Source organism: Schistocerca americana, chromosome 11 (assembly GCF_021461395.2).
Source record: "Schistocerca americana isolate TAMUIC-IGC-003095 chromosome 11, iqSchAmer2.1, whole genome shotgun sequence".
Lineage (NCBI taxonomy): Eukaryota > Metazoa > Arthropoda > Insecta > Orthoptera > Acrididae > Schistocerca > Schistocerca americana.
The window spans coordinates 29,925,189-30,069,367 of NC_060129.1; the positions used below are offsets into that span (position 1 = coordinate 29,925,189).

Sequence of the window (144,179 nt, forward strand, 5' to 3'; positions counted from 1 at the left end):
AGGACTCCGTCGCGAAAGACTTCGTAGTCATATTAGTTTCCTCTACGGGGAGGATGTAGCGCGCAGCGTTCGTCAGCTGGAGAAGATGCGCTTGAAACAGTCACAGCTGCTGAGTAATGTGGCTTTTCTACAACGTTGACATGACAGGAGGTTGTACCAAATTTCGCAGTTGTCAAACATCACATCCGAACTGCTACAGTGGATAGAATTTTGCGGAAGACAAGTCTTGCGATCGTCAGGGAGAGGATACACCATACGAGGTATGAACTGGATGCCAACGCTAACTCCTTATATAGTTGCCATCTGTTTATGTTTGCAGTTTTGTCTCTATGGGACTGGGAATGGGTAGACACGACTTTGGCTGCACATCAGCGTGCTAATTTAAGCAAGACTACAGTAAAACAGGCTGATAAATTTGTGCGCCTAAACTGGGGAAAAGGAATTTCATGGCCCAGCGACGCACATCGCACAGTTATCAACTTCTCCGACAAGGAAATTGATGATGCCACCATCTCAGTTCTCAGTAAGGGACTGAACTTTTCTCCAGCTCCACAAAAGCTACCAGTGGCGAGCTTATCAATGGAGTAGAACAAGCGGTTCTGCACCTTCCTGAAGAGGCAGCAGATGAGGTAAAGGCTGCAACTAGTCGGATTTTAGCAATAGCCAAGCCTCCTAAGTCCAATGTAAGCAGAGTGTAGAAACTGGCATTGAAATCGTTGCGGAAGAATGAAGAGTTAGTTGTACTACCAGCCGACAAAGGGAATGCCACAGTTATCCTCAATGCTACCGATTATCATAAGAAAGTGGCCGTATTATTGGAAGATGCCACGTACCGAATTCTTAAACGGGATCCTACAGCAGCACTTAGCAGGAAGACAGGGGAGCTACTGAAGAACTCTGGCCTCCCAGAAGAACTAGTCAAGAATCTACGACCAAGAGCATCAAGGAAACCCAGGTTACATGGTGTACCCAAAGTCCATAAGGATGGGGTCCCGTTGAGACCTATTGTTAGTGCTATTGGGTCTCCTACATATCGGTTGGCAAAATACTTAACCAAATTATTAGCACCGATAGTCGGCCACTGCAGCCATCATATTAATAACTCAAAAATGTTTGTCGACATCATAAAGAAGATGAGGATAGGTCCGAATGACATCATGATCAGCCTCGATGTGGTCTCTTTGTTTACAAAGGTACCGGTGGAAGATACGTTAAAACGTTGGCTGCTCATTTCTCTCCTGAAATACTGAAGTTATTTCGACACACTTTGACGACCACCTACTTTTTATATGGTGGAAAATATTATGAAATGACTGACGGAACAGCCATGGGTTCGCCACTGTCACCAGCCATAGCTAACTTCTTCATGGAGGATTTCGAAGAACGAGCGTTGAACAGTGCTCCCTTACGTCCATCCTGCTTTTTCAGGTACGCTGACAATACATTTTTAATCTGGACACATGGCAATGAGGCACTGCAGCAGTTTGTTGATCATTTGAATGGTATACATCAGAACATACGATTTACAGTGGAGGTGGAGAAAGATGGGAAGTTACCCTTCTTAGATGTGCTGGTGGAACGCAAATCAGATGGACGTCTCGGACATTCTGTGTACAGGAAACCGACACATACAGATTTATATCTAAACGCGCATAGTTTTCACCACCCAGCTCAGAAGAGAGCTATGCTGAATACCTTGGTACACAGAGCAAGGACTATTTCGGACAAGGATCACCTCGGCTCCGAGATTAACCATCTGACGACGGTATTCAGAAAAAATGGATATCCCGATAGTGATATCGTATCTACTCTGGCGAAGAAACATAGGAATGGCGCTGTTCGTGCAGATGAAGAGGACCAACAAACACATCGCGCGGCTACCATTCTGGGGTGCGACGACCAGCAAGATCGGCAGAGTCCAGAGTCGGCAGGGAATCAGACCAGTCTTCCGGACACCCAGGAAGATTAAGGAAATGTTGCGACCCGTGAAAGATAATCTCGGCCTGAGAGTACCGGGAATATACAGCATTCCTTGCGAGTGTGGCAAAAATTATGTGGGCCAATCTATAAGAACTGTTGCCGATCACTGTGTGGAACATCAGCGTCACCTGAAAAACAGGTATCTAGAAACACCGACGGTGGCTGAGAACAGTTTGCTAAATAAACATAAGATTTTATTCGATGAAACAAGAGTACTTGCTCACGCTTCAAACTATTGGGACTCTGTCATCAGGGAAGCAGTTGAAATTAGACTCTGTGAAAATAACTTCTACAGAGGCTCTGGTTATGCACTCAGCAATGCATGGAAGCGCGCAATTGATAAAGAAAAAAGCGCAGAGGGAGACTTCTGACATTCCTCGCAGTTCTCCACCTGTTGCGATGGATGGCGCTGCAAGCAACGCTGGATAAAGCGCGCAAAGAAAATCTATAGATATAGAGGCCGCCACCTCGGTACGCGCCGTTTTCACCGTGACGTAATCCAGCCAATGAGATGCCATCCACTGCTTATAAAAGCGGAAGCCTCACTGGTCCACGACAGTCAGTTTCACCCCTGACGAAGATGATGGAGGTAGTCATCGAAAGCTTTGGATGTTATCCAAATCTCATGCGGCAAGTAAACCGAGAACTTTTTGTGCAAGGACTCCGTCGCGAAAGACTTCGTAGTCATAAAGATCAGTGATGTCTGTACATGGCCTGGAGTCAATAAAGATGCATTTACACCTAATTATAATGCTCACCTTTTAGAAGAAGACAGGGCTCAAGAGGAGAAGGTACAAGAGATGGAGTGGGCCCAAAACTTATATAAAAGAATTGTAAGCTGCAACTGCTGTTTCCAGCAAGTTTTGTTGACAATAACTGATCTCATGAACAATACTTTGTTTTATAAGCAGCGATGATTTTTTTAAATTTTTCAGACAGTGCCATAAAGTCAAAATAAGAAGACTGTTTCATGTGCTCGGAAATATAGAGAAAACGAGTAATATGCGAGATAGAAAGCTGTTTGTATGGATGCTGAAGTCTCTACCAACAATGGTAAAGCTCATTTTAGCGATTGTTGCGCAGGGCAGAATCCAAACAAATTTGTTGCTGCGACATGCTCGTCCGCTATTCAGGAAATATCTAACCTAGAATTAATCAAACACTGGAAAAGCTAACCTAGAATTCATTGATTTAAAATTTATGCTTATTCTCACAGTGAAATGAAATGTATCTCACTGCCTTTGGCAACAACTACAGAATTTTAAAAAAGTTGGTTAAAGTGAACTGGCCTGCTGACTGGAATATTGTTGGTGAATATGCGACAAGAAGGGAGTGACTAACCTTATATTGTTCATGAAACAACCCGTGAGAAGATTATCAACTGGCTGTATCATCCGATTCATTACATTGCTGTTACAAAAGAAGATTTGAAAAGGAAACCAGTCAGATTACTAAGACCGATTACTGGATTCGCAATTGGAAGAACGATTGTTCAAACCAGTATCTGACCATAGAGATTTAGGTGTTGCGTGACTTCCCTAAATGGCTCGAAGCAAAAGCCAGGATGTTTTATTTGAAACGGCACAGCCGATTTCCTTCCCCATCCTTAACACAATCCGAGCTTGTGCACTGTCTCTAATTACCTTGATGTCCATGTGGCGTTAAATACGATCTTCCTTGCTTCTTCGGATGGGAATATCATAAAACAGCGTCCATTTGTTATGTGATTTAATGAAAACTTTGACGAAGTGTTTAGAGCTCATAACTCTAACGAGAAAACAACACGGAAAATCAACAAGACTCTCTGTCAAGCACCCTGTAGATGCGCGTGCTCCCTGTAACAAAGGAAAATTACAATCATGTGATATCCCTGTTCAGATCAGTGTTCCCACACAGTACAGTGAAGATTTAAAAGTCCAAGAAATTTTCAAACGGATTCCTTCAATAACAGCTATTTTATGTTATCTAGTTGTTGTACTAAAATAACGATACGTATTTACCAAAGAGATTGAATATCCTATGTAATTTAATTTTCGCACTTTATCTTTTCAGTTCTTTGATACTGCTTCTGTCACAGCCCACAGCATAGTGCTTTGTCTTGCTGCAAGCTCATTGGTTTTGCTCGTTCGTGTATGCAATCAGCTGCAATGTCTTGGTTTTGCGGAAATTTGTGTGTTGACATACTCCAGGTAATCTATAAGCGTTTATAAACTGCAAACAAAAATTAGTGAAAAAAATTGTTTCCGAAGTAAATTCACATGGTACTTCATTTCTATTACCATAACAGTTGAGTATGATGAGTGTAATAGTTCGATGATATCTGTTGCAGACGCTGTGGTAGCCATATTTGATGCTGCTGTCTTCTTTTGTTTTATTCTTTATTTAATTGTGATCACATCACCTATAGTATGCTTGGTGATGGTGTGTGAATGTTGTAATTTTTTCAGGTTATGTTCACAACAATCAAATACCTGATTTACTAGTGCTTGCTGTTTTGGTCTGCCCGGTAAAATCATTACGTGTATCTTCATAAAAGTATCGGCTAAGATTGTGACGTGTTGTCAGGAGCAGTTTGTCCTTGCAATGATTGCCATGCGTGACATACGAGGAAAGGTGGACAGTGAAGTTCGAACAATCACTATGTTAGTACGGTTATGTTGACTTAGGTGTAATAACGTTTGTGATGATAATTTGCTGTGATCTGATGTAGTCATACAGCGGCTCCAGATTTTAGGGCTAACGTAAGCATTTTTTTCAGATGCCAACAGTTACTTCCTCATTTCATGGTTTGAGTATGTTTGCTTGAAAGGAAATGCTGTAATTGTGTTGCATTTTGTTAGTTTACACTGTGCTTTGATTATTCGTGTCGGTAATATTCGTCTAATCATGTGGAAATACTAGTGTGTTGTAGTGTGTGTGTTTTACTGGAGTTCTGTGTAAGGATTCTTTAACAATATTTAGGAACTGGCGAAATACGAGGTACAGATGAACTTAACTGTAATTTGTCTAACATAAAGCATTACATGTCATCAGAACTTAGGTCATACATAATATATACAGATAGTGGGAAGTCGTTTCAGTACATCAGTTTTGTAAGAAAAAACTAACCAATCTTTAATCTTGATAGTAATAAAAAATGAGAAATTCCGCATTGCAGGTATGTGGTTTTCTTTAATAGCATGTAAAGATTCCAAAATAATGGTGCCTACTGTAAATTGGGTATACATCCGTGAATGAACACAGAGGAAGAAAGGGGTCGACAGAAGCGTCCGATCCCACGCGTCGGCTTTGACCCGTAATGTAAGGGTGTTGTGTGTGACGTCATGATGGCGCGGAGTTTGGTTTGAGTGTGTGGCATGTTTGTAGATGTCGTCGTGTTGTGGATTGTGGTGCTCTCTGGTGGTATATTAAGAGTTCTCGTTTGTGTGGTGTAATGGGCTCAGTTTGCTATTGCTCATTATCCATAACTGTTCGAGTGTCGGCTGTTTGTAGTCGAATTCGTTTCAGTGAGTTAACGATTTTGTGTGAAGGTTAATTTAGTGTTGTTCGCTGTACATCTTGTGGTAATTTTAGTAAAATTGATCGGTTGTTGTTTTCGTTCAGGAATGAATATGATGGATAAAATTGACAGTGCGCAGGTATCGGGAGATGTTTTTGTGCTATATAGGTCAAGGGAAGTGTTTGATCCTAATTTATGGGATCGCTAGCTACTGTTGAGCTATATAGGTCAAGGGAAGTGTCCGATTCCAGATGATATTGTGTTTAGTGGTATTTGTGGAGTTTTGTGATGTCGGTTTTTTTCGTCGTTTTGTTTTGTGTGGGGGTGGGTGTCTAAATTTGTTTATATTTTGTCCCCACCCAAAAACCCCTATATCCCGCGCTTGTCCCGTTAGTCATTAGGCTTTTTGTGGAACGTGTCTCTGTTTTCCGATGTATTTTCGTCCTCATAATGTGTACGTAACGACTTTATATGCGCCATATTGGAATCGTGGTTTATGGTCGTTTCCGCCATATTTGTGACATGCGTCGAAGCAGACGGGCGGGATCGGAAGCTTCCGTATTTTCGGCTAACGTCATCGCATTTCTTCAAGTGCCCACAGCTACTACACCATTTCACGGTTTGAGCATGTTCGTATGACAGGAAATGCTGTAGAAGTTATTAAGTCTGTTGCATTTGGTTAATTTTCACTGTGCTTTGGTTATTCGTGTCGTTAGTATTCGTCTAATCATGTGTAAATACCAGTTTGCTGTAGTGTTAGTTTTAATGGAGTTCTGTATAAGAATACTGTAACATTATTCAGTAACTGTCGAAATACGAGGTTCAAATTAACTGTAGTTTCTCTAACAAAAAGCATTCATCAGAACTCAATAGATCTTCATCATAGTTACAGTTAGTAGGAAGTCGTTTCTGGGAATCAGTGTTGTAAGAAAAAACTCAACAATGTTTAATCTTGATGGTAATCAAGAATGAGAACTTCCACATTGCAGTGTGCAATCTACAGTACAGGTATATGTTTATCTTTAATAGCAGGTAAAGATTCCAAATTGTTTACTGTAAATTGAGTATACAATTGTGAATGAATACAGATGAAGAAAGTTTCAGTAATACCTATGTTGAAAACGCACATTCGCTGATAAACAAACAATCCATACATCTGGATTTTCATCATGTCCCTATGAGACTGAAAATAACACAACGAATAAAGTATAGAATTAAATATTTGGTGATATTCAATAATTTCGCTGCAATCTATTGACTGCTTTGTTTGTAATGCCAAAGTTAGTGAATGCACAAAAAAAAATACGTATCTTCCATAATTGTCACAATAAGACAGTATCCATAAGCCAGTGTTACAAAGGAGCAGTAGCAACTGTAACTTCTCCGTTTCCAGTGCATAGTATTTTATGATTGTACCCACCATTCATGACCTGAGAAATGTAAATCAATTTGTCACTGAACACACTTTTCCTCAACCACTTAGAATCAGTTTCCTGTGTAATCACCCATTTACTGCACCCAGTAGATGAGTGATAATACTGTCTTTGAGCTATACCTCATGGTAACAATGGAAACTGTGTACAGCTGATCTTATCTGATTGCTTTTCTTTCCCCACACTGTAGAACTGAAGCTATGTACCAGGTGCCAACAATGTGGATTAAAAAAGAGGAAACAGATGAAGTACAAACTGAGTTACACTCCATGGTAAGTGGCTTACTTGTATTTCTTCAGTGTTTTTCTGTGTGTAGTATCATAAGTGAATAAATACAATTCATGTCATACTGCTGGAAACATGAGTAATTCTGTTTACTAAAAAACTGATGAACTGTCTTATTTGTAAAATTTTGCACAGTGCATTGAAATTAGTGTTGTACTAAACCTCGCATAGAATTGAGCAAGAGTTTCAATTTGATGTTCAGTAAACATGGAAAATTTTAATGCACAACCCAATTATACTGATAAAGTGGGTATATTCTGCTCTGTATACACTTCTTTTAAATAAGAATCTTAATGTGCAACTTACGAATAACTATGACTATTGTGAATGTGAGCAGTGCCATTAAATTTATATATGGTATGGGTGCAGTTAATGCATTGTTACAGTGTATCGTGCAATGGAATTGTAATTTATTTATTGATGATGTAAAACAAATTATTTGCGAATAATTTTGAAGTGACATTCACATGGTCAATAATCTGAGGAGTACATTTTGTAGTACTATTAACATTAGGTGTTGACTTTGAATATGTGAATAAAGTGTAAGTAGAACTCTCAGCAGTAAATATAAATTTCAGGCAAAGAATGCATGGAAGCATAAATTGTTACACAGCCTGTAGGTGCAGAATGCAGATGCCGCTAGTATTTTTATTCTGACAATCAGAATTGAGGGTCCTGACACAATCACACAAACTACTTGTGAACTATCTGTGCTGAACATTTATTTGTTTCGATATCCATGTCATTTCGGCAGCAAAGGTTTGGTGAAGCTATTGAGTTATACATTAAATATTGACAGGTTTGTTCATAACTACTTTCTGCATTTGCTGCACATTGTTACACACATTGTTTGTAAAATTACCAGGATACTCCAGTTACTGATGGAAATAATCTGACATATATTTGTCACTTAAAATCTGATGCAGTGCAACCATTTGTGGGGTATTCAGCTGTCAGCAGTCATACAAATTCACTTCCCGCCACTAGTATATTTATTCTGTAAAACAGAATTGAGGGTCCTGACACAATCATGCAAACTACTTGTGAACTATCTGTGCTGAACATATTTATTTGTCTCGATATAAATCTTGGGTGCAACTGCAGAAGTACTGTGATAGCATTAATGCCACATTTGCGTTTGAATATATGTAAGTGATTCATTATATTTCATTCAAACTTCGTGAACAGCTTGCAATTAATTTGACTAGCAGTATCACAACAGTAATCCTAAACCATCACTATGAGAATGATAGAAAGTAAATATACAAAATTTTATGAAATACAGTAAAAGAGTGGTTAGATCCAATAAAGTTCAGGCTGTGGCTTTGACCCCTGATGTAATGATGGTTTGGCATATGGAATATGTATGCACAACACATATTGTGTGAATGAAAAGCAGTTTGAACAGTCATTGATCTTGCACCTGAATGTGAGGACTATTCAAAAGCTAAAAGTTTAAAATGGGGTTTAGGATCCCATCCCCCCTTGAAACATATGTTGTGGTGAGAAACTGATCCATAGTGTAGCTCAAGGCCTGGCCTAGGTTGAAAGGTGGCAGTGTAGCTGTGAGCTGAGAAACCCAAGAAATATGAAAGCCAAATAAAGGATGTGGTAACAAATTGACCAGTAGCACAGCTTAATGTTTACCGAAAAATCCAGATGGTGCCCAGAATGTAACTTATACCCACAAGAAGTCTTCTTCTACATTGTGTCCTGTGTTAGTTAATGGACTGAACTTCCCTATGACTTCAAGCGATGCACGTTGACATTATATAAATTGAAAGCCGTGGTCTTTGTCTAATTAATTAAAACTTAAATTTTATTGGTGTATATTTTGGCCATGAGACTTGCTGTAAAGTAATGGCTCAAAATTTTTATTTGAAAATTATTGAAGCATTTTAATCAAAACAAACTTTATAAACATTTTACATTTTTATTCTTCATGTTTATATATTTATTTCAAACATAGTCGCCCTGGCAGTGAACACTTTCCTCCCAATGAGACATCCTAGTTGTTGGTGTCATCACTGTAGAATCTTTGACTTTGTTGGCAGAACCCCAGCCTCACCTCTGCCCACACCAATTCATCACTATTATCCTTGAAGGTGTTCTTAAAGTTTTGGAAACAGTTGAAAATTCATTGGGTCAAGCTGGGACATTATGGAGGATGATCGATAATAATGAATCAAAGGTTGCAAGTGCAGAAACACTTCTGTATGGTCTGGCATTGTTATGCTGAAGGAGAGGGTGCTCCATGTGTGGATGAACTATTTGAATTTGTGCTCTGTTTTCTGAGGGTTTTCTCATGTGCCAACACAGTTAAATAACACACACCTATGTTACAATCTGCAGTTCAGAACTCTCCAGCAGGAGGGTGGTGCATATTGTGTCAGGAGAGTGGAAACATCGACAGAGCAGTACACATGACAAGTCATACTTCACTGATATTAAGAACAGAATAAAAATTTGGACTCATTGTTTTCCAGTACACAATTGTAATAAATCAATGCATTTTACAATTGCCTCGAATGTTGCAGAATAGTTCCCTTGGCATTGCCCAGCATTCATTTGGAAGTGGTAATATTATATCCATATTCACATCAGTCAAAACATTATAATCACTGATAGAATGGGGAATGCACATGATCAGAGTTTGACTGAGAGCAGATTTTGCTGGCCGGAAGGCTTGGCATGAGTATTTTGGAAAGTGCACAACTTGTTGGGTGTTTGATGAGTGCTGTGGTGGTTGTCTTCAACACATGGTGAAACAAAAGTGAAACCATGTCCAGACATTGTGGGATGGGACAAGCACCCCTCATGACAGGTGGTACATATCATAGGCTAGGCAGACTGGTAAAACAAGACAGGCAGCAAACTGTGGCATAACTAACATCAGACATTAATGCTGGGCAGAGTAAAAGTGTCTGCATGCACAATGCTCCAAACACTCCTAATGATGAGTCTGTGCAGCTGATGACCCATCAGTGTGCCAGTGTTAACGCCACAACATCGACAATTACAACTGAAATAGGCATGTAACTATTGATGCTGGATGTTGGCACAATGGCAGAGCATTGCCTGGTGTGATGAATCCTGATACCTTCATCATGCCTTTGGGAGGGTGCATTTCTGTCACCCACAACAGGACCAGCTCCTTGACTCGTGTACTGGCAGGGCCTACATTATACTCTGGGAAACGTCCATGTGGACATCCATTGGTCCAGTGGAGCTTGTGTGAGACACTGTCAGAAAAGGAGTATTGTAAACTGGTTGCAAACCACACCCACCCCTTCTGTTGTGATCTTTAGTCCTGAGGCTGGTTTGATGCAGCTCTCCATGCTACTCTATCCTGTGCAAGCTTCTTCATCTCCAAGTAACTACTGCAACCTACTTCCTCCTGACTCTGTTTAGTGCATTCATGCCTTGGTCTCCCCAAACGACACTTAAATCAGTGCTTGATGTTAACAAATTTTCCTTCTTCAGAAACACTTCCCTTGCCATTGCCAGTCTACACTTTATATCCTCTCTATTTTGACCATCATGCGTTATTTTGCTCCACAAATAGCAAAACTCATCTACTTCAATTGTATCATTTCCTAATCTAATTGCATAAGCAGCACCTGATTTAATTCATCTACATTTTGTTATACTCACTTTGCTTTTGTTTATGTTCATCTTGCATGCTCCTCTGAATTCACTGAACATTCCGTTCAACTGCTCTTCCATGTCCTTTGCTGTCTCTGACAGAATTACAATTTCATCAGCAAACCTCAACATTTTTATTTCTTCTCCCTGGATTTTAATTCCTACTCCATATTTTTCTTTTGTTACCTTTACTGCTTGTTTAATATACAGATTGAACAACATCGAGGATAGGCTACAACCCTGTCTCACTCCCTTCCCAACCACTGCTTCCCTTTCATGCCCCTCAACTCTTATTAATGCCATCTGGTTTCTGCACAAATTGTAAATAGTCTTTCGCTCCCCGTATTTGACAACCGCCACCTTCAGAATTTGAAAGAGTGTTCCAGTCAAGATTGTCAAAAGCTTTCTCTAAGTCTACAAATGCTAGAAATGTAGCTTTGTCTTTCCTTAATCCATCTTCTAAGATAAGTCATAGGGCCTGTATTGCCTCGCATGTTCCATTTCTACAGAATTCTAACAATCTTCCCCGAGTTCAGCTTCTACCAGTTTTTCAATTCGTCTCTAAAGAGTTCATGTTAGTATTTTGCAGCCATGACTTATTAAACTGATAGTTAGGTAATTTTCGCACCTGTCAGGACTTGCTTTCTTTCGGATTGCAATTATTATATTCTTCTTGAAGTCTGAGGGTATTTTGCCTTTCTCATACCTCTTGTTCACCAGATGGTAGAGTTTTGTCAAGGCTGGCTCTCCCAAGGCTATCAGTAGCCCTAATGGGTTTTGTCTACTCCCAGGGCCTTGGTTCGACATAGGTCTTTCAGTGATTTCTCAAATTCTTCATGCAGTATCATATCTCCAGTTTCATCTACGTCCTCTTCCATTTCAATAACATTGCCTGCAAGTACATTGCCCTTATATAGACCCCTCTAACCCCTCTATACAGGAAGAGTCACCTAACATTACCGCTGGATATATTTCGTAAACCACATCAAATACTGACGAATCGATTCCGCAGACCGAACGTGAGGAGAGGGGCTAGTGTAATTGGTTAATACAAACCATAAAAAAATGCATGGAGGTATGTTTTTAACACAAACCTATGTTTTTTTTAAATGGAACCCCGTTAGTTTTGTTAGCACATCTGAACATATAAACAAATATGTAATCAGTGCTGTTTGTTTCATTGTAAAATGTTAATTACCTCCGGAGATATTGTAACCTAAAGTTGACGCTTGAAACCTCCGACGTTCAGTTGCGTGTTGTAACAAACACGGGCCACGGTCGGCGAGCAGCATCTGCAGGGACATGTTTACGATGACGACTCATGTTTACGATTGTGGCTGTAGTGCACTGTTGTGGTTTGGTCTAGCTGTCGCAGTGTCCGCATGTATTGCTGCTATTGTTATTCTGCATTCATCTCCGCACACAGACCAACTGTAGTACACGGTGTTACCAGACGTCTGTGATAGTGTAGTGTTGTAGGAACTGTGACCATGGTGTATTCGAACTCTGCAATTATATTGTTTTCATTATTAAACCTACTCCTCTGTTACCCCTATTTGATTTTGTATTTATAACCCTGTATTCTCCTGACCAGAAGTCTTGTTCCTCCTGCCATTGAACTTCACTAATTCCCACTTTAACCCATCCAGTTCCCTTTTTAAATTTTCTAACTGAACTGCCCAATTAAGGGATTTGACATTCCACTCTCTAATCCATAGAATGCCAGTTTTCTTTCTCCTGATAACGAAACCAAGCGAGGTGGTGCAGTGGTTAGCTCACCGGACTCGCATTCAGGAGGACGACAGTTCAAACATGTCTCCGGCCATCCTGATTTAGGTTTTATTTGATTGCCCTAAATCGTTTCAGGCAAATACCGGGCTGGTTCCTTTGAAAGGGCACGGCCGATTTCCTTTCCCATTCTATCCCAATCCGAGCTTGTGCTCCGTCTCTAATGGCCTCGTCGGCGGGACGATAAACACAAATCTCCTACTCCTCCTCCTGATAACAAAGTCCTGAGTAATCCCTACCCAGAGATCTGAATGGGGGACTATACATCCGGTATATTTTACCCAAGAGGACGCCATCATCATTTAACCACACAGTGAAGCTGCATTCCCTTGGGAAAAATTATGGCTGTAGTTTCCCCTTGCTCTCATCCGTTCGCAGTACCAGCACAGCAAGGCTGTTTTGGTTAATGTTACAAGGCAGTCCTTCATCCCGACTGTTGCCCCTGCAACTACTGAAAAGGTTTCTGCCCCTCTTTAGGAGCCACACATTTGTCTGGCCTCTCAAGACACCCCTCCATTGTGGCTGCAACTACGGTAGGGCTATCTGTATCGCAGAGGCATGCAAGCCTCCCACAAATGGCAAGGCTCATGATTAATGTTAGGTCCACCACTTCATGACAATCATATTTCCCACTGATAGTGGCATTTTTCATCAAAATAATGCGCCATTTCACAAGGCCAGGAGTGTGATCGAATGGTTTGAGGAACACAGTGGTGAGTTCCAATTGATGTGGTGGCCAACTCACCAGCTCTGAACCTGGTCAAACACATCTGGGATGTGATTTAGCATAATGCCAGAGATCATCCTCCTTCCAGAATTCATGGGAATGAGGTGACCTGAGTGTACAGATAGGTGCCAACGTTCTCCAGTGATCTACCAAGGCCTCATTGCTTCCATGCAACAGTATCTCCCCTCCCTGCTGTTATCTGTGCCAGAGGTGGACACATCAGCTTTTAGATGGGTGATAATGTTGGGGCTGGTCAGACTATGGCAGTTACCATTATTGGAAGTTGTGGTGATGGTGATCATGGCACATCAGGTTCGGCCAAGTAGCACATGCTGCCCACGAGCCCTGTATGGCTCACCCTCCAGTCCGGCTTCAAGACACTGACTGCCTGTGAGATCCACGGCCATTCCTCATGACCCAGTGTGACTCCACAACGCTCACGAGCTCAGAGCTGTGAGAATTGATGTATGCCAGGCACATGGGACTGGAATCCAAAGAGGGAGCCCGCCATGGCTCAGCTTCCCCCACCAAATGAAAATCCCCCTTCCCTGCCATTAAGGAGTCCCTTACATCTGACTCTGCCTGACTTGGGTGATTCATGTGTGAGGCTTTACGCGTGCGTAAATTCAGAACTAGGATGTTCGATGGGCTCACGACCCTGACATTCTCACAGGCTATCAAGAACCGAGGAGTCAGCTTGCTATCGAAACCTAACTGCCCTTTTTGAGCAATATTAGGCTTTTGGAGCAACAATCTGTCCCAAACCTCACCACTGAACCATCTAGCCCCTGATTGTAGCTGACGGCTAGCCTGTCATGGGCAATTTTGGTAATATGCCTAGCCTGGATCCAATTCTGCTGTATTACTGCTAGGGTGACTTGTTCTGCAAGGAAATCATTGATTGACACAGGTTGACAAGAGGAGAATTGACTGGATGTGCTAGCATAAGGGATACTGGAGCAGCCTTCAGAGACTTGGGTTGTGCAGTGTTGAAGACAAAATTGAGCCGTGGTACTGACATGTCCCACTTTGTCTAAGCCTTGTTGTGGAAAATAAGCACAGCCTTCAACTTGCAGTTCATCTGGTCAGCAAAGTATGCTGATAATAAGAATTGGTGGCCACATCCTTAATTCCATTGTCAAAGCAGAACCTTGCGAATAGCTGGGAAACAAAATCAATAGCATTATTACTAACAAGCATCCTGGGTGGCCTGTAAAGAGAAGAAATTCATAACAAATGCTGAATAGTTTCCAGGATGGTCACTCCTCTGTTCGGAATGAGTAAAAAAAAGGGAAAAGTCATTCATGATAACTAATAGGTGACTAACACCCACACACATATGAGGAAGTGGACCTATATAATCAGTAAAAAATTTATACATCAGGCATTCCTCATGGGTAGACTCCAAAAGCCCCTTGAGGGAGTTCGGGTTCAACTCAGCTCCCTTACTGCTGTCTCACTCACCCACTAACCGCTGGACATCCTTACACAGGTAGGACTGTCTGATGTGTTGTCTTATCTTGACAACAGTTCTATAAATGTCTAAATGACTGCCCAGGTGGGATGGAATAGTGGTACTATCAGCTTGTTGGGTAAACATATTGTGGGGTTTGTTGGGTACATCCTTCACGAAAAAGCAGCCCTTTATGCAGACTGTACACCTGCACTTGTTGGGCTTGCAAGAACTTCCACCTAATACCAGCCATTCTGGGGTTCCCCTCTTGGTTGGTCTTCAGACTGATGAATAACTCTGGGACCTCTGTTAAGACCCCTGTTAACCAGCCCTGGCAATTCTCACCAGGACATGATCACCTTGCAATTCTTCTTTTGGACATGCAGTCCTGTAATACGTTGCACCTTAAACCAAAAAGCAGAAATACGAATGACCGAATGAGCAGTGGGCCCAATTTTGCCTAACCAAGAGCTTGATTGCCAGTCTCTAAACAATATTCCTGGTGTTCAAAATAAAATCTGAATTTTTCAAGGGCAAACAGAACCACCAAGGTTTCACATTCATATTTCGTTTCTGCGGGTGAAAGTTTCCAAGGTGCTTAGGCTGTAGGGCATCAAACCACCACACCTACCCTCCCGCTCTGTTCCTGCAGGAGGACAGCTGCTACTTTCTACTCAAGAAGAATAACAGGTGTCCGTCCACTAGAACGGGAGGTCAAAATTGGGTATGGCTAATGCTGGTGGCTTACCAAGTGCCACCTTAACGGCTTCAAAAGGTTCCTGATGACTTTCATCCCATTTGAAATTTCTTAAATTATTAAGGCATCCCTCTAATTTAGTAAAATTGGGCACAAACTTGCAAAAAAAAAAAAAAAAAAAATCCAAGCCTATGAACCGTGCCACATTTTTCTTATTTCTAGGAGCTGGGAATTTTTGCAAATTGCTAGTATGCTCCTGGTGAATTCTAATGCAATCAGTGGAACTAAGATGTCCCAAGAATGAAACCTATGTGCCAGTGTGATTTTAGATGGTTTGACAGTAAGTCCTGCCGCCCTCTGGTAAACCAAGACTGCCTCAAGATGTTGCAGGTGTTCAGACAGACTAGCACTAAAAATAACCATGCCATATAGGTAATTATACACACACTTCAACTTGAAATCACCCAAAACACAATCTTGAAGGCAAGACAGAACAGCAACTCTCATTGAAAATCAAAGAGCACCCTGTTAAAATCGTAGAGGTTCCAGTTTGTACAGAAGTCAGTAACATGCTTGGAATCCTCTGTTAACATGATCTGATTATATGCCTGATTGAGATCCTGGACAGTAAAATACTGACCCCCACTGAACCAAGTGAAAGAATTACGCAGATTGGGATGTGGCACAGATTCCAAAACTACCTTCTCATTGCTCGAACAGTCCATGGGTATACTGCCGGTTCATCGTGTCCAACAGGCCTAATATTTTGGCGATCAGACATGTCGCCATCGTCAGGTGCGCTGACGAAAGGAGCTCCTGAGGGCGGGTGGCCTGTGGGGGGAGGGGATTTAAATCTGCTGCCCGCCCTCAGGAGCTCAGTTCATCAGCGCACCTGACGATGTTGACATGTCTGATCGCCGAAATATTGTGCCCATTGGGCACTATGAACCGGCAGTATACCCGTGGACTGTTCAAGCAACAAATACGCCGGGAGAAACTGAAGAATCACAATGTTCTCATTAACCGCATAACAACTCACAACTGGATGAAACACGCCACTGTTGCCCATAGGTACTGAGAATATGGGAGAAACATAGGCTGAGGTTGAGGACCTGATGATCCCATCGAACAACAAATTGTTAGTCAAAGCACATATACATTTCATCTTTGATGGAGCAAGCGTCTTGAATTTTTCAGCTGTGTTAATTTTAAAATAAACAACTCTGCCTTGACAATCTAACTACCACTTAGAAATTCACACCCCAAAATTAAGATTTTTAATTACTATCCACTTCACAGGCCAAGAAAATTTTCCAATACTCAGTTTTGCCAACCAGAGGCAAAATTTTCCCAGTGAGAGCTCAACACCAGAAACACATCCTACACTTGTTCCTTATTGGTGATCCCCTTCTAAACTGCCTGTAATCTCGATCCCCATCCTGATAATGACACTTAAATCCCCATCACTTGTCTGTGAAACTCAGGCTTCAATAGTGGACACCAAAGCCTCTAATTCGCCAAAGGTTTGTATTTATTAGCAAAGGTAATCCATGAAGGGTCCTGTGGCTGCGTTTTCTCTAATATTTTATTGAGTATTTGTATCTCTGTGATTTGCAATTCCAAAGCTGGAATGGCCATACACATTCATCTATGTACCTAGGAACAGGTTCACGAGGAAACAGCACTAGCCACATGTGTTTATGCTTGAGTGCACTCTTAATATGAGGTGAGAATTTCAGCCCAATAATTTATTTCCACAACATCCTCGGTGTTGCACTTTCCTGTAAAATTCGACTGAAAACACAGCTTAACATGGGGCAACAACATTATTGGAGATGGCCAAAGCGTCGGCATGAAACATAAATGTGACCGTGATCCACAGGATGGATTTCATCTGGCTTACATTCTATACTGAAAATTCCGTTACAGCTTGAAGCAGTAACATTATTTGGTAAGGTAATTTCTGAATGAATTCCCCTCTGGTCCTTTAAAGTTGTATGTAGCATTGGTACTACTTCCAACAGTTATTTGTTCGTGGTAGATTCTTGTTCATTCTTGCTCATAATTTGCTGACTCAACTTTGCAAGTCATGCACCTGCCCATGTAACTGCAGAGCTAATCTAACCTGCTCAGAATAGAGATTACATTGTAGAATATCCCACAAGCAATTATCCCAGTGGATAAAGTTGCCTGAATTCTATGTATTTGCTTATGGTGGGGCTGACTTCTTTCTAAACACTGTACATTCTGCCAGCTTCTGCAACACCTCTCCCCCTGATGCAGTTGGTACTAATCACCAAGGGGTTTCCACACTGCCATGCAGACGAGCTATAAGTTTGGTAAAACTGTCCTTACGTGGAAGCTGACACTTTTAGTTTGTAAACTGTTGCTTCTTCAATAAGGGCAATCCGGGACAATCACAGGACCCAATGTTCAGCAGCATCTCATGATGAGTGACAGTACTAGGATACCGCCACCCTTTAGTTTCAGGAAAATAACTGTCCTCTGTTAGCAACCAAACAAACATCCAACAGGAAAAGTGGAAATTAAGTGGAAGGACTGGACAGATAGGTATTCACATAATTCACTATTGTTTATTAAAATGTATTTATTTAAGAAAAATAACTAAAATCAAATACATTAGCAGAATTACAAACAGCACTCTGAACTTTCCAAATTTAAGACATTACACATCTTAGTTTACTACCAATTTAAATGAGGCAATAGTTAGACAAAAGCTGTTTTTGACACCAGTTCGTAGATTTTAGATTCAAAATTTCCACCTTCACAAACTGCAACTAGGCAAATGCTTCAGCAAATGAACAAATAAATATTTGGAGACAGATGGCTCTTTAAGACAACACAGAAGGATAACTCATCTCAAATGTTAAAACTGAATAGCTATACTGGAAGAAAGAGTAATTTACAGCTGCCTTGGGACTACTAGAACGAGGAAATTCTTAAAATACACGTCCAAGGTCATCTAGATAATTTAATAAAGTAAACAGGTGCACTGATTTCTAGAGCTGCCTTCAGGCAGGCAGAGAGAGTCTCTTTAAATCTTGCCCCCAGTGAGCAGTTAAGTAATTAATAAGTGAATGAGTGTGCAAGATTGATATAGCTGGCTTCAGACACAGTGAAAATACTATTAAGGTATACCATAGAAAATGCGTGAGTTATTCAATAAGTGAATGTACATGCGTAACAGTTCAAGAACGCAATTTAAAAAGGAGAACCAGTAATTAGTAGTCTGAACCACCTTGCAGCAATAAATAAATAAAAGGTGAGAAAAGGTCACTCCATGAAAACTTTAAAATAAGTTGAACAATTGAATTTAGTAAGCAGTAACTAGCCTTGACATAGAATAAATTTCTTTTACTCTCCAGCTCACAAGTGCTCAGTTAACGAACATACAAAAAACCTTCAGAACTCAGTAACACTTGACTGTTTTACACACTTTTGCTTTTTCCAGTCTGTGAACCTCAAATGTGCCAGTTACCAACAGGCTATACTTTCGCAAATCTAGATGACATCTGAATACGACACGTGTGATTTACATAGAACCGATAAGCATGTGGCCATGCTAACAGGGATCAACACTATGAACAAGAAGAGCACTTGACTCGACAAACCTCCAAACTTCAAAATGTACAACATTTTAGTACAAATTTCAAACAGTAAGTTACATTACTTGGGTGAAGGCAGCCCAAGGGTAGCTTGCAGTGGCAGTCCATGACGCTGATGTACAGAGGCAATGTTATCACCCACACTATGATGATGAGCACACAGTGAGTCAAGGTCCAAGACAATCAGTGTACCACAACAGTAGAAAATTAAAACAGACTAAGGGAACATCTAAATTGCACTGTCATTCTCATTTAATACAACCACATGACCAAAGTAGTTCTGCAGATCAATGGACTTGTCAGGTGATTTTCATCAAAAACTCGGTCTAAAGCTAAACATGGTCACACTTAAAACAGTGTTCAGGATTACCAAATCATTGAATCCACTGCTCAACATGGGGAATTGAATAGGAATAACAAGCTTATCTGGTTGCTAGACATTACCATAACCCCTTCCAAGGCAACACCACAAACTATTGTGTCGTGCAATACAACCCAAACCAGACAGTTTTTAAGTTAAGAAAGCTCCTTGCATAATGTGACTTTCAGTGAGAAGAACCAACAGCAAATACAGATAGCCAAGACCACACAAATGTTCTGTCTTTTTTAACACCTGTGCCTACAACTATTAACTCGACAAAATGTTTAAAGAGCTACAAGTCGCTCCATTCTGTCAAGTTTGGCTGAAAGGCAAATACTGTCTCTGTACCCTGCGTGGCTCTACAATGCCACATGGCATCAGAAGCTCCGAGCAAAAGAAGTGACATACACCAGTGTGGGGTGGGAAGTCAAAGAGGGAGCCGGCCTGGCCTCAGGCAGTGATAATAATAAAATCGTTATCATTATTTGCACTATTATATTAGTATTATTGTAGGCAGTTAATTAATACAAAGATCAATTAATAACATGTTGCTGTGTTCTTTCTATCTTCTGCCGAAAATATCTCTTCAAAGCATCCTCTTTGCATACATCATCTTGCTTCATTATTTTGTTGGTACGCTCTTTCCAAAATTTAAGTGGTCTACTGTGTTTCTAGCCAAGCCAACTAGCTCTGCAGATGATGAAGAAATTGATGAAATGTATGACGAGATAAAAGAAATTATTCAGGTAGTGAAGGGAGACGAAAATTTAATAGTCATGGGTGACTGGAATTCGTCAGTAGGAAAAGGGAGAGAAGGAAACATAGTAGGTGAATATGGATTGGGGGGGAAGAAATGAAAGAGGAAGCCGCCTTGTAGAATTTTGTACAGAGCATAACTTAATCATAGCTAACACTTGGTTCAAGAATCATAAAAGAAGGTTGTATACCTGGAAGAATCCTGGAGATACTAAAAGGTATCAGATAGATTATATAATGGTAAGACAGAGATTTAGGAAACAGGTTTTAAATTGTAAGATATTTCCAGGGGCAGATGTGGATTCTGACCACAATCTATTGGTTATGAACTGCAGATTGAAACTGAAGAAACTGCAAAAAGGTGGGAATTTAAGGAGATGGGACCTGGATAAACTGAAAGAACCAGAGGTTGTAGAGAGTTTCAGGGACAGCATAAGGGAACAATTGACAGGAATGGGGGAAAGAAATACAGTAGAAGAAGAATGGGTAGCTCTGAGGGATGAAGTAGTGAAGGCAGCAGAGGATCAAATAGGTAAAAAGACGAGGGCTAGTAGAAACCCTTGGGTAACAAAAGAAATATTGAATTTAATTGATGAAAGGAGAAAATATAAAAATGCAATAAATGAAGCGGGCAAAAAGGAATACAAACGTCTCAAAAATGAGATCGACAGAAAGTGCAAAATGGCTAAGCAGGCATGGCTAGAGGACAAATGTAAGGATGTGGAGGCTTATCTCACTAGGGGTAAGATAGATACAGCCTACAGGAAAATTAAAGAGACCTTTGGAGATAAGAGATCCACTTGTATGAATATCAAGAGCTCAGATGGAAACACAGTTCTAAGCAAAGAAGGGAAGGCAGAAAGGTGGAAGGAGTATATAGAGGGTTTATACAAGGGCGATGTACTTGAGGACAATATTATGGAAATGGAAGAGGATGTAGATGAAGACGAAGTGGGAGATAAGATACTGCGTGAAGAGTTTGACAGAGCACTGAAAGACCTGAGTCGAAACAAGGCCCCGGGAGTAGACAACATTCCATTAGAACTACTGATGGCCTTGGGAGAGCCAGTCATGACAAAACGCTACCATCTGGTGAGCAAGATGTATGAGACAGGCGAAATACCCACAGACTTCAAGAGAATATAATAATTCCAATCCCAAAGAAAGCAGGTGTTGATAGATGTGAAAATTACCGAACTATCAGTTTAATAAGTCACAGCTGTAAAATACTAACACGAATTCTTTGTAGACGAATGGAAAAATTGGTAGAAGCGGACCTCGGGGAAGATCAGTTTGGATTCCGTAGAAATGTTGGAACACGTGTGGCAATACTAACCTTACGACTTAACTTAGAAGAAAGATTGAGAAACGGCAAACCTACGTTTCTAGCACTTGTAGACTTAGAGAAAGCTTTTGACAATGTTAACTGGAATACTCTGTTTCAAATTCTGAAGGTGGCAGTGGTAAAATACAGGGAGCGAAAGGCTATTTACAATTTGTACAGAAACCAGATGGCAGTTATAAGAGTCGAGGAGCATGAAAGGGAAGCAGTGCTTGGGAAAGCAGTGAGACAGGGTTGTAGCCTCTCCCCGATGTTATTCAATCTGTATATTGAGCAAGAAGTAAAGGAAACAAAAGAAAAATTTGGAGTAGGTATTAAAATTCATGGAGAGGAAGTAAAAACTTTGAGGTTCGCCAATGACATTGTAATTCTGTCAGAGACAGCAAAGGACTTGGAAGAGCAGGTGAACGGAATGGACAGTGTCTTGAAAGGAGGATATAAGATGAACATCAACAAAAGCAAAACGAGGATAATGGAATGTAGTCAAATTAAATCGGGTGATGCTGAGGGAATTAGATTAGGAAATGAGACACTTAAAGTAGTAAAGGAGTTTTGCTATTTAGGGAGTAAAATAACTGATGATGGTCGAAGCAGAGAGGATATAAAATGTAGACTGGCAATGGCAAGGAAAGCGTTTCTGAAGAAGAGAAATTTGTTAACATCGAGTATAGATTTAAGTGTCAGGAAGTCGTTTCTGAAAGTATTTGTATGGAGTGTAGCCATGTATGGAAGTGAAACATGGACGATAACTAGTTTGGACAAGAAGAGAATAGAAGCTTTCGAAATGTGGTGCTACAGAAGAATGCTGAAGATAAGGTGGGTAGATCACGTAACTAATGAGGTACTGAATAGGATTGGGGAGAAGAGAAGTTTGTGGCACATCTTGACTAGAAGAAGGGATTGGTTGGTAGGACATGTTTTGAGGCATCAAGGGATCACAAATTTAGCATTGGAGGGCAGTGTGGAGGGTAAAAATCGTAGAGGGAGACCAAGAGATGAATACACTAAGCAGATTCAGAAGGATGTAGGTTGCAGTAGGTACTGGGAGATGAAGATGCTTGCACAGGATAGAGTAGCATGGAGAGCTGCATCAAACCAGTCTCAGGACTGAAGACAACAACAACAACAACAACAACTGTGTTTCTGTCAGTAAGGTGATTTACAATCAGAAACTATTCTATGGCTGCTAATTAGCTAATGTTTTCAACAAATGTCTATACCTGTTTAATGATTTCCTTTTTGTGTTATTACTGATTCAGTTGTCTTCATTCCAGAACGTAGATCAACTTTACAGGTTCTTTCAGTCTTGATATGTTGATGCTCCTTCATAATGTTTCCAGAACTCTGCCTTCTTTTGAGATTAGCATGTAAAACCCATCATCCTGATCCATAGAATAGGACTGGTTTAACATGTAGCCTACACTCTTGTCTCACAGCTAGAAATGTGGTTGTTCCACCAAAAGGATTTCATGAAGTTAGAACACTAGTAAATAGTGTGCCAAGGTAGGGGGTGTGTGTTTTTTAATAATATTATTGTAAATAAGTGTTCAGTGAAACAAAAGCTTTCCTTGTAACTGTTCTAGACATTTTATGTTTCTGATTGTAAAAGTAGTATGAGTGACATGGCACTTGACAGTCCAGTTCCTGCTCCCTCACACAGTTCGTGTGCACTGTATTGTGTCGTTTGATATGAACGACATTGATGTCAGTGTTTCAGGTAGTGGCTGTGTTATTTCATTTGTTTGTATATGCAGATAATGAAACTAGAAAATATGATTGAAAATAATAGCATAGGGAGAACGCTGAAGTCCAAGATCATAATCAATTTTCAAAGGTGTCTGTAATCAGACTTACAATTTTTTATTACCTCCCATTGAAATAGACCATAGTGAACGTGTCACCAGAATGTCAAACTAAGAACGTTTATCCAGAACTACTATTTAATTCTTACGAAGTCTGACAGTTGGGCTTTGTACATATGACACACTTATATTATATGAGAGGACTGTGACTGCTTAAATGCACTTATTACAGTTTGTTATTTTTACCACAGGCTCAGGTTTACCCATTCAGCATGAATGTAAAAGAAGAGTAGGAGGAGGGTGAGAATAAAGAGGTAATTTTAGAATTTATGACTGCATGGAATTAATCATTGCTGAGTTGGGGTGAAAATAATGAGATGGTTGGCAATTGTGTGTCTATTCACTTTAGCAGTCTTGTTTTTACTCTTAGGGTAAAGATGACAACACTTACAGAATTTTTGTGTGTCCCAGGTTGGAAACAAGGAAACAGGTAAAATAGAATATTTTGTTACACTTAACCCCATGTGGATTTAAACACAATCTTTGAGCAGGTGAAATAGTTTAGCTTGTAAGTTTGTAGAATAGCTTCTGTACGTTATAAGCACAAACTAGAATTGAATGAGATTGCATTGATGAAGTTATATGAAAATTGGTACCAAGACTCAAGCCATGATCCTGTTTTAATGGGCAGTTAACTTAATGGTATCATGTATGTGAACTCCAGCACTGGATGTTTTTATTTGCTGCGTGATACTGCTGTGGCAATTACAGAATCATTCAAGGGGAATCTAAACAAAGTAGTGCAAAAGAAGCAGGTGATCCTAACCTACTGAAAGGGGCTAAGACGTCTGTGCATACATTGCAGGTGGTATGGACAGGCAGTCTTTTAAAGTACTTTTGAACAGTTTTCTTAAAGCTGTTGTAAACTGCTAGTTTAACAACCCACACAGAATTGAAAGAGGGCTTAGTGATCATGATGCCAGCACAGCAACAGTGGTAAATGAAGTTAATGAATTCTTCAAGAAGGCTAGGAGAAAAGATTTTCTAGAAAGAGCAGGTAAGTAGATCTTAGCATCCCATTTAAACAATGAGTGAATGTCATTTACTTTGAGTGTGATGTATGTAGAGGAATATGGGCAAACGTTAAATGGACTGTAAATCACACACTGAATAAGTATGTGGTGAGTAACTGGATTAGAGACAGAAAAGACCCTCTGTGGTGTAATGCCAAAATTTGAAAATGCTGAGGAAGCAGACTGTTCTACACTAAGTACAGAAAAGAATGCAGAATGGTGACAGGCGAGAGTTACTGGAAATTTGTGCTTTTTGTAAAACTATCACTGCATGAAGCATACAACTTCCATCGTCATACATGAGCAAGAGATTTTACTGAGAACATGAGACATTTCTGGTTCTTCATAAAATCATTGAGTGAAAGATTTCTATTCATGCAGTCATTGACCAGTGTGGTGTGGCTTTCAAGGAAAGCTGGAGTTTTAAAGTTTGTGCAGGAGGATAATACAAACATTGAAATAACAATGTCGCACAGACTCGTGTATTGGGGACATAGTAATAGGCTCCCTGGAGTAGAGAAACAGCTGGAAGAGTTGAACTCAAAATAGTTGCCATGTCCAAACAGAATCACAAATCATTTCTCCAGAGAGTAATCTACAGCATTGGCCTCTTACTTAGCTTGCATTTATTGCAAATCTCTCACTTAGTGCAAAGGACCAGGCAGCTGGGAAGAAGTTCAGGTGGCTTCTGTATATAAGAATGGTAAAAGAACATACCTGCAAAATTACAGACCAATATCCGCAACACTAATTTGCTCCAGAGTTCCTGAATAAAATTATTTTTCTTGAGACAGAAAAGTTTCTGTTCACAAATCAGCATGGATTTTGTGGAATACTCATCTTGTTCTTCTTTCAAATTATATACTGTGAACCATGGATGGCGGGCAACAGGCTGGATTCCACATTCCTACATTTCCAGAAAGCATTTGACACAGTGCCCCATGGCATGCTGTTAATGGGGGTGTGAGCATATGGAATAGGTTCCCCGATATATGAACTGCACAAAGACCTCTCAAGTTACAGAGGCCAGTATTTTGACCTCCACAGAGACTGTTCCTTAGAGACAAGAGTATCATCAGTAGTGCCACAGAGAATAGTGCCATATCTATATATGAAATGATCTGATGAGCAGCATTCTGTGTCTGTTTGCTGATGGCATTGTGTGTGGGGGAAGGGTCATCACTGAGTGACGACGGGGATACAAGGTGACTTGGACAGATTTTTATTTGGTGTGATGAATGGCTGGTGTAGAAATCTTCAAGTGGATGTAGATGAGTAGGAAAAAGAATCCCATAATGTTAGAATACAACACTGGTACTGTACAGATTAACACAGTCTGGTGAATAAAAAGTCAAGGCATTATATTGCAAAGTGATATAAAATGGAACAAGCACATAAGGATTGTAGTACGATGGGGAATGATCAACTTATGTTTACTGAGAAAACTGTTGTTCATCTGTGAAGGACACCACATATAGAACACCATACAAACGCCTAGTAGTAGTAGTAGTAGTCGTAGTAGTAGAAGGTACCATCCATCATGCACCATTTGGTGGCTTGCAGAGTTTTTATGTAGATGTAGATACACAGCAACCAGAAAGAGGCTAATCAAATTGCAGAGTCCATGTGGAAATCGTTTTCATCCTTTTTAAGTTTGGAAAGCCTGAACGCTGCTGAACCTGGGAAGAAGTATCTTCAGCTGTTTGCAAACTGAGGGCAGCTCCTCCATCTGCACACAGCATGCACACATTATATCCTATGTGCTACTACTATTCGAAAATTAACTATAAAAACACACAGAGAAGGCAAACCATCTAACTTGTTACTGTTCCGATGTTTCACCAGTGGCGGCTAATGAATTACTGCGCTCTGTAGCTGTTAGTTCAAAAGAATTGACAGCTTTGAAACAGACTGCGAATACACCTTAAAGTTACTAAAATATGGGATGCTCCTCCTGACAACAAAAACATAGAAGGAATGTAATCATAAAATGAGAGAGAGAGAGAGAGAGAGAGAGAGAGAGAGAGAGAGAGATAGCCCGAGCGAGCGAGCGAGTTACATATGTAACTTGTTTCTGAAACATCCCTGATTAAGTTATGGTATTGTTAGCTGTTGAACATGTACCAGCTTAAGCTTGGTTTTAAATAACTGTAGCCTGATGCATACATGTTACTTGGTTTTGACTGCTATGGATGTTTCAGTCAGAAATTGGCTGCTCAATAAGGCTACATTCAGGGTGTAGAGATTTTTGATTAAACAAGATCATACAAGTTAGCCCAAAGTAAAGTTACATATTTTTGCTAAACATAAATGGAAGGAGTCACTATCATTGAAAAATAAATTATTATTCATATCTAATCTTGACACATCAAATATGCGTGTGTTGTCTATTCTTTTAGACATGTTCAAGGGGACAGACAGCATTGTGATCCTGCAGCCACAATGACTCAGCAAAAAGGACATAGATACATTATATGTCTGGGCATTAATTTACATAAATGGAGAAGATTGAAAATTTGTACTGGACCAGGATTGGAACCTGAGTCGTGCTGACTAGGCGAATGCACTGACAACTAGGCCATCTGGACACTGTGGTCATCACATCTGCATGGACAGTTCTAGCATTCTACCTGTCAGACGCAAGTTCTCAACTTAATCACCCGCTACCAATGCAGTGCTCATGTTCATGATCCTCATTACACATGGTTCCTGTAAGAGTTCAAACGTGGTGTGAATCTATACAGAAAGGATCATTGGCTGACATCACCTTAATTATGTATGTGGTATCTGTTCTTTTGGACATGTCAATGTATTGTCACATCCTGTTCCAACAATCAGAACATGTTTTCCGTACTGCAATCATTTGGTCAGTGTTGTGGACATGAACGTGTAATACTGGCATCCCATATTTAACATAATTTCTTGGTGAAAGCAATTTTCACAATATGATATAACTTTGGGTTGCTGGGGTCAACCCACAACATTGGGGACACACATTCAGCCAGTGATATATTACTCCTCTCACTGTGCCATTACAATCAACACTCTGTTGTGGAGCTGCATCACTGCATCTGAAAGCAGCAACAATGCATATTGGGAGCATTAAGTGATTGACTACCAATACCTGGTATCTTCTACTGGTGTGAGTATAATATGCTTATCTTTCGGTAGGCAATAGTGCATTCCTTACAGTGCTCTGCTGGTGTGTCACATACAGCAGTTTGAATCTTTCTAAACTGAGAGAACCAGTTTCTGGTCATTCAAAACAAAAGATAACTGTGCAACAGACTGAACGAATCTACAAATTACAGTTTTGTAAACATACTAACAGAATATGTAGTATAGATCACAAAACCAATAAAAGGTCTGATCTGAGTCTTAAGCTCTGCTCCAATTGGATGATAGTAGTTCATCCATAACTTGACTCTACAAATTAAAAGATATTCTTTTGCCTCACTAACAAATGTTCATTGCTTCTTCAGCCAACAGCAAAAAAGTGAGTGTAGGATGTCCTCTGAGCCCAACCAACAAATTTTGTCATTGCACATGAGCCACAGTTTGGAGATGGCCAAAAGAACTTAAACCAGATCTCATATGAGACAGTGGCGGATAGAGAAAAACCACGAGGACAGGGCGCTAAAGATATCTTGAACTACCTTTCCTTTTATGGAATAAAAAATTATCAAGTCACATGCAAATTTTGAGAAAGTTTTATTTAAACTGATTATAGACAGATACAAGACAATGCCATCTTATGATATTAAAAAGTTACAATTGTGGTTCTCTTCCTTAATGTGCACCTGTTCTTCCTGGAAAATTGGTTAATTACATCGTCAATAGGACAATCGATGTTCGGGTGAATGTCCAACAGAGCTAAGCCATGAAGTCGATCCTCCTTCATTGTTGACCTCTGCCATGTCTTTGTATGCCGCAATGTTGAGAAACTTCTGTCTAGTGTAGCAATAGATGCAGGTAGACAAGCAAATATTTTGTACAGTGTGTGCAAAACAGGATAGTCAGATCTAGGACAGACAGACATCACTTCTGTAACAGAATCACAATCATTAACGACATTTATTCTCCCTTACTTGTGTTGAAGAATCTCTCCCATTACTCTCTTTTTAATCACAAAGTGTGATTCTTCTTCGGGGAACGGTGGTTCAGTTAAGCACTGATTCAATTTATGTGCCAGATCATTACCACCGTGTTTCAGTAGTTATGAGGGCAAAAGTATGTTGAATTTTAAATGATAAATGTTTTCTTCAGCAAAATGTTCTCTCATGTCAGTCGTAACATGCTCCAGTGTTAGAATAAAAAACAGTTCTTTTCCAATATGTCATAGCATCATCATTATGATCGCAGTTTTCCCTGTGTCTTTGTCTGCCTGAAAACAAGGAACACTCATCTCCACTTCTAACTCTTTCACCAGTGCCTTTGCCACATCATCAATATGAGCAAAGTGGCTATCAGCATTAGCCCTCATGCAGATGTACACCTTGAGCGTTGAATCTAATTTTGCTTTTGCCATTGCGATGTCCAAGATAGGGGCCTTGTAAGATTTTGCTGTCTGGATATGTTATACACATAACATCACTCAGTGTAAAGATTGTGATAAGAAACTTGCAATTAGAGAGAGCTTGAGGAAAAATATTGTATTTTGCAGCCGTTGTTCTATCCCTCCAACACTGTATTTCCTGAAGAACTTTGCAAACTGTTCAGAGATCAACTGTGAATTGAAAAACAGCATCATGTTGCTCAACCCATCTCATTTGACAGTGTGACTGCAGTGAGTGTTGTAGCCCTCAAGGTTGCAAACCGCTTGCTAGATGCTGTAAAGAATGATACTCCTTCTTCAATAGTACCAAGTGAGTTTCTCACACTTGCAACTTTCAACTGCGAGAGACGGTGAGGTTGAGCTGAAGACTTCGATACAGTGCTACTTGCACATTGATAGCTTTCTTTTTTATTCTAGCCACAGCTCCTCTCAATTCTGACGTATTAACTGAGCAACTGTACAGCCTATACCCACACAGCTCTCCAGGGACAGAGAAAGGCTTTCCATTTTCCTTAGAACCTTAGTACCTGATACTTCACCAGTAGTGCTATGTTCTTCATCTGGAATTTCGTGAAGTTCGTCGATGTTCCCACTGCAATCGTTGTCTTTATTGATGTCAATGATATGTAAAAATCTTCGTGTAATTCCCCATCATGATCAACATATATTGCAGCTAAACTCAGCTGGGCGATGAGTGCTATGCCTGCAGTCTCATCAAAGATTATGCTGTAATAACGAGAATCTTTGATTTCCTCCAATATTCTCGATAACATCTCTGTTTCACAGCATGAAATAAGTTAGTTACATGTTGTTTTATGTATGTAAGTGGCATTCGCTTTAGTGGTCTCAAGGTGATGTTTCAGTTGCAAGTCACCAGTGTCAAATCTGGATCGTAGAAGAGTTCTAAAGTTTCCCTTGTTATGTACTACACTTTCACTATAATTTTCTTTTTATAATAGATTCACATCATTTCTATGCCCTGCAGGGGAATATTTTGCTTTACATAAAATATGATTGTTTATGTTATAGGTTTTCCCTAATACTTTTCATTCTCTGTCTCGACAGTTGATTTATCGCATTCCTCTTCTTGTCAAAAATAATTTTCCATCTGTTGACACTTCAACATGGTACATGAGCTGAGAGTGAGTCTCAAGGTCACCATCTTCACAAGTAAGTTTAGCAAACTTTGTTAGTGGTTCAGTCACAAATTTCTTGACGATAATGGTTTTCTTTCCTCCAGCCATTTTATTATTCATAAAAGTAGAACAGTTAATGCAAAGAAGGCCCATTTTAACTTGTGAGAACATCAGCGATGGATACTTATAATGAATTCTACTCTGTAAATGATGAAAGTCTATATGAATGCAGCTTGCCGCTAACTTGGTGTAATGTTTTGTCTGTACAGAAGTGTATCTGTCGCCTTTATCGCTCTTTCACCCTCACACATAAATCGGTACAATAAAGTCAGGGCTTCATGTTTTCTTATTAGGCTGATCCGTGAAAAGACAGACAAACAATTATGCTAATGGAGGATTCTGAGTAATTTCTCGAATTCCATTCACTCTCTCTCTCTCTGTACTTTATCTGTGTACAGTTTGAAAATATTAATTACGTGAAATCAGCCTAGTAGAATCTCTGGTGGAGCCCTTCGTCTTAATGTTCAGCGGCTGGCTTGCTGGAAAAGATCTTTACATTTGTTATTATTATTAAGCGCTGCATTCAGTTGGGAAAATCGATCGTTTGAACAATTCGTTCAGTTTACGACAGATCTAAAATTTCAGATGTGGACGAAGCCTTTTGGACGATTTATAAAAAACTCAGAGATTGCAGGCTCTCTTCGTCACAGCTGAAACTTCCCAATTAATTACAGGGCCCAGACAATCATCAATGTTTCAGACAGAGAACTCATTCATCATTCACTCTAGAATAAAATGGTCACAAACCTTATTTCTGAAGAAAATTGTATATTGAATCCATTTCCGTACATGTTCCGTTTTCTGTTGGTTCCAAGTCTCATGTAATTTTCTTTTACAGGTTTTTTTTTTCTTCTTTACTTATCACGCTAGCGGCACAAACTTTTCTAACTCGCTTTAGCGCGAAGAAGAGTAAATAAATCTCCTTTAGCAATCCGACAATCTTCCAACCGGTACTTCCGAAGCTGTTCCTGTCTCTCTCCATAATAACCATGGAGCATACATCTCTGTACCTCTGTTGTTCCAAAGAATAAACGTACTAGAAAAATACCTTGGCGTCGACGAGCTGTCGGCGCATATATTACTAGAAAATCTGATCAGATACTTTTCAAACGTAAATACATGTGGATGATTTGGTTGACCATTATTAATTATTGCGTGGTAGAGGGTAATTTTTCGTGGGGAGATTACAATGCCCCTCGCAGCGAGCGAAGTTTGTGAGCTCAATTTTGATTCACCGAACACACTTCGCGAGCTATCTATTAGCGTGGATAACCCGGAAGTGATGATTGTCAGTCCTCCGACTGAAAAAGAATATTATATTTGAGACAGACGAAGAAAAGAAATGTTGAAGACAGAAGAAATGAAGAGACAGGCACCGCGGCTGTATTGCTTTTACGTGCATCTAGGTGTTATGTTTGCTGTGCACAACCAAGGAAGATGATCTTTTATGAACTGATGTCAGGGTCTACCCATTCGGGAACTTTGTTAAGCAGGGAAATCTTGGAAAACCTCTTAAGCCTAGACCCCCAGCCTACGGTACATAGAAGATAGGAAAGCCTATAGAAGAACAAAAATAATTTTGAAATTCATCTCTAAAGGAAAAACAGGGATCAATTTGTATCACGATTTGGAGAAGAGTGGTTTGTGCCTCTAGCAAAAAAAAAAGTTTTACAATGAATAACGTGAATTCTCGTTTTACAATCTTGCTCCTAGTACAATATCTTGCGGTGCTAAACTCCCCCGGGTTTTGCATGTCCCCGGCGTCCACATTTGTAGTCTGTCTTCTACGCGGCCCCCTCTGTAGTTGATCTTCTACGCGGCCCACAATGGGAAGAGTAGAAGGAACAGGGATACTCGAATTCACATGCAACATTCATTCCAAAAGAATTAGCAGTGACCAAAAGGAAAACTCTTCCTGTAAGAGAACTGATTAGGTTGCACCGTCCAAGATTCTTCTTTTTGAAAGCAAAATCCTTATGGCTTCATGGATCCTTTTTGTTACGACGTACTTCAAGGAATTCAACCATTACTTAATGATGTTGCAAAAAGCATCATCCGATTTACTCCCTTTTGAATACTCCTTTTGACTTTGCCTCCCCACTTGTGCTTATAAGTCCAAAAGTTCTAACACATTTTCTATCACTGATTTGTTCTTCGTAATTTAAAGGATTCATGTAACTTACTATAGATTTTGGATTCAAATCATCGAATAATGGAAAGTGTAGTTCATTTTATACCAAGACATCATCTATATTTCCTTGATAAGTCATATAATTTAGCTATACTCAAAACTTTCTATTCTAAATACATATATTTCTTCGCTTGAGTGCTGAAATGTAAAAGTTATTAGCATTGAGGAATGCGGATTCGCTTCTTTCAATTACTCTCTGATTCATACGGTGTTCATCCATACTCATATATGGAAATGGATTTTTCACACAAAATCCCCAAACGAACACGAACCATTAAATTACTACTGAATCTATGAATATTACTTTCTTTAATCATTCACTAATAAATTAAAAACTCTTAACTTCTAATTATAACACCTATTCCTTTTAGAGTTCAACATGAATCAGTTTATCCTCGCGTTTGGTGCGAGTCTCTTACAAAGCATATCTGTGTCGTCTATATCGATTTTAATTCTCGCGCCGACGTCAACTGTTTTGCGCGGGAAATTATCTTTGCGGCGTTAACCGTCACTCACGATTCACTACCACAACACATCCCTTCACACGTTTACACATCTAAGCGTTCACATGAGATTATATATGAATATTCACTCGGAACCTCTTTTGATTATTCAGCGTCATTTGCGGGAAACATTTCATTCTTCTTGAAGGTCAGTTAGATCCTTAATCATTCTTGATGACATTAGCAATGCTAAAGTTCTATATTCACCCCAACACAGGTGAAGCCTATCTCCACTATCTTCTTTACAACACTTGATATTAATAGTTAGTCACTATTTCTATACTCTGTCACTGATTAACTATTTCAATTTAAAGGTTTATATCACTACACACACACAGTTTATTATTATGTTTTTTACGAGCGTTCATTTCTGTCACTCGGAACACCATTCCTCACTATCTTCTAATCTTCATTATATTTTTTTAAGTCGTTATGAGAAAATAACCCTTTTATTTTATTTGATCCCGGGTATGCTAACAGATAAGCCCCCGGATTCGGAATTTGTAGGATAATGTATGGTCCAGTATATAGTAACTCCCATTTCTTGTTACTTTTCTTTATTATGGATGATTTGGTATGTCGTTTGACTAGTACCTTCTCTCCGACATGGTATGTCTGGACCCTTTTTATTAATTTGTCATATCGTTGTTTTCTTTGATCAGCCTTTTTCGTCATATTTATGATAGCTTGTCTTATTTTTTCTTCCCAAGGCATCTCAGTTTCCTGAGTTTTGGGGATATGGTCAGTCCAGAAGTTTTCCTCTTTTGTTTCGAACATCAATTCACTAGGTGTATATCCCGTTGAGGAGTGGGGCATGTTATTGTATATTTGCTCAAACTCTTCCACATAATTTGCCCACGCAGTTTGCTTATTATGGCAATACGTCCTCATAAATCGATTGAATTCTCTAAAAATCCTCTCAACCAAATTGCCTTGTGGGTGGTAAAATGATGTTGGTATATGTTTCACACCGACTTGAGACAAAGTCTGCTTCCATTGGAGTCCCGTGAATATTTTAGCATTGTCTGTTATGATCGCCTTAGGTGTACCAACATGTGGAAGATAATCCCTTATCAATCTTAATACAATTACTTTGGCTGTAGCCGCCTTTATCGGGTATAGCTTTACGTATTTCGTACACACATCGAGAAATGCCAACACATATTTAACACCACCTCTTGAAGTAGGTAACGGTCCACACAGATCGCATGAAATTAATTCTTTTGGTTCTTGTACTAATATTGAGCATAATGGGTGCTTAGTCCCTTTTGAATCTGGCTTTGTTTTTTGACATATTATGCATCTCTTTAAGACCTCATGCACTCTGCGCTTTATGTTGGGAAAATAACAGTACCCACTTATTTTGTCTGCACATTTTGTCGCACCGAAATGTCCCCAGGTTAAATGAGTGAACCATACAAGTTTCTCTATTTGTGCCTCAGGTATACAAAGACACCAACGGACTTTGTTTGGCCTTCCACAGCGGAAAAATAATACGCCATTTACCAGCTTGTAATAGTTTGCCATTTGATCCGAAGGTTGCTGTTGTAACCTTTGAATGACACTTCCCCATTGAGCATCCTTTTTCTGTAACTGGGCCATATGCACACACAAATTGACGTAGTACGTCTTAAATGGATTTTCCTGCAGCAGCAATACAGGGAATTCTGAGGAATTATTTACTTCAATCTCTTTGGTTAAACCCAGCGGTGACCTTGATAGAGCGTCAGCAATAATGTTTTGCTGCCCTGAGACATGTACGATTTTAAACTGGTATTGTTGCAGAGCGAGCGTCCATCTAGCCAGTCTGGGGTGTAACAGTTTACACGTTTGTAAAAACGTTAATGATTGGTGATCGCAATATACGATAGTCTTCGACCCATATAAATAATAATGAAATTTTTTAAATCCCCAGACGACCGCAAGAGCCTCTAATTCTGTCGTCGTGTACGTTCGTTCACAGTTGGACAAAACACGACTAGCAAACGCAATAGGACAAAAGGTAAGCTGTCCATTTATCTTGCGTACTTGGAAAAGGCACACTCCAAGACCCACATTTGACGAATCTGTTGACAAGTAGAATTCCTCTTGCATGTCCGGATGGTACAAAATCGGTGAATTTACTAGTTGCTTCTTTATCTCTTCGAATGCTTCTTGACACTTTAATGTCCAGAGCCAGGGCACATCCTTCTTCAGCAAACTATTTAGAGCTGCTGCATTCATGGCCTGATTCGTTATAAATCTTCTAAAAAATGAGGCAAGACCCATAAACCCTTTTAATTGCCTCCTATTTCTTGGTGTTGGAAAGTTACTAATCGCAATTAGCTTCTCCTTGGTTGGTAAAATTCCCTTTGCGTCAATTATATGCCCCAGGAACTTGATTCTGTTTAGTGCAAAATGTGATTTCTGTAGGTTAGCAGTTATTCCCATGGTTTTGAACACGTCCAACACCCGACTCAGTAAGGTAATATGCTCCTCCCAGGTCTTCGATGCAATAAGCATATCATCAACAAATACTGTTATCCTGCTTCTTAGCTCTGGGCCTAGTGCATAATCTAGAGCTGCTATAAAGATTCCAGCACTAATGTTGAGTCCGAAAGGAACTACAGTAAATTGGTAACTTCTTCCAGCATAAATGAAAGCTGTATATTTCCTTGATAACTCATCCAGCTTGACCTGCCAATACGAACTCCGCAAATCGATGCTCGTCAAATATTTGACATCCTGGAACCGTTGTATCAATTCGTCTATGTTTTCCGGATGTGTTCTCACTGGAATTATGATTTTATTTATTTCCCTGGCATCGACTACCAGTCTCACAGTTCCATTTGCTTTTGGCACGACCAACAATGGGGAGCAGTATGGGCTTGTGGAGGGTTCGATCAAACCCCATTTCAACATGCGATCTATTTCTTTTTGAACTTGAGCCTTTAATCTCCAGGGAACAGGATAGAAAGTTCTACAATACGTTTCGTGCGGCTTAACGTAGAGATGGCATATGTATCCCTTAATCACTCCTGGCCTTTCGTCAAACACGTTTTCATACGCTAATAATAATTCTTTGAGCTGCTTATTCTGCTCTTCAGTAATACAGTCGGATTCATTTAACTTCTCATACACTAATTGACCGAAATCTCCTTTGACTTGGAACTCATTACTTACGTGCTGTTTAGACTTTTGTGCAGTCCTGATTACTTGCACACTGATCCCACTATTATATTTTCTGGTAAGGCTTTCCTTTTTCAACAAGTCCAACTCAATTTCTTGTTTATTTACATTTAACCAAATTTTTCCTGTTTTAAAATCTATTCTGCATCCGTATTGACGTAGGCTGTCGACTCCGATAATGCAGTCTACCACCAAATTTTTCACAACAAGGAATGTGCTTAATATTGCTACATTTCCGACTTCTACACTAAGTAGTGACTGCACTTTTACATTAGCCGATCTAGCCCCAACGGCGCCTATTATTCTACAATTTTGAACTGGAAAAATTGGTACTCGTCTTATATTTCTGATCTTGTTGAATAGAGCCTCCGAAATAACATTCGTGGTTGCAGCTGTGTCCAAAACCGCCACTATAGGTACAGTCTCCAAAATGACTTGCACTTCGGCTACTGCCACCTGTTCCTTATCCTCATCTTGGAGTTCTAAGTCCTCAGTCAATTCATCTGCCAGTAATCGTCCATCATTATACGTTAGCATGGGTACACATATCCTGTTGCCCCTCAACCAATTGTTGACCGCTCCTCCGGGGCACGAGTGGGTCCTTACAAGTTTGTTGGATTTTGATTCGCCTGGTGGTTGACATCGTCCGTCACTTCGGTAATTACCGGTTGATTCGTAGATGTCCGTCCCCACTGATGTTGGTTATTTGAGTTTATTCCCCCCGGTTGATTCCACTTTCTATTACCGTTATTGTTCCAGGCTTGCGGTCTGAAATTCCTTTAGCTTCCCCATACGGGATTGTATCGTTTCCCATTCCTGTAGTTCCTTGGATAGCCCCTTGCAAGACTATTGCTGGTATTATTATTGAGATTTTGAGGGGTTTCTCCACTATTTATCGATCTCTGTGCGTTCCCTTGCCTACCATTTGGCGGAGGTTCTATCTCCCTATATTGGAATCTGTTGTTATGGGCTTTCTGGTTGTTCTCTTCTATAATGTCTATATGATCTAACGTCGTGAGGAACGACTCCAAGTCATTATCGTTCCCGTCAATTAATTTATTTCGGATGTTACTTGGTAATCTCGCCTTAAATATGTTTATTATGTCTGGCAAAGGCATAGGTCTGTCCCAATATCTAGTTTTATTTATATATTTTTCAAAATACTTCCTACGGCTTCCTTTTGAAAAAGAGAAAGGCTCTGGGTAGAGCACCTCCTGCCTTAGGCGTTCCTGTACCCCTTCTGACCAGAATTTTGCTAACCACGCTTTCTCAAAATCGTCATAGGTCGAGCAAACAGAAGTCATGTCGGAGGCCCAGATCGCCCCCGAACCTTGTATATACCCAGTCACAAAACTGATTTTCTGCCACTCCGACCAATTTCTGGGTAGCACTCCTCTAAAACTTCTAATAAAAACAATCGGATGGACCCCCCCCCCCCTTTTGTCAGTGTTAAAAATCTGAAATTGCCGATGCTTTATCATTTTTTCTTCAGCATGGCAAAGACTTTCGTAATCTCCGTCAGATAAAACTTCACGCGAACAACTAGCTCGTGGCAATTTAATATTAGAGTTACTCACACAAGTCGGTATCGTGTGCGAATGTGCAGTAACTGGCTCTACAGACGCTGCCAACTTCTGCTGCTGGCCGGTATTAATTTGTTCTGAGGCTTGTTGTGAAACGCGTATCGACTCTTCTATCGTTTGTTTCCAATGCTCGAAATCAGCCCCTAACTGCTGTCGCACTTCCTCAAGTCCTTTCGCAAACAAATTCTCTTCCTGTTTGCCACATAGACTCTGGAATGCTGCTTTAACATTTTGCTCAACGTTTTCACACATTAGCCTTTTGTTTTCTAATGTGATTTCGGATAATTTACCCGTTAATACATTCATTTGGTGGTCTATAACGTCTTGACGTTCTGTCAGATGTTCAACACTCTCCTTTAGGTTCGTCTGCGTATGTGCCAATTCAGGAAGTTGCGCAATTGTACATGACATGGCATCTTGCTTTTGTACTAACTGCGGAACCATTTCCACCTGTTCCCGTACGGTATCTATCTTAATAGCCACATACTCCTTCATTTCTACACGTACGCGTTGAGTAGATTCCTCACATTGAGCTTTAACCAATTCTATTTGTGCAGTTAATTTTCGTTCCGTCTCTTCGGCCTGATCTTTAAGTTCCTTTGTCTTCGCCTCTATCCGCTGCTCTAATTCGGAAAAACTGTCGTGTAACTGCTGCTTAATCTCAGCTTTCAGATTTTCCTGCCCCTCCGCAACTGAGGCTAATTTCGCGTTCAAATCATTTTGGCCCTCAGTAACTGAGGCTAACTTCGAATTCAAATCATGTTGCCCCTCGGTAACTGAGGCTAACTTCGCATTAATGTCAATTTTCAGATTTTCTTGCCCTTCAGTAACTGAGGCTAATTTTGTATTCAAATGATTTTGCCCTTCAGTAACTGAGGCTAATTTCGCGTTAATGTCGGTTTTCATATTATTCATACTCTCGGTTATCATTTGCATCTGTGTCATGATAATTACTAATGGATCTAATCCATGTTGCATACCTGCTGTTACATCTCCAACCGTGTCTACAGGGCGTTCTATTGCGCTATCTGTAGCGATCGGTTCTACAACACTTCTTACTACATCATTATCATTAGTGCTAACAGCTGAAGGCTGTTGTGTGTTGCTCTGCTCTGCTTGACTCATCTTAAACATTGCCCTAGTTAAAACCATATAAATGTCCTACAGTCAATATGTATATATCTCTCCCTTCACACAAGTATACTTCAGTGTTTACTTTCTTATAGTACTTATACAGGCAAATGCAACTAGGGCAGGTCAATCAAACTACGCCTGGCATGAACACAATTAGTAAATGTTCAAATCTACGTCTACTTCCTCAATACTAACTAGCAAGCTTTAATAAAAAATTATAGATCTGGCCTTATTTCCGCGCCCAGCGTGCTGCTTTCATCTGTAGATGGACTTAATTTGCCTGCGAGTATTTCTTCTCTTTTCCAAGTTAAGTTGTCTCCTCGTAGTTCACATGAAACAGAGAACAAAATTATTTTAACAACGTCCAAAAACGTGTCCTGTCACGGTCGCCATTATAATGAATTCTACTCTGTAAATGATGAAAGTCTATATGAATGCAGCTTGCCGCTAACTTGGTGTAATGTTTTGTCTGTACAGAAGTGTATCTGTCGCCTTTATCGCTCTTTCACCCTCACACATAAATCGGTACAATAGTCAGGGCTTCGTGTTTTCTTATTAGGCTGATCCGTGAAAAGACAGACAAACAATTATGCTAATGGAGGATTCTGAGTAATTTCTCGAATTCCATTCACTCTCTCTCTCTCTGTACTTTATCTGTGTACAGTTTGAAAATATTAATTACGTGAAATCAGCCTAGTAGAATCTCTGGTGGAGCCCTTCGTCTTAATGTTCAGCGGCTGGCTTGCTGGAAAAGATCTTTACATTTGTTATTATTATTAAGCGCTGCATTCAGTTGGGAAAATCGATCGTTTGAACAATTCGTTCAGTTTACGACAGATCTAAAATTTCAGATGTGGACGAAGCCTTTTGGACGATTTATAAAAAACTCAGAGACTGCAGGCTCTCTTCGTCACAGCTGAAACTTCCCAATTAATTACAGGGCCCAGACAATCATCAATGTTTCAGACAGAGAACTCATTCGTCATTCACTCTAGAATAAAATGGTCACAAACCTTATTTCTGAAGAAAATTGTATATTGAATCCATTTCCGTACATGTTCCGTTTTCTGTTGGTTCCAAGTCTCATGTAATTTTCTTTTACAGGTTTTTTTTTTTCTTCTTTACTTATCACTCTAGCGGCACAAACTTTTCTAACTCGCTTTAGCGCGAAGAAGAGTAAATAAATCTTCTTTAGCAATCCGACAATCTTCCAACCGATACTTCCGAAGCTGTTCCTGTCTCTCTCCATAATAACCATGGAGCATACATCTCTGTACCTCTGTTGTTCCAAAGAATAAACGTACTAGAAAAATACCTTGGCGTCGACGAGCTGTCGGCGCATATATTACTAGAAAATCTGATCAGATACTTTTCAAACGTAAATACATGTGGATGATTTGGTTGACCATTATTAATTATTGCGTGGTAGAGGGTAATTTTCCGTGGGGAGATTACATACTGTTCAAAGTGATTATGGTACACTTGTCTGCATTCAACGCATCCTCTATTGTTGTGCCCGGAAGTAGGAAAGATAAAACATTTATCAGGTTTCCTTGCGGCTGTGAAAAGCTTGTGTTTTATGTCATCACTAAAATATCCTGATGCTAATATATCCAAATAATTGCCCATATCTGTGGGATTAAAGGAATCAGCTGATGAACTTTGTTGTGGAAGTTTCGACAAATGCTGGGCTCTGCCATTACATCTGGTGATGGTTTTTGTGGCTCAATGGTGACCAGAATCTTCAAATGGTTTCTACTTTTTTTCGTATTACATGACAATCTATTTTAATATGTTGTTACGATGCAAGTAAATTGGGTGCCAATTATTCTTGAATAAACAATTTATTTACACTGGAAAATATTGGTTTCCATACAGAAAAATGCAGTAAAAGAAAATTATTAACACAAATATATTTGTGCACCTGCTAATACTGCCACTGCAGAAGAGCTGTATTTGTCGCACACATTGTACTGCTCAATTAGCTTTTTTATTTTAATTTTATTTGCAGCAAATGCTAAGAGAATCATGGCCCAAAAACTTAATTTGTTGTGCCACTGCTTGTGTAGGTATAAATTTGTGATACTGGATTAGGTGGATGCAGAGAAAGTTCACACATCAGGTAGGAGATTTCAATCATGGAAGAACAAATTCTGATGAAACAAGAGGGAAATTGTTGTAAACTTAACTTTGGGGGCATATCTAGACATTCACTGACATATATAATTGTACCAAGGGTGTGGCTGTGTCATTGGATCATTTGACTAGGAAAAGTGGTGGAGAGTAAACCAGTTGCGAATTTTTAGTCTACTGCACATAAAACAAGTGGTCACTGCGTTTTACGTCAAAGATCATTCCTTGTGCCTGTTCATTATCATGGAAAATTTCTCTTTAATTTAGGATTACTAGTACAACAACCATGTGTCCAGATGGCATATATGTGAGTTGTTTTCTGTGACTTCTGAAGGCTTGCTAGTGGTGCAAGCAAAACGATTAAATTTATTTTTATTTGTACAGATTTAGAACAAATTCACAATTTAATTGAAATGTAAAATAACATAAATTTGTAACTTATGTAGCCTCCATAATTCACCACATCACTACTGTGACTGTGACACTGGAGAGAAACAAAGTTGTCATGATCTCTTACTTTGTACAATAAAGATATGGCATTGTTTTTCATAATGAAGGAACTTTTATTTAAGGAAAACTAGTTGACTACTAGGCTTCACCTGGCTATATATTTACTCCACTTCTAACCTACTCCACCCCTATTATCTGTGGCGGTTAAGTGTCTGGATTTGGGCATGTCTTCGCATTGCAACACGAGCCTCATCTGTAGAGATTGTGGATGAGTACTGCATGCAAATGACCCATGTGCCTCTCACCCCATTTGTGTCCACTGGTGGAAAGCACTACACTCCCTGAAACTTCCTGGCAGATTAAAACTGTTTACTGGACCGAGACTCGAACTTGGGACCTTTGCCTTTCGTGGGCAAGTGCTCTACCAACTGAGCTACCCAAGCACGACTCATGACCCATCCTCACAGCTTTAATTCTGCCAGTACTTCGTTTCCTACCTTTCAAACTTCACAGAAGCTGTTCTGTGAACCTTGCAGAACTAGCACTCTTGGAAGAAAGGATATTGCGGAGACATTGCTTAGCCGCAGCCAGGGAGGGGGGGGGGGGGGTTTCAAGAATGAGATTTTCACTCTGCAGCGGATTGTGTGCTGATATGAAACTTCTTGGCTCAGTTGGTAGAGAACTTCCTGCGAAAGGCAAAAGGTCCTGAGTATGAGTCTCGGTCCGGCACACAGTTTTAATCTGCCAGGAAGTTACGTATCAGTGCACACTCTGCTGCAGAGTGAAAATCTCACTCAGGTAACACCCCCCCCAGGCTGTGGCTAAGCAATGTCTGTAATATCCTTTCTTCCAGGAGTGCTAGTTCTGCAAGGTTCGCAGGAGAGCTTCTGTAAAGTTTGGAAGGTAGGAGACGAGGTACTAGCTGAATTAAAGCTGTGAGGATGGGTCGTAAGTCGTGCTTGGGTAGCCCAGTTGTAGAGCACCTGCCTGCAAAAGGTAAAGGTCCTGAGTTCGAGTATCAGTCCAGCACACAGTTTTAATCTGCCAGAAAGTTTCATATCAGCATGCACTCTGCTGCAGAGTGAAAATCTCATTCTACTACACTCTCTGTTCACCAGATTATGCTATTTTCTAGAGAGGGAAGAAGATAGAAGAATACAAGACTCAGGACAAACCTACTGACAAAGAGGCCAAAATGAAGTGCAAGCAGTTGCCCCCCCCCCCATCCCTCCCCAGCATTTACAACAATGTTACATGCTACAGCTACAAAGATATTTCTACTTTGCTGATGGTACTCCTGCATGTTACTCTTTCTGTAGTGGTCCCTCAGGGCCACTCAACCATCCCTGCCCCCCTGATTGTTTGGGGATCAATTGCTTCCCATCCACCAGGGACATTTGTCCCCACCCCCAGCCTCAGATGAATAAGCTGCTTCTGGCTTCCCTTGCCAGGAATGGGTCCTCAGGGACAGTTCCTTCTTGGGTTACATTGGTCTACAACTGGACAGCAAGTTGCTGAAGGATCCACAGGCTGTTGGTCGCCATGCTTCAGGATCATCATTTTTACGTGAAACTGATTCAGAGAAGTTCTTGCCATCATCAAATCCTCTAAGAAGAGGAAACACAAGAAAAGTGCTTCACCGAGTAGGACCTTCCAGTGGACCTCCACTCCAGCAGATCCCACCTGTTCAACTCCTGTGGCCAAGGCAGAGATTCCAGCAACCGCTCAGGCCCCAGTTTGCATCACTCAGTGGAACCCGGAACAGAGTTTGCACATGTGTTCTGGATACACTCTATAGCAAACTTTTGCCTGTAGATACACCTTTGGGCAGTTGGGGTAAGTGCATTTCAGGGTAGTACTGTCTGCAGTCTTGACCTCCCTCCTGATGAAGCATCTCACGATATATTGTTTGCATTGGTGTCTCATCTCCCCCCATCTTTGCTAATCTTGGGCAATTTCAGCACCCATAACCCTTTGTGGGTCTTAACCACGATCACTAGCTGGCACTTACTGGCACAACTTGAACTTTGACTCTTAAATACTGATGCCCCCACACACTTCAGCATGGCACACAGAGTTTTCTCAGCCATTAACCTTTCCACTTGCAGCCCTTGGCTTCTCCCATCCACTGGGATGTTCATGATGACCTGTGTGGTAATGACCGTTTCATATCTTCCTGTTCCTCCTTCCACATCACTACCCTGGATGCGTGCCCAGAGGGGCTCTCAACTTTGCTGACTGGAGTGCTTTTGCCTTTGCTGTCGGCCTTAACTCCCCATGGCTTCGAGACATCAACAAGGCAGTCTAGAATGTAATTACAGCCATTCATTTGGCAGCTGATTTAGTAATCCCTTGTTCCTCATGCCTGCCCTGACATGAGAGTACCTTGGCAGTAATCAGAAACTACAGAGGCCATTAGCAATAGCAGCTGAGCTCTCCAGCACCGTAAGTGGCACAAATCGATGGAGCATATCATCCACTTTAAATGGCTTCGTGCCCGGGACTGCCACCTGATAAAACAATGTAAACAAGAATGCTGGGAGCTGCATGTTTCAACCATCGGCCCACACACCTTTCTTTCGTGGGTTTGACCTAAGATGAGATGTCCTACATATACTAGTAGATGCTAGAGGGTGTATCTGCTATTACCTTGAAATTGCACTGTCTCCACTGACCCAGATACGATTCCTGAACATTCTACTCTGCATATGCTCGAGTCACAGCATCTGAGAATTATCTTTGTGTCTTTCATGTTCTCAAGCAATGGGTGGAGCAAAAGCAATATCTTTTCCTACATGCCACCTGGAGATGAATAAAGCTCCATTCACATAGTGGAATTCGTCAGTGTCCTAGCCCTTTGCCCTGATACAGCCCCAGGTCCGGGTTTCATCCACAACCAAGTGATGAAGCACCTATTCTATAAATATGACGCCCAGTATACAGTGGAACGACACATCGCTCTATCACAAAAAGGGAAAAAACAATGAATTCATTGTGTAAATAGTGCAACAAGTGTGTTATGAAAGGTATCTTACGTGTAAAGTGCAATTTCTGGGTGCATGAAAAGTGCGCAAAAGTTAAATCTAAAACTCGTAAACGACGATTCTCTGTGGACATGCCCAGTACGTTTACGAAGTGAAACAATCAACCTAGAAAGTATGATCAAATTGAAGGACGAAATAAACTGCTGCAAAATGATATTGAATCGCTCAGGAGTGGAATTGTGTGTCTCAAGGAAGCAAACGCGAAGTTGCTAAGTGGTTTGGCACCCTGTGTTTGTGAAAACCCAGTACCAAACACAGAAAAAAATGTGAAAATTCTTGTGTGCAATCTTGTGTGCAAAAGGAACATTGAAAATTCTCATGGGAAAAATACGACCGAAAAAGATGCAGAGTTTTTAAACTGTTGAAAACCTGTAAGTAAGTACACCTGATAAACAGTGACATATAATTAAAGGGTGAAACGTAAAATTTCTTCACAAAAGCAGATTAACGAAATGAATTCTTTGTTATTGGCAATTGTATACAAAAGAATGTAATTTCACCAAACTGTGAAATCGATGTTCGCCGTGGTATCTGACCTCATTAGCTGAACAATCATTTTAAAAATCTCTAAAGTGCAAAACAATCTACCACTAAAAATGGAAAGGATCCAATGACCAATTACAATGGTGTATTTAATCACTCTGTGATGAATTCAATACAAAGCAGCACTCAGGAAGAAATTCTAAGTGAGACAAGAAACATCATTTGTTCAGCCAAAAGCATTGTACACAAACTCAAGACTGGTTATAAGTGGAATTCTACACAGAAGGTCAGCAAACAGTTCTTATATAAACAACATAAACAGTGCTATCAGGAAACAGTGTGACGATCTCGGCACGATATTTGTTAAACCCAACAAATTTTTAAGTGGCAAATGCTTGGGAAAGGATGGTGTGCATTTAAACAGACTAGGCTCAATGAATTTCAGTAAAATGATTACAGACATCTGTAAAATCATTAAGAACAAAAGAAACTGATACCATATGAAGGGGGTGAAAATTAAAAAGTGAAAATTGAAAATAAAAAGTATCTTCCAGGCAGAAATTCCAATATAAATACAAGTACTAAGGACAGCAAGTTTCAGAACTCGTTTTTAACTCCAAACTTGACGGTATTTCATCAAAATGTACAATTGCTGTCCAACAAAGGAAACAAATTTTGTATTTTGTTAGAAAATGACATTAAAAAGACTTCTGTATGATGTTTTACTGAACATTTTGCTTGACAAAGAGAAACTTCATATGGTATACATTCCAAATTTTGTATTGGGTAGTTATTTTTGTTGGAAATTGGTTAAAGATGGTGGTAGTCACATTTATGTTAAAATAGCATAAATGTTAAATGTATGCCTTTCGTAGAAAAATAATTCATAGAGAAAGATATTGAAGTACATGGAATTGAAATTGTGGATGAAAAAATTGCCATAATTTGTCTATACAGGGTGTCAACTAGCAATATTAATATCGTGTTAAAGAACCTTGATAATATCTTACACAAGACTACACAAAAAAATGGAAAAGTAATTATATGTGGGGATTTCAACACTGACTTTGCACCTGAGGCCAAAGAAAAAACTGCTTTAATGAACCTCTTAGCAATTTTCAATTTAAAGGCTACTATAGAAACACCAACACACATAACAAAAGCCTCAGCCACAATCCTTGATCAAATATTTACAAATGTACCATTGAAATATTCAACTCAAACCCACAATACAGGCTTTGAGGACCATACAGCCCAAAAAATTAGTTTAAGAATAGGAAAACAGTTTGGTTCAACTGAATGTCTTAACAACTACATCTAGGAAGTATAATGACCAGAATATACAACACTTCCTTAACTATCTGAGTAAAGAAACTTGGGAAGACATGTATGAATGTAAAAGTACAAATGATAAGTTCAACAAACTCCTAAATAGTTTTAGCTGTCATTTTGAATTTTTCTGCTCCATAAAAAGACAGTAAAAAAAAAAGGATCTGAAAATAAAATTGGTCACAACAGGGATACAAACATCTGCGAAGAAAAAGAGATTACTTTATGAAATATCTATATAGCACATCACATCCCCAGAATTTTATTCCTATTTTAAGAATTACAAAAAGATTTTAACTACAGCCATAAATGAAACAAAAAGAATGGCAAATAAATTAAAAGCCACATGGGACATTGTAAGGCATGAAACAGCAGTAAAATGGAGATAATACCATAATATCAAACTGAAAGAAAACTCTTCTGTTATATCTGATCCCTAGCAGATTTCAAAACATTTTAACTAATATTTCTCTCAGACAGCTGATATTCTGGTGAAGCAAACCTTTCAACATGCTGCCAGTGAAAATCAGATTAAAACTATTCCTAGTACCAAGTCTCTCTTCCTACACCCAACAGATGAAAAGGAAATGCTAAAAACAATAGGGGAGCTAAACTCTAAATTTTCCTCTGGTACTGACAACATACCAGACCATATCATTAAAACATGTGCACCCTTAGTAGTTAGACCCATGGTAAACATATGTAATAGTTCACTTTGTAAGGGAATCCTCCCAGAAAGGGAGCCATTGTACAACATGGGTGAAAAACAGGTATAACAAATTATAGGCCAGTCTCCCTACAATCTGTTTTTTCTAAAATAATTGAAAAAACCTTTTATAAAAAACTCGTAGATTTCATTGAAAAAAATAAACTTTTCTCAGCTACGCAGCATGCTTTCCGAAAACGTAAATCCACTGAGACAGCTATTATCGATTTTTTAAATGAAGCTTTAAATGCATCAGATGAAAAAGAACACACAGCAGCAATATTCCTAGATCTTTCAAAAGCATTTGACACCATTAATGATGGTCTGTTGCTTAGAAAGCTAGAAAATGTTGGCGTCAGAGGCCCAGGTTATGAGTGCGTAAAGACTGTTACACAAAAATCTTGAAATTGTAAATAGCACCAAATTTCTGGTAATTTGGCTTGAGGATGATATAAGATGGCAGAAACACACACAACACCTATGCAATAAATTAAATACCATTTATTATAGTATAAAAATTCTTGCTGGATGCACATCAATGCAAGTCATAAAAAATGTGCACTATGCCCAAGCAGAATCACTACTAAGATATGGGTTAATTTGCTGGCGAAATTCGTCACCCAGCAAAAGGTGTTTCATTGCACAAAATAAAAATTATAAGAGCCATGGAAGGCACAGCACCTCGATCTTTATGCAAACCCTTATTTAAAAACCTTCATATTCTTCAATTACTATTCCTATTTATCCTAGAAACAATAATATTTATGAGGAAAATTGTAGATGAAAATAGCAAGATTGACCAAAAAACCAAAGTATCCATTGATACAACACAAGGAATAATCAAGATTTACATATGCAATTTTCAAATACAACACTATAACAAAAAGGACCCTTGCAAGCAGGAAAAAGTTGTATAAGAAACTACCTAAAAAAATTAAAGCAATAACTGGCGTGCATATATTCAAAACTGCAGTGAGTGACTACTTGCAACAGAATTACTACTATAGTGTTGATGAATATTTATCTACAATGTAAATATGTGAAAAATTTAAATAGTTTTTACAATTACGGCCAAAATAATAAGAGTGTGCATGTAGATTTATCTGTGTATTATCTGTGTATTATATGTGGTCTATAACATATATGGGTGTGTCCGTATAATCAAGGCTGAAAGTAAGAAATGCATATGTGTAAAATTTTTTTGTTTCTTTGTGAAATGTTATTCCCACATGTTAGACTCATATTGCTATGTACTGGAAACCATAAAACAGTATTCTGTTAAACTTTATTGCAATCATTTGATGTGTCCTATATCATTATGTACGTTTGTACAATGTTTATCTAAAAACAAAGATGATGTAACTTACCAAACGAAAGTGTTGGCATGTTGATTGAGAAACACACACACTCACACTCACAAACAAAATACGTAACCTACTTGTACAATGTTTGATTCACAGGACCAATAAATATCAGTGGAATGTCAGTATAATATTATTGTCATCTTTAACTGGTTCTGGAGCTAGGGTCAGTTCCCATCGCAACAATTACGAAGCATCATTGCCACAGTGCTGAAACTGGGTAAGCATCCTTTAGAGATGGTCAGTTATCGCCCAGTAACTTTCACCAATGTTCTCCGTAAATTGCTTGAATGTGCAATGAGCTGGCAGCTGTGTGGCTCCTTGAGTCTCAGGGAATTCTGGCCCTGTCCCAGGGTGGTTTTTGCCAAGGCTCTTCCACTACCAATAATCTGGTTTCCCTGCAGTCTGCCAGCCAATCAACTTTTGCCCAATGTCAATGCATTATAGCCATCTTCTTAGACATGCAAAAGCTGTATGACACCAGGAGGTCACATCATATCCTTGCTACCTTAAATGAATGTGGTCTGTGGTATCCACTCCCAATTTTTATCTAGAATTTCATGTCACAGTGTATCTTCCAGGTTCAAGTTGGTGCTTCCCACAACACTCCCCATATCCAAGAGAATGGAGTTCTGCAGGGCTCTGTACTGAGTGTCCTTGTCATTCTACGAACCATCAATGGTCACCTCCAACTATGGGGTCATCAGATCACCCTCCTCGTATGTTGACTACTTCTGCCTCTTACTATTTCTTTTACAGTGTGGGTGTCACTGAATGCAGACTGCAAGGCACCATATGAAAGACATGGTCATGGGCACTCACCTATGGCTTTTGGTTTTCAGTTGACAAGACTCATGTCATTGTTCTCCGTCAAAGTCATATGGTTCATCCACAATCAGAACTTTATCTTGATGATGAACTACTCAATGTGGCAGGAACTTGCATCTTTTTAGGACTGGTCTTTGATTCTTAGTAGACATGAATTCACAATCTTTGCTAGTGTAAGAGAAAGCGCTTGCTGCACCTCAGAAGACTGACGCCTGAGTAACACCAGCAGGGGGTGCATAGTGCACTACCCTTCTGCAGCTTTACTAAGCTATGATACAACTCTGTCTTGGTTATGGAAGTCTGGCATATGCTTCGGCATCACCCTAAGCATTGTGGATAGTGGATCTGATACACCACTGAGGGGTTTGATTTACAACAGGAGCCTTTTAAACTAGTGCTGTGGATGGATTACTCATGGAGGCTGGGGTCCATTCATTGTGTATCAGGTGCCAAGAACAGCTTCTCTGTTACACTACCTATGTTTTTAACGCCAAACACAGCAAATCATCTTCCACAATGGTGGCCCAGATCAGGGATTATGATCGCAATCCCCATCCTGTCCCTCTCCTCTGGACTCCAGTTATTTCTTCCTGCACCTCTCCTCTGGGCCCACTCGCATACACCTCTGTGGGCAACCCTTGGTCACAGCTTTGTCTTGACCCATCATGAGGTCTTAAAGACACGGTCTCTCCTGAGGCCCTCTGCCACCCATTTTTCTCCATCCTTTGTACATCCTGGAATTCAGCAGTAGTCTATATTGATTTCTTGATGGTTGTTGATCACATGGGCTTTGCTTACTCTGTCACAGGTATACTGAACTGACTTCCTTCCCAGAAGCTGTAGTGGTGGTAGCTACCTCAGATTGTCTCGAGAATGTCCTTTCCTCCACTGGTGGGTGCATCCTCATCTGTAGCAACCTCTTGACCTGTTTGAAAGCTCTCAGCCAGTATTGCCTTCAGCATCCCTTGGTCATTGCTAACCAGTATTCCAAGCATGCCCCTGAGCAATGTGGATGCTCAGTGACCATTGTTTTGACTCTGGGTCATGTTGGGATCCCTGGGAATGAACTTGGTGATAGCCTGTTCGAATTGGCTACCAGTAAACCAGCTCTGATGATCAGTATTCTGGAAACAGAACTCTGATTGGTAATATACCATCAAGTTTTAGGAACCTGTGAATGGATGGCTCTGACTTCAAACTACCAGTGATAAAGGAGACTACAAATCTGTGGAGGTACTCCATGCAGGCCTCTCACAAGGATTCTACTATCCTTTGCCAGGTCCACATCAGCCGTACCTGGCTGACTCCCGGTCATCTCCTCCAGTGCCACCCCACTGACTTCATTCCCATTCAACAGTGGTCTACATTTTGCTGTACTGTCCAACCTAGCACCCTGTGGCAGAATCTTGCTGACATGCTACCCCTGGTGTTAGGAGATGATGCCTCAGTAGCTGACTTTTACGTTTTATTAATGAGGAGGGCTTTTACTGTTCTCTTTAAGGGAGGGCAACTTAAGCTTATCAGCCCATTGAGGGGTTGGCAGAACACTCTGTTGCCTCCTCTGCCCAGACCAGTCTGTAGTTTCTGGGCTTGGTGGTTCAGCCCGATTTTCACCCTACCTGCTAATTTACTCTTTTCCCCCCTCTTGCATGGTTTGTTAGACGAATTAATCTTTTTTCTCTGTACTTATCTTGTCCTGTCTGTGGCGCTAGTCTTTCCTAGGCACTGTGAGTGGAGTACCTCTGGTAAGTGGTGATGACTGTTGGATGTGTCCCCTCATTGCAGTCTGCTCTCTGGTGCTTCCGGCTGCTCCCTAAATGGGGTTTCAAGCCTGTCTTTTATTCTCTGCCTCCCTTTTTTCTCTGTCTCTTATATTGGTTTCACTAACCTTTCATATACATTGGGGTTTTCTTCCTCTGGATTGTGTGTGGTAGGCTCTGCATTACCTACAGTCATGTAGACCTGCCTGCCTGTTTGAGGAAGAAGGGATGGATGACCTATTAGTTTTGTCCCTTTAATCATTCAATCAGCCAACCATCTCTGCTCATCTGCTGCCCTCTCCCTGTCCATCTGTTCCTGACACCTCTCTATCTGTTCCTTCCCCTCCTCTCTCCACGTCATGCTGCCCATCTCCATTTTAGTGTAGATGGTACGCAATATGTGTACCTGGCTTGGTTGAATTCGAAAAAGTGGTTTAGGAGGTGATGTAAAACACATCCACTTTCATGATATGTACATATGGTTACTGTGTATGCTGATTGCTGCTTGGCATGTAAGAAATAATTTTGATTGATATTTCGGGGTCAGTTGCTTACTGTTGCACCCCCTGCGGGTCCGGGGTAAGAATAGGCCCGAGGTATACCTGCCTGTCGTAAGAGGTGACTAAAAGGAGTTTCAACCGTTTCGGCCTTCCATGTGATGGTCCCCCTTGGGGTTTGCCCTCCATTTTTCAAAATTCTACAGAAGTATGAGCCTTTTGGGGAAGGATGCCTTACGTGGTGTACCACTGGTCCTCAGTGCACTAAGATCTTGGCACTCAGCATTGTAACGGCGTTGTAACCATACCCACTATTCTTCAAATTGGGCCTAAACGCCTGATGGGTTGTACAAGTTACGCCCATAGTGCGTCCCCATCTGCACCTACGATCATGATGGACTTTCCATGGCACCCGAAATCCGGCACGGTAGCCAGCCCGTTGTGGTGGGGTCGTCATGTACCCTCTAGGTTGTAGCCCCCTGACAACACAGGGATTTTACTGCCGATACCTGAGCTGCACCTTCCCCACGTCGGCCAAGGAGTAGATGCTCGTCTCCTTGGGGCATCAGGACTCCCGGCAACGGTCATCCTGCCAGGTGGCCCTCGCTGAGGCTGGGTGGTGCCCGTGGGGAGAGCCCCTGGTCGGAGTGGGTGGTATGGGGGCGGATGTTTCGCAGATGAAACGTCAACATGTATCAGGTCGCTCTGCGGCTGAGTCTTTTAAAAAGAAGGGTACTGTCTCTGGTTCTGGTTCTCCTGCCCTTTCCCCCTTGGCCACTCCCTGGGAGGGAGGACAGGCCCGCTGGCTTGGGGCGAAGTACTTCCCCCGCTATTTGGTCTGGTCTCGAACCGATGGGGGGACGTTCGCCACCTCCAAGCCCATGTTCTTTGTTCAGCGCATCGAGGACATCTTTGGGGAAATCGAGGCTCTTAGTAAAATGCGTTCGGGGTCCGTTCTTATAAAGACCACCTCCGCCACACAGTCGGCGGCGCTCCAGGCGTGCGTTCGACTAGGGGACATCCCAGTGTCCATTGTCCCACATCTGGCACTGAATAGGATGCAGGGGGTTATTTTTCATCGGGACCTCCTGCTGCAATCTGATGAGGAGCTCAGGGCCAAACTGGAGCGCCGAGGCGTGCATTTCGTCCGGCGAGTCCAGCGCGGCCCGAAAGACCGTCGCATCGACACCGGGGCCTTTATCCTTGCCTTCAAGGGGGATGTTCTCCCAGAGAAGGTAAAGGTGATGTGCTACCGGTGCGACGTGCGACTTTACGTCCCACCTCCTATGCGCTGTTTTCGGTGTTTGCGCTTTGGGCACATGTTGTCACGGTGTGAGGCTGAGCCCCTTTGTGGCGATTGTGGATGTCCTCTTCGTGAGGAACATACATGCACCCCACCACCTCATTGCGTTAATTGTCCTGTCATCCACTCGCCTAGATCCTTAGACTGCCCCGCTTATCAGAAGGAGAAGAAGATTCAAGAACTCAAAACTTTGGATCGTCTCTCTTATTCTGAGGCCAGGAAGAAGTACGACCGCCTCCATCCCGTGACGTTGACCACTTCGTTTGCCTCAGTCGTGTCCACTCCTTCCACAGTATCCTCACCCCTATCCTGTCCCCCCTCCACCTCCTCCCCCATCTGGGGTCTATGCCTCCACCTCCCAAATCCCTCCCTTCCAAATCCTCCTCCCCCGCGGCCCCCGCCCCCTCTGCCCCAGGGGCCACCCTTCCTCCTCCTCCTCCCCCCTCCCCCGCTGCCTGAGAAGCGATCCTCTTCTCAGGCGTCCATCGGAGAAACGTTCCGGACCCCAGCTTCTGAGGTCCGGCGTTCCAAAACGGACCCCGCGCGTGAGGACCTTCTTCGGGTCCAGCCCACCATCCCTGTGCCTCCTCGGACTTCCAAGAAGGCCTCCAAGAAGAAGTCTCTATCCCCCTCTCCACCCCGGCGCGTTTCGTCTGACGCTCCGTCCGTGAGTCGCTGCTCCCAGCCGTCCTCAGTTTCGCCGGGACGCTCTGCTGCCAGGCGCTCAGCTGGCCTCTCGTCGGCAAATGATGCTGCCCCTCCTACACAACCCGGGACAGCGGCCGCAGCTGGCGACGACTCGATGGAGCAGGATCCACCTCCCGCCGGTTGCAGCGTTGTTCCCTCGAAACCTGGCACTCCGCGGCCGTCGAGGTGACCAGCTCTCCCCCCGTCTCGTTCCCCCTCTTTTTTTGACTAGCGATGGCCTTGTTACATTGGAACATAAGAGTTATTCGATCTAATCGGGAGGAATTACAACTGCTCCTCCGCCTGCACTGTCCGCTCGTCCTTGGTCTCCAGGAAACCAAGTTGCGCCCAACTGACCGTATTGCCTTTACCCACTATACCTCAGAGCGGTATGACCTCACCCCTGTGGACGGTATCCCATCTCATGGTGGGGACGTGTTGCTCGTTCAGGACGATGTCTATTACCATCCCATCCAATTGACCGCCCCACTCTAAGCAATAGCTGTCCGTATTATTCTTTCTGCTTTTACTTTTTCAGTTTGTACCATCTACACTCCATCGTCATCAGCAGTTAGTCGGGCTGATATGATGCACCTGATTGTTCAGCTTCCTCCACCGTTTTTATTGTTTGGCGACTTCAATGCCCATCATCCCCTTTGGGGCTCTCCTGCATCCTGTCAAAGAGGCTCACTCTTGGCGGATGTCTTCAACCATCTCAATCTTGTCTGCCTCAATACTGGCGCCCCGACTTTCCTCTCGGTTTCTACTCATACCTACTTCCACTTGGACCTTTCGATCTGTTGTACCACTCTTGCCCGTCGGTTCGAGTGGTATGTCCTTTCTGACACCTATTCGAGCGACCACTTCCCCTGTGTCGTTCGTCTCCTGCACCACACCCCATCCCCACGTCCTTCGAGCTGGAACATACCGAAAGCTGGCTGGGGACTTTACTCCTCCCTGGCGACCTTTCCGGACCACGATTTTCTCAGTTGTGACAGTCAGGTCGAATACCTCACGGCTGTTATCGTCAATGCTGCCGTATATTCCATTCATCATACTACCTCTTCACGTCGCGTTTCCGTCCCCTGGTGGAATGAGGCTTGTAGGGACGCTATCCGTGCTCGACGACGTGCTTTACGTGCCTTTCGCCGCCATCCTACGTTGGCGAATTGTATTGGATACAAACGACTCCAAGCGCAATGCCGTAGAGTCATCAAAGACAGCAAAAAAGCTTGTTGAGCCTCTTTCACCAGCTCCTTTAACAGTTTTACTCCCTCTTCTGTCGTTTGGGGTGGCCTGCGCCGGCTGTCAGGCATTAAGGCCCACTCCTCGGTACCTGGCCTGACCTCAGGTAATGAGGTCCTTGTTGATCCTGTGGCTGTCTCCAACGCCTTCGGCCGCTTTTTCGCGGAGGTTTCAAGCTCCGCCCATTACCACCCTGCCTTCCTTCCCAGGAAAGAGGCAGAAGAGGCTCGGCGACCTTCCTTTCACTCGCTGAATCTGGAAACTTATAATGCCCCCTTCACTATGTGGGAACTCGAACGTGCGCTTCCACTGTCCCAGTCCACTGCTCCGGGGCCAGATGCCATTCACGTTCAGATGCTGGCACACCTTTCTCCGGCAGGCAAAAGCTTCCTTCTTCGTACCTACAATCGCGTCTGCACCGAAGGTCAGGTCCCCATGCGTTGGCGTGACGCCGTAATTGTTCCTATACCCAAACCCGGGAAGGATAGACACCTTCCCTCTAGTTACCACCCCATTTCTCTTACAAGCTGTGTCTGTAAGGTGTTGGAGCGCATGGTTAATGCTCGTTTAGTCTGGATTCTTGAATCTCGACGGCTAATTACCAATGTCCAATGCGGCTTTCATCGCCGCCGCTCCACTGTTGCCCAGCTTGTGACCTTGTCGACATTCATCATGAACAATTTTTTGTGAAGGCGCCAAACGGTAGCCGTGTTCTTCGATTTGGAGAAGGCTTATGATACCTGTTGGAGAGGAGGTATACTCCGCACTATGCACAGGTGGGGCCTACGCGGTCGCCTGCCCCTTTTTATTGATTCCTTTTTAACGGATCGAAAGTTTAGGGTACATGTGGGTTCCGTATTGTCCGACGTCTTCCTCCAGGAGAACGGAGTGCCTCAGGGCTCCGTCTTGAGCGTAGCCCTTTTTGTCATCGCGATCAATCCAATTATGGATTGCATTCCACCCAATGTCTCAGGCTCTCTCTTTGTTGATGACTTTGCGATCTACTGCAGTGCCCAGAGAACATGCCTCCTGGAGCGCTGCCTTCAGCGTTGTCTAGACAGCCTATACTCATGGAGCGTGGCAAATGGCTTCCGGTTGTCTGAAGAGAAGTCGGTTTGTATCAACTTTTGGCGATATAAAGCGTTCCTTCTGCCATCCTTACATCTCGGCCCCATTGTTCTCCCATTCATGGAAACAACTAAGCTTCTAGGGCTCACATTGGACAGGAAACTTTGTTGGTCTCCGCATGTCTCTTATTTGGCGGCCTGTTGTACACGTTCCCTTAATGTCCTCAGAGTTCTTAGTGGTTCATTTTGGGAAGCAGATCGCACTGTCCTGCTTCGCTTGTATCGGTCCATAGTCCGATCGAAGCTGGATTATGGGAGCTTCGTCTACTCGTCTGCTCGGCCATCCCTCTTACGCCGTCTCAACTCCATCCACCATCGGGGGTTACGTCTTGCGACCGGAGCCTTCTACACTAGTCCCATCGAGAGTCTTTATGCTGAAGCTGCCGAATTACTATTGACCTACGGGCGTGACGTACTGCTGTGTCGGTATGCCTGCCGGCTGTTGTCAATGCCCGACCACCCCTCTTATCAGTCCTCCTTCGCCGATTCTCTCGACCGTCAGTACGGGTTGTATGTTTCTGCCCTGCTGCCCCCTGGAGTCCGCTTCTGTCGCCTGCTTCGACAATTGGATTTTGCCCTCCCTACCACCTTCAGAGAGGGTGAGAGCCCGACACCACCTTGGCTCCAGGCTCCGGTTCATATTTATCTCGACCTCAGCTCACTCCCGAAGGAGGGTACTCCGGCTGTAGTGTATTGTTCACGGTTTGTCGAACTTCGTGCTCGACTTGCCGGTCACACCTTTATGTACATCGATGCCTCCAAAACTGACGATGGTGTTGGCTGTGCCTTTGTCGTCGGGGCCGTCACCTTTAAATACCGGCTCCTCGACCAATGTTCCAGCTTTACGGCCGAGCTTTTTGCTCTCCATCAGGCCGTTCAGTATGCCCGCCGCCACCGCCATTCATCGTATGTACTCTGCTCTGATTCCCTCAGTGCTTTTCGGAGCCTTGGAGCTCCCTATCTGGTCCATTCCTTGGTGCAACAGATCCAGCAGTCCCTCCATTCTTTCGCTGATAATGGTTCTCCTGTCAGCTTTCTGTGGGTTCCCGGACATGTAGGAGTGGCTGGGAACGAGGCTGCAGATGCTGCAGCCAAGGCTGCAGTCGTCCTGCCTCGGCCTGCCTCCCATTGTGTCCCGTCATCTGACGTTCGTGGGGTTGTTTGTAAGAGGCTTGTGTCGTTGTGGTGGGATGCTTGGTCATCCCTCCAAGGAAACAGGCTCTGGGCAGTAAAGCCGCTCCCAACTGCTTGGACATCCTCCTCCCGACCATCTCGGCAAGAAGAGGTCCTTCTGACCAGGTTGCGGATTGGGCATTGCCGGTTTAGCCACCGCTACCTGCTCTCCGGTGACCCGGCCCCGCAGTGCCCTTGTGGTCAAGCATTAAAAGTGCGCCATGTTTTATTGTCATGTCCCCGCTTTAGTCAATCTCGTGTTGTCTTGTCCCTGCCATCTACTTTACCGGATATTTTAGCTGATGACGCTCGAGCAGCTGCTCGTGTTCTGCGTTTTATAACTTTGACTGGCTTGTCCAAAGACATCTAACTTTTTTACGTATTTTATCTGCATCTTTGTCAGGACTTTCAGGTGTCCCCCCTCCCCTTGAGTTTTACTAGATTCCATGTGCTCTAACAACTGTGACCTCAGTAGTTGAGCGCCCTTAAACCCCACCAAAAAAAAAAAAAAAAAAGCTTACTGTTGTACCTGCCTTCAAGAATAACCAATGCTTTGGTTTCAAATATCTGAATTGTAGCACCACATTTTCTCGCTGCCTGGTTCCAATTGATGAATATGTGTGAGTAATTGCTTTTACGCAAGATCGATATCTCTCTCTCTCTCTCTCTCTCTCTCTCTCTCTCTCTCTCTCTCTTGTGTGTGTGTGTGTGTGTGTGTAACTTTTTTTATTTTGCTTTTTCCAGTTTCTTGAAGACCAATTAAACACTGAAGGCACTAGTGTTTCAGTAAAGCAAGATCCAGAACTGAAACAACATGCTGATGGATCTGAGCATAATGTAAGTTTTCACACAAGCACTGTATTGTGGAGGAAGTGTAGTAAGACTGTCATGACACAATTATGGGGCATTCAAGCTAAATTACCATGGATGTTCAACATTTGTAACCTATGATACCAGCTGTTTTCAAGAACTTTTGTGGACTGTCAGTTGACTCTAGTTAGATATGTTATTTGTTGGCTATTACCAATAGTATTTTAACAGAACTTGTAACAAGCATATCATTATGAACCATTACCGTTTTATTAATTTTTTATTATGGTTCTATTTAATGAATGCCTTAAGTACATATTTGGTATTAACGGAGCAATGAAGGCTTCCTCTTGGAAGTAATTGTTAATCTTGTTATGTGCCTTTGTGTCACAGTGTCGCAACAGAGGATTTGGCACTTATGATATGTTGTGAGCGTATATTTTAGAGTTGCCAGTCACTGTTCACTGTAATATTTACATCATTACTGAAATCCTGCATTGGCTGTATGTAATTCCTTATGATTTTCCTCCCGTACACATGACCTAAGTTTGCATTGTTTCCTAAGGAGCAGGCACTGAAAATACATGTTGACAGAGCAAGAAGCTGTGTAAATAGCATTAACTTTGGTCAATTTTGACGATAATGTGTGGAATGCCATATTCATTTGATTAATGGCCAAAATGTCCTCTTGTTAATGGGTTTACTGCTGGAAGATTATTTGCATCTCTATATTATCTGAGTGTAATTTTGAAATGTTGCCACACACGTGTATCCAGTTTGTATATGGGAGTACGACCACCCGATAGAGCAGGCCATGGTGCCTCTGAAATCAGAGTGGATTATGTGACAGGAATAGGAAGTGAAAGCATATCAATATAAATATTACTCAATGGCTGTTAGCATAATCAGAGATGTTAGAACTGATTTGGATGCATTCTGACTCTCGTCCCAAGTGATAGGAATCTGTGCAAAGTTGGATGATATTCATAAGAAAGGAATATTGAGACCTGTGTCATACATACAGAAGTTAATAAGCAGCTATAATTCGCAGATTGTTTTCTTCTTTCAGTCTGTTAAAGATCCATTGGGAATATCATGGCCCACTGATTTTATCAAGGAGGATCCTGAACTAAATTTGGAAATGAATGTAACTGAGAATATTGTAAGTATTCACATCTCTGATGTATTGCATGTAGTCAAGTAAAAAGTCGTCTGTTAATAGTGTAGAATAAAGGATGCATTGCAGTGGAATTGGCACAGTGTGTCAGTTTCCTGGAACTTGTTGCTGTTCACATTTCTAGAGTATTTTTGTTCTCGTCCACTTAACTTCCACATCACCTTTTACATGCTGACTGTTGTAAATAGAAGTGGATGGGGACTGGTGGTTGGTATAATCCTGTTTTCTGTAGCCCTTGTTGATGTCAACTATATTTTATAATGGCTGTGTGTGATGGACACAAAATTCACATTTAGATGAAGTGGAAGTTCTAATAGCATAGGTCACTTGAGAAACATTCCTCCTTTCAATAAATCCTGATCAATACAATTCAAAAGAACAGTGGCTGGTCTTACCTTTTTTGTGAATCATAGTTATTCTTCAGTTTGTCCTAAAACTTTTTTGGGTTTTGGAAAAAAAGAGATAAAATTTGTGTGTTGTAAATCAGCCCTGATGCTTTTTCCACAACCTGTACATATTGTGGCAGCTTGTGTGGTACCTGTTGTATTAGCTATATATTTTTCAACTATAGAAAAACTCTGTATGGCTTTTGGTGAATGATTGTTCACAGATGAAGCCATGTATGACCTCAACATTTGAGTCCTGGATGATCTAAAAAAGAAAGATTAATTTTTTGAATACACTTTATGACGCTGCTAAGGGAAAGCGATGTTAACATTGATAAAAATGTCACAGGGTTTAAAATTAGAGAAAGAGGGGGGGAACATTCAACGCACAGTTGCAGAAGGTTAGTTACTGGCTCTCTCGATCTCATTGTTCATAAACAAACTTGCTGTAGTTATAAAGGATTCTTCAGGCACTGAAATGTTTGGTGATAATACAAGCACACAGATCAAGGAACCAAACTATCATACTGGGGGCAGTTCTGGCAGAATGTAAAGGAGTATAGCTGATTCACAGCTAACAGGCCAAGACTTAATGTCACACAGACTCACATTATGCCATTTTAAACAAATTAAAGGGATGCATTGGCATTACAAGTAGACAGGATGGTTGTTGTTGTGGTCTTCAATCCTGAGACTGGTTTGATGCAGCTCTCCATACTACTCTATCCTGCGCTAGCTTCTTCATCTCCCAGTACCTACTGCAACCTACATCCTTCTGAATCTGCTTAGTGTATTCATCTCTTGGTCTCCCTCTACGATTTTTACCGTCCACGCTGCCCTCCAGTGCTAAATTTGTGATCCCTTGATGCCTCAGAACATGTCCTACCAACTGATCCCTTCTTCTAGTCAAGTTGTGCCACAAACTTCTCTTCTCCCCAATCCTATTCAATACCTTCTCATTAGTTACATGATCTACCCACCTTATCTTCAGCATTCTTCTGTAGCACCACATTTCGAAAGCTTCAATTCTCTTCTTGTCCAAACTAGTTATCGTCCATGTTTCACTTCCGTACATGGCTACACTCGATACAAATACTTTCAGAAACGGCTTCCTGACACTTAAATCTATACTCGATGTTAACAAATTTCTCTTCTTCAGAAACGCTTTCCTTGCCATTGCCAGTCTACATTTTATATCCTCTCTACTTCGACCATCATCAGTTATTTTACTCCCTAAATAGCAAAACTCCTTTACTACTTTAAGTGTCTCATTTCCTAATCTAATTCCCTCAGCATCACCCGATTTAATTTGACTACATTACATTATCCTCGTTTTGCTTTTGTTGATGTTCATCTTATATTCTCCTTTCAAGACACTGTCCATTCCGGTCACCTGCTCTTCCAAGTCCTTTGCTATCTCTGACAGAATTACAATGTCATCAGCGAACCTCAAAGTTTTTACTTCCTCTCCATGAATTTTAATACCTACTCCCAATTTTTCTTTTGTTTCCTTTACTGCTTGCTCAATATACAGATTGAATAACATCGGGGATAGGCTTCAACCCTGTCTCACTCCCTTCCCAACCACTGCTTCCCTTTCATACCCCTCGACTCTTATAACTGCCATCTGGTTTCTGTACAAATTGTAAATAGCCTTTCGCTCCCTGTATTTTACCCCTGCCACCTTCAGAATTTGAAACAGAGTATTCCAGTTAACATTGTCAAAAGCTTTCTCTAAGTCTACAAATGCTAGAAACATAGGTTTGCCTTTTCTTAATCTTTCTTCTAAGATAAGTCGTAAGGTTAGTATTGCCTCACGTGTTCCAACATTTCTACGGAATCCAAACTGATCTTCCCCGAGGTCCGCTTCTACCAGTTTTTCCATTCGTCTGTAAAGAATTCGCGTTAGTGTGTTGCAGCTGTGACTTATTAAACTGATAGTTCGGTAATTTTCACATCTGTCAACACCTGCTTTCTTTGGGATTGGAATTATCATATTCTTCTTGAAGTCTGAGGGTATTTCGCCTGTCTCATACATCTTGCTCACCAGATGGTAGAGTTTTGTCATGACTGGCTATCCCAAGGCCATCAGTAGTTCTAATGGAATGTTGTCTAATCCTGGGGCCTTGTTTCGACTCAGGTCTTTCAGTGCTCTGTCAAACTCTTCACGCAGTACCTTATCTCCCATTTCGTCTTCATCTACATCCTCTTCCATTTCCATAATATTGTCCTCAAGTACATCGCCCTTGTATATAAACCCTCTATATACTCCTTCCACCTTTCTGCCTTCCCTTCTTTGCCTAGAACTGGGTTGCCATCTGAGCTCTTGATATTCATACAAGTGGTTCTCTTCTCTCCAAAGGTCTCCTTAATTTTCCTGTAGGCAGTATCTGTCTTACCCCTAGTGAGACAAGCCTCTACATCCTTACATTTGTCCTGCTTAGCCATTTTGCACTTCCTGTCAATCTCATTTTTGAGACGTTTGTATTCCTTTTTGCCTGCTTCATTCACTGCAATTTTATATTTTCTCCTTTCATCAATTAAATTCAATATTTCTTCTGTTAACCAAGGATTTCTATTAGCCCTCGTCTTTTTACCTACTTGATCGTCTGCTGCCTTCACTACTTCATCCCTCAGAGCTACCCATTCTTCTTCTACTGTATTTCTTTCCCCCATTCCTGTCAATTGTTCCCTTATGCTCTCCCTGAGACTCTCTACAACCTCTGGTTCTTTCAGTTTATCCAGGTCCCATCTCCTTAAATTCCCACCTTTTTGCAGTTTCTTCAGTTTCAATCTGCAGTTCATAACCAATAGATTGTGGTCAGAATCCACATCTGCCCCTGGAAATATCTTACAATTTAAAACCTGTTTCCTAAATCTCTGTCTTACCATTATATAATCTATCTGATACCTTTTAGTATCTCCAGGATTCTTCTAGGTATACAACCTTCTTTTATGATTCTTGAACCAAGTGTTAGCTATGATTAAGTTATGCTCTGTGCAAAATTCTACAAGGCTGCTTCCTCTTTCATTTCTTCCCCCGAATCCATATTCACCTACTATGTTTCCTTCTCTCCCTTTTCCTATTGACGAATTCCAGTCACCCATGACTATTAAATTTTCGTCTCCCTTCACTACCTGAATAATTTCTTTTATCTCGTCATACATTTCATCAATTTCTTCATCATCCGCAGAGCTAGTTGGCGTATAAACTTGTACTACTGCAGTAGGCATGGGCTTTGTGTGTATCTTGGCCACAATAATGTGTTCACTATGCTGTTTGTAGTAGCTAACCCGCACTCCTATTTTTTTATTCATTATTAAACCTACTCCTGCATTACCCCTATTTGATTTTGTATTTATAACCCTGTAATCACCTGACCAAAAGTCTTGTTCCTCCTGCCACCGCACTTCACTAATTCCCACTATCCAACTTTAACTTATCCATTTCCCTTTTTAAATTTTCTAACCTAGCTGCCCGATTAAGGGTTCTGACATTCCACGCTCCGATCCGTAGAGTGCCAGTTTTCTTTCTCCTGATAACGACGTCCTCTTGAGTAGTCCCCGCCCAGAGATCCAAATGGGGGACTATTTTACCTCCGGAATATTTTACCCAAGAGGACGCCATCATCATTTAACCATACAGTAAAGCTGCATGCCCTCAGGAAAAATTACGGCTGTAGTTTCACCTTGCTTTCAGCCGTTCACAGCACCAGCACAGCAAGGCCGTTTTGGTTAATGTTACAAGGCCAGATCAGTCAATCATCCAGACTGTTGCCCCTGCAACTACTGAAAATGCTGTTGCAGGGGCACAGCCCCTCTTCAGAAACCACATGTTTGTCTGGCCTCTCAACAGATACCCCTCCGTTGTGGTTGCACCTACGGTACGGCCATCTGTATCGCTGAGGCACGCAAGCCTCCCCACCAATGGCAAGGTCCATGGTTAATGGGGGGGTAAGGATGGTAAGTGAAATAATAGTAGTGTTGTTCCACAAGAAGGGTTTTAAATAAATGAGAACACCACACTTGTGCAAATGAGGAGCTTGGCCAACACAATGAACTGTAGGGTGTTGAAGAGCATAGCTGTAGTTGTCAAAACAGCTTGATTGTATTTGGTGACCACTTACCATGAAAATATAAACGGCAATACTGGCCTTCATATGCAGCGCAAGAGATCATGTAGTACAAGATGCCTCCATGGCATCAGGGCCAGAGGTGCAGAGATAGTGTCTCCTTCATGGAGTGTTGCTCCCGATGCAAGTGTGTAGAACAGTGTGTGGCTAGTTGTGTGGCCTAGAAAACCATGTCATATTGTTGGCACTGAAATCACTGATGTGTACCGCACTTGTTACTTTGAAAATGCATAACTTAGATTAAATAGTGCTAGACATCTGAGCAAATCTATGAATAGGATGTGTCACCATAAGTGATCCTGAGTAGCACATACAGCTGTGCAGTGAACACCTTAGCTGTCAGCTGGAGTGACATGAAATTTTTGTGGTCTCGTGAGCATAAAATGCTTAATAATAATGCAGAAAAATAGGGCTGATTATTTTTATACTGGCACATGGCCAACAAGATTGTTTATTAATTGTGTAACTCGAAATTATAGTTGGTAATTGCGTGAGAATCTTGAGCAAGTCTTGGTTACTGTACTCCTAGGTATCTCATTTACAGTGCCCACTGTCGATCTTTCCTGTAAACCTGTCCCAACTGCTTCCTACATCAGAAATTTGTTTGCCAGGCTTAATTTTGATATGCATTCATTGAATATTATGATTTGCCTGTGTTTAAAGATTTTTGTGATTGTAATTGCTGTCATATGTGAAGATAGTATTAGAAAGATAATAGTATGAGACCTATTACCTAGTGAATTAAGTCATGAGATTAGATGTAGGAATCAAGACATTGCAGTGCTTTTTATCACTTGCATGCTGTTAAACATTAATTATCGGTTGTTTGAATTTCTGTGAAGGTTTGGTGATCTTTCAGACCAATATGTATGTGCTAATAGTTGAAAGCCCATGTCCTACATTAAGGTTCCATCAGCTAAATGTCATGATGGGCTGATGTGGTAGTGCTTGAAAAACTGAAAGGGAAGGTTGGTTTGTAATGGCACATAATTTTAGAAATGTAAGATGTAGTCTCAGAAATTTTTATTGGAAATCCTGGTTACGTATGTTTCATCCACTCGTTGCATGGTACAGTTAAGGAAATAGAGTGCTGATGGCTGATTTTTCTCATGTAGTGAAATTTAGTCAGCTTTAATGAAGTTACGGAAAATTGAGATTCGGAGATGTGATTATTGAGATGGGAGAATCATCTTTTTGAACCATCAAGTATCATAAGGGAAAGTGGATGGCAAAAATGTGCGTTGGGATCAGGTGTCCTGGGAAGGAACCCTGAAGGACTATGCAGTGTCTAATTAGAGAACACGTTGAGTGTCAGACTGTTGTATGTTCAGATAACTGGGAGTGTTAAAACCTTTAGCCAGTTCCATTAGAATACAGCTAATTTCAGAATAAGGTGTTATACAGTGCAGTGACATTGCAAAGAAGTAGTGAGCTATGGGATGAGATGAGAGCGTGCAGTGTCGTGCAGAGTCATTTGAATGAATGCATATGGAATGAATACGTAATTAAGCATGGGTATATTTTTCATTCAGTGAGCTGGGTTCCTTTGTATTGTGTGTGTAGAGTATTAGGGCATAATTTTGCTGTTTTGATTGGTTGTAGAGTGGATGAACAAGAATATTTAGTTTCCAGCAGATATCATGTATCTAAAACAGAGTTCAGTACTAACTTATTAGTCACTCTTGTGCTCAACAGAATATTTTGAATCAAGGATGCAAGTTTCACTTTAGTTTTTGTGTTGAATGGGTTTTGACTTCGACAGTAAGTAGACAGCTGATATAATTTCTGTGTAAAGGTGTATTAATTGTTTATTCGAGAAGCAATCCAGAGACAGGCTGTTACTGGTAGGTTCAAACAACCCACAAGTGTTGTGGAGATGCTTCAGGAACTCAAATGGGAATCCCTGATGGGCAGGTGATAATCTTTCAAGTAACACTATTGAGATAATTTAGAGAACAGCCATTTGAAGCTGACTGCCAAATGATTCTGTTGTTTCCAACATGCTTTGCACATACGGACTATGAAAATAAAGTATGAGAAATCAGGACTGATATGGAGGCACAAAGGTTTGTGAGGTGAGTGGGAAAGGAAATGACCCACAGGGTTATGGGGGACCCTTTGCCATGCAGCATTAGGTGAATAGTGGAGTATTGATGTATGTGGAGATATTAAGTAAAATAAGTAGCTGACTAATGTAGTAGGGGAAACAGTAATATTTTTCATGGTAGTAAGTGTACATATACATAGAAAATAATCTGTTAGCAGTTCCATTAAGTAATAGTGTGAGTAGATTAGCACTAGTCACAAACAGCTGGTTGTCAGTATACTTCAGAGGTAAATTCCTGTGGGAGCTTCTGCCTTAAGATTTGCAGCCTGGCTCACCCCACTTCCATCCACTTCTTCATTTATGGAATGCAATGTGTAAAACAAAGAATGAACAAACTAATAACCTTCATACCCCATCTCTAGCCAGAGCAGAGGTTACAGTGATGAAAGAAAACTTAATTTTATGAAAAAAATACTGAAACATTCAATAATAAATGCAACCCATCAAGACAAATTAAGGTTATATTGTACTGAAAACAAATTATGCCTACATAAGCAGTTCCTCACGGTGTTTAAAATCATCAGATTTGACAAGGCTATAACTTTGCCATAAATAAAGATACAGAATCGGAGTAAAATTTGTGCCTCATTACATACCTGCAAAGCCTTTATTTACAAAGGAACTGTATGATTTTCCCGTTGTGTATGATTTATATGGATGCACATACAACATTCAGGTGCCTTTCACAGCTGTGCTTAGGATCAGATTCATCATTTACTGATCACAAATATCAAATTTCTTTTCAATGCCTTTAAGCATCCAGGCAATAGACTTGATCCAAGCAGTTGCAAGCATGTCACTTTAGGAAACTCACTGCTGTTCCCATGTAGCATCATAGTTCATCCAAAGTAGTTGGAAGAGGAGACAACTAGGTGGAGCCTTTTACGATCTCCCACAACTAAAAAAGATACCATGTTGTGAGACCTGCAGCCCCTCATAGCTGATAAATTCCTCAGGCAGCTTAATGTTCAGAAGTGCTCTTTTGTGAAGGTTCCAATGCAGTGGTACACCATCCAGAAGAAAAATTATATTTCTGTAATTTTCCGTCTCTGCTGTTTTTGGTCCATTTATGTGTTTTCTAATATCGTCTACTTTCTTCAGTTTGTTAAAGAATTCCCTATTCTTCAGATTAAGTTCAGTGTTAATCTCACTAACCTGTTCATCACATTACATGAGTTGGATAATAAGTAATGATCACTACCAACAAGCTTCCTGTCCTGTATTGCACAGCACATTACCCTTATTAATTTTGCAGCAATCTGTTCAACTCTTATCCCTCAATGACTCATTTTATACGTTTTAAAGCAATGAGAAATGACCTGCTGGAAGTAGTACACATTTGGTCATACACTAAATGAAACATACTGCATACAATTCCTTGGTGTCTGCTTGGATTTCAAATTGAAGTGGGGTCAAGAAATTGGTAAACTTGTCCAGCTAATCCACTCAGCATAACTCACCTAAAGGCAATTATGATGACTTCTTTTGGATTTTCACTTGTTTTTGGAATTATCTTTTGGGGCAGCCAACTAGAAATAAATAAAATATTTATATGTTATTTAATGTAGAAACCAATAGAGTGTGCCCTAGTGACACATAGGTTCAAGATGCCCTAGATCAATGAAGAGGTTTATGCAAGGTGTTCAGTTGTTTAACATCACATCACAATCCTACTAGAAGTGTCTGTAGGATACATACTTTTTGTTCATAGTTGCTATGCCCTATAAGATTATCGTATAGGATAGTACTGATTGGAAGCATGCTAGGAAGCATTCCTGCAAGGTGACACTCTGGAGGAACATTTATAATTGCAAGGCAGAGAGATACTAGCTTTTTGGTTAAATTATTCTCATGCTGGTGTCTGCTTAATTTACGCTACTGGCCATTAAAATTGCTACACCACGAAGATGACGTGCTACAGACGTGAAATTTAACCGACAGGAAGAAGATGATGTGAAATGGAAATTATTAGCTTTTCAGAGCATTAACACAACGTTGGCACCAGTGGCGACACCTACAATGTGCTGACATGAGGAAAGTTTCCAACCGATTTCTCATACACAAACAGCAGTTGACGAGTGTTGCCTGATGAAACGTTGTTGTGATGCCTCATGTAAGGAGGAAAAATGCGTACTATTACATTTCCAACTTTGATAAAGAACGGATTGTAGCCTATTGCGATTGCGGTTCATCATATCACGACATTGCTGCTCGCATTGGTCGAGATACAATGACTGTTAGCAGAATATGGGATCAGTGGGTTCAGGAGGATCCCAATGTCCTCATATCACTAGCAGTCGAGATGACAGGCATCTTATCTGCATGGCTGTAACGGATCATACAGCCACGTCTCGATCCCTGAGTCAACAGATGGGAACGTTTGCAAGACAACCACCATCTGGACAAACAGTTAGATGACATTTGAAGCAGCATGGACTGTCATCTCAGATACCATGGCTGCGATTACCCTTGATGCTGCATCACAGACAGGAGCGCCTGCGATGGTGTACTCAATGACGAACCTGGGTTTACAAATGACAAAACGTCATTTTTTCGGATGAATCCAGGTTCTGTTTACAGCATCATGATGGTCACATCTGTGTTTGGCAACATCGCGGTGAACGCACATTGGAAGCGTGTATTCGTCATCGCCATACTGTCGTATCACCCAGCGTGATGGTATGGGGTGCCACTAGTTACACGTCTCGGTCACCTCTTGTTCGCATTGACGGCACTTTCAACAGTGGCCGTTACATTTCAGATGTGTTACGACCCGTGGCTCCCTGTGAAACCCTACATTTCAGCGGGATAATGGACGACTGCATGTTGCAGGTCCTGTAGGGGCCTTTCTGGATACAGAAAATGTTCGACTACTGCCTTGGGCAGCACATTCTCCAGATCTCCCACCAATTGAAAACGTCTGGTCCATGGTGGCCGAGCAACTGGCTCGTCACAATACGCCAGTCACAACTCTTGATGAATTGTGGTATTGTGTTGAAGCTGCATGGGCAGCTGTACCTGTACATGCCATCCAAGCTCTGTTTGACTCAATGCCCAGGTGTATCAAGGCTGTTATTATGGCCAGAGCTGGTTGTTCGGGGTACTGATTTCTCAGGATCTATGCACCCAAATTGCGTGAAAATGTAATCACATGTCAGTTGTAGTATAATATGCTTGTCCAAAGAATACCTGTGTATCATCTGCATTTCTTCTTGGTGTTGGAATTTTAATGGCCAGTAGTGTATTATCAATCTGAATGTCCAAGAACTTCGCTCATGTATTCTCATTCAGTGTCTGTTATTGATATCTCCTTGTATCTATGAGTCTTTCGGATTTGTATGGAATTGCACGATGTGTGGTTTTGTAAGTATAAAGGTTGAATTTTTGTTCTGTTTCCTGTAAACCAGTTTCAGGTATGTTTCATTATTCACCTGGCTGTTTCTAGTTTGAATGAGTTTGTCAGTTTTTAGTGTACTTGTGTCATCAACAAACATAGCAGATTTTGAAGGCTCCTCCATTGGGGTTAGCACTACATTAATGTGGGTCAGGTTAAGTCAAATGCTGAGCCCAGTGGGACATCATATGTAATTTTTCCCCATTCTATATTCAGTTTTCCTCCCAGGGTATCGTTTGTTAATAAGACCCAGTTTTTTGTTGCTAAGCTAAGATTCAGTTCTTGTGAGTATAATTCTTTTAACACCATAACAATGTAGTTTCTCAAGTAAAGGATATCACGAGTTTAATTTGATGCCAATAAGTTTTCTCCACTTGTACTGCATATTTCTCATTCTATAAAGTCAGCACAATATTTTAGTAATTAGATTGTTACGATCATAACAAGAAGAATTTCTGCTTCTGTCACCAGACGATTCTTGTGATTGATTTGACCATTCACCTGATGAAACTGATGTCTGGTTGAGTATACACTTCCTGACTGAGTCTGATGGATCTAATTTCAATAGTCATTTTTTCTCCTCAAATGTTTTCAGCAACTGTTAAGAAATTGTTTTCATGGCCTGATACTTTTTCAGTTTTTCTAAATATTAGGCTGGTGCGTAAGTTGATAGCACTTCCATTTTGCACGTTGATATTCCAGTTGCTGAGGTTTTTTTTACCAATAGCTATTTTTTATTTGTAGTTCATTGTTGTATTTGAGTTTACACATTGTCATTTTGTCGTCTGGAGATACTGAGTGGGATGGTGGTCACTAGAAAGTGGAGTGCCAAGTAGAGGAATTGAGGCACTGTGGACATGTTCATCTCTAAGGGATCAATAGAGGGTAACTAGTGGAGGCAGCCAGAAACATTGTTGTACATCTGGTGGGACAGGGACAAAGTGGTTTACTATGAATTGCTTCCTCAACATGTAACCACTGATTACTGTTGACATTTATTGTCAATAACTCAACATGTTTTGCAGATGCAGTACAAGAACAATGACCAAGAAGTCGCTACTCCATGATAACACCTGCCAACAATTTGCTAGACTTACAAAAAACAGTATACAGGAGTTGGGGGTTTGAACTATTGCACACCCCCCTTCTTCACTTGAACTTGCACTCTCAGATTTTCCCCTTTTCTGCTCTTTATTGAGCAACGTTCAAAGAACTTTATTTCCAGATCAAAATGCACTCTGAACCTTGGTCAACGAGTACTATGCCATAAAACAACATGATTTCTACAATTACAGAATGAAAAAGTCGCCCCAGCATTGGGAGACTGCTGTAAATAGTGAAGGAGAACATTTCACTGGTTATTAAAGTCTCTCTTATTTGTTTCTGTTGTGCGTATTAAACTTCTGGAAAAATACCAACTGATATTTACTGCAAATAGATACATATGCATAACTTCCTTTCATTGTGCTGCTAAACTTAGTTTCCTTTCGTCTCTGTCTAACCAGTATGTATAACATTCAAAATTACACTTGGTCTGTTAAGCCCAGTGTCTGGGTACAGATATTGCAAACATGGATAGGTATTGTACATATCTTTTGCAATACAATTAACTCAGTGAATGTGTCCTAAGTGTTCGAGGATGAATCATATTGTTGTTGGTTGTCAAGTTTATAAAGAATTTCACATTCTTTCGAAACAATTCTGATCCCCAAGTGAGGGTATATGTGAGTAAATGTCAGAAGAGTCTTAATTTTGTGTCATAAAAGGATGTGGCTCTGTTGAGAGTTTAATATAATTCGTGCACCATTGATTCTCATAATATTTGAGTAGTAGTGTGTGGGTCAGTTGTGTTATGACAGTTATCCAACATAAAAGTTGATTACTCTTGTTCTGAGGTATCAGTTTAGGTAATTTTGATGAACAACTCCAAGGATGCATTGAAATATTTTGTAGGTTATCAACAAATGAGCATAGCTTTTAAAAGTAATTTTGTATGAAGCAAATGCAGTGAAGAAATGACAGAACCTGTAAATTAGTTAATAAATTTCTTTAGTTCATTGTAGAAAGGACTGAGGCACTCAGTAGTCCACCAATTGATGTTGGAAATAATTTGAATTTGTTTCATGATCAGTAGGCATGGTAGTTGCAGTGGATAGAGATACAATTATATCTTAATGGTATTCAACAGTATACTTACTCATTAAAGGTCAGTTGAATCAAAAGTAAAATTCAGCAGAGGAAGGAGTGATTCCTAGTTTCCTCTTGGGCAATCACACGTATGAAAGGTTGAGTTTTATTAATTGTTACAGTAACATATCCTTTTCTAAATGATTGATAATGCATTCACACTGTAGGCTGTGTGGAATTAAAGATAGCTCCTGAAAGAATTTTTTAAAATCGGAAATTATTTGAATTGTTCCCTTCCTTTAAATACAAGTACATAAGGAATGTTACATTAGGCATGCAGTAATTGTATCTAAAACCTGAAATCTTGGAGATAAAAGTAAAAAACTAATTGCATTTGGGACACCATAGATTGTACACACAGCTCGCACAAATAGTGTCATTCGTAGCGCAATTCTTGATACTCTAAAAAACTAAAACTATATATAAATCATACATCTCTCTCAATTTTTCATTATATTTCATTTCCTTATTTAAAATAGTTTATTTATCTTGCAGCAGTCATAGGTCCCAATTCTAAAGACATAAGTAATATCAATTGCTTTTTTGAATAATCATTGGTCATTTATTAATGTTCAAATTTGTTCTATTCTTACAAAAAGAGCTGCCACTTTTGTGTTGTGTGAATAAATTGTAGCCTTGGGAATGGGATTCAAAAACATTACCATAGCTTTTCCATTTCCAGAGATTCCATGGAAATTGTTTTATGTCTTCCTCATTTGAAATATGTACATTGACAAACAATCCAGGGTATATCAGACCAACATGGATATCCTTGCCAGCCTCTGTTCCAATTGTCTTTACATGTGCAGCAAGAATCATGTTACACTTCTGAATACCCAGCACATCTTTGATGGGTTGCATCCTCAGTTATGAGATGGTTTTTTTTTTTTCAAACTTCAGGGTTGTTGTGACAAGAATATTATGATAGCTTAAGGCAGTAAATAATGATCATTTTGAATATGAGCAAAAAGTTTGACCTGAATGGAAGTTATGATCACTCAGTTGCCCAGAAACCATTCTCTCGTTCCATAAAATATGCTTTCTGCGCGAATCTGAGTTTGTGCATATTCATAAAAATCTGTAGCTCAGCCAGCATACAGTTTTCTGTATTTCATCTGGTTCCACACTCCTCTCATTGTACCACCAATAGCATCCATCACAACTTTACTATGCATGCAGCAAAGAATATCACAGTCCATTTCCACTTCAAATATTTTCGAACACAAACTGGATAGTGTGTACTTGTTTTCAAATAGGGAGGCACAGCCATCTGAACTAATTGTCATTTTTTTGACACACGAGATTTTCTTCTTTACATCAGCTATAATTTATATGAGAACACAGCAACAGAAACGGTTTCATGTGTTGATCTCATTATGATGATGGCAGGATAAAATTTTTCTGCGGCATCCAGGCACAACCTGTGAAGCGTGTACTTGTTCATGTGATGAATGAGCACTTTGACTTTTGTCTTCATTAATCAGAGAAACATTATCTACAAAGTCTGTCGATAGATCATCAGATTTGGGAGATCCATTTTGCATATATCCCAAATTCAGCAGATTGTGAGGTTTAATGAAGCAGTGAAATATTAAATATAAAATTTGCCTATCAATTTCTGAGACTACATCAGCGATGGTACCATTAACTTCTGCATATTTTTGTAGCCTGTCAACATCAATCCAGTTTTTTCCATTTTATTTCTTTGTCAATCAACTTCCACATTTATTGTGGAGTTACGGTTTCTATGCTTTTGTGCATGAGTTCATAGTATACATGAATTTGACAGTAGACTAAATGTTCCAGGAACTCCTCATCTCATGGAAAAAATGCTCTTTTCAGTGTCATTTTTCAGTACATTCACCAGATAATCAGAGTTGGCATGATACCTTCACACATACGTTAAGGTGTGTTCAAAACCAACAAAATGTGTAATGAATGAAAGTGTTTTTTATTTTTTTATTTTCCCCATTTCCGTGTCTGCTAAAACTGCTTATAAGCTCCATGAGGTGAAAGTACTATGTAGTGTTTTTGCAAAACTCTTTGCATCTTAGTCTTGCGATCTTTAAATAATTTGGTATCCCATCTGTCACGTGCTTGATAGATTGTCATCTGTTCTAAAAAAAATTAAACTTTTTTTAAAAAAAAAATTTTTAGGCTAAAGTTTACTAACAAAAAATGTAAACTTTCTTCCTGACCTAACTTCTGTGTAGTAAGAATCCTTGCTGTTAAAAATTCTTCTTCGGATGTCAGAACTTAATCAGTATTTTTAGTTTCATATCTGACATCAAACATGATGAATTTAAACTTAAAACGCCTCTAACACTGTAGCCAAACAAAATGTATTTTGTAACATGGTTTACGCAGTTCAAATCAGCACACAGGAAGTGTCATACTGATCAGTAAGTTAGGTATGTAATGTGAAGACAAAGATTCTTCATATTATTGTAACCTCTACTTGTAGCTTTCAAAAATTAGACACGGGAAATTATTTCCACTGTTCCTCCTCAGACAGGAAAATAGATACTACACATAAACTCTGATGAAAAAACAAAGATAAGGTTCAGAAAAATATATTTTGCTCTTGTGCTTACATTCTGGAAACTTCAAAATTGTCACACAAAATGGCTGTCCTTCACTTCACTGCAGGAGAGGAAACTACAAGTACTGACAACACATGCTCACAAATGTACAAGAACTTCCCTACCTTTTGGAAATATAAGTTGTGTCATCTGGAAACAGTTAGGAATAGATACATGAAGGTTAGGAAAAAGGACAGGTCACTGAGACCCAAAGAGTGTCAGTCACAAGGAAACATCATCCATTTGACCTTATATTTTTGAGACAACAAAAGTATATCATATTTTATGGAGTATGACACTTTTTCTTCGAAAAATTGCCTACAAATTCCAGGTGCATCTTATACTCAAAACTACTATAAAAGTCCAGTGTTTGATTTGAAATTGCTGTCAGGCTTAAAAAAGGTCATATTTCGGTGGAAAACGTCTCTCTATCTGGCAACACTGTATTCAACTGGCAGCAGTAGTGCACTGATACAATGAACATGAGTTTTGGGGCTTCACAAGCTTGCTAACACTGTCCCCCTCACGCCCTGCCATCACAAAACCAGAACCCTGTCTAGCCTTTGATGTGTCAGTGCAGTCTACAGTGCCAGTGAACCTGAACTGAAAGTGATTTGTGTTATTGGTAACAGAAGAGTATTTTCTTTAGTAATTTCCTAATGGAAATGCAGGCTGTAAATTGAAAGTAACATCATATGGAGAACAATATGGAAGCATAGCAGCTGAGTGGCATTTTGGTCCTCCTCCAACAGAAAGACCCATTAGTTATTGGCTTGTTAGTACGCAAGAACTGCAAAAATGTAGAAGACTGCATGTGCAAATTGATGATTGGATGCAAAAATGCCAAAACTACACTTTTATCCAAAATTAAAGCAACAAACAACTACTTTTCTGTTCTGTGTTTAATTCACAATACAATCCTACAAACTGTCAACCAGATGTCCGTACAATCGTGTTCTGCATGGAAAATGGCGTTCTGGTCAACTGGCAACTATTCCAATGATTTCAGGGCACCTATGAGACGATTAGTGTTTGCTGGGTAGCCCCATATCCACAACCGCCATGTACACAGCCACATACAGTCCACTAAGACAGAGAGAAAATGCCTACCAGACTAGACGGTGGAGCGCCATAGAAAGGAAGCAGAACAGTCGCAAATTGATGTGGCCTGATGGCTTAGTGTGAATCGTTCTGTTTTTCAGATGTGGCAACACTTTATAGAGACTGAAACTGTATCCCAAAGTCCAGGGCAGGATTGCATGTAACTTCAAAAGAGATTACCATTATTTGGTTGTAAGGTCACAACAGTGCATGGCAACTGGCATGTGAGTTTGCAGCATCCACTGGACATGTAATACGAAGGTAAGCTGTGTGCAGATGGCTTTGGCAGTGTGTCCTTTATTGTCGGAGACCTGCTATATGTCTACCTCCGACACATCTTCACAGAAGGGAACATCTAGAGTGGGCAGGTGGCTTGCTTGTGACTCAGGGCAGGCTGCAGTGTCTTGTATTTGAATGGTGACGCCATGCTACATTCCACAATGTCGCTCTGGGTGTCACAGGCTTGTGGCATAAGCTGTGATGGTGGAACAATTAACAACTGCTTTGTTAATCCTGTGCCCTGTATGCTAAAATGATATATATATAAACAGGTATTGTATGGTATCCCTGTTAAACAAACAACCCACCTGATCTAATACTTCATACTCTTCTAATGGTTCCACCACACACAAAGTTCTTACCAGCAAGCTAGACTCAGCACTGACCTAAAGTCATTTCCCAGTACCCTTAGGTATGTAATTATGTGAATCAAGTCTTAGTATGGTTGTTCATGGTTTAGTTGGTTCATCTTTTGCAACAGACGTTCCTTGCCACCTCTCTACCATGACTTAACCTAACTGAAACATTTTTCGATCAAGTTCCACCCTATCAAGGTAGAAGTTGATTATGGCACAACACTGATATAAGAAATCTAATCCCAGACTCATGTTGTAGCCGTCAATTGCATGTGACACAATCTCTAAATATTGTTTAAATTAAGCTGTATCCAGGTGGATGTCTGTTCGTTGTCCTAATGGTGTGACGTCTTTATTCCCATTCTGTGCAGCCTGTGCTGTGGTGGGTCCCATTGCTTACATTTCACCAGATCACTACTGGAGACTGGAACATGCTCCCCTGTGTCCAATTTTTTCTACTATTATTCTTATCGCATACAGTTCGTATCACATCCACTTCTGAATACAGTTTTGTAACATCTGATCATACTGGGAACCACCATAGGTTCCTCCCTGGTCCTCTACTTTTAAAACATTACTTCTTCTTACTTTATTCACATCACCCTGAGGCTGGCGACACTTCATTCTTACATGGCCAGTTTTTCCAAACTTGATATGTTTTATATTAGCTGTAAAACACTGTCCATTTGCCCTGCATTCCAGTCGACAAATTGGTCTCCTCACACTATGTAGTTAAGTGCACTGCTGTGAGCAAATCTATAGGAAACCCTGTCTGCACACATTTTGACATTTCTGCATGCAGCCCTCTTAAAAAAGCATCGAACACCCTCTGCTCTGCTTCTTGTGAAATAATGTCATTGACTTCAGCATCCTGCCCTAATGCATAGGTGCATCCATTAATTTTCATTATCCTATCTGCAAATTGTTCTACAGTTTTTGTATTTTTCTTAGTTATTACCGCTAGTTGTTGCAGCTCACTTCTACTGTGGCGTTTTTTTTTTACCAAATGCGGTTGACATGATACAGATTAAACCCAACAAAGACTCACACAAGAGAGAGCACTGAAATGACCTACAATCAAACAAGTGTGTCAGTGGAAAAGACAGTCATGGTCTAGAGTAAGAGAAGACATTGTCAAATCTTTCAAAAAGTGCAGCATAAGTAACATTCTGGCTGGCAGTGAAGACCATCATTTATGAAGAGGACAATGGTCGTGAAGGAGAAGTAGTTCAATTTTGATTTTCGGGGACCTTAAGGTCAGTTTGGTTTAATAGACTAATAATATTTTTACCCTGACTTTGCAATCTAATATTAAAAATTGTAAAAATTGTACTTTTTAAGAAGTGCTAAAAAATGAAAGTTAGCCTTATAGCCCATAGCATCTTACAGTCTATAAAATATACTGAGGGTCTTACTGAAGTCTTCACAGACCACAATTATCCCCCCAACCTTGCAAAAAAACAAATCTCTCATGTCTTATCTTTCCAGTCTCCCACAGTCTGGTCACAGAACAGCATTCGCCCTGGAATTCATTACCACCCAGGACTGGAGCAACTGAATTACATCCTCCACCAGGGTTTTGTCTACCTCTCACCATGCCCAGAAATGAGAAATGTTCTGCTCACTATCCTTCCCATCCCTCCCACAGTGATATTCCACCATCCACCAAGCCTACACAATATACTCATTCTTCCTTACATGACTCCTGCTCCCAACCCCTTACCTCGTGTCTCATATCCCTGTTATAGATCTATATGCAAGACCTGTCCCATACATCCTCCCACCACCATCACAAACATCACCTATCCCATCAAAGACAGGGCTACCTGACAAACCAGTCTTGTGATGTACAAGCTAAGCCGCAACCACTGTGCTGCATTCTATGTAGGCATGACAACCAACAAGCCATTTGTCCATATGAATGGCCACAGAAGAAAGTGGACCACCGAGTTGCTGAGCATGCAGCCAAACATGACATCCTTCCTTTCAATGACTGCTTCACAGCCTGTGCCATGTGGATCCTTCCCAATAACACCAGAATTTTCTGAAATGCACAGTGGGAACTTTACCTACGTTCCTGTAACCCTCCTGGCCTCAATCTTTGTTAGTCACTGTCCTCACCCACCCAGCCTTCCTGTTCCCATTCCAGCACTGCACAGACCTCATTCCACCATTGTACCCAGTCTTTTTACTTCTCATCTTTTCCAGTACCCCCATCGCCAACTCTCCCCTGCCCACCGTCTTACCTCCTGACAGCACATATCTGCCCTACCATCTTTCCACCTCATCCCTGCACACTCCCCAGCCGCACTCCACTGTGTGCCACTCCTTCCATATTATTTCTCCCACCCCCTACTACCCCAGCTTCCTCCTTACCCACACCCAGTCACCACTCCCATCATGCATTGGTGCTGCTGCTCGGTGTGGCTACAGTTGCTTGAGACTCTGTGTGTGTGTGTGTGTGTGTGTGTGTGTGTGTGTGTGTGTTTTTGACTAAGGCCTTATGGGCTGAAAGCTTAATTTGTGACAGTCTTTTTTGTGCCTGTTTGCAACTCAGCATCGCCATTATATGGTGTCAACTTTCCTCTAAATAATATTGTTATATTCCATTCCGTATTTTCCATTATTTGAGTCTATGAAATATGATACTTGCAAGACATCAGGGCTGCAATTGATCCCACATTGGAATTTGGGCTATAATTCTAATATTTTGCAGTTGCAACCAACTGAAAGACAGCTTTTGAAGATGTACATGCACCAGTTGTCTGTTACGCCACCCCAATGGAGCCACGTAATGCCTGAGCAACAAATACTACACTGTCGAGTGGGTAAAGGGTTGTGAAATAATGTTTTGGTTGTGCTCTTATGTTTTATTCATTTTGAGCGTGTGGTTTCTGACCTGTAACTGGTGATAGAGGTCTCTTTACTTCAAATATTATTATGTTGCAATTCACAAGTGCAGTGTAAATGAATGAATGTCTTGTTGCAGTAGTAGTATAGCTCTCTTTGTTTCTTTAGAATATACCACTGGCATTGTTATATTGAAGGACATTTTGCAGGACATGCACTGTTCTTAATGTAATTGGCATGATCAAAATGTAGACCAAAAATAGATAACGTCAATTCATAATAATTCTGAAGTTGACTGGGTTATTCATTTGGATCTTCAAGTGCGTTTATAGCTGCTCCAGAATATGGATACAGTAATATTGTTAAAATAATACACTACTGTTTCTACAGAGTAAAACATTCAGAAGCCATGGTCTGCAGCATGCCATGGTAAGAGGATTGTAGAACAGTAGAGAAATATTACATGATTTAAATAACAGAGAGGTGGTGTGCACATAGGTCCTGTGTCAAACAGATCACTGTTACACAGCACTCAGTTGTTGCAGAGATGTCATACGAAATAGAAATGCATAATCATGTGAAACTATTCCTTGCCATGGTCAAATGGGGCAGAATTAATGGTTGCCAGAAGGCAGCTTTGTCATTCTGTGATGTGGCTCATACAAAGCCTGCAGCATCAACAATAAGGCAGATGTGGAACCAGTGGAGACGGTTACTGGAGAACACATTGTGACGACAATGTGAGATGACCACAATCTTGTCTGCTTTCAAGGTGTTACAAGAATGGCAAAGTGTAGCAAGGTGATGCTTACTGCAAGTGGTTTGAAATGTGCAAATAATGCACAGAAAAGGAAAATTATCTTGGGTGATTGGCAGGATATATAGAGAAAAAGATTTCATGACACTGGATTTGAACATAAATCGTGAAAGGAAAGGTAATTCTTCAAAACAGCCACCAACGCAGATGAGTGGAATAATGCTGGATTGGTTTTGTAAAAGGACATGTGTCTGTTGAATAACATGTGTCCTGAATGGCAGCATATGTGTCCTATAGAGTACATGGCTCTAACAATATACATTATGTGTATCTTCTGACATAAGTAAACTCTAAATGTCTCTTAATCAGAGCCCTAACGTCATTTTATATGGCTTGTTGCATGCTGAAATGTTTTCCTCAACTATCTTCAGGAGTGGTAACTCCACTTTTCAGTTTCTGTCTTTGTCATTGATGAAAAAGTAAAATACACAGTTATGTTATCAAGAGAGTGTGGAATATGATAACTCAGTTGAATATTAGGTAGTAATATTGCCAGCGTGATTCAGGATCACGTATGCAATGCAGAAGTATGTTCAAAAGCAGGATGCAAGGACACAAGCCTGGAAATTAACTTACAGCTGTACGAAGAATATCGTGCCTGGATGCACAATCAACAGTCAATTTACTTGATAAACTCCATGTAAATAGGCATGCCAGCCAGATGAAAGGAAGGTAAGACAGACAATACGTAGAAACAAAGTGCTTTCAGATATGAAGCCTAGTCAAAAGAACTGTCTAAAAACATTGCTTGACATATTCTGCATCATCCAACAATGAATACATTCTCTTCAACATAAACTGAAAAGTGGAGTTACCACTCCTGAAGATGGTTGAGGAAAACATTTCAGCATGCAACAAGCCATCTAAAATGACGTTAGTGCTCTGATTAAGAGACATTTAGAGTTTCTCAAAGCAGGAATAAATCTCCAAAGAATGTCTGTGCTCCAACCTCAACCTCTGCAGAATGTATAGATTGTTTATGATCGCAGCTTCAGATGAAATAGAAATGCACGACATATGAGATGGAATCCAAAATTTTCGGGACTGGTGCTGCCATCCGGAAAGGAGGAATAGTAGATCTTTGCACCGCTAGGTGGCGAGAACTGCATATCTGATGAGTCGGTGTGCAGAGTGGCATTCAGGTGCAAGGACGTGTTCTGTGTCTATAGTGATTTCCGTAATACTATGTGTTTGGTTTGTGGCAATTTTACAATGGATCAGCGAACAGAACAGTGCGTGTGTATCAAATTCTGTGCGAATCTCGGGAAAAGTGCTACGGAGACGCTTTCAATAATTCAAAAAGTGTTGGGGGGGACAGAGCATGAGCCGTACATGTGTGTTTCAGTGACATGCTTGGTTCAGGGCTGGCCGTACAGACGTCGAAGATGATGCTCACACTGGAAGGCCCGTTAGCCACACATTGCCAGACATCATTGCTAAATTTCAACAATTGGTCCTTGCAGATCGATGTCGAACCATTCAAGACCTTGCAGATGAAATGGGTATTGGTTATGGCAAATGTCAACGACTGTTGAGTAATGAATTGGGCATGCATCATTTCGCCACAGAATTTGTGCCAAGGATCTTGAGTGCCGATCAGAAGGCACAGTGTGTTGAAGTGTGCACGGACCTTTGTCAGACCGCAGCTGATGACACAACCTTCTTGTCATGGGTTATCACCAGCGACAAGAGCTGGATTTACGGTTATGACCCAGAGACAAAGCAACAATCATCCCAGTGGAAGAGCCTGGGCTCTCCATGACCCAAAAAAGCGAGACAGGTGAAGAGCACGATCATCATTTTCTCTGATACCAAGGGAATTGTGCACAAAGAACCCGTCCCACCCGATCAAACAGTGAATTCTGCATACTTCCGTGACGTTTTGTGACAGCTCTGTGAAAACATGCGGTGACAATGGCCCGAAATTTGGCGTCAAGGGAACTGGCTGCTGCATCACAACAATGTGCCCTGTCACACATCCTTACTCACCAGGACCTTTTTGGCAAAAAACAACATGGCAGTTGTACACCCATGCACTCTACTCGCCAGATTTGGCACCTTCCCAAAACTAAAACTCAAGATGAAAGACCATTTGTTTGACACTCTAGAGAGGATTCAAGAAGCATCGCTGGCAGTGATAAACACTCTCAACAGACAGGACTTCGAGAAAACGTTTGACCAGTGGCAGAAGTGCTGGGACCGGTGTGTATGTGCAGATGTGAACTTCTTCAAGGGTGATGGCGACCATTAGTCCAAAGGTAAGGTTTTCAACAGATGGCAACACCAGTCCCAAAATTTTTTAATATCACCTCATAGAACTTACGTCAGTTACGTCATGCAAAAGAAGGCCAAGCATACAGAGTGACAGAAAAATTTACAAAAATGGCTATAAACGAACAACAATATAAATGTTACATCTGTTGATGTACAACAGGTTTTACTATGTCATACATTGACACATTCCATGGCATTCTGCTGGAGACAGCTGCCGTCCTATAATTTCATGGTTCATGACTTTGGTACTTAACAAACACTGTAAACTTGTGGGATGGATCTGGTGCAAGGTGTGGTTTAGTCATAATAGTTTCCTGCCTGATAAATTTGTGATGCTTGAAGAAGGTATGGAACACAGACTAACTATATGGTCTGATCACTATGTTGGGCAGAACAATAACTGGAGAATTTTAGCACTTTATTTCTATCTGGTCAACTGCAAGTACTGTGGAGAAATACATAAAAAGTTTTTATGTTCCATTCATAGTTTCCTACCTTGTGACAGGAACTTCACAATGATTGAGAAAAGACAGTGTCAAAAGTTATGGCTCCTTTAGAATAGAAGCATGCCATAGCTTAGGCCTCTGTAGAGCCTTCAAAACTGTCCATTCAGGAGATGATGGAGGACTTAAAGAGCATAGATCCATTGAGCTGGTTCTCAAAACGCCACCTGCTTTGAAAATAACTGGTGTGCTCTGGTTGAAGTTATGCAGTGAAAATCCTTGAGGCATATGCTTGCTTCATCCACATGAAAGACAATTTATTTTGAAACATGGTTGTGAACATGAAGCAAAAGAAATTGTTGCCTTCTCGGTTTTGGTTGCTCTGCAATGGGGTACTGAAACTTGTAAGGAGAAGAAAAGCGATCTATTGGATGTGACGAAATACATGGAATCAAAATACAGGCATTTCATGAAAACATGCAGTGTGCCAGCTGAGTGTAATGTACCAGCTTTGTGTCTCAACTTGATGATAAACTAATGTTATATTTTTTAAGTCCAAAGTAATCAGTTTACAATAAATATTAGTTTGTATCTTGATATAAGTTTCTCACTTAAAACTTTCAGATTCTAGGCAACCTTATCATTATAGTAGAGTAAGAATGACCTGCAGTAATGCTGTATATCAGTTGCTATACAGTGTTTTTTTCTATTTTAGTAGTTATTTTCCAAAACCTATCCTTAGCACAAGTCAGCCGTGGTGGCAGAGTGGTTCTAGGTTTCAACAGTCCAGAGTTGGTGTTGACGGGCCCAGGTCAAGCGTAATGCTTTGTCGTCAAGTCATCAAGGGTACACAAGTGGGCCGTTGGCTCCAAAAGCCCATATCAGTGATGTTCTCTTGAATGGTTTGCACACTGGTACTTCTTGATGGCCTGGCATTGAAACCTGCAGCAATTTGCCGAAGGATTGCACTTCAATCACGTTGAATGATTCTCTTCAGTCGTTGGTCCCTTTCTTGCAGTATCTTTTTCCAGCTGCTGCAGTTTTGGAGATGTTGTGTTTTACCAGATTCCTGATACTGTGTACTTTTTAAATGGTCATATGGGAAAATCCCCACTTCATTGCTACCTCAGAAATGCTGTGTGCTCAATTAAATCTTAATTACCTGCCATTGTCACAGCAGTAACTGATATAACAGTTGCGCCAGACACTTGTTGCCTTATGTAGGCATTTCCGACTGCAGTGTCATGTTCTGCTTGTTTACATATCTCTGTCTTTGAATACGCATGCTTATACCAGTTTCTGTAGCACCTCAGTGGCTTTGAAGTGTATATGGGAGAGGAATGGAACAAGTGGATGATGGATTCAGTCCAACATGAATTCATGTCAAAGGGAGTTATAAAACAATCTACAAACAAAATTGTCAGTCAATAAAGCAGTTGTGGTCTAGAGTGAGACATAATATCATTGTTAAATCTTTCAGGAAGGGTGGCTTAAGTATTCCTCTCAGTGGTGGTGAAGATCATCTTATATATATGAAGAGGACAATGATTCTGAGGAAAGAGGAACGTTCAGATAATGAATTTCAGTGATTTTGAAAGTCATTTTGGTTTTATGAACTAAGATATTTTGTAGTTTGACTTTGCAATCTAATAATAAAAATGGTAAAAATGTAATTTCTTAAGAAATTGCTTGAAAATTAAGGTTCACCTTACAGTCCATTAAATATGGTAGTTGTTTTCTTTGAATGAGTTTAGATTCAATCTGATGAGCTCACATCAAACAATATACTTAAGGATTGTTGCTGTTGTCCAGAGGGACATCAGTTTGCTTATAGTGATCTGCAGAACAAAACAGTAGTTGTACTCAGCCACTGTTGTTTACTATCTGCTGCTTTTATCTCACCCTGGGTCTAAATACAGTCTTAAAACAGTAGCACTCAAAACTATTCTATCAAAAGCGTTAGTTAAAATTACATAAACATAAGTGTGTAATAGAAAAAAACTGCCATTGGATAATTGGAGAAGATGAAATTGTCATCTATTTAGTAAAAGTCTGCGTATAGTTTAAACAAGGTTATGCTACATCAAGAGAGAAGTAATTCTTTTGACTCAAAAGTAATTAGTAGGTCTAAGTATACAGGGTGTTACAAAAAGGTACGGCCAAACTTTCAGGAAACATTCCTCACACACAAAGAAAGAAACTATGTTATGTGGACTTGTCCGGAAACGCTTACTTTCCATGTTAGAGCTCATTTTATTACTTCTCTTCAAATCACATTAATCATGGAGTGGAAACACAGCAACAGAACGTACCAGCATGACTTCAAACACTTTGTTACAGTAAATGTTCAAAATATCCTCCGTTAGCAAGGATACATGCATCCACCCTCCGTCGCATGGAATCCCTGATGCGCTGATGCAGCCCTGGAGAATGGCGTATTGTATCACAGCCGCCCACAAAACAAGCACAGTGTGTCTACATTTGGTACTGGGGTTGAGTAGAAAGAGCTTTCAAATGCTCCCAGAAATAAGTCAAGAGGGTTGCGGTCAGGAGAGCATGGAGGCCATAGAATTGGTCCACCTGTACCAATCCGTCGGTCACCTAATCTGTTGTCGAGAAGTGTACGAACACTTTGACTGAAATGAAATGTGCAGGAGCTCCAACGTGCATAAACCACATGTTGTCATGCTTGTAAAGGCACATGTTCTAGCAGCATAGGTAGGGTATCCCGTATGAAATCATGATAACGTGCTCCATTGAGTGTAGGTGGAAGAACATGGGGCCCAATCAAGATATCACCAACAATGCCTGCCCAAACGTTCACAAAAAATCTGTGTTGATGACATGATTGCACAATTGCGTGTGGATTCTTGTCAGCCCACACATGTTGATTGTGAAAATTTACAATTTGATCACATTGGAATGAAGCCTCAGCCGTAAAGAGAACATTTGCACTTAAATGAGGATTGACACATTGTTGGATGAACCATTCGCAGAAGTTTACCCATGGAGGCCAATCAGCTGCTGATAGTGCCTTCACACGCTGTACACGGTACGGAAACAACTGGTTCTCCCATAGCACTCTCCATACAGTGACATGGTCAACATTACCTTGTATAGCAGCAACTTCTCTGATGCTGACATTAGAGTTATCATCAACTGCACGAAGAATTGTCTCGTCCATTGCAGGTGTCCTCGTCGTTCTAGGTCTTCCCCAGTCGCGAGCCATAGGCTGGAACGTTCTGTGCTCCCTAAGACGCTGATCAATTGCTTCGAACGTCTTCCTGTCGGGACACCTTCGTTCTGGCAATCTGTCTCAATACAAACGTACCGCGCCACGGCTATTGCCCGTGCTAATCCATACATCAAATGGGCATCTGCCAACTCCACATTTGTGAACATTGCATTGACTGCAAAACCACGTTCGTGATGAACACTAACCTGTTGATGCTATGTACTGATGTGCTTGTTGCTAGTACTGTAGAGCAATGAGTCACATGTCAACACAAGCACCAAAGTCAACATTACCTTCCTTCGATTGGGCCAACTGGCGGTGAATTGAGGAAGTACAGTACATACTGAAGAAACTAAAATGAGCTCTAACATGGAAATTAAGCATTTCTGGACACATGTCCACATAACATTCTTTCTTTATTTGTGTGTGAAGAATGTTTCCTGAAAGTTTGGCCGTACCTTTCTGTAACACCCTGTATAAGAATAAAACTATTTTGGAATATGAAGAACAAATCAGTATTCGTTGCATACCAATGATCTTTGATAACAGCAGCACATTAATTTGGCATGGAATCCACAAGCTTTTGTAATAGGCCAATTGGGAGTTCTGACTATGGGTCCAATAAGATACCAGCAAACTGATCTGTGTTTGGGTAGCTTCTACCATGAACACATGAATTCAGTGCATATCAGAGGCATTCAGTTGGATTTAGATCCAGGCTCTGGTTTAGGCACTCCAGAAGTTTCATTTTTTAGACTGAAAAGAATTTTTTTGAAGATAGACAGAGATGTGTTCTCAATCGTTGACCTGCTGAACTATCCAATTATGACACATACTCTTTCTCCCACACAGAATCATATCCTTTTCTAAAATGTGACTGTATAGCAAACATCCCTACACCATAACATTTCCCACACCATGATTAATGATCTGTATCTGATACTGTTGTGGCCCTTAAGCTTTTTAGTTCTGTATATACTTCACACCATCAGAAAAAATACATTACATTTATTTTTGTCACTCTGTAAAACCTTAGACCCAGCTGTGGCATTCCAAATTCGGTGTTCTTGCCATTGACTGTGCACTCATGTTAGTAGTTGTGATATGCCGTAGTCTGTATAAGTGCTAGGCTGCAAAATCCCAATCTAGAAGACGTGCAAAACAACTTGTCTCACATCAAGCAAATGTTCTGTTTTGGTATACTTCTAGTTCTCTACAAGTAAATACCATATCATCAAGGCAAAGGAATATATATTTACATTGCTGTAGTATGATGTTGATCGTTAACTAGATATGTAACCACAGCAGCATAAAGCTGTTGATGAAACGACACTTCCATATATTGCTCGTTTGTGACTGCATGAAGGCAGTACTGACAGCATAATGACGCAACTGCAAAATACTTCTGATCACTGCTGTAACCTAACAGGACACTCGAAATACTGTTATCTGCATATTATCAGAGACTCTTTGACCTCGTTAATGTAATTTGTTTCAGTGCATATACCAGCAGTATGCTTTCCTGAGAAGGTATTACAAATGTGGAACAAAATTTTTGTTCATGCTCCTCCATTACAGGCCAGCTAAGGTTTCATGTTTCCTTATGCTACTGCTTCATCTGTCCACTTTTTTCTTTCCACTCACTTGATGTCCAGTTTCTGTCTTGTCTTTTTGGAACTATTTTGCTGTGGAGAATTTACCAACTCAGTTATGTTTCTGTATTCAGTTTGATTTTGAATTTCTTGCATATTTATACTCATTAGCCTTCTTTTCCAAATTTTGTCTTCAGTGTTTTCCTATGTATCTATATTTAGCCTTCTTTTCCAAATTTTGTCTGCAGTGTTTTCCCATGTATCTATCTATATTTGTGTATAGTTTCTTAATTTAAATATTTGTACTGGTGTTCTGTTTCCTAATACCTTTCCTTTTTTTCACAATTTACACTATCTTTTGTTGATTCTAAAATTAGTGTTTGTGGTGCAGATGTGTGTTCTGGCCAAATGACTGCCTTGCTAGTCAAAGGTTCTGCAATTGTGGAGAATGAATTTTTGTGGCTCCATTTTTCCAACCATTTGGTTATATGACTTCTCATGGGTCGTCAAATTTGTCATCCCCTGATACTCCCATACTTCGTATTTGATTTGGATGTTGCAGTCTTGTTATAGCCAGTACCTCCTTTTATCTGAGGAGATGTGTCGATGTGCTTTCTCTACCGTTTTTTTTCCTGTCTGTCATTGTGCTTTCTCTACACTGTCAATATTGCTAAATTGTCTATAAAAGTTGAACAGACGATTTTAACATTGTCTATTTTCTAACCAAGTTGTATTCAACTTCTGGCATTAGATTCTGACAACTGCTCCATCTGTTCAATGTTCACTTTTTCAAGTATGGTCCAAAAGAAGAATGGAGTTAATCCATTTCCTGGGTTAAAGTCTGTTCTTATCTCAAATAAGGCTGTAGTTCTTTTAAGAGGACCCGTGTTCTCTTCTGTGTTTCAAATTCTTTCAGATTCTTGAAGAATTTTCAGTAAATGCAGTCTTGGTTTATAGTCATAAGCCTTATAAAATATTACAAATGTATTCCAGTATTATTTTGCTCCGTTAGTCCTTGATCAATTTTTTCCTTCACAGTGCCTCCATGTCCTAAGCCATTGCTGATACATGTAGTAGTTTTGAATTTCTGCTGTTTTTCCTTGGACTTCTCATGGAATTTCTTTGAATCTTCTGGGAATATGGTTATTAGTTATTCTAGACCAGAAATTTTACTTTTATTATTCGGTGGTAATGGTCAATTTCAACATGTATCTATGTATGATATCTATGTATGACTCTGAAAAGCATTATCTTTTTGGAATTGTGCTTTGTTATTGGCACATAAGCTATCTGATATTCTCAAATCATATTATTGTTGACTTCATCTCCCTTTAGAGATGTGTGTGTGTGTGTGTGTGTGTGTGTGTGTGTGTGTGTGTGTGTCACAGGGGTGGGAGAGGGGTGGTTCTGCTGCCAATAATTTTGTTAAATGTTTTTTCTTACCATTTTTCCTTTTTTCTTACATCCACAGATGGGCAGAAATTTATAAATGGAAAAAACAGTTTCGCCCTGGACTTGTGATGGTGCTCAAATGCTTTGTTTCTTTGTTGTTCTCAGTGTTGACGTACTGGCTGAAAAATTATGGGGTGGAAGTGCAACTACTGTCTACTGTAAGTGATGTAGTCAACAGATACACAGTTGTGTTTCACAATTATTTACTATCACTTTTTCACAACCCCGCATATATACATTTAATATGGCCAGTGTACTGTTGTTTAGCTTTCGATAATTCTCATAGGTTGCAGGCAAACATCCACATATTGCTACAGTAGTTTACTGTTGCATATCTATGAGCAGTAAAAACCTAACCATAAAGTTCAAAGTTCTTGAAGAATAGAAAGGTACGTATGGAGCAGACAGTGTCATTGTTTTTACACACGGCCTAAGTGTCTAAACTTACTTCACAGATGCATTGTTGTTTATCTAACCAGTACAGGTTCCTCATCTGAAACTTGGCCGTGGATTGACTGTCTCATGATCAAAAACCAGTTCCTTATATATCCTCACAATAATAGGTCTGAAACTACAAATTGTTCAAAGTTAAATGTACAGAAACTACAATTAAAACTTAACTCATTAAATTAACTAAATACATCGAAAACTTGCTTCTTTTTAACTGTTTCTCACACTGCAAGGGTTAAGCCAAATTATTTGTTTAAATTATGAAATTAACATACATAGTAAAGTAAACAGAACTTTTGACAAAACTGTTAATTATTTTGGCATTAAGGGCTGGCTTTGCTAACATGTTTTCAAATAGAGCCAAATAGATATCTTAAGATTTCGAGTATTTTGTCTTCCAAATGTTTATAATTAGTACAGAATGTATATTTGCTTATACGTCAACAACAGAATTTAAGTTACGAAATAATTACTGATTTCACCCTATAATAAAAGACACTAACTATGAATAGTCAAAATAAATTAGAAAATCTATTACATATTCTTTCTCTTTATGTTAATGATAATTAGACAGGAAAAAATGAATTTTAAGGAGGCAGACCGCAAAACAATAGGGGATGTAAAAATATCCCAGCTTGCTTTGTCACAGACTGTTAGTGAATGTATTATTCAAAATTGTTAATTTGACAGTTCAAAGATAGCTCAGTTTGATGCCTGAATGCTTTATACTTTCTTTTGTGACAACACTTTCCTTGCATTAACTATGTTTAGGAATGACAGGAGTCATTGTCATCTGTATCCCTACACAATGATAGTACTTCATGTAATAATTTCCATCGAAGTCATGTCACACTGCACATCTTAATTTCCACTCCCTATGCACGAGGGGTGACATTTAATAACTTGACTTAGTTCATAGTAATCTCTCGCCAGAGAATGGTGTAACAGTCAAAATTCCAGTTGTGAATAAATACATTTAATAGCAGTTTAGGCAGAAAATGTTTTCACCTGCATTCTGTACAAGTTTGAGGATTAAAACTTAATAAAATTTTTATGTTTTCCTATGGCACTTCATTAGATGCTTCTCATCATTGTTCTTAGGACTGTTATACCTTCTGCATTGTTCTTGTTATCCTGATATATTGGTGCATTTGCATTAATTATTGTGTACCTCTCATCTAAATACTGAATTATTGCAGGGAGAGTCTTCCTGGAGGTGATGAAAAATTTGGTACCAATTGCAACATTGATTTGCCATTGATGAAAGCAGAGCCTAGCTCTGGAGTATTTTCCGAATTTCTTCCCTGTGTTCTCTGTGAAAAATCTACAGTGCTCTGAATGTGGTATTTCTTCATCTGTGAATGTGCTATTTTGTAATGCCAATTTTAACTTGTTCATTTACAATGTCTGAAATTATTTTGAGTTTTCCAATATTTATTAATGTTTGTATATTTAATGGTCCATGCCTGTATGCAGTTCTGGATGTGAACTTATGGTTGGGTTTAGAAGTCACTCCTCACCTCTGCAAGTTGGTCTGGGCTGCCCATAGCACAAAGACCTAAACGTGTCACTTATGGTAGTGGATTTATCTCTCAGCGAATGGCAGTTTTCCTAAGGTCACTTTTTTTTCTGAAGTATCTAGTAGGAAATATGATTACAACTGAATAACTGGCTTGCATAGTTATTTACAGTACTGAAGAGAAAGTGAGGAAATAAAGAGTGAATTCTTACTAACATTCTGTTTCAGTAACTGCAACAGTTTATCATGTCATCTGTAATGATGTTTTCAAGCTTCAAATACAGCATTTTATGGACCAAACACATGTTGGTGGGTGTTAATAGAATTGTATTTATTTACTCTCTCACCAGTTGTAAATCACTGGCAATTTCTTGAAATGTTGCAGGTGGCAGTCTCAGAAAGATATGCATCCGATAGTGCGCGGTAAGTTTTCGTAATTCACTGCAGAACTTCTTGAGAAATATAAATTTTTATTTATTAGTTGTGGAGGTACTTCAGTTATAAAATGCACTTCTGTAATTATTCAGTATTATTAAGCAACAACATTACAATGCAGTATGGTCAGTAAACTATCCTCTGCAACAACCATTATGTGACTTCCTAAATAAACAGAGCGAACTTTTAATATCCATACAAGGAAAAAAAAAGTTCAAGTGAATGTAGCAGCTGTATTGTGCTTAATGCAGAACATCACTTGAAAGGCACTGAAATAGAATAGCTTCATCTTGATGGACACAAGCTAATGTCATATTGCAGTAGAACAAGGAAGAAGAAAGGGTGAGTGGCTGCATATCCAAAACTTGGAGCTGATTTCCAGCCATTCAGATTAACAAATATAGTGTTGAACTGCTCTTTCAGTTTTGTGTGACAGTGGTGCTCAGTAAATGTACAAACTTGTCGTAGTGACAGTGTATGACCCACCATCAAGAAGAATCTTAAGTAGCTGGTGCCAGTTTCAGTAAGGTTGTGAAGACTTAAATGGTGAATCCTCATTGATTACAGAGATAGTATTATGTTTCTATGTCACATAGAACTAACTGAGGACACGTGGAAACCATGAAGTCCACTATTGAAAATCTGCCACAGGAAAATTGTCTATACAGTGACTAGTGTTGTTGCAGCAAAACCAAAGGCCACTGTTTCAATTGGTCATGCTAATCAAATTTATACTAATTCTGGTACCACGCACTGTGGAATTTGAATCCACACCAGATGTCATAGACATCGAAGACTCCTAGAGGTGTCTGCACCATCGTGCCATAAGCTGTGGTGGCGTGCGCCTCCTGCCGCGTTTTCTGTCATTTCAACCCTGCAACCGTCCTGGTCGCAGTTACAACACTAATTATCAAGTGCAGATCACAGGAGGAAAGTATGTTTTCTCAGAATAAAAAAAAATCCGCCCAATGGGACTCACCACCCTTTGGCAAGTTCAAGCTTCACTGCCATGGGACCCCAGCCTTTGCGGCACCTTGTTCCTTTCAGTGCCCATGTCTATGCTCCTGCTGTTCTTTCTCCCCTTGCTTGAGGAACACATTTTGCATAGTTTCAGGAATGTGTTCTGATATTTCAATGGCCTAGCTTGGGAACAGTCCATGATATGTTTTCCTTTCTTTCTTTCTTTCTTTCTTTGTTCTCCATCTCCTCACCTTACTGGCATTTGAGGTTTCTTTGTTTCTCCTTCCTGTGTGTTCCTGAAGGTTGGCCCATGCATTACACACATAACAGGTGACTGGGTAATACAATTACCAGTCCCAGGGCAATGGGTAAGATTTGCACATACCTCCTGATACAGGCCAGGCCCAGAGAGGGGTGACTGCCTGAGCTGTTACCTTCCCAGATGGCAATTGGTCCCTCTGTCTAGAGTTTGGGAGGTGTGACCTGAGGTGGGAACAGTCATTTATACCAGGTGAATCCCCCTCCAAGGGGGCCCCCAGTTGGAAGGAGCATGCCATTAGATATTTTGGTGATCATGGAGGATTTTTTTGCCTCGACTCAATCACCATCTTAGTCTGTGTCTACTAAACGTAAACAGAATGAGATTCGAGAGTCGAAAACACTCCCAGCTGCACATCGGTTCCTCATAGTATCATGTACCGCAGGTGGTCAGTCCTTTGATATGGTTAATGCTTGCATTATTCAAAAAGTTGTTGCATTTGCAGGCCCTGTGAAACTCTGTTCTCATTTATGTAAAGGAACTTTGCTTATGAAGACCACTTGTGATTTTCAAGCCCAACAACTGCTGACGGCATCACTCCTCCATAGCTATCGTACTCGTGTCGAGGACCATTATACTCTGAATTGTTAACATGGTGTTCTTTACATTCAGATGCTTGATGGCCTCACCGAGGAAGAAATCAACACTTATCTCTCTGATCAGGGCATCACTGTGGCCCATTGGGTAATGAAAAAGATGAATGCAAACTGAGTGCCCACATGCTCTTCTTTTCTACCAATTGCTCGATTAGTGTTTGCCTCAAAGATTAAGGCAGTAATCATGGTCTAACCGTACATTCCAAATCAGATGAATTACTACCAGTGTCAACATTATAACACCACACGTGTCCTGTCAAAACATTGCCAAATGTGTAACTCTTCAGGCTTTCCCGGCGATCTAATGACATCTTGGGTTGTCGGGTGTTCTGCCGGATATCAGCGTCGTACTTGCACGATATTTCGGTCACGTAGCTCGAGACCTTCATCAGGTGCGACCTGAGACTGCTCCTCGAGTGGACCTGGCCCAGTATTTATGCCTATGGCCTTCCCCCTCCACCAACGGCTGCAGGCGCTTCCTAAGTGGTTTGCGCCCATTCCCTGTGACCTGCAGGAGCGTTGCTGCTCCGTTTTCCGTCCGCTGCGGTTCTAGGTGTTCCCTCTGCTGTCGGCGCCCACCAAACCCGCTCCTGGGGGTTTCATCTACGGTCTGGGGTACCAGGCGTTCCCCCTGCGGTCCGCGCCCGCTCACCACGACCTGTTGGAGCGTTGCCACTCCGTTTTTCGTCTGCTGCAGCTCTGGATGTTCCCTCTGCGGTCCGCGCCCACCAGTCCCACTTCTGGGTGTTCCATCTTCGGTCTGGTGCTCCTGGCCGTCCGTCAGGGGCTCGTTTACCATCTCCATGTCTCTGGTTCTTCTGTTTGTGTAGTGTTGCAGCTTGCCCCATTGCTCCTTTAACAATTCCAGAGCCAGATCCCAGGCTCTGCTTAGCTGATACCCGTGTCACGATTCATAAGATCGTCAGCCATTTTAATCTCAATCGATTCTCTTATAACACTGTCCCAAAATCTGGGTGTTTGTGCTAGAATCTTGGTATCCTTATACTTCATGACATGATCTAGTGCTAGACAGTGTTCAGCAATGGCTGACTCAGTCACCTGTCTTAATCTAGTGTGCCTCTGATGTTCTTTGCACCTGATCTCGACAGTTCTTGTCGTCTGGCCAATATAGGACATGCCACATTGACAAGGTATATTGTAAATCCCTGGTTTCCGTAACCCCAGGTCGTCTTTGACACTCAGCAGTCCCCCGATCTTGTTGGATGGACAGAAAACACACTTGATATTGTGTTTAAGCAGGATCCTACTGATTCTGGCAGAAATAGAGACAGCATAGGGCAGATATGCCACCTTCCTTGCTTCATCTTGGTCTTCTTCAGGAACCTGTGGTATAGTGGCTGGTCGGAGTGCCCTGTCAATTTGTCTGTCCATGTATCCATTCTTGGAGAAAACTGTTTTGAGACGTTCTATCTCTATGGGTAGATTCTCTTGGTCTGATAGGGCACGTGCTCTGTGGACCAAAGTCTTCAGAACCCCGTTCTTCTGTGCAGGGTGGTGACAACTGCTGGCCTGCAGATGTAAATCAGTGTGTGTAGGTTTTCGGTACACACTGTGGCCAATTGATCCATCTGCTTTCCTCTGGACTAGTACATCCAGAAATGACAGCTGGCCATTCTTCTCCAGTTCCATGGTGAACTTGATAATAGGGTGGCATGAGTTAAGATGTTCAAGAAATTCATTGAGCCTGTCCATCCCATGTGGCCAGATCACGAAGGTGTCATCCACATACCTAAAGAAGCATGTGGGTTTAAATGTGGCTGTCTCCAATGCCCTCTCCTCAAAACTCTCCATAAACATGTTGGCAACCACAGGGGACAGTGGGCTGCCCATAGCTACACCTTCAGTTTGCTCGTAATATTCGTTTCTGTACAGGAAATACGTGGATGTCAGTGTATGACTGAACAGGTCCAACAGAGCACCATCAAATTTCTCTGCAATCAGTTCTAGTGAGTCCTTCAGTGGGACCCTGGTGAACAGCGATACCACATCAAAACTAACCATGATGTCCGAATCTGTGATGTGCAGTTGCTTGAGGCGTTGCAGGAAATCTTCTGAGTTGCGGATGTGGTGAATACATTTCCCCACATACGGAGCCAGGAGACCTTTCAAGTACTTGGCTGTTGTGTACGTAGGTGCCCCAATATTACTGACAATAGGACGTAGGGGCACACCCTCCTTGTGTATTTTTGGGCAGACATACAGTCTAGGTGGCACTGGCGCTTTTTCCCGTAGTTGTCTGATGATTTTATCGGGCATCCCTGTTTCCTTCAAGAGAGCACTAGTCTTCTTGGCCACCTTGTCCATGGGGGTCACACTCCAGAATTCTGTATGCAGGATCCTCCAGAAGTTGGCGTACTTTCTCATCATAATCCACCCGCTGCAAGATGACAGTGGAGTTCCCTTTGTCTGCTGGCAGTACCACAATGCTGTTGTCTTCCCGTAGTTTCTTGAGTGCAAGCCTCTCCTCGGTTGTGATGTTCGATTTCGGCGGCCTGGCCTTGGTGAGAGCCCTGCAGGTCTCTCTGCGGACTTCCTCTGCCACATTAGGTGGAAGTGTGGCTGCAACTTGCTCTACTGCACTGACGAAACCTGAAATGGGTACGTTTCTAGGGGTCGTAGCAAAGTTGAGACCCTTGCTGAGTACCTTTAAGGTTGTATCATCAAACTGTATGCCACTCAGATTCGTCACAGTGCGTGTCTCTTCCATCTGCTGTGCTTTCTTACTCATGCGGTCAAACTTTGCAGATTGGCAAGATGAGGCATTCCTTCTAGCACACTCAGCTAGAGACCAGGAGGCACGGTCTACCCAATCCCAATCTTCTCTTGTTAAGGAGGCTGCCATGTACAGATGAATGTGTAACAGCTCCCTGGCCACAACATCTAACCTGTGGCGCATATCTCGAATCCTCTCTCTCACCAGTGCCTAAGGCCGCTCTGGAGTTGATGTGATGTTTAATTGTGGCAAATACTGGTACCACTTCTCCATCTCGACACCTCAGCAAAAAACTGAGAGAACTCAGCATCTTCCCTTTCTTCTGCCGTAGCTTGTCCAGCTTCTTGATATTCTGATACATCTCCTCCCCATAGAGACTTTTGATGTAACTCTTCAGGCAATCTAATGACATCTTGGGTTGTCGGGTGTTCTGCCGGATATCAGCGTCGTACTTGCACGATATTTCGGTCACGTAGCTCGAGACCTTCATCAGGTGCGACCTGAGACTGCTCCTCGTGGATGAACTAGTCCAGAGGAAAGCAGATGGATCAATTGGCCACAGTGTGTACCGAAAACCTACACACACTGATTTATATCTGCAGGCCAGCAGTTGTCACCACCCTGCACAGAAGAATGGGGTTCTGAAGACTTTGGTCCATAGAGCACGTGCCCTATCAGACCTAGAGAATCTACCCATAGAGATAGAACGTCTCAAAACAGTTTTCTCCAAGAATGTATCCATGGACAGACAAATTGAGAGGGCACTCCGACCAGCCACTATACCACAGGTTCCTGAAGAGGACCGAGATGAAGCAAGGAAGGTGGCATATCTGCTCTATGCTGGCTCTATTTCTGCCAGAATCAGTAGGATCCTGCGTAAACACAATATCAAGTGTGTTTTCTGTCCATCCAACAAGATCGGGGAACTGCTGGGGAGTGTCAAAGACGACTTGGGGTTGCGAAAACCAGGGATTTACAATATACCTTGTCAATGTGGCATGTCCTATATTGGCCAGACGACAAGAACTGTCGAGATCAGGTGCAAAGAACATCAGAGGCACACTAGATTAAGACAGGTGACTAAGTTAGCCATTGCTGAACACTGTCTAGAACTAGATCATGCCATGAAGTATGAGGATACTAAGATTCTAGCACAAACACCCAGATTTTGGGACAGTATTATAAGAGAATCGATTGAGATTAAAATGGCTGACGATCTTATGAATCGTGACACAGGGTACCAGCTAAGCAGAGCCTGGGATCCGGCTCTGGAATTGTTAAAGGAGCAACGGGGCCAGCTGCAACACTACACAAACAGAAGAACCAGAGACATGGAGATGGTAAACGAGCCCCTGACGGACGGCCAGGAGCACCAGACCGAAGATGGAACACCCAGAAGTGGGACTGGTGGGCGTGGACCGCAGAGGGAACATCCAGAGCCGCAGCAGACGAAAAACGGAGCAGCAACGCTCCAACAGGTCGTGGTGAGCGGGCGCGGACCGCAGGGGGAACGCCTGGTACCCCAGACCGTAGATGAAACCCCCAGGAGCGGGTTTGGTGGGCGCGGACCTCAGAGGGAACACCTAGAACCGCAGCGGACGGAAAACGGAGCAGCAACGCTCCTGCAGGTCACAGGGAATGGGCGCGGACCACAGAGGAAGCGCCTGCAGCCGTTGGTGGAGGGGGAAGGCCATAGGCATAAATACTGGACCAGGTCCACTCGAGGAGCAGTCTCAGGTTGCACCTGATGAAGGTCTCGAGCTACGTGACCGAAATATCGTGCAAGTACGACACTGATATCCGGCAGAACACCCGACAACCCAAGATGTCATTGCCAAATGTGTTACTCATTTCAGAGATGCTCACAACGGCAATTGTCCACCTCCTCCCCACTATATCGATTAATCATATGAATATCCTGTGTGTCTTAATGAGCAAGCCTTCCAGGAGATCTGAATGAAGGAAATCGAACCCCAACCTGCCACTTGCATTTGTTAGCTAGTCAAAAGCCGTGCATTGTACTATATGGCATTTACAGTACTGTTCTTGCTATGCAATGCTTAACATAGGATATGCCCACCCAGACTTGCAACGTCCAATTAAGGATTGCAGTCGTGAAATCACGCAAATCACAGTAGCATCCCCATCTCCTCCCACAGCTGCTCAACAAGCCATCACGTCTTTGCCCCTGGTGGCGAAACCACCTGCTACACAGCTATCAGGCTGAAAAGACAAAAGCAACACTCCTGCAAAGACTTTCTACAGTTAAAAAAACAGTCCACATCTGCCAACTGTAAAGTTCTAAGAAATCAAACAAAAACAAATTATCTTCTCCTTCCCCAACTGGAAGAACCTCTTCAGTGGTGTTGCCACATAATACCCCCACCTGGCTGACCTCTATTTTCCTGGTGCCCACTGCTTACCGATTTTCTGGCACAGAATACACAGGCTGAACTAGGGAGAATTCCAATGCCTTTGTAGATAGCATGGAACAGGATTCTCCAGCCTCCACTGCCTGTAGCATTGGGTTTTTGAAGGCTGGCACTCAGCAGCCACGAAGGTGACTAACCTTCATTTGCTCCCTCGTCCCCACTCCCCATAATTACTTTTCTCCAGTGGAACATTCATGGCATTAGATCCAACAATGAGGAATTACAGCTGCTCTTGGAATTGCAGTGTCCACCTGTTTTGTCCTCCCAAGAAAAAAATTGTCCTCACAACCCCTTTGACCTCTCATGTTTCCTTCTGGTCCTCTGTGACCTTACCCCCAAGGGCAGCATTCCACCTCATCTGGGAGCCATGCTGGTTATCCATGTCATTTAACACTCGACTGCTAGCTGTTGCAGTCTGCATCTTCCTCCCTCATTTCACCTTTTCTCTTTGTAACATCTACACCCCTCCGTCATTTGCTGTTACCAAGTCGGACTTACTCCAGCTCATTGGTCAGCTCCCTCACTCCTTTTTGCTGCTTGGCAGCTTTAATGCTCACCATCTGCTTTGGGGCTCTTAGAGAACCTGTCCAAGAGGTTCCCTCTTAGCTGACCTTTTGAATCATCTCTCTTACCACTGGAGCACCCACATTCCTTTCAGATTCCATGCACATTTATTACGATTTTCTCATTCTGCGCTGTCCAGCTCGCCTGTCATCTTCAGTACCCGATCCCTCTGACACATACTCAAGTGATCACTTTCTGTGCGCTATCCATTTACCGATTCCTACCCCACCTAAATGCAAATCCAATTGGCAGCTTTCTAAGGCCGACTGGAGGCTTTACCCCTTCCTCACGACCTTTACGAAGCTGCGATGACTAGGTAAAGTGTCTTCCAAACGTTATCTTTACTGCTGCAGAATGTTTGATATCATGCACTTCAAGTTAACTGTAGCATGTCCTGTTCCCTGGTGGACTGAAGCAGGCAGTGATGTGATTAACTTGTGGAGATTTGCTGTTCACATTTTGAACCTCATCCTGATAAATCTGCTGGAGGGTTGGTATCCTCTGTAGTCCATACATGTGGGGCTTCAGGGGCCATCTGCTCATTTACTAGAGGAAGTTTTGAAAGATGTTTTCCCAAGCTTTATATGCTTTGGCCTTGTCAGACACACATATCCAGGAAAATGGGGTGCCTGAATCCTCGTCCTGAGTATCATTGTCTTTGCTATCCCCAATAACCATATTATGGACTGCCTCCCATCAGTCATCTGTGGCTCCCTTTTTGTCAATGATTTTCCAATCTGTTGCAGTTCTCCATAAACTTGTGTCAATGAGCGGCGTCTGCAGTGCCGTTCCTATTGTATTTACTCATGAAGTGTAGGGAGTTGCTTTCACTTTTCCATGGCCAAAACCTTTTGTATTAATATTTGGTGATGGTATGAATTTGTTACAATATCTTTACATCTTGGGCCTGTTGCTCTTCCAACCACTGAAACTAAGAAATTCATGGGGCTCATGCTGGATAGGAACCTTCCTTGGTCCTCCCATGTTTCTTACCTGGCTGTACATTGTACCCAGTCCCTCAGTGTCCTACATCTCCTAAGTGGTACTTTCTGGGGAGTGGATCAGACCACCCTCCTCCATTTTTTTCCGATCCCTTGTCCATTCAAAACTAGACAGTTGGTGTTTCGTTTAGTCCTCTGCACCTCTGCCCATCATATGCTGTTTTAACACAATCCACCATCATGGAACACAATCTAAGTGCCAGATTAGTCTGTCTGATGAACAGGTTTGGGTGCTGTCTGAGGCTGACGAAGTCCATGAGCCAGATGAAATCGTTGCCATGTTCCAGAGGAAGCCTCTCAGCATGCAAGACTGGGCATTTGCAGATGGTAGTATTACTGGTAATTGGGAGCTCCAATGCTAGGTGTGCAATGGAACCCCTTCGAGATAAAGCTGCATAGGAGGGGAAGGAATCCAATGTGCATTCTTTGTGCATACTGGGAAGACTTTCCAGATGAGGAGTGGGTGCTTCCAAATGCCGTGAAGAGTGTGGCAGAGCCAGTCTTGCGAGATAAATGTGGAGCTCACCATGTGTAGCATCATGGGCAGAACTGACAGTGGTCCTTTGGTACAGAGTCGACTGAAGGTCTGAAGCAGAGTGACAGACAGTTTTGCAGCTATGTAGGCTGCAGATGCCTCGACTAGCGCTAAAAGATGGTGGATTTACGGGTTTTGCTAAATAGGTCAGAAGTCCACTACACAAAGGAATCAATTACACGAGTATGGCAGATGTGAAGAGTAGATGGGACTCTTTTTAGGTTAGAGGGTCTCAGGAAAGTGCAGAAAGGGCTTTAGTTTCAAAGCCTAAAAGTAGAACACCAAAAGATGGTAGATAAAACCACAATAACTATTTTAGTTATAAATTGTAGTAGCTGTATTAGAAAAAAGTCAGGGCTCAAAGCGCTAACAGGAAGCACTGAATCTCAAATCATTATTGGTATGGAAATAAGTTCAGCTGAAATTTTTTCAAGAGGCCTAACCATGCTCACAAAGGATAGATGAAATACGGTTGATGGTGTAGTGTCCATTGCTGTTAGTAGTAGTTTACATTGTAGTGAAATTTAAGTAGATAGTACCTGCGAGGTAGTACGGGTAGAGGCTATACCTGACAACTGGGATAAATTAATAATCAATTCCTTTTACTGATGTTCTGACTTGGATGATACGGTTGCTGAACAGTTCAAAGAAAACTTGAGTGTAATTTTAAATAGGTATGCCACTTGTACAATTATAGTTGGTGGATACTTCAGTCTACCCTCGATATATTGGTGAAAATACATGTTTAATGTCAGTGGTAGGCATAAACCGTCATCCAAAACCCTACTGAATGGCGCCCTGAAAATTGTTTTGAACCAGGAGTTCAGGAGCCCACTAAAAGTGGAAATGGTTGTGCAAACATATTTGACGTCTTGTTGACCTTGACCAGACAGAGAACATAACAGCAGATGCAGATATTAGTGACCACAAGGTTGTTGAGCCATGAAGAGTTCGCAAGAGTGAATACTGTAACATCCAAACTCACCAAAATAAACGCAAAATACTTTCACTTAAAAAAGCAGATAAGAATTCACTTGACTCATTCCAAAGAGACTGTCTCCAGTCCTTCAGATACATCTTTCTAAACATAGACCAGATGTGGTTTGACGTCAAAGAAATAATATCAATGGTAACTGAGAGATACATGTCAAATAAATGAATAAGAGGTGGTACTGATCCTCCATGCTACACAAAACAGGTCAGAACACTGTTGTAGAAGCAATAAAAAACGCATGCCAATTGAAAAGACCACAAAATTCACAAGACTGGCAAAGTTTCACAGAAGCTCGAAAGTTACTGCAAACTACTAAAGCAGAGTTACTGAAGACGGTTTTCCTAAATCCTTAACAAAAAAGCAAAGTAAGTATTCCAAAATTGTAATCAAGAATAACTGCCTACATGAGTAACTTAGAAGTGGATATCCTGAATGTAGCGAACCAGCTTAAAACACTTAAGGAAGGCAGCGCCTCCAGTCCAGAAACTTTTTGTGAACATACTTGGAACATTTAGCTATACATTGAGCCTACTCAATGTAGCCTCCATCAGCTGTGACGCATCTGGCCCAACGTTCATTTTCATGATGTAAATGCACTTTGGTGAAATTCTGGGGATTGACTTTTACACTATCGGTTGACATAGGAAACAAGGTCTTTCTGAGTATCAAATGTTTTACTGGCAGGTGGGCCTTCAGATGTCCATAGCGCTAAAAATCAGACCGAGCCAGACAGACTGTAGGGAGGATAAGGAATAATTTTACAACCAATTTTCCTGATTTTCTCCTTAGTCATAAGGGCTGTCTGGGGTTTGGCATTGTCATGATATAGTCTGATGAGCTGATCTTGAAGCTGTGGTGTGTGGGTGTTGATGGCACATCGCAGCTTGTCCAATGACGAACATTAATGGTCCCGGTTAATTGTGGAGCCAAGTTCCAAAAAGTCTATGAAAATGACAACACACTCTTCCCAGAAGAAGGAAGCCATCACCTTTCGATCTGCTGTTTGAGAAAGTCTTGGTTTCTTCATCCAAGGGGAACCCAGATGACGCCACTCCATGGATTGGGTATTGTTCTCAGGTTCGGAGAAAAACAACCATCTTTCATCCTTGGTAATGACTGTCAAAACACTGTCTCTACTCTTCAATAAGGGTCTTAATGAGACCCTTGCACACCTTCTTCCTCATCGTTTTCATTTCTCTTGTCAATAACCTAGGTGCCCAATGTGCACAGATTTTTGTGTATCCTAGTGACTGTACCAGCGATACCACTCTAAACAAAGAGAAATGAGTGGTTTCAGCAAGCTGTCAAGTCGTCACACATCTGTCATTTGGGATGATTTTATCAATTGTCGCCTTATTCACATCACTCACTGCAGTCGATGATCTACTGCATCGTGGATTTCCAGTGACAGAAATCACCTTCCTTAAGCCTCTGCAGCCACCGCTGTATACTGCTGCGATCCAGTGTGCCCTCCCCATAAACAGGGAGCAACTTTCTGTGAATCGATGTGACAGTCATCGTCAGTCTTGAAGAGGAACTCCATCACTTACTTAGCAGACATATACAACTCTTCAACTGCAGAAAGATTGGTACCCAAAGAATGGAAAGTTGCACGAATCGCACCAGAACCCAACAAAGGAAATGGGAGTAATTCGATGAAATACAGACCCATACCACTAACGTCACTTTGCAGTAGGATTTTGGAAAGTATAATCTGTTTGAACATTATTTTACCTGTTTCCTGTTCCATCCAATATCACAACATGATCCTGCTTTGTTAAACCCTTGCAAAATGATCCTACATCCTCTACCACATATCTAAAACTAGCACTGAGCTTGCAAAAACTTGTTACAGGAAACGAGATTGCTTCTTTGCATAAAGTTGGTGCTTCTCTACATCAGGGAACAAGAAGTGGTGCTTGAGGGGATTATGTCAGTTTTCACAACCTCCATTACTTGAATGACAACTAGGAGCCATTGGCCTATTTTGGCTTGGTCCATGGCTGCTAGCTAATACTTTTGCTACAGTGTCGTTTCCACCACAGGAGCCTTCCAAGTAACATAATAAGCAATGGCTACCAGACAGACAAGGTCATGTGGTGAAGTTGTGCTTAATTCATGCTGCTGTTGACATGGTTTTGTAGATTTTTTTATACTCACTATCCAACATGTGCTTGCGCATACTGGACAGAAGAATGTGTCTGCAAAGAGAGCAGTGATTTTCATAGGTTAGTATAGCAATTTTTATTTCCGAGTTAGGATGACTCAGTTCTGAAACACACAGAGCCGCAAATAGTGTTATATACAAGGTAAAGTTATTTATTCATAACCTTAAAGACAATGCCAAACCAGACGAAAGCTTATCAGGACTGCAGACTTCAACAACATAGGCATATGGTGTTTGACCATGAACTGTATTGAGAATATTTGCAGAAGTGTAGTCGATGGAAACCTGTGTTCAAAAAACTGAGTTTGTCCCCAAGGAAAGACATTAGTAGAAGAACACTTATTTGGAAGATCTACAGAGAGATGTTCCTCAGTGTACTATGTTGGAATTTTATTACCATGGTGAGTATCCTACAAGGCAAAATGTAGATGTTTTATATTATAACATAGCTTTCACAGGGGGCCATCACTGGAGAGGAAGAATTCTGAAACCTTTGGGATACACACACAGCAAATGCAATGATGAAAGATTCACTCTGATGGAGGATCCAATACTGTAGTAACTTTAACCACTTCTTTGAGACAAACTCAGACTATCAGGAAAGGAAATAATCATTCCCCTATTTCTTATTTTGATGATATGTGACTCAATCAAAATCGTGCAATAAACATGTGACAGGGTTCAAAGAGCAATGAAGGGTTGAAAGCACTCTTTGGCAAAGGAAACACACATACTGTCTATCATGGAATAATAATACAAAAAGCTAGAATTTACATCCTGCATATCCAATAATTATTATGAAGTACCCAACAGTTATGTATCTGAATGCTTGTTTTTACTTTTATTGTGTGTATTCAATGAGGGTGTCTGTCATCAGCAATGCTAGTTACAATTCAAGGATAAAGGAGAAATTTCCTAGTTCAAGAACAAGGAAGGAGAAAATTCCACATTACGTGGAAGAGAAAAGTAACTCCATTTAATGCTGCTAGTGATGAGGAGAGGCTAGAGGGAGGGGGGACGAGGCACAGAGAGACAGGATGGGAGAGGCAAATGCATTGGGGAGATGGAATGATAAGAGAGGAGGGGAAGCAGGAAGGGGGTTGGACACAAGGAGATGGGAAGGGGAACACAGGCATGTGGGAAGGGGGGTGGAGGCAGGGATGTGGGAAGGGGGGGTGGAGGCAGGGAGATGGGAAGGGGGTTGGTGGCAGATATACGAGAAGGGGGGTGGAGGCAGAGAGGCAGGAAGGGGGTTGGAGGCAGAGAGACAAGATGGGAGAAAAGGGGGAATGAGGGAGGAGAATGAGAAGGGGGGAGAGGTTTGAGAGGCGAGAGAGAAGAGGGTGAGGGACAGAGAAGGGGAAGAGAGAGAAGAGGGGGAGATTGAGGGGAGACAGGAGGAGGGCAAGGTGGAGAGAAGAGTAGGAGAGAAGAGGGGGAGAGGGGTGAGTGAGTTGGGGGAGAGGGGTGAGTGAGTTGGGGGAGAGGGGTGAGAGGGTCGGGGGAGAGGGGTGAGAGGGTCGGGGGAGAGGGGTGAGAGGGTCGGGGGAGAGGGGTGAGAGGGTCGGGGGAGAGGGGTGAGAGGGTCGGGGGAGAGGGGTGAGAGGGTTGGGGGAGAGGGGTGAGAGGGTTGGGGGAGAGGGGTGAGAGGGTTGGGGGAGAGGGGTGAGAGGGTCGGGGGAGAGGGGTGAGAGGGTCGGGGGAGAGGGGTGAGAGGGTCGGGGGAGAGGGGTGAGAGGGTCGGGGAAGACGGGAAGGGGATATGGGAAAGGAAGAGAGGACCCTCCTGCCTCCTCCTTGTGCTTCTGCTAATTTTACTTGTGCCATCTCCCATTATGAGTGCCCCTCTGCTCTGCATTCACAGGACCAAGATTCCACTACAGTTCAGATGCATGTCACGTTTCACTGATATGAGCACCAGCATCCAACCATGAGAACCCCCACTCCCACAGCCAGTGCTCCAGCAACTTTCATGTAGCACACACTGCCACATTCAACTCGTGTATCTACATCTGTGATGTCATATCGTATTACTGCAACTAGTATGTATGAAGTGTTGCCTATGTTAAAATTGTTAAATATGCCTGTCTATGAAGTGAACGTCTAAACCTATAACTCTCATTATGTTTTGTTACTTTTATATCAGTGGCAGGTCGTAGGTTTTGTTTTAATATCTATGCACGGCACTCTTACAGAATTTGCATCTTGACCATTACTGATGAAGACTTCCACTGCAAGTATTAGAAACAAGAAAGAAATCTCACTGCTAAGCATCCAATTTTCTATACTCAGTTAATTTACTTTTTGTCCACAGCATGATGTAATGGCAGTGCTGATTAAGATATTGGAGCAACTTTCTGTTGTTGCTGTTGTATTCCAGAAAATGTAATGAGAATACTGTTGGCAATTGTGTGAACAGCAACTGGCATGTCACCTCTCGCTCTGAGACAATTATCAGCCACACCACCTAAACGTCCTTAGCTAACGAACAAAGACATACCGATGATGATGATGATGATGATCTATATCTACATGATTACTCTGCAATTCACAGTTAAGGGCCTCTCATAGGGTCATTGAAAGATAATTTTTAAGCTACTTCTCTACTATTCCATTGTGTGTGCAAGGAAAACTTAACACTTAACATCTTTCAATGGGACGTCTGATTTCTCGTATTTTATTATGATGATAATTTCTCCCTCACACTCTGATGACAAAATTCGTGATTGAAATTTCATGAGAAATTCTGGCCTAGCAAAAAACGCCTTAATTACCACCACCCCAATTCAGGTACTGTATCCATAGCACTCTCCCCCATATTTGACGACAACACAAAATGAGCTGTCTTTCATTGAACTTTTTTGATGGCCCACATCACACTGCAATACTCCACAAGAGGGCACACAAGCATAGTCTAAGCAGCCTCTTTAGTAGACCTGTTATGGTTTTAAAGTGTTGTGCCAATAAATCATTTTTTGGTTTACTTTCTCCAGAGCATGCTCCATGTGAACGTTAGGATTTAATTCATATGTAAGTGTAATCCCTATCAATGTAGTTGAGTCTACAGCTTTTAGCTTTTTATGATTTATCGTGTGAACGAAATTTAGTGCATTCATTTTAGTACTCATGTCGATGACTTCACACTTTTGCTTGTTTACAGCCAACTGCCAGTTCTCACACAATACGGATATCTTGTCTATCACTTCACAATTAGTTTTTATCGCCTGATGACTTCACAGTAAGGTAAATGACAGCATAATCTGCAAACAATCTAAGGGAGCTGCTCAGATTGTCTCCTGAATCATGTTTATAGATCAGAAACAACAAAGGACGCGTAACACTTCTTTAGGAAACGTCTGATATTACTTCTGTTTCGCTCGATGACTTTCTGTCGGCTGTTACTAACGGTGACCTTTCTGGTACAGAATCACGGATCAATTCACACAACTGGGATGATACTCCATGGGCACACAATGTAATCAGAAGTCACTTGTGAGGAATGGAGTCAAAAGACTTATGAAAACCTAAAAATATGGGATCATCTGTCCATATCATTCATTACTTCATGAGAATAAATAGCTTCTTGTGCTTCACAAGAATTATGTTTTCTGAGTATGTGTCGGCTATTTGTAGGTAAATCATGTCTTCAAGGTAAGAACAGGAAACAGTATTTATATGGATCAGGTCTACAATATTGCATATGACCTGCTAAAAGTCTCATCTGCCATGAGCCTTACAAATGTGGGCTTAGTTCCTGATTTCATGGGGTTACATTTGCCCCAATTGAACAGCTTTGTCAGGAAGGTCAATATGGAGTCAGATCAGCTGTTTTGGGCAGCTATTTTTTCTGGCATGGGGTTTGTTCCTGTTGATGCTATTGGTAGGAGGGACTTCACTTCTGCATCTCAATAGGAAAAGAAGGGTTAATTGGTCGTGATGATAAAAGGTTCTAGAAACTCAGGAGAGAACCTCTTTTTTTAGGCTAAGATCAGTATCCAACTATTCAACGTTGAATGAGAATCTCAGACAAGTGGGTACTAGAGATATTTTCAGAAAAGAACAGTGAAAGATAATGTTAGTCAAATGCATCAGAATGTCTGGATTAAAAAATTAGAGTAGCTTCTTGTTCATTTAAAAGATGTAGAAACTGAGAGTGGAATAGATGTACCAAACCTGTGCGAACATCATGTTATCAAAGATGTGGAGAGGGTTAATGTAGGTGGCTATAAGGTTTCCGCATATGCAAGTAGGCACATTATGGAAAGAGCAGGAGTTGCCATACAAGAGTGTTCAAAAAAGTCCGGAACATTCGTAATTTCTTGCCAATAGCAACTTCGTGAAAAATGCAGTTGGTATCCCTGCACATGCTTGTGTTTAATGTGGGTTTGCCGGAAGTTTCCTTGTTGTATGTCAGTTACTGTTCAGTGCTGTATTAAGTAGAATGTGTCACACAGTTAGCGAATTTCGACATAGCAGAGTTAGAGAATCCATGAACCTGCATTAAATTTTGTATGAAACTCAAGAAAACCTTTACAGAGGCACATTAAATGATGCACGAACACTATTGCGGTAAGTGCTTACGTCATACTCGGTGTTACGAATAGTTCACGTAGTCTAAATGTGGCTGGACGGATGTTACAGATGACTCTCATTCAGGATGCCCTTCAACATGTCAGGAATCAACTAAATTGCGCATGCCAATCGAAGATGGACTGCTGGAGAGATGGCAGAAGAATGTAACATTTCTGTAGGATGATTTCATTAAATCCTGACAGCATCCTGGAATGCATCATGTTGCCGCCAAGTTCATCCCATGGTTCAAGTCAAGACCAGAAAGACGTTCATCTCATAGTCTGTTAAGAGCTTTTGGATCGCGCAAACGAGAACGAGACGTTGCTTAAGAGAATCATTACTGGTTATGATACTGAGACAAATATTTACAATCGGTGGGGAACGATTCTTGAAGTCCCAAAGGATTAGTTCATCATGAATCTGTATCACAGGGACAAACTGTTAATTGACGGTGGTATCGACATGTCACGACACTTGGAAGAAAGTCAGACAGGGAAATGGCCTGAAATGTGGCGAAAAAATTCATGGCTCTTGCATCACAATCGCGCAGCCGCGCGTTCATCCCTGTTGGTGCATGACTAATGTGCAAAAAACCAAATCACTGTGCTGCTTCATCTTCTGTACTCTCCAGACCTTACACCTGGAGCTTTTTTTCATTTCTAAAGTTGAAAACACCATTGAAAGGAGGAAGATTTTCAATGATAGACGACATAAAAGAATATTCACAGACGGCACTTCACCGACCCAACAAGAGGCATACAAAGACTGCTTCAAGAAGTACAGGGCGTGTCAAAATTGACCGGTATATTTGAAACGGCAATAAAAACTAAACGAGCAGCGATAGAAATACACCGTTTGTTGCAATATGCTTGGGACAACAGTACATTTCCAGGCGGACAAACTTTCGAAATTACAGTAGTTACAATTTTCAACAACAGATGGCGCTGCAAGTGATGTGAAAGATATAGAAGACAACGCAGTCTGTGGGTGCGTCATTCTGTACGTCGTCTTTCTGCTGTAAGCGTGTGCTGTTCACAACGTGCAAGTGTGCTGTAGACAACATGGTTTATTTCTTAGAACAGAGGATTTTTCTGGTGTTGGAATTCCACCGCCTAGAACACAGTGTTGTTGCAACAAGACGAAGTTTTCAACGGAGGTTTAATGTAACCAAAGGACCGAAAAGCGATACAATAAAGGATCTGTTTGAAAAATTTCAACGGACTGGGAACGTGACGGATGAACGTGCTGGAAAGGTAGGGCGACCATGTACGGCAACCACAGAGGGCAACACGCAGCTAGTGCAGCAGGTGATACAACAGCGGCCTCGGGTTTCCGTTCGCCGTGTTGCAGCTGCGGTCCAAATGACGCCAACGTCCACATATCGTCTCATGCGCCAGAGTTTACACCTCTATCCATACTAAATTCAAACGCGGCAACCCCTCAGCGCCACTACCATTGCTGCATGAGAGACATTCGCTAACGATGTAGTGCACAGGATTGATGACGGCGATATGCATGTGGGCAGCATTTGGTTTACTGACGAAGCTTATTTTTACCTGGACGGCTTCGTCAATAAACAGAACTGGCGCATATGGGGAACCGAAAAGCCCCATGTTGTAGTCCCATTGTCCCTGCATCCTCAAAAAGTACTGATCTGGGCCGCCATTTCTTCCAAAGGAATCATTGGCCCATTTTTCAGATCTGAAATGATTATTGCATCTCTCTATCTGGACATTCTTCGTGAATTTGTGGTGGTACAAACTGCCTTAGACGACACTGCGAACACCTCGTGGTTTATGCAAGATGGTGCCCGGCCACATCGCACGGTCGACGTCTTTAATTTCCTGAACGAATATTTCGATGATCGTGTGATTGCTTTGGGCTATCTGAAACATACAGGAGGCGGCGTGGATTGGCCTCCCTATTCGCCAGACATGAACCCCTGTGACTTCTTTCTGTGGGGACACTTGAAAGACCAGGTGTACCGCCAGAATCCAGAAACAATTGAACAGCTGAAGCAGTACATCTCGTCTGCACGTGAAGCCATTCCGCCAGACACGTTGTCAAAGGTTTTGGGTAATTTCATTCAGAGACTACGCCATATTTTTGCTACGCATGGTGGATATGTGGAAAATATCGTACTATAGAGTTTCCCAGAACGCAGCGCCATCTGTTGTTGAAAATTGTAACTACTGTAATTTCGAAAGTTTGTCCGCCTGCAAATGTACTGTTGTCCCAAGCATATTGCAACAAACGGTGTATTTCTATCGCTGCTCGTTTAGTTTTTATTGCCGTTCCAAATATACCGGTCATTTTTGAAGCACCCTGTAGAAATGGCGTTGGGAGTGATGTATCTATAATGGAAGAGAGTATGTCGAAGGAGATCATGCAACATAAGTGAAATGTAAGCACAGAAAAATTTTGCGGACAAAGTTCAGGAATTTTTTGAACACACTCCATATGTTGAAGTTAAAGACAATATGAAAAATTCAGAAACTGAAAGAAAAATTGTGTAGATCAAATTCAGAAGCATGTAGCTGCGAGCTGAAGCTAAATGGGACTTTCATAATTGTAGCTGTGTACAGGTCCCCATTGGGAAATTTCAAGCGATTTCTGAAAAACTTGGCTTCCTTATTATGTTGTCTGGCAGTCAGAGATAAGCAAATTGTTTGTGGAGATTTCAGTGCAGATTTTCTGAAAGAATCTGATAGACAGGACGACCTTGAAGTATTACTTGGTTCTTTCAATGTGACATCAGTTATTGGTTTTCCTGCACAGGTTGTACAGGAAAGCAGCACACAGACTGAAGATAAATTTAATCAAAAACTTTTCCTTTTAACATTGGTCCTTATGATCATGATGCACACCTATTTATACTATATGACATAGTGCCATATAAGTAATGCAAAACACTTCAAATTAGTGCATTCAATTTAACAATTGCAAATCTAGCAATAGAGTGGGATGAGATGTACAGGGAACCTGATGCTAATTTAAAATTTAATGTGAAAATAGTTTCCCTAAGCAAACAACATAACGTAATTGTAAGAAACCATCTAAAAAGCTGTTGCTAACTAAAGAGATAAAAATATGTTGTAAACAGAAATGGGAAATATATCTTACAGCCAGAAAGAGTAAATATGCAGAAAGAGCCGAACATTTCAAAAATTATTTCACTGTATTACGAAAAGTTATTAAAAAGTCCATTAGTGTGTGCATTAGGTCTTGGAGTAGCAGCTCTGATGAAATTAAAACAATTTGGGATATTGTTAGAAAGGAAACAGGACAGTCAAAATCACAGGAGGGTTGTATTTCTATCAGACTCAATGAAAGGTTTGTTAACCAAAACCTGAAGTACAAAGTATTTTTAATAAACATTTTTTACATATTGCAGAGAAAATAGGATCCAGCTGTTCATTAGAAAATACAAGGCTGTATATGAAAGAAGCAATAGCTATGCAATTTGATAAAACTGAAATTAGGAAAATAATAAATTCACCCTTGGAATTGATGGCACTTCCAACACAATACTAAAAGCGTGTTGTCAACAGATAAGTACATTTCTCAGCCACATATGAAGTAGCTCACTGAAACAGGGCACTTTTCCAGATAGACTGAAATTTGCTATTTTTAAACCATTGCGTAAAAAGGCTGATCAGTCTGATGCTAATAACTACCACTCAATCTGACTTCTGACAGCTCCATCAAAAGTTCTTGAAAAGTAACTTATTCAAGACTGCCTTTACCTATTCATAAAAAATGCAGTACTAAGAAAAGTCAGTTTGATTTTCAGAAAGGCTTTGCGACATAAAATACTATACATGCTTTCACAGCTGAAATATTAAATGGTCTGGATAACTTTACATCACTCATTAGGATTTTTGTAATCTCTCAAAAGCTTTTGACTGTGTGAATCATGAAAATCTTATGTATCAGCTTAAGTATTGTGGTATGAGTATGACATGCACAAATGGTTTAATTCATATTTAACTGGAAGAATGCAGAAGGCTGAAATTAACAATAGAGATAGTGTGCAAAAGTCAGCAGTCTTCTAACTGGGGAGATATCAAGAATGGTGTCATATATTGTGTGTGTGTGTGTGTGTGTGTGTGTGTGTGTGTGTGTTTGTGTGTGTGTGTGTGAGACTTGGCATTCTACATTAACCCTGAAGATCCAAAGCTATTCTTTTTTCTGATGATATAGTAATCACACCCAAGAAACAAGAATTAAGTGAGGAAATTATAAATTATGTCTTTCAGGAAATTAGGTGGCTCTCTGCAGATGGTCTCACAGTAAATTTTTAGAAGACATAGTATATACTGTGCTGTAGAGTTGTAATCAGAATAATAGTTGGAGAGCACTCAAGATCACATTGTAGACACTTGTTTAAGGAACTAGGGACATTCACAGTACCTTCAAATTCGATACCTTCACTTACGAAATTTGTCATTAATAGCGAATCCCCATACAAAAATAATAGCAAAGTACAATGGGCTAAATCTGACTTTGGCACAGAAAGCAATGAATTGTGCTCCCACGTAAGTCTTTGGTCATTTACCAAATAGCATTAACAGTCTGACAGACAGCCAATCAGCATCTAAAAAAATTAAAATCACTTATGAATGACATCATTTACTCAGTAGATGAACTTCTAGATATGAAATTGTAGTGGTGAAAAAATAAATTACATTGTGTAATGAAACCTAATGGTAAACTGACAAGTGGCACATCATTACAAAATGTCATATTCGTGGTATGTGGAACAAGTATCGATGTGATGGAATGTAGTGTAATATCATGAAACCAGGCAAGGACCGCACATCTGTCTATAGTTACTATAATTTGTATCTTACCTGGTTGAGCAGTTCTATGCGCTACAGTCTGGAACTGTGCAACCACTATTGTCGCAGGTTCGAATCCTCCCTCGGGCATGGATGTGTGTGATGTCCTTAGGTTAGTTAGGTTTAAGTAGTTCTAAGTTCTATGGGACTGATAACCTCAGCAGGTAAGTCCCATAGTGCTCAGAGCCATTTGAACCATTTTTTTACGTGCTGTAAGAAAAGTAATTTGAAAAGTTTGGTCAGCATATGTTCCACCTGGGCCATAGAATCCAAGAAAACCCTGCCTGCCTGGGTTCAGATGGTATCACTCCACTTTGAACACTATTGGTAGCTGGAATGCACTGACCATCTGTATGCCAATGTTTCATTCGAGCAGGGCGTGAGAAATTAAGCACTTGCCATCTGTAGATATTGAAAGCTTCAATCTTCTGAGTAGTATCTGAACTGGATTCACTAGACCTCTATGATGTGTTACTTGTCCTATCTGGAAGCAGGTGCATAAGAAATGTAGCTACATGAGTACCAGACAGGCAAATATTTTTTAAACACAGAATACAGAAACAAGTGGAATATAACGTTAACGCATTAACTTGGAAATTTGTATGTAAGGCCATGTAATTGTTTTCTTCTTAAATTAAAATCTTTAATTCATCATTGACACAATGTGTAACATCCTAAGTAGTTAATACTATTAAGCAATAAAGTGACTGCAAACATTTTGACCAATGACAAAGAAATATATTTGATTAGACATACAGACTAAATGGTTCTAAAGTGATATTTATGTACATGTACTTGGATGATGTGCATTGCCCAGTAAACCAACCTCACCAAAAGGAGAAAGTTTCAATCAGTAGTCGCTTAAATTTTCTCTTTACTACAAATTGTTTGTATGAAAGAATGAGAGAGGTAAGGAGGGAGTGATTCTGTGGGGGAAGAATGATGAACATTCAGTGATTTCAACTTCTTGTGCATTGTGATACAAGAAATAATAACTTCACTTTCAACTTGGGCAGAAAGCCACACCAACATTTGTAATAAAATTAATCATTCAAATATAGATGGCAGTGCAGGATGTGCAGCCCAGTGCCCAGTCTCTCACATAGGAAACATACAGGGTGACAATTATTGAACTACATGAAAAAAAAATCGTAAATTAGTTGCAAACCATGGCATTCACACACTCTATTCAATATGTAAACGCACTGCAGGTATTCAGACTTAGGTTATGATATCTTTAATACGCATCTGTCATTGGCAATGATGTGGCACAAACAGACAGCAAAATTCTGCATGACCCACTAAAGTGTCGGAGCTTCGATGCTGTCAGTGACTCCCCAAGTTGCTATTTTCAGCCTGCAATGGTTTTGGGATTGCTGCTGTACATCTTTTCTTTAATATGGCCACACAAAAGCGACTCAGATCTGTTCAGATTAGGACCAGGGATATTTGAGAATTCCAGGAATGTTTATTTTATTTTTCCATTAAATTTTTTGTAATTTTGATTGCTACGTATGGATACGCTAATAAAAAATTACTTTAGCCCTCCACTGCAGAATAATAGTGCAGCAATAAAACATAAACGAGGGAATGTTGCAAAGAAAATGGGCGTTCACCACAACAAAACCAGTGTACACACAAACATCTTCCGACAGTAATGTTAAAGATTCTGCAATACTTCGTAGAAAGAAAATGCTTTCAGTATGTCTTATTACTGGGCCATTTTGACGAGTGACGTCACAACTGGTTACATTTCTAATGGACGCGGGGAAATATTGCGAATGCTGGATTCAGAAGCATTACTTTGAAAGTAAGTTTCCTTTTATGCAAGATGATGATACGTGTCAGAATTTTTAATGAATTTCTTAAACCATGGAACATTAGATTCTCATTCAAAACTTAATGCTAAGGACCAGGTATGCGCATTATTTTAGGCGTAGAAGACCAGCCATTTATGCCCTAATTTTATATTTTGGTGGCACACTTGCTTTTCATATATCTTGAGAAGGTAATACACACAAAAATGACCTGGTTTCGAGGTTAGTCTCTCATATTTATTTTTGTTCTTTCATTGATTACAGTTTATGCAATAATGCTGGCAAAAAGTGTAGTTGTCTTTAAAAAAAAATTGTGAAGTAAGTTCTTGAGCGATTTCACATGTAACTGGCTTTACTACAGAATATTATTCTGTCTACAGAATATTATTCTGCTAGGTAACCCAAAAAGTGTCCAGGGCACGTCAGTCAGAAATACTCAGCTGCTGCAATTAAAGCTGGTGCTCTTAGTCCCGCCTAACAACACTCTCGAAAAAAACAGCACCAACTTTCCGAATGTCAGTATTATGTATGAAAACTTAGCTTTTCTTTTGGTTGTACTGATGTGTATTAATTTAAACCATTAAATTTTTCTGTTTGTGTGTTTGCACGGCCTAAAATTCATGTTGTTATTAGCTGACATCGTCATGTTTCGTATGATCTTAATGTCTGCTGTCACTGGCTGGCAATATCATGTGACATGAGCAATACTTGGCCAACAAAACCACAACACAATGTTGATTTTAGCGATTTGGAAGTACTGTGGTGTAATTGGTGAAATTTGTGTTAATACTTCCATGATACGAAAATAAGTTGTTTATATGTTTCTACGCATCGAGGAAATGTTTCGTTCTTTGCTAGGTTGAGATTCCTAAAGTGCCAGAAAGTTCTATATCTGTTCACAAATTCATCACCATTCAAAGGATTGTGGGGAAACAGTATCATTTTTTAACATTGAAAAATGTACTTCCACCTGGTAAATAGTTCATTTTCACCTTAGAAAGTGTTAACTGGGAAATATGGGAATTTTTTTTTCTTGCCCGGGTATACACCCAGTTAATGTTTTTGCCTTCCATATGAAATGAAATGATGTGGCTATTGAGAAAAAACGCCATGCAGTGGTGGTACAGTTGTTTTATCAGAACAGCACTGCATTGCAGGAATATAATTGAAATAAATGCCTGAGAAACGACCCCATGTCAATAAATGTAATAAAGAATACGATCAAGAAAATTGAAGGAAGAGGTGAATTGAGTGGTGCAGCAGATTCCAACAGCAGCTGTTGAAGTTGCTTTTAGCTGGAGCTGACCATGCAGCAGATGCCTCAACTTCTGCAGTAAGTGCTAGAGTTGTAACAGGATCTCTCTCTCTCTCTCTCTCTCTCTCTCTCTCTCTCTCTCTCTCTCACTCTCACTCACTCACACAGTGTGTCTCTGACTGTGTGTCCCCCAAATCAAAAGTTCAACAGATTTTGTGGCACATTTTACACTAGTATCTCTATAAGCTGCTAAAGAAGCCCCAGGATAGGCTACAACACTTTCATTTTGCCTTCATTTTTGGCATGCATGGAAGTAAGTGACTTTTGGCTGGGGAATATTCTTTGGGTGGACAAGGCATATTTTACTGTGCATGGGGCTGTGAATGCACACAACTGCCGCATATGGAGCTGTCCTCCCAAACGTGCAGGAGCATCCACTGCACTCAGCTTATGTGACAGTGTGGTGTAGTTTCACAAGCGCCTTCATTCTCAGTCAGTGTTCTTTCGAGATGACATCTCGTGGGCCTGTTAGGTGTACATTGACGTGTGAACTTCAGAAGAAACTTGTTATGCAACTCGTGATTCAACATTTCAAGAACACGCTAGTATCTGCACCATTATTTTGATGTGAGATGGTGTTACATGATAATTCACTTGTCATGTGAAAGATAGGTATTGCAAAGCCTTTGGTATCAATTGCATTATATCTAGGCAATTTCAAAATGTGTGGTCTTCGAGAGCCCTCTACCTAAATTAATGCGACAAGTGGGTATTGAGATATTTGAAAGATTTATCAGGGATATATCCAGACTAATCCTGATCAGAAGGATATCGTATGACGACAATCAATCTGATTACACTGGATATGCTGTAAGCAACTGTAACCATGTCATGTTACAGATACAGCATGTTGCTGGGTCAGTAGACCATTTTGAACATGCAACTTCTTACCATATCCTAATAAATGTAACAGAACCACTGTTATCATTTTACTCATCGTTTCTTCCCTTTTTCTTGACCTGTCACCTCATTCTGACAGCTTGTAGCGCCATATTTTCACCTGGTGGCAGAAAGTGAAAAATTATTTTTCAGGGTACTCAGTGAGGACACCAGTTAATGAACATCCTACAGTGAAACTTCCTGGCAGATTAAAACTGTGTGCCCGGCCGAGACTCGAACTCTGGACTAGTGCACACTCCGCTGCAGAGTGAAAATCTCATTCTGGAACATCCAACAATGTTACAGCATTCTGCAAAATAGAGCGCCCCCACTGCAGCACCTGGAACACAGTCAGTTTTATTATAAGCACTTGGAAGGTCTAGGATCAACATCTTGTTATGAAAGCAGGGTGCTACTCAGACAATTTGACCCTCAGTAAATTCTTGAAGAGATACCATGCTCGTTCTATTTTGGCTACTTAGCAGGGGTTTCTATCAACAGTTTGTATTTATTGCAGCATAATACTTTCGGTGACTTCTGTCAGTATCTTGTACAAGATGCAGTGTATGCCATGTCCTTCTGACCATTGAAACCAGCGTGAACAGACCTATTATTGTACCCAAGTTTTGACAGTAAGTGAACCATATTTCAATGTATATTTTGGATAAATGATTTATGAAGTTTTGGATGGCAGTGGTATTCATTAACATAACATGATAGAAATTGGTGATACAACTTCATGAAGGACTGGATGATGCTGCTGATGATGATTATGATGATAGCAGGGGACATAGTCTTATCACCATGATTCCTGATTTTATGGTAGGGGAAACTCTTCCAAATGGAGAAATGCACAACCCAAGCAATGTGTGCACAAGGCAATATAATATTGCTTTGCAGGTTCCTGCCCTGTGACTTAGGGGTAATGTGCTGGGTAGGAATTGAGACATTGAACAAGGAATCAGGTGTACATTTCCCTCAAGGTATTTTAGATGAGATTCAACAGTGATGAATCAAAATTTTGACACTATGAAAATATTCATAAGAACATAACTTTTGTGCTTGTTGTTGATGTCTCTGAGATAAAAGCTTACATTGATAAAATTTCCTTACTAGGGGAACCAGATGTAATACTTTTCATGGTACTGTAAGAAACTGGTTTTCTTCATAATGACAGATCTCTGGTTTGAGACTCGAGATAACAAAGGAAGGTATACAGTAGAGGTAACAGATACAGTGTCAAAACTTTTAACAAATGTAGTGTAAACCATCAGCAGTGTTACTGTCCAGGCTGTAATATTTTTGTTGATAATATACTTGTTCACTTTCACCATCACTGCATGAATAGCTTACAGATGCACCTGTCACGAAAATTGTTGTGGGGTAACGATAAGGATATGACACACACTAGTACCCAGTATCTATACAATGCTTACATGGAGATGTCTAAAATACTTTATAAGTAATTAACATCAAAATTGATTTCTCATTGAAGTTTTCCAGAAATTCTGCTCCTCGTCCTTGATTGTTAATCAAAGTCTGGCATACCATACAAATTTTAATTGTAACTTTTATTTCCAGTGCTTTGAGAATCATAGAAACGTATTTATTTGAAACGTGACTTGGATAATTCTTCGATTTTCTTCATTATTAATATTCAGTTACTTCACTTCAATGTGTGTGAAAACACATGCTGTAACTAGTTCAGTTAAAAAAACTTGTTAAATTCTGGAATCTGACATACAGCATGATACCAGTTATGTAAAAAAATCGTATGATGCCAGTTACAGCTTAAAAACACTCGAAATTTGCCAGTTACCATACTAAACAAAACTATACATCTAACACAAAAAAAGTCAAGAGTTACAATCAGAACAGAAGGAAATTACTGGAGCATGCTTGCCCACAGTATTTTGTAATCTTTCATGTGCAACATGCTGCACATACTGGGGACCTGAAAGGCATCACACATTTCTGTTCTGTGAGAAAGGGTTTAATTGCAGATGTAATCATGGGACCCAGATACTACGGGGGTTGCTCATGCATCAGCTGTTATCACTGGCACTCAGTATGATGTCTCCTGCACTGTGGCTAATGGGTTATGTGGCCATTTATACAAGTGTCTTTCTGTCAATGGTGTTCTGCAATGTGAGGTGACCACATGCTGGAAAGAGGTAAAAGTTTTTTTTTTAAAAAAAAAGGATCACTGCAAATGTACTGGAAAAATTACACTTACTTCCAACTTTCCAGGCAATATTTCCATTTGCTTAAGGCTCCATATAAGTTGCAGTACCAAAAACACAGTCTTGGATTGAAACCATCTGTAAGTGTAACATTCAAATTCATTCATCAGTATGCAAATTTTTTTACCTTAAATGATGTGATATTGATACTTGTTCATGAACAGTTTTTATCTAGATGATAGACAACCATAGTAGATACCCAATAAAAATATTGGACCCTTCACTAGTTCTTGACTCAATGGGAATCAAACAAAAAAAAATTCTGTTTTACTAGGTGAAAGAGATTTCTCATTTCCAAAAGTGGAAGTGTTTCCAAAACAAAGATAAGGCACTTCCGGAGCTGTTATGATGGAAGAGGGCATTAAAAATTATTTCTCATTATTACTTTTAATTAAATCTGAAATACCTTGAACATAAGAATTATGAATTAAACATCTAACAAACATTTTTTGATACATTTGATAAACTGGTGTAGACTATTAACTTCTGGCGCCATATTTTAAAAATATTGTAATACTCCAAAGTGAATTATTTTAATTCTCATCTAAAAACTCCCAATTCAAATCAGTGACTCAGATTAATCGTTATTGAATCTCCTATGGTTATTTTCTTTTTAAACCAATTTTACTTCATCAGTTCTTTCCTTCTGGTAGAATATTTTAATTTTAAATTAGTAACTGTTATTGAAAATGTAATTTCTTATGCATTATTGTGACATGTGGCCTATAGTCCTGAATTTATGGACACTTAAATATTGTTCCCATTTTGTATATTTATCACTCTACTCCTCACTCTTCAGGTTGATTCATAGTACTGGTGGGAGCTGTGGCACATCATGTGAAGAAACTTGTCACCATGGACGGGTCCTGGATGACTTGGAGATAGACAGAGAGAAGTCACCACACGAGTTTGGTAGACATAAAGAAGGGATTATGGATAAGGAATGCTCAGTTGCCACCATATATGACTGCAGTATGAGGGAAAAGGAATTTCATGTATATAGCTGTATCTTCTGTCTACAGAGCTTTCCTTCAAAATACAGACTCATAATGCATGTGTTTATGCACATTGATGGCATGCAGCCGCCTTTGTATGTTTGTAAGTGGTGTGGTGAGGTATTTCACAGTAATGTAAGCTTGAAAAAACATTTGAGAATGAGTGAGAATTATAAAGACTTAACTGCTGCCAATCATGAAAAATATGGCTTTAGTGATAAGCATCAAAGCGGTATCTTCTCAGATAGAGTGTCAGAAGTTCCTGTCACAGAACACAATGAGCTATCTTCATATAAGGAAACTTGGAAAGCTTCAAACAGGTCCTCTAATGACATATGTAACACACATATGACAAATGATATGGAGACAACAAATCATTATGGAAATTTATCTACAGCTGTTAATGTCGGTGCCCAGGCTGTTCTGCTTACTGCGAGCAGACCCCACAAATGCGGCATTTGTGGTAAGTCTTTTCCTGTGTCAGGTAGGCTCAAGAGACATGAATTAATTCACACTGGAAAGAAACCTCACAAATGCGATATTTGTGACAAATCGTTTGCCCTGTCATCTAGTCTCAAGACACACAAATTAATCCACAATGGAAAGAAACCTCACAAATGCGATATTTGTGACAAATCGTTTGTCCTGTCATCTAGTCTCAAGAGACATGAATTAATCCACACTGGAAAGAAACCTCACAAATGCGATATTTGTGATAAATCGTTTGTCCTGTCACTTAGTCTGAAGACACACAAATTAATCCACACTGGAAAGAAACCTCACAAATGTGAGATTTGTGGCAAATCTTTTGCTGTGTCAGGTAGTCTCAAGAGACACGAATTAATCCACACTGGAAAGAAACGTCACAAATGTGAGATTTGTGGGAAATCTTTTGCTATGTCAGACAATTTCAAGAGACATGAATTAATTCACACTGGAAAGAAAATGCACAAATGTGATATTTGTGGCAAATCGTTTGCCCTGTCATTTAGTCTGAAGACACACAAATTAATCCACACTGGAAAGAGACCTCACAAATGTGAGATTTGTGACAAATCGTTTGCCGTCTCACGTCGTCTCAAGAAACACAGTTTAATCCACACTGGAGAGAAACCTCACAAATGTGAGATTTGTGGGAAATCTTTTGCTATGTCAGACAATTTCAAGAGACATGAATTAATTCACACTGGAAGGAAACTGCACAAATGTGATATTTGTGGCAAATCTTTTACTGTGCCAAGTAGTCTCAAGACACATGAATTAATCCACACTAGAATGAAACCGCACAAATTTGATATTTGTGGCAAATCCTTTGCTGTTTAGATGGTCTCAAGAGACACAAATTAATCCACACTGGCAAATGTGATATTTGTGACAAATCGTTTGCCCTGTCAGGTAGTCTGAAGACACATGAATTAATTCACACTGGAAAGAAACCGAACAAATGCGATATTTGTGGCAAATCCATTGCTCTGTTAGGTAATCTCAAGAGACACATTGATTCACACAGGAATGAAACGTCAGAGATGTGATATTTGTGCTCTATCGTTTGCCTAGTCAGCCTATCTCAAGACAGATACATTAATTCACACTAGAATGAAACCTCACAAATGTTATATCTGTGGCAGAAGTTTCAGTCAATTGGGTACTCTCAAGACTCGTGCATTACTTCACATCAGAAAGCAAGTGCAAGTTAGTGTTAGTTTAAACAAATGGATTTCTCTGGTTGCTGCTCTCAAGGCCTATAAAATAATGGATGTAGCAGGGAGACAATAAATTGTAATGACTGTGAAATAACATTAAAATGTGGTAGAATTCTGAAAAAATGTGCAACAATGTGAACTACAGTGTGGTAGCAGATAATGTTACAATATGAAAATCCATATCTGTAGCTTAAGATGTCAAGAAATTGTATTACTGTATACTCCAGAAATATGAATCAAATGTGTTTTTGTCATTAACACTGCTTTTTTTCCTATCGATTTTGAGACAAGAAGATTGTGAATTGTGATATACACTCCTGGAAATTGAAATAAGAACACCGTGAATTCATTGTCCCAGGAAGGGGAAACTTTATTGACACATTCCTGGGGTCAGATACATCACATGATCACACTGACAGAACCACAGGCACATAGACACAGGCAACAGAGCATGCACAATGTCTGCACTAGTACAGTGTATATCCACCTTTCGCAGCAATGCAGGCTGCTATTCTCCCATGGAGACGATCGTAGAGATGCTGGATGTAGTCCTGTGGAACGGCTTGCCATGCCATTTCCACCTGGCGCCTCAGTTGGACCAGCGTTAGTGCTGGACGTGCAGACCGCGTGAGACGACGCTTCATCCAGTCCCAAACATGCTCAATGGGGGACAGATCCGGAGATCTTGCTGTGGAGTGATTCTGGATATATCACGTGGACAGTTATCCTTCTGAAAAATGCCTCCCTTGCCCACTGCAGTTGGAATTGAAAATTTTGGTGGATCAGTATGGGAACATACAGTGACATGGAACACCACATTCAACAATTTGTAGTGAATTGTGTGTTCCAAAACGTGTATGGCTACTCCAGCATTGTTTTCTGTCATCAGATATTCCACATATTGCCACGTGCCCAACTTTACAGAGCAGCCAAGGCTCTGACATCCATGATTTGTGATGTATAGATGTACTAAATATTTTCTTAAGGTTATGGATTTATCATCTTTCAGCTACTTTCCACAGATGTCTACAACAGTACCACAGAAACAGCCAACTAGCTTCACCACATTTGAGGCACAAGTTCCCAACTGCAGTGCCACAACAACATGCCCTTTGCTAAAGTAACTTATGTCATTGGATTTACACATTCGCAACACATCTCATTGGTAGAATAATTCCTTGTTAATCTCGGTTCTGCTTATATACTTGTATCCTGCTTACTGCATCATGTGCTTAGAACATGTGGCATTCAGTGTCCTGATGGGCAGTGTTCATGACATTTTTGCTCATCAGTGCACCTTCATGTAAGTGGGTCAGATGCGAAAATGTGTAATCTAACATATTCAACTTGTTTGGTTGCCGTTTACACCAGTGCACAGTAGCTATATTTTTTCTGGAAACATTTTGGTGTTTCACAAAGCTGTGTGCATGACTCTTAATTATCTGTTCAGCATTTAATACTGCATAAGTTCTATGCAAAATGAAATAGGTAAACAAACATTATGTGTTAAAGTTCGATTCCAGTTATTTGTATACACAAGGACAACACTTGGTAGAGCTCAGAACAGGAGTACTAAATATTAGTTGTGTTATGCGAGGGTCACTACAAAAGAAATGCACACTATTTTTTTTAAATCCATCTTTTATTCTACATGTTTGAAAGTTTTACAGTGTGTAGATACATCCTTTAGGAATAATATTTTCATTTCTCCACATAATTTCCATCCCTCTTAACTGCCTTACGCCATCTTGGAACCAGCGCCTGTATACCCGCTTGGTAAAATTCTGGACCAACCTGTTGGAGCCATGGTTTGGCAGCATGCACAAGGGAGTCATCATCGTCAAACCTTGTTCCACGAAGAGAGTCTTTCAGTTTCCCAAAGAGATGATAGTCACATGGAGCCAGGTCAGGACTGTAAGGCGGGTGTTTCAGTGTTGTCCATCTGAGTTTTGTGATCGCTTCCTTGGTTTTTTGACTGATATATGGCCATGCATTGTCATGCAACAGCAAAACATCCTGCTTTTGCTGATGTGGTCGAACATGACTCAGTCAAGCTTGAAGTTTCTTCAGTGTCATCAGATATGCATCAGAACTTATGGTGGTTCCACTTGGCATGATGTCCACAAGCAAGACCCCTTTGGTAATAAGAAACATCGTAGTCATAACTTTTTCAGCAGACGGTGTGGTTTTGAATTTTTTGGGTGAATTTACGTGATGCCACTCCATTAATTGTCTTTTCGTCTCTGGTGAAAAATGATGGAGCCATGTTTCATCATCTCTCACAATTCTTCCAAGAAATTCATCTCCACCATTCTTGTACTGTTCCAAAAGTTCGCTGCATACCGTTTTTCTCATTTCTTTGTGAGCCTCTGTCAACATCCTGGGAACCCACCAGGCACACACCTTTTTTAACGCCAACACTTTCAGTATTCTGCAAACACTTCCTTCCCCTATCCCAACATAGCGTGACAATGTGTTCACTGTGATGCGTCTGTCAGCAGTCACCAGTTTGTTAACTCTCTGCACATTGTCTGGAGTGTGTGCAGTACGACGTGTGCTGCTGCGAGGACAATCCTCTGTATTGCTGTGCCCGCTTTCATCACATAACCTGCTTGCCCACCGACTAACTGTACTGCAATCGACAACCTCTTGTGGATGTTTCCCACTGTCTCGTTTTCACAGCACAGGAGTTCTATGACAGCACTTTGCTTCTGACGAATGTCAAGTGTAGCAGCCATCTTGAAGACATTCTGTGATGGCGCCATTCACGGGAACAGGTTGAAATAAGTTTGAAAACAAGCAGGTAGAATGTATCTACACACTGTAAAACTTTCACACATGCAGAATGAAAACTGTATTTTTACAAAAGTAGTGTGCATTTCTTTTGGAGTGACCCCCGTATTTCAAAGATGTTTCCATTGTGGATATTTTGTTAATTTGTGTAATTAAACGTAACGTTTTGGAAATGTGTACTCATGATTCACTTTTAATTTCAGAATGGTTATTTTTGATCTCCTACCTATTCATTATTGGTGAATGTAGTTTAGTGTGTCCCATCATACAGGTAACAACTGGAGATAGTTATAATTGATTGGCACTGTTCAATTTTGCTACACTTTATCTATGACACTTTGTAGTGATGTGATTACATTTCGTTCCATCTTTTTCATGATAGGACATCCACAACTTCTGTAACGTTTATTCATAATTGACAACATCCACATATATTTGTATTAGGTTTTTTCCAATAAAATGAAAGAAAAACAGGTTTCTGGACAACAACATTATATTCAGATGAATCTGAAAATATACTGCTAAGTGTGGCGACTATACATATTATGAATCTCTAAGAAAAACACTAAAATTTGCAGTTACATGTTAAAAAGGGTACACAATATGTACTGAGTATCTATATGTATCAGCTAAAGATGGATCATATAGTTTTTCTCTGGTACATGAGATGTAAGCAGAAAATGAACGTAATAATCAGTACTTGTGTGGAAAACCACTCAAAGAACTGGGTCTATATAAACACAGTAGATACCCATGAATAAAAGATTGTAATTGCACCTAATAAAATCACAACCTAAGCTAATCATGACAAAATAAACTATTGAACAAGAATTGCCAAGGACAAGTCAATTGTATAATTTGTATCGAGGAGTACACTGAAATCGAGCACATTGTTAAAAAAAAAAGGATGGAGTGTGCTTTAAAACAAGTGACTGGTGTTTCTATCAGAACTATAACTCTACAGCCACTAACAGACTGAGGGGCATAGTGCCAGAGAAATGGATGGAAGGGCACATCTGGTCAGACTGAAAGCTGGTTCCCAAGAGCGAGTTAGATTGATCCCGGCTATGCTCTATAGCCACACGTGACCATTAACAGCTGTCTGATTGGTTGCTGGATGGTTTCCTACAAGTTTCTCCTCGCTAGTGACTTGTCGGAAGTGTCACCCCATCAGCATCCTCACTGTCAGAATGGTATGCAAGTGAACGGAGCATGGGCTGCTGACAATACACAGTGGTAGCTGATACAGAACCAGCCCCTGCCTAGCCACAGCTCTGCAGTGAAACATGTTTCATAAAGCTTTTTCCACTCAGTCCACCATGCACACTTCACTCTCCAGTGTTCTAATAGGGGAAAAAGAGAAATTCCAAAATGTAGTAAAAAATGTGGACAAGAATACAAAACTCAAAAGTATTTAAGAAGTTACAAATAATAGTACAATAAGTTACGAGTTCGAATTGGCTGATTTTTGGTTATTGTAGAAATATATGCAGCCAACTGAAATGATGCATTGATACAGTGGTGTGGTAGTACAAAAGCAACGGGTGTGCAAAACCATGTACTGAGCCAGCAGGGACAGCATGAGGGCTGCCAATATGCATCAGCCAGGCAGTGCCTAGGCTGGTGTAATGGTGATGCCTGTGGGCAGTGATGGAATACTGTGTTCAGGAATGACAACGTTGGGGCCACCAAATGTTGTTACCATTTGTGATGGTCTAAACTCGCAGATCATGGAAGACTGTAACACTCCATCAAAGGCTGCATCAGTGAAGGGGTGAGGTATTTTAATACAAAAGGAGGTTTAGCTCAATAATATTGATAACACTCATTACTTTTCCTATCATCTCTGCAGTTTGTAGTATAAAAATTAAAATTGCAAAGTTATTGAAGGATACATTACAAACTGGTTACATATCCATTATAAACTAATCTCATTAAGACAATAGTAACGCTATCATTGTTTTATTAAATCTTAATTCATGTACTTAATTGATACTGACTGTTAAATCCTGTCATTGGTATGGTCCTTAACTAAGTGGCATGTAATGCTCTCCCATGTTACAAAATACGCAAAATGACAAAACTATAGAATGGAAACAAACTAATACATATTAACATCCCATCTCCTAATGCTTAGTCATAAACGAAAGCCGTGATTTAATTGTGCCAGGTTCCAAAATCCACTTAAGTGTAATAATCACCCAACAGTTGCTGCTCGTGCATCAGTGGTTTTGATGAACTGAATAGTTCTCAATATTCTTGATTACATATGATACATATAACCATTCTGAGGACGATTACAGTGACTGTAAGAGAAATGACACTGGGGCAACCACTCTATGTACGTATTCTATCTTACACCATTCAGTAATGTGTACAGTGCTGTCGTAAATGGTAACTTGTAATTTTCCCTAGCTACTATTCATCAGTGGTTTGCAGGAGGCGAGTCTGATTTTTTTGCTAGTGTAGGGAGGCTGTCGGTTGGGTGGCGGTACAAAAGGTGTTTCAGGCAAATTAGCAGTAAAAGTTAAAAGCTATTGTGTCTATAAGTTAAATGAGCAGATAACCTAATAGTGGGTGTGATACATCATAATATGAACGTTGAATAAAAGTCTACCATTAGAGAAACTCGATAAGTCTGAAGAATAAATACATGATGATAGCAGAGAACTGCTATAATTGACTGTCGTACCAACTACGGTAATTTGTTCCCAGTGGGAACAAATAAAGGTTTGTGCATTGCAACAACAGTGCGAGAGCAAGGGAATTCTTTAGTTTCCTCGAAAATGAATGCAATTTCACAATTCACGACACTAATGCACAGTAATAAGGTAGTACACTTGTAATAATTTGTGTGAATGCACAGTTGAAACTCGAACTAATTACATGACAGTCTGATGGACAATCCTTGCTAACAACCAGGATGTCCTTCGTTTGCCAAACATTGCATTCATAAGCAGCTACACAGGCGACAGGGAAAGAGAAGGCGATATCACTCAGCTTTGCAACTGGTGCAAGCTATGGGCAGGGATATCTGCACATTTAACACATTTATAGATGATGACAGTTTATCTTAGAAGCAGTGTGATAATAAAGCAAGGTTGATTCCTACAAGGAGTAGATCATTGGCATGTGCACTGATGCATGAAATGAATTATTAGTTATGGTTTGCAGGTAAGTTTCAGCTGGCAGTAAGTTAGGGCTGATCCTCTGTTGAATGTGCAAGATGTTAGCAGGCAGCAGTGTTGTGTGGGAGCTATACAACAAGACCTGTAAGGCTTTGGTTACTTCCAAAGTAGCAGTCAGTTTTCACAGTTCCCTGTTTATAGTTACTAAGTCGCACTGGATCAAGATTTTGAGTTCCTAATATTGCAGTAGTAGCACAGTGGCTATACTATGGGTTTGTCAATTGGTAGCCAAAATGTTGTCTTCGATTTGAGTGAACCACACATGCCAGCATACTGGAATTTCATGATACTGAGTAACAAAGAATGATGTCCACTGGGTGGCTTTATCACAGCGATCAGCATCAGTCTGTTCAGGGGTACCAAATTTGTTTTCAGCATAGCTGCATTTCCATTAAACCAAACTCGCATAGCATGGCGAAGTGGTTCTGTGACCAGATATTAACAGGATGAACAGTGAATATAATGCAGTGAAGGAGAATCAAATCAGTGTGAAAAGACAGAGATGATAGTAAACATTGTCTTATCGTTTCTGCTTGCAAGTTGCAAGAGTTAGCACTCATAGGGAGGCATTTGAAACAGGTTACCAGGGTTCGATGGCTTCGCAAACAAGATGATTGATCAGCAGTATTTATAGTGTGTTGACAGTTGGTAGTTGTCTTGAAACTTCGCACAAGTTTAAAAGTTTATTATTCTTTCGAAAAAATAGTGATGATTTATGCTGAGTAGGGATGAATGTTGAGAGGACTGAATTCACAGCCAGTTGTGTTTGGCACGCCTTGGGAAAGAATAGAAGACGTTATGGCCTGACATATTGCAGAATTAGGTCAACAGTTAGCTAATGTGTATGATTTGGTGTAATTGTGCTAATTCTATATTTTGTTGGGAAACGAAATGTGATTTTCTACCTGCACTTTCCTGAAAATCTAATGCAAATGAAACCACATTTTGGAAGTGTCCATTATTAAACTGGCATGAATATGGAGATCTTAGCTTTAGGACAAGGGTGTCAAGATGGGAGCCAGTAGGCCCACCCAGTAGCGCTAACCTTCTTCGTGAACTATGGGAAAGAATACAGGGCTTAGCTATTACGAAAATGGTCAAACCAGCTTTGATTGTCTGTAACAAAATTAAAGTGAAGATTATATAATGTATTAATACACAACGGACGTTGCAATAAGCATAGGATGTGAACTAGGGAGGGAATCATGATCAACTGTCTGAACTCATGATGTCTCAAGCAAACTGACATGTTGTGCACCACACAGGGTAGCCAATGTAATGAACTGAAAACAGATGTTCACAGTAGTCAGTTGTTGAAAAGGACTGTAGTCTTGTGACTGTTGATGAACATAACTGGTTCATGCCAGTACTAATTAAATTGGGTGATAGAAACAAATATCAGAACATGAAAATAGCAAATGAAAGACAGATATACAGAAACAGAAAAAGAGGTGACATCATGCACTACAATTACTGCAATTTACATTTAATCATAAAGGGAAGCAAAAGGAAGGGCAGAAGCTTGTTACTAGATGAATCAGACGTTTTTCGTCATCTCATCAGCATATCAAGGTGGAATGAACTTAACGAGTGGTAGGAGTCAAAATGAGTGTGGTGCTGGCATACATGGTTTGTGTCGTTAACCCATCGGATTTTATTCTACTGCTATAAAAGTTCGTCAAAACTAAAGGTAGTAAAGGAATGTGAGATGAGCAGAAACGCCTGTAGATACATGAGGTAAGTAGCGAAATATTTAAAGTTTTTCCTCAGTGATGCAGTTCTCGCAAGTACTACATTAACTTTGTAGGTGTGTAAGGCACTGCGGTGTGTCCAACTGTATAACTATTTATAGTGTAGTACTTGTGAATGCATAATGTGGTATGTCTCAGTGGAAATGAAAGGGTCACAAAAGTAACCTGTATCAGTAAGGCATGCATATCCAGATACACCGCTCTTTTGGTTAGTAACAGATGGGGAAGCACAGAGCAGTTGAACAGATTGCATGAAGCATTCTAATTCTTTCCATAAACAGAATGGTCATCATCAGATGAGTTTGCATTCACATCATCCAAATAGCAGAGCCTAACTGGTAGGTAAAGCATATCACTGGAGGGACAAGTGCACATAATTGTGGGATAGTGAGTGATTAATTAGAGTATGAGCATAATTAAAATCTTTGGTGGCCACAACATTGGGAAAATACTTCATTATTCATATTTTTCTTGGAGTGAGCAAGGCTAAAATTGGTGTGAACTGCTTGATAAATGTGATTCTGTGCTGCTAAATGCCACGTTTTAATCAATGGAGGATGTAGATAATGTCTGAGGTCACCTTTTACACAACAAATGACAGGCGACGAGTAATGTAGCACAAGTGTTCATAAGCATCAAATGAGGCTCCAGTATTATTATAAAGATGTGCTAAACAGATAGATACGCAAGGATAGACCATCGTTCAAAGTGGAAACAATGTGGAATATTATTGCCTGTATGCACATAGTTTTAAAGCAGTGTCATTGGTAGATGAAACATAATGTATCAAAATAATACGGTGGTGTAGGAATTACAGATAGTTACCCGCTAAGGGAACACTCTGTAAGTGTCTAAGAGCGAACATTGTGTTTCATAGGTGTTTGTGTTGTGTATACAACCCTAGTTGAGGTCCTGTAGTTCTCAATGTGCAAATGAGGCACATATATTTTTGTGTGACAGCAAGATGAAAGATGGTAGATTGGACCATAGTACAAAGATGAATCAGAAATAAGTGCTATGACTAGACCAGGGTCTCTGTGATGGCTAATTGTACTGTGCTAGGAGGACGCCCCTGGAGGAACCAGAACGCCAAACAACATCCTCCTGTCTCATTTGTATGGGATCGATGTTGAAAGACACTAACTTCCTATCTAGCGAACCCCTTTCAACCACAAATTGTTGAGTGGTTAATGATATGGAATAAACAGGAGGTCTGTACATCGTTCAAGGCATATCACATTTCTCACACTGTATCGTTGTTTAATGATCTTACATCTTAATGTTAAATGTAAGTGGTGAAATGAAATGAGCGTTTGGCGTCATTGGCCGGGAGGCCCCTCGCGGGGCAGGTCCGGCCGCCATATCGCAGGTCTTATTACATTCGGCGCCACATTGGGCGACCTGCACGCCGGATGGGGATGAAATGATGATGAACACAACACAACACCCAGTCCCTGAGCGGAGAAAATCTCCGACCCAGCCGGGAATCGAACCCGGGCCCAGAGGACGGCAATCCGTCACGCTGACCACTCAGCTACTGGGGCGGACCCAATGTAAGTGGTTGTAAAGAAAGACAGTGTACAAGATAGCAGTATTATTATTTTTCATATTAGGATGCACATTGGAAGCAGTTCTAACTTTGCTGGATCACCTTTGTCCAGTTGAAACATACCATATGAATATCTTAAAAGAATGATCAAGGCTTCAGATAGTTCGCTTATGGAGTGGTGATTTCATAATTAGTAGGGCATACATCTAATTAGTGAAACACATGAATGGAGGGATGATATTCCCATTGCCATGATATATGAGCCAAGATGAAGTGAATAAATCATAGGTAGGCTTAGTGGAGGCCAAGAGGAATTACTTAGCGATATTCCTGTCATTGCTCAAACACTTACTGTTTGACAATTGATGTGCTGAATCATTCCATTAGAAAATAACATTGGTTCCTTGCTTAACTAACCAATTGAGAGACAGCTCATACCACGCAGTGGGTCTTTGGAGAATAGCTAAAGCAGACACTGCAACAAAGCAGGAGCGATGCTGCTGTAGTATAGGCTGCGATAGTGAGATAGAACTGGTACTATGAGAGTGACATGGTCCAGATGAGCTCAGACTAATATCTTCTTAACGGAAGAAGGAGAAGAACAGAACAGATTCACGGACTCAGTGGTAGGGACGGGAATAACTGGGACGGATTAAGAAACTAACTGCAATGATATGTGACTACGGAATTTCTCCAGCAGTACAGGATGACTGTTCATCTTGCCTTAGCAGTCGCATAAGAAAGCACATCATTGAGAAGATCAAAATTATATCCACTTGGAAATTAACCAGTTGTAATACAGCAGATCTTGTGAGAACAACTCGTTTTAATTATGCCTACACATTTGAATAGTGGCAGATGCAGTAGAAGCGCAACTTCAAGTAAGAAATGGTACTATATTACTTGGCCAGAGTACGCACAGTCTAGTCCATGATACCATAAGTGGATGGAGAGATAACATGCGTCACTGTAGTGCGTATATTAAATAGGTTTTCCCAGGAGGATATAAAATCTCAATCACTGGATTACCTATGAAGGAAAGAAATAAAATCAATATTGTATAAGAATTATGAACATTGACTGATCAGAGTATTTAAGACGAAATACTGTGTTGAAGCTTAAAGGAATGTAATGTACCACATACCATTACAACGAAGTAGCATACTGGTTTTGGCTAATTTCAGGGGAGAGTGAATGTCATGTCCTCATTTCTATCACACATGAAATACAGTAAACAAAATACAGAAAAAAAACACACACACAAGACATAAGAAGAGGTACTCATAAAAATGTTTAAAGTGAAACGCAAATGCACATTTATGAATGGCATGCTTTCAGAGTAACTGTCACAGTGACGAGCAATTAGCCCATCACTGTAATTTCAACAAACAATTCATTTACCCGTCTTTGCAGAACTGTAAGTAATTCTTATTCGCTGGGCGACGTGGCCGCGCGATTTGAGGCACAATGTCACGTTAGAAGTCTATAGTAAATTAGGTGATGAATTGAGGAAGTATCTCTTTTAAAGGTGTAATACATTTTCTAGAATGGTATATAGCAAAATTCGTAATCATAAATAGCTTGTTTCACCAGATCAATCCACATGAGGCACGATACATTCCATCACAAATTACAAAGACGAGGACATGTTTTTGTTTTCTTATCCTTTACATACAAAGAATAAAGGCCAACAGACGTGCAAAGATGATACCAAACAGTAACTTATGCTACACTCTGTGTATGCGTTGGCCTTACTACTAGTAAAATGTTATAGTGTGAGTTATTCTTTGTTTACTAATGGCTAACGCAACTTCCAGATATTATTGTTTTATAGATTATAACTTCCCACTAGTGTATACTACGAGAGTCCTGGGTAATTTCAAATAGCTTTCGTTTGCAGATGTTAGGTGAGTGTGTCAAGTACATGATCTCTGTAGGTTACTCACTGCATGAATTAGTCTTTAGTGTTAACTCGAAACACTTGATATATAGGTCCTCTGGTTGTTGCAACTTTGGTTCTTAACTGTTATATAAATGAATGCACCTATCTCTTGTCTCCTAATGTATTTAATTAAGTAGTTTACTTGCCTATAGTGGACAAGAAAACTATGAATTGTAATGTAAATTTTAATAGTAAAGTGGCATTAGCATGACGTCTGATAATCACTGAACATATACCTATTTGGTGTATGTGTTTTCCGTAAGAAACTAGGCCAAAGAAAAATATGTATTGCTTTAAAGAAACCATTCGATGAATAGTAGCTACGGGAAGGACACTTTTTTACTTAACGCCTCCAATTATCTATTTCACTTCAAAACTGCTTATGAGCTGCTTAAGTAAAATCTTCTTCTGTTTCAAAACGGTAATCCTCATCTCATAACAATAGTACTGATTAAACCTCTTTTGCAATAGTGTAAATACGTTCGTAAAAAGTCCATTTCAAATGATGTAAAATCTTTAGTGCAAATAATGCAAAATTAACAGTTACTTCATGTAGGTATCACCACAATGCGTTTCTCACTTAAACGAAGGTCTAAGGCTTTACTGAGTAACGTAGTAATCTCCTGATGATGTTGAATAGTAGCCTCTCACATTCTCTTTTACTGCTACATTATTATTATAAAACAACTGGTCTCTCTAAACTCTTGTCCACTGTATAAGCAATTATTTGTGGTCACACTTATACATTTACATCATCACTTTATCACTGGTCTCGTTACTTTGCTGTTAATATACAGTAACTTATAATACAGCAAGGCAAACTTAAAAGCAGTTCTTGCAGCTTCCTACATGACAATACTGCAGAATGAAAACGGGAAACTAGCCTCAGCTGGAGACTGGTTCTACAGTCTAGCATAATTCGTTTGCACTAGTCAGTCAAAATGACTGACTGAATGACAGAATTATCATTCACAACAGTATCAATAAAATACATTTCTTCCCATAGTGAAATCACTCCTACCCAGAATAAAATACTTCATGAAATTCGTTCAAATGAACAGTACCTCAATCCCACGACCTCAAGGCATAAGGGTGCTTATTTCTCAAGGCATACTGAGAATATGCTGACAGCAAGTTGTGTTATTTTTCCTGCATTTCTGCATGATAGTATATGTACTTTATCATAAAATATTTTGAGCAGGACTAAGAGACACTGCAGAGGGTGGCAGAGTGTGACCATGGTACAACTGTAGCCAGTCATAATGTAATACCACTGTGTGATCAGACAATAAATATCTGTATTAACAGGAGAAGTCACTCATATGATGGAATCATGGCTTTCATATTGAGGCAGGAATTTCTTAGTCTTCCCTAGAGATTGGGTGGTCCTGTGATGCCCCTCCCCCCCCCCCCCCCCCCCCCCACAAATGAACTTCTACAGTGAACGTTGAAAAGCTATCCAATTCTGTTCTGTATCAGCTTCACTTGTTCCAGGTCATCCAGTACGATGCTTCGCATCAACCCTTCCTGTCTGCATGAAATTCCTGTACCACCAGTGTGTCGACATCTGGGAGGGTGGGTGCTTCCTATGTTATGTTACGAAGTTCCTTTGCAAGGTGCTTCTTATGCCATGTTCAGAAGTTAGCTACAAATCAAAACTAGGTCCTCAGGTTCCTACTGAGAAAGTACAGATCCTTTGTTACTTCGTTCATCTTGTTTCTGGATAGCTTTATATTTATTTTGCTTTGCCCGCTTCCAGATAGCCTTCAGGTGACAACTTCGTCCAGATCCACGCCAGATGGGAGTTCACAATGTTCAAATGGGGAGCTCATAGTCTGCCCTTATACTTCCTTGTAGGATGTATTGTAGTTGATTCACATATGAGAATATTTTGCACAGAAGTTACATAGGCGACCTATGTGTCCCAGTCACTGAGTGATTTATGTAGTAATACGACATCTGAACAGTTGTTTGATATAAACGTTGGAAATGGCCTTAGCTTTTGGGTGAAAAGGAGTGTTTCTCTATTTTTTGGTTTGTAGTAATTTGAAAACTTGTAAGAACAAGGTGTACACGAAATTAGTCCTCTGATCAGTCGAAATATCACCAGGACTTTCGAGTGATGAAACTTAACTATTGACAAAGGCTCTTGTTACTGCTCCTACAGTCATATCTGCAACTTGTAGTAGAATTAGATGTATAGAAAAAGATCAGTGATAGATAGGGTATACTTATTGTTTTGTGTGCTCTGTGGGAACGGTCTGACAATATCTAAGGCAACATTCTGAAACAGGTTTGTAGCGTCTGAAAGTGTTTGCAAGGCAATTTACGTTCATGGTGGGACTAACGTCTGACCAGAAGGCAAGTAGTTGTGTATGTGCTTCTGAACATCAGTCTGTCTATCTTCCCATCAATACCATGTGTCTATTCTGGCATTATAGCTTTTTGCCCATTATGACATGCCTGCAAACTGTCATGATACTGAGCTATTATACATGCTTGCAACTCTTTTGCAATTTCGACTCAGTTGCTCAGTGGCAGTTATGTGGCATAGTATACAATCAACTGGACAAAATGTGGAAGAGAATTGTACCAGTGACATTGTATGTCTCTCAGTTCTTCTATTAAAACATTGTCAGTCTGAATCATTTTGACCTTATGACTCAGTGCATCAGATTTCAGGTGTGAACGGCCTGGTTTGTGGCATACATCATGACCGTGTTTTGATTGTTTTAATGCCCAACGAGTTAAATGACTATTGGTCTGCTTTAAACTGCACCGCTACAAACGAGCAGTATAATCAGGGAGTACAGTGAATTTTCTTCTGTTCAAATAACTTCTCAAATAGTTGACTCAGAATATAAGTGCTAGCAATTCTTTCTCACTGATACTGTAACTAGCCCTGCTTGGTTTAGCTATCTAGAAGCGTAGCCTGTGAGCCTTCGCTCACAATTATATTCCTGACAAAGAACAGCACTGATAGCATATTTGAGGTGTCCAAAGGATAAAAGGCTTTTCACAGTCTATATATATTTTAATAAATGTGAACCTGCCAATACATATTTAAGTTTCATTATAGCCAATTCAAATCCTTTTGTCCGCTCAGACACTGCATCCTTCTTTAACAACTTAGTTAATCGTTTGGCTGTCATAGCATAATCCTTTACAAAAGACGTTAATAATTAGTGAGGCCAAGAGAAGTTGCGTCTCCTTAATGTTAGTGAGTGCTTGAAAAGTCTTAACTGCTTTGGTTAACTGTGGATGTAGCTTAAGAACATCTGAACTGATAATATGTCCCAGGTACTTAACCTGTGACTGTGCAAAAAACAAAACAAAAAAAAACTTTAAATATAAATATGTATGATGTAACCTTGATAAAACGTACGTCTGTCTCACCAAATGTTCCTCAGTAATCCTTCAAAATATGATGTCATGCAAATACACTAAAGACATTGTAGGCTTCAATCATCTTAGTAACAAGCCAGCGAATCTTTGGAAAGTGACAGGCGCATTTCTAAGGCTGAAAGGAATGTGTAATAACTCATACAACCCACATGGAACCACAAATGCGGTTTTTAGGTATTCTCGTGCAATCGGAATTTGGTGGTAATTGGAATACATATGAAAGGTAGTAAAATACCTACAGATCCCCAATCTGTCCTTTTGGGTGCCACAACGATAGGGACCAAGCAGTGGTTGGCAGAGGATTGATCTATCCCTGCAGCCAGCTGTTGTTGTGTAACATCCTGAACAATGTATTGTAGGTAAAGTAGGAACCTGTCCATTTCCGAGACTGTCCAGTTTCTAAGCAATTGGCCTAATGTCTCAAGTTGGAATTTCGTGTAGTACAACGTCAGTGACTGACATATAGTGCTGTTCCTCGAACAACCAAGCTTATTCCTTTAATACCAGGCACAAAAGATTTCACTAACAGTGGCAAATGCGCTAACATAGACCGGATTCTCCTTCTGTCAGCTCCTTGTTGCTCAATCACTTTAACTTACTTTCACAGTGAAATTTTTCCTCACAACTTCCTGACCACTAACAAGTATTGTTCCTTGTGTAATCTGTATATCTCCTTACCGAAAATTATAAATAAATACTGAATCACAAAACTTTTTTACTACTGTCTCTATTTTATTTATTTTTCTTCTCACATGAATCTATGACCTGTCGAGAACGTGGTTCAGACCGAGTGGATCAACCAGAAAGTCCAACCAAGGTAGCATTTGGGTTGTAAAGTGTATCCAAAGAACTCTTCCTGTGCCACCGCTGATTGTTACCGGTTGCGTAAGTTTCAAATGCCCATGTATGTGGTTCTGTTGGAGGTTGTGGAAGAGGCCTCATTCCACAAATTCCTAGCGATTGAGGGTCGCGAGTTCCACCGAAATAATTAGTTGCCTCACTGAATCGAACAATATGCATCCCATAATCTACCACCACCAAGTACTGGTATAGGAATCATTCTCTAGAATGGTACTCCATCTACAGGTTTACAAAACATATTTCTGTGGGCAGTATTACTTCTTCTCTTAATCCACTAATGTTACAGCGAACGATTTCAGTGCACTTTTATCATTAAGAGAAACAAATAATGTACTAATTGGCAGCCCTTCCTCTGATACTGGCTTCTAAAATTATATTAGCCACATCATTTACACTTCTGTCTGGGCTGGACACATTACTCATGTTAAGTGGAGGATAGGTGGTGGGGTCTGATCCCTGACCATTTCCCCACTCTGTACTCACATTTAGTCTATTATCACGTGGTAAATTCCGCTATTGATTTTGTCTCGGATCTTCTGGGTAGGCATTACTTGCATGCCCTACAACATGGTGTATGGTACAACACAGTGCACAACATCGTTCAGCAGTGTGATTTGGCCCTCCACAGCGTTTGGGATTCGTGTCACTTACAAAGACATGGCGCATCTTATTATTTTGCGACAGAGCAGAAACGAATCTGTCAGCCTCCTTGCAAGTAGGTGTCAGTCTTACTGCCTCATGTAGTGAAGTAGGTGAGGCCACCTTCTATACATATCTGCAGATTTATTCCACGCATGAAGATGTCAATTGTTCTGGCTCCAGCTACCTCAATTAAGACGTCATTACATGAGGCATCTCATCCTAAAATATATGTGCCACATGACACAGCTCTTATTCGATCAGCAAAAACTTCAAAATCTTTATTTGGCTTTTGCCTTAAAGTGGATGCATGGTCACTGCAGTAGCTGACTTCTCATTTGTCGGAAGAGTGCTCTGCTAAATCGTATGCCAGAGCTTCAGAGACTGGCAATTAAAAAGATTTCCAAGGGCTGTCATCAAGGTTCCATAAGTGGTCCACTCTTTTGAGATCTTAGTGTTGAGCCCTATTACTTCTGGGGCAGATGGTATTGAAGGTGTTGTCGCATACACAGGTGACATCCTAGTAGGTGTGTCTGCAGACACCAGGGCGAGGCTTAAGGGAAAGGCGAGTGATGTGCTTGCTCAGATGCAGAATTGGTGCAAGAGCAACAAACTGGCTATAGCTGTTCGTAAAACCACATACATACTTTTGGATGGAAGACTTCCTCTTAGTAGGAATCGTTTCCTGAGGCTTGACGGAATACCTTTAAAATTCAGCACTGTTTGTAGATATTTAGGCTTTCTTCTAGACGAGAAAAGAAGCTGTCTAGAACACTAAAAATCTGCTACTCAGAAAGCGGCCAAATTTATGCATAATATTGCCTGCGCTGGTACTGCTGACTATAAATTACCATTAAATGTGGTGTGGTCATATCATGAAGCTCATTTCGACACTATTGTGGGCTTCACTGCCAGCGTCTTGGCACATCATCTTAGACTAAGGAGCAAGAAAACAATAGTGCGACAAATTCAGTGGAGCCTACTTCTGTGCATCACTGTGCCTTTCGCTCTACACCTGTAGAGGGTTTAATGGTGATAATGGGGATATGTCTAGTGGATTTCGTGGTATGTTACAGGGCAGTGCTGTTTTGGTTAGGGTGTGAGCAATATGATAATGTGTATGATACCACAGGAATGCATATTACTGGTAAATGACATTTATGAGCATGGAAGTTAGATGAATAGCAGTCCGATAGGAACACTAGGAGCGCTACAAGGAGTGTTTAACGTATATAGTCAAGCATCAGGAACAGGTTTAAATTGCGTGACATTTCCCCTACATGAGGTATGGTAAACGAGGTCAAGATCGATGGCGTGGTCCATATCCCAAACATCTACACCATGTGGGATGTTGTAACACATGAATCTGTGAATGTGGATAGGAAGGGTGTGATGATCATGTCGTTCTCAGATGGCCCCCTTTTCAGGTGGAGAGACATTGCGCACAATTAGACTGCAATCTACAAACAATTGCAAGTGATCAAGATTTTTAGACTAAATTCAAAATGATAGCACATGAGATATCGAAAAGGCAACTTCTTAACTTTCAGTCTACAAGATCAAGTGGACGCTCTGAGTATTAAAATAATGTCAACAACTAACAAAAAGCATTTCCTCAGTTATAGATAATAATAGGCACATATACATGCAACTAAGAGACCACCAACAAGGATATGCATTAACTTGAGGATTGTCAAGGCACACACACACCAATGTGGGTGATGTAGAATAGTGTAGCAGCAATAGGTTCAGAAGTAGGTGTAGCTGTAGTTAGCTGGAAAACATGATGTTCTTAAGACATAAGTCATTCACTTGCATCTTGAGTTAATTCCCCTTATTTTCTGTTCTTTTTTTTTTTTTTTTAATTAATTCCTATTTATCAATGTCCTGCTTCACTTCTACGTTAATATTACCACCGGTTGCTGTTAATATGATTTACTACTACATATATAATATGAAACATTGTGTGTTACCATTATTAACGAATATGTACGACCTGTTTAGGGTTTCCAGAAAACAGGTCGAAAAATTCGTAGTAATAAACTGAATTGAACTGAACTGAATTGCTTCAAATTTTATTGCATCTTTTAACTCATCAACGTATTCAACGTACTTACGTCTGTCATCTCACAATTTTAGCCTCAATATGTTTAGCAAAATTCCATTCAGTCAAGTCCAAAGATGCCCCAGATCGCTAACATTCTGTAAGAATGCAGTAACACTTCCATTCTGCTTTCCCAAAAATGTAGGTCCAAAAGAGACTGTAGGGGAGCTGCTTGCAGAGGTTGCTGCAGAACTAGCTGTAGGGGTTCCTGAAAAGCTTGCAGCTGTCAGACATACTTTGTGCTCAGTTTCATCCCTTTGCGCCAATTCTTCACACTATTCCTGTAACAGAAAAAAGGTCCTATGAACATGTGTCCAGAAATGCACTGTTGCCATCGTAGATGGCACTGACGAATGACAGTTCCTCTGATCAGGTGCCATGTGTTCCTTATGTGTTGTAGGCTGTGTAATTGAGGTAGCATACTGTAAGAAGCAGAATGGTCCTGTACTGATGTCAAGAAGAAGCCAGATGTTATCTATGTATGGCCAAGCACATGGAATCGTTTGAGAGACAGCACAGCTAAACCCCTACAGACAGCAACATAGAATCTCTTTTCTTCCATTTCCAGTAAGGAATTACATCCTTGTAGTTTCTTGGTTTTACCAATGTTCTCCTTTTATATACTGAAAATCCCAATAAGATAATGGATCAGCTATGATTTCTCATGGCACCACCTGCTGCTGGTAATGTACCTCATTAAAATGGGGTTCTTTGAATAATTTCAGTGCTTAGAGGGAGAGAAGCACCATAGAATAAGTATGGAAACAGTTGCTCGAGAACTATGCAAACCGGCTCACAAAATATACCCTCAGAGACAAACTATAATTCGAGGTTTGGATGACTTATGGGAGGCTGATCTTGTAGTTAGGAGGGAACATTAATGTGAGAATAATCGTTGCAAATATATGTTAATAGTCATTGATAATATAATAAATTCGCCTGGGCATTAGTGGTGAAAAGAAAAATGGCGAGGGATGCTCCACTAGTCTTTGAGTGATTGCTGCAGACAGGGGTGAATCGAAGTCCAGACATCCTTTAAACAGATCACAGTGGAGAGATTTGCAATAGATATTTCAAGACTATGGTGGAGACTAAAGGAAAGTATCGTGGAACGTCTGAACAGAACAGTGAAAGCTCAAATTGGTGGACTTAAATCTTCGCAGCTCTTACAGATGAGTAGATATGCTCTCACAAATAATTGCACAGTGTAATGGAAAAAAAATCACACAATAAAAATGATACCAATCGATGTTTTGCTAGTGGAGTCCTAGATATGGTACACAATCTCATTAAAATGGTGGATCCACGCAAACATAAATCTGATGTCGGCGATTTAGTACTGATTTCAAAACAAAAGACAGTATTTGAGAAATTATACCTACCAAACAGGTCGAGTAAGGTATTTACAGTTTCCAAAGGACAGAGAACAAATCTCAGAACCTACATCTCAAAGGATAGTAGTGGTACTGAAATTGCTGGATGCTTTTACACATAGTAAATACAGAACAGGTCGGAACTGTATGTGTTTCTCATAGATAGGGTCATAAGAAGTCGAGGGAATGGAGTGTTACTTAAACGTTTAATTTTCTCGCAACACAAAACAGCTGGATGGACGCCAACGATTTTCTATTGTTGTTGCAGACCACAACCACGGCAACAGCATAAAATGCATTATAGGAGACGCATTAGAGAAAGTGGTGGTCTTCTAGATAAACTACAGATATACCAACTGTGGTCCCAGAACAAAACTACAAAAACAGTTAGCCCATGGTGATAAGGTGATGAGTGTGCTTGATAAGGCGTGTATGGAACATGACGTTCTATACACAGCAAATAAAGATCTCCCAGGACATCACATTACAGATCACAGTTTAACTGACTACACTAAGTCAATACGTGAGAGAAGGGATATAGGCATAGGATATGGTATTGTAGCATTTGCGGTTGATAAAACTATGCTTGGGAAAATTACGTTTAGTCTGAGTGAGAATTTTAACCAAGTTATCAACGCCACACATCGTGTGTGAAGAAGAAGAAGAAGAATAAAAAGAAGAAGACAATAGAGATGAAGAAGAAGAAGAAAATGAAAAAGAAGAAGCTGGAGCAAGGGTGTTTAAAAAGTTATATCCTGGCAGCTATGTATGCTGCTGAAAGCGCTCTGAATGAGGAAGGAGAGAAAAGGCTGATTAAAGCACCCAGGATTCTGCCAATGCCCAATATATCAGACGGAATCACTCCCTTTCTCATCCTAGCCCTCATGGGTATCTCAGCAGTGGGATCATTGATTGGCGGTGCTGTGGCTATTGAAAGGACAGTCAAGAAAGCACAGAACTCTCAGAAGCAGCTACAGGAAACAAGCAGACGTGACCACATGATGGGATCAATAGCCCTCAGAAAGGTGAATACTTGAAACTATACAAGAAAGGACTAGGTCTCTTCATAAATAAAAAAGCCCCTTAACCATCCTACCACATAGAGCGCTCATCAATACAGATCTGCTTGAGTCTGTTAGAAATAAATTCAACATTCGCAGATTCCACATTGTATTTATGTAGGATACATTAGCTAAGACTATGTCGAAATTCTAAGGAAATGTAATTGTGAATTTAGCTGTTATTGGAGGAGCTGGAAACCATTAGGTGGCGTGTATTCAGAATACAAACAACGTCTACTATTTTGACTCATTTGGTGACCTGCAACGTCTGGAAGAATTCAGTGATACTTCAACAACAGAAGACACATGTTCTACAATTTTCAACGATATGAACACTACAATGCGTACCTGTGTTGCCACTTTAAAAGAAACATCGTTAGCGTTACATGTCACTTACTTCCCACCAGTTGATTCAAGAATTGGAGATCTGATTATTGCGCTGATTGGACTGGATACATACAACAGCATCCCAAATATCACAGAGGCTAACAATAAACAGCATCTGGAAATTAATGGTGAAATGAAATTGTGGAAATAGAATCAATTGGATGTGATATTGATGATTTTTTTAAACGACTTGGAAAAGGGATTGAGCCACATGCAAACATCAGTTCACTTAAATGAGAAATAAGAACGGTGAAAGCAACGATTGACTTTAATCAGAAATGTTCAATAGGATGAGTATTGGGTTTCATAAAGGGATAACTTTGAAGAAGGATCCAAGTAAATTTTACAGGTATGATCAGACTGGATATACTCCCTTTAATTACAAACTGTGTTGAGTGTAACATAACAAAGAACTCCTATCTCAACGATGGACTGGTACATACAATTTGCAGATTCTTCCTCACAGCTGGATCGGGTTATAAGATTGTTAAGACCCCCACAATGTGATATTTCAGACACTGTACTATTTGGAGCTGAGAATTGTGGAGCAGAATAGTCAACTTTTTGACTTTTGTGGTGAGGAAATCAAAGTACTACTACATGTAAGTTAGGATGGATGTAAGGTATAAAAACAGCCCACACAACCCACAACATTACATTTCCCAGCACAACCGCAAGTTGATAACGTGTGCACACTGCAAGTTTCTTGTATCAGTAAGCTTGAAACTCTGCAATGACGTTGTTCAATATTACGGTTCCTGTAGAATGTAATGAGTGAATTATACACCAGGAATACTTCTCACACAAACTTTATGCTTCAGCCACATTTAACAAGAACGATGAAATTAGGATTGTTATCCAGCACCAAGGTGCTTTAACCTTTCCATGAAAGAACTTTAAATGTCTGAGTGGAATGTATAGGAAAAAAGGATCATTTTGCTAAAGTGGCATCCAAACTTACATGTAATACTTTAGCATTCCAGTTTCAGGAGATATCATATAAAATTAATAGTGTTGAGATTGACCGTACATGTAATATAGGCATATTATCGACCATTAAAACATATGTCTCTGCATCGATCTTAGAAAATGCAGGATTGTTCATAGACAAGCCAGTGGGTAGAACAGTGGGTGAGTACAACCGATTTACTGCACACATGTCTTTAAAAATGGTTATGGGGTACTTTGAGGACATATGATAAATTATTATTTAGGCTAAACAGGAACTCATTCTTGTGATGGATAACAACTCATACACTCAACAAACCCAAGAGGAGAACGAGATCATTATCAATAAAATAATATGACGGCTGGAGTGTCCAAGCGGTTCTAGGCGCTACAGTCTGGAGCTCCACGACCACTACGGTCGCAGGTTCGAATCCTACAGCCGGCATGGATGTGTGTGATGTCCTTAGGTTAGTTAGGTTTAAGTAGTTCTAAATTCTAGTGGACTGATGACCTCAGAAGTTAAGTCCCATAGTGCTCAGAGCCATTTGAGCCAATAAAAAAATGTGAAAAATTCCGAACATCACTATACCAGATGAAGAGCATTTGAAACTTTTAAACTTGCTGATTGTTGGTATATATGTACCACTAACTTTCCATTCAAGGGAGCGTCTTGATTACCAATTGCTACCGACAGTGACCAGACAAGCGTGGACTATTAAAAGGACTATTAAAAGGATACCTCGATTCATTATAGTTGCGTTTCAGGTCGTCTGAAGGGCCAATACAGCAAATGATCCCACAGTATTTGACAACCGCGAGTTAACTAATTCCAAATTCCACGTGAATACATAGTTACATCCTTATGGCAATTTACTACTACAGTGAGAAGGAAATGTACATTGTATAGCATTTGACATGTATGGGAGATTCTGCACTTCTTACTATGATGTTGCTGAAGATGGAGATGTCTACTCAGTCGACAGAAATTCATAGAGCTAGCACCAACCAT

At 40.6% G+C, this 144,179-nt stretch overlaps 1 protein-coding gene across 1 annotated transcript; it reads left to right on the forward strand.

The window, feature by feature from the left end:
• The first annotated feature begins 4,136 nt into the window (after positions 1-4,136).
• Positions 4,137-121,229, forward strand: LOC124553890 (zinc finger protein 708-like). Its single transcript, XM_047127906.1, has 6 exons — positions 4,137-4,169; positions 7,103-7,184; positions 57,668-57,760; positions 58,803-58,895; positions 90,453-90,490; positions 119,271-121,229. The coding sequence occupies exons 2-6, from the start codon at positions 7,113-7,115 to the stop codon at positions 120,787-120,789; spliced, it is 1,815 nt and encodes a 604-aa protein (XP_046983862.1). The 5' UTR covers positions 4,137-4,169; positions 7,103-7,112; the 3' UTR covers positions 120,790-121,229.
• The last annotated feature ends 22,950 nt before the right edge of the window (positions 121,230-144,179 follow it).

Coding starts and splice junctions, on each gene's coding strand:
- LOC124553890 (XM_047127906.1), top strand. CDS start 7,113: ATGTACCAGGTGCCAACAATGTGGATTAAAAAAGAGGAAACAGATGAA. Junction 7,185..57,667: donor AAACTGAGTTACACTCCATG/GTAAGTGGCTTA, acceptor TGCTTTTTCCAG/TTTCTTGAAGACCAATTAAA. Junction 57,761..58,802: donor CTGATGGATCTGAGCATAAT/GTAAGTTTTCAC, acceptor TTCTTCTTTCAG/TCTGTTAAAGATCCATTGGG.